This window comes from Phaethon aethereus (genome assembly GCF_964289735.1).
Source record: "Phaethon aethereus genome assembly, chromosome: 3".
In the NCBI taxonomy this organism is placed as follows: Eukaryota; Metazoa; Chordata; class Aves; order Phaethontiformes; family Phaethontidae; genus Phaethon; species Phaethon aethereus.
Window position 1 is genome coordinate 104,193,875 of NC_138576.1, and position 114,338 is coordinate 104,308,212.

At 40.1% G+C, this 114,338-nt stretch overlaps 1 protein-coding gene across 1 annotated transcript; it reads right to left on the reverse strand.

Annotated features, from left to right (window-relative positions):
* Window positions 1-30,280: 30,280 nt before the first annotated feature.
* LPGAT1 (lysophosphatidylglycerol acyltransferase 1) lies at window positions 30,281-92,443 on the reverse strand (the record flags this gene model as incomplete). The annotated part of the gene is made up of 7 exons (XM_081998163.1): window positions 91,928-92,443; window positions 61,575-61,693; window positions 57,626-57,721; window positions 54,139-54,412; window positions 45,648-45,774; window positions 35,698-35,804; window positions 30,281-30,432 (listed from the first exon to the last, which is right to left on the reverse strand). The coding sequence occupies exons 1-7, from the start codon at window positions 92,163-92,165 to the stop codon at window positions 30,281-30,283; spliced, it is 1,113 nt and encodes a 370-aa protein (XP_081854289.1). The 5' UTR covers window positions 92,166-92,443.
* Between the last annotated feature and the right edge of the window lie 21,895 nt (window positions 92,444-114,338).

Sequence of the window (114,338 nt, forward strand, 5' to 3'; positions counted from 1 at the left end):
TTTTTCCTCTACTGGTTTGGGAGGAAAACAAAGAACGTGTTCATTGAAGAAATTCTGCACAACACAGCTGTTGACAGGACAGCAAAGGGCCAAAATTTGGAAGCATTAATTACAGTGCTGAAGACCAAGCTACTTTTCATTTTTTTGTAATGTTAGGATTTAAAGCCAAGTTAGACTCTAAAACCAATGTGTGCAGCAGGTAAGCTTCGATAATGGTGTTTGTTGCAGCAGCTATACTTTTATGATTTTGCATTAAAAACCATTAATTTTAATGTCAAAATTTACATCTAGGATTAACAAAAACATAAAAAATGCTGGGGTATTAGGCAGAAGCACTGTCTAAAAAGTATCAGAGGGTAAAATTTCCTAGTATTTTTCCTCTACTGGTTTGGGAGGAAAACAAAGAACGTGTTCATTGAAGAAATTCTGCACAACACAGCTGTTGACAGGACAGCAAAGGGCCAAAATTTGGAAGCATTAATTACAGTGCTGAAGACCAAGCTACTTTTCATTTTTTTGTAATGTTAGGATTTAAAGCCAAGTTAGACTCTAAAACCAATGTGTGCAGCAGGTAAGCTTCGATAATGGTGTTTGTTGCAGCAGCTATACTTTTATGATTTTGCATTAAAAACCATTAAAATGAGGAAAACATAAACCCACATGAAATAAATTCAGCAGCAGGTTAAGGTTTTACATGAAACACTGAAAAAACAAAAAGCTAACAGCATGGGAATTAATGAGGAGGAGACTGGGGAGAGTAGAAAAGACATGTTTTTGCATTCAGAGAGGGGAGCATATGAATTCTACTAACTCCAGATTTGCTTTATCCATTCCTTATATTCTGTAAAGTAATATTTAAATACAGTACATGGCCGGACGTTTTGAAAGCATATGATTACTAAGCTCTGTTTCTTGAAATGAAACTAACAGCTCTATCTATTATATATGTCTTCATATATATGCTAATTTTCAAAATAGTATTCATTTACCTTAAGAACAGAAAGTGCTTCAACTGATCTTTAAGACCAGTATTCAAACTGATTAAGAGACTGATTTTTTTGAGGTTCATAGAACTTCAAAAGTTAAATTCCTGAGTAACCTTAAGTCCTAAATTCATCAAAATCTGAAGAACTGGAATTGTCTCTAAGCAAGAACAATCTGTGATTTCTGTTCTGGGTTCACTTACTCATTCCTAGGAAAGTAGGCAAGTTTAGGATCTGTGCCTCAATTTCTCCTCTTTTGAAAGGGAGGTAGCATACTTACTTTGCAGATTAAAGTTTCTAGGAAGTACCTCTTAAAATATTTGACAAAAAAATGTTTTAAGTGCTACAATAAGTAAATATTTTGCTAACTTGAGCTGCCTAAGTTTTTAAAAAGCAACAGTTCTAGGGTTTCTTATTGTGGAACAGTCAGTCTCAAATGTTTTTCCGTGAATTTATTTGTACTTGCTATCCCTTTAGATGTACTGGGAGAATGTTTTCAAGTACAGCCATCACCAGATCTATATGCACCATTACTGTCACAGATATTTTCATTACCAGGCCAGTCATTATTGCTCTAACCCTCCATGTCTATAGACCCATGCTATGCATAAGAATAATAGGTTTTCCTCTGCCTTGTTTCTCCTGTAGGAGAAAAATGCACAGAGATCATATTAAACGTTAAAGTGAAATCACTAATAGTGACTGCAAACTCTCTCCCACGTTCTCTCACATGTCACTGCACCAGCAAAATGTCATGCAGTTCAGGCTGACTCTGAATCCAGTATCTTTCTGTACACTCAGAAGGTAGTAAGGCAGTAAGATAGTGTGCAGTTGCTGCCAAATATCTCCTGCCTTACAATGCCTGGAAAGACAGGCAGCAGAGCCTTCAAATGGAAGGCTTCAATATACTTTGGGACTCTTTAATGACACAACAGCTTCTGCAAACTCGGCTTTTAAGCTTGGAGGACAGCCAAGCCCTCTCCAGCTTCATTCACACCACACTTCCTTTGGCTGAAGCATGCACTCACTGACCAAATTTTTCAAACCGACTGCCAGCAGAGACACAGTGCCACCCCTATTCCTATTCTATTTAGACAAAGGTAGAGTTTAGTCCTTGTCAGTCCTACATTTTGCTTATTTAGGAGCAAATGGAGAAGAGAAAACTTTAGTTCAAGTGGAATACCTGCTTCAGGGATTTTTTTTGTAGCAGATACCGAAGGAATCAGTTTGCGTACCATTACAATCTCAAATTACGATCTCAAATTACAATGCCTAGTCTTATTTGGGTACTGCCCATAACACACATTCAGATTTTGTAATGTTAAAGGTTACAAGTGCATTAGATAGATAGATGGGTTAGAGACAATATTTTCCATGAAGCAAGATCCATAAACAGTTGTAAGCAGTGTTTTAACAGGTGGCACCTGTCACTGTTGGGACTCTGGACAGTACGAGTACATGACATACTGTAGCCACATGTAGAAACATGCAGAAACCTCATAACAATTCTTTGCTTTGGGGAGATGAATAAATTACTGTGCCAAGAATATCAGTTATAGCTGATGTAATTGACTGTTAAGGGAAAAAGGCCATGTGGTTGGAGCAGAGGATGGGGAGACAGAAATTTTTGGCAGAAGACAAATATTCTGGTACCGTATGGCACAGAACTTCCTGGTGTCCCTAAGCTCAAATTACAAGAAACTGGCTGCCTGATTTTCAACAGGAAAGATCTAAATTTTGGAGAAACTGTAATACCCATTGCCTTAGTGGGGATCCTGGTATGTGCGTTTCCCAATGACAATACCAAAAAAAGATTTTAAAACCAAGACAGTTCAAATGCTACTATCTGGAGTGGCATTTTCCACTGCAAAGGTTTAAAAGCCAGTGTTTATTTGCATAGAGCTATTTTTTTTGACTAGTTCCCTATGGAAATGGAACTTAATTGATCATATCACCTATATATTTCTATAAGTCTCTATATCCCTTCCCCTCCTACAAGTTCCAAGAAAATAACTCAGCACAGAGGGAAGAAACATTCTGAAGTGCCCAACTATATTATTAGACCAGAGAATCCACAGGGATAATGGTGATGATGATGATGAGGAATGGCTTTGCTGCTGCGAAAACCTTTGACTAATGTGTGCTCTTGAGACAGCAGAGAATCTAACCATGAGATACAAATCCACAGGAAAACAAACTTCATTAGCTTCACTGCTTACTGAACTACATGTTTTTTTAATCTGTCATGTATTATTCTGAAACCAAACTGAAATCCAGTCCTACTTATATTACAGTAAGGTCATTATAGTGAATAAGTGCTTTCATGTGGAGGAAACACCTGGTACGTACAAGCTCTTTAGACTAATGGAGAAAGGCATAACCTGAACTGATTTTTGGGAGATTAAGTCAGACAAATTAGAGGAAAAGGCACAGATTTTTAGGTGAGAGAGCAAGTAACCTTAGGAGCAGACACCTAAGGTGAGTTTATCTTTCTTTTTGAAAGATAAACTAACCATATACAGATTATTAAGTTCTATCCATAATAGCAGGGTGAAATCTTCTAGTCAGGAAGTTAGGCTAGATGAGAGCATGTTTCTTTCTGGCTTAAACTTTACAAGCAAACAAGAGGTGGGGAGTGAGGCTTGTAGAGGAGGGCCATTGTCATCAGTGGAAGTAACAGAAGGGAACTACTGTGTCTGAATATAACTCTTTAAAGAACTTATTGCCTCAGCATATCTTTCAGGTAAGGCAGGGCCCATCTATTTTAGATACCTGTGGAACATTTGGCACCTGGCAGATACAGTTCAACAAATTTTGCTTTCATGCTCAAATATGTTTAAATATCTTCAGCTGTCCTCATTTGAAACAATCAACAAATACAGTGGTTAGGCCTAAGTCTTTAAAGAGCGAGGTGGCCACCTTACTTTTTTCCTTACAATTTTTCTGTCTTATTGCTTTAGCAGGATTCCAGGAAGAGACTTAATGACATTAATATGACCTCTTGCCCAGGGAGCACCAAGTTCTGAGTGGAACTCATTATGGAAAAGGCAGACATTCAGGTTAATTGGAGAAAACAGGAAGCCAGCTATTGCAGGACTGATACAGCCAATATGGTTATGAAATCTTGTCCCATTCTCCAGATTTTGTTCATATACAAATATCTTGAGAAGGAGCATCTCAAAACGAAAGTGTATATATTTCTTGTGCAATTAAAAATTTGGTTGCCTTCAGTGGGAGTCAGTCGGGCTGTTTCTTAAAACCAGCACAGCCCTTTAACGTAGGATTCTCCAATACTGACAGTGTAGTTGACTCTTCTGTACTTCACCCATGATCCTGAATGCCATCGTGTAGCAACAGCCTGATTTACCCTCTCAGAGCCCACACTGATGTGTTGCGTAGATGTACCTTAAGCTCACTGCAGAGAAGAGGTGTAAGGCTAGGACTGGGAAGTCAGACTCAGAATGCTGTCATTCCTCAGTGAGCAAGCTAAGGACACCTATGATCATAGATGGGAGAACTTCTGCAGTTTCTCTATAGCCATAGGCATCAAGCAGGCTCAGCACTAAGGTCATAGCACTATGACTCATGCTACCCACCACAACTTGCCAAACAGAGAGCTGCTGGTGGCAGGCATCAGAAGTTCAAGGTTAATCTTCCAAATGGAAGAGAAGAAACAGGTTGTAGTTTTCCAGGCCAATGAAGCTGGTCCTCTCATGTTCAAAGGAGACTTCTCTTGGCACTCAGCAAATCCAACAATAGAAAATGTCAAAAGCTACCTGGAACTATCTGGGACCAGAGGGAGAACCTGCCGCATGAAAGATCTCTACTCAGGGCTGATATCACTTTCCAGGGGCTTACCTGTTCAGCAGGATTATTTGCCCTCAGCCCTGTGACAGACCACATCGGAAAAAAAGTAACTGCAGCACAGCGTAGTTTTATATAAAAATAAAAATATCTATTGCCAGGCTTTCCTGGAAAGGCTGGACTATACCATCAGAAATTAGAGGCAGCTCAGAGTGCTTAAGTAAAAAGTCTAATAGGGACATATTCAGTACAGTTGACAGATAACTATGCTTCAATTGCCTGTGCATGAGATGGGCCCTCAAACAGAGCAAGGGCACCTATAAAAATAGCAGAACTGTCTAAAGAGGCTAAATGCATCAGGAATGACTGCATGAAGTTTGGAGGAGTGAGGACGAGCTCACTAGACAGCATCCTAAACCAACATCAGTCCTTGTCATTCATTGTTTAATGTTTCAGAGCATTATCTCAGAATCTTGTCTGGTTGTCGTATCACATGCTAAACCCACTGCTAAGGATGACTGGGGAAACATGAAAAGCAGCTTGCCTGTGTTTTGATCCCACTTCTTAATGTTGTCTCAGAGTTCAGAGATTATTTCTGGGGCAGAAGTCCTCCATCGCTGTCCAAGACAGAGGAAAGTTGATGGAATGACTCACCTACCTGAAAGACCCCAAGGCCCATCATGAAAGGCTCCAAGCCGCTGAAAAATCTTCTGTGTAGAACATGCTGGCTGCTTAGATTTCTGGTGGGTGGCAAGCCTAGGCTGCTGAAAGGTCCAATTGCCTTAAAAAACTCTGCTGGATAGCAGGCTTCTGGAGGTAGAACAACAGTATCCCTTTTGTTCTTTAAGGATGCCTTTGTGTTCAAAAACCTCTTGTCCTTCAATCTGACAGTCACCCTGTCAACCTGCTGGGTTTATGGGGAAGGCCATAGCCTTGGATATGTCAAAGTCTGAGAGAATATCTCTCTGATTGCTGTTAATCAGGCTCTAGGTTCTCATGTTGAACTTACTTACACAAACTTCTTTTTTTTCGGACATATCCAAAACTGAAACCATGCTCGATATTTCATGACAACTGTCTAATCATACATCCAATAATTTGGGATAGTCTGTCTGTTTAGCATGTCCAGGTGGTACATATGCCCTCCTGCTGCTGTTAACATGCATTGCAGCAGAAAATGGGAGAGTTGCATGGCTGAGATTTTTTATGTGGTAGCGTTGCAAAGAGGTGCAGTCTGCAGGCTCAGGCCATGGTTGTGTAACACTTTTCCTACAAGATTCTGGGTAGGCATGAAGTCCTGAGCCTCTGCTGCACATGTCATGACGCCTTGGGCACCATTCTCACCTGCTGGGCATGCTTACGTCTTGCAGTCTGACCAACTGGGCCTTGACCGAGGAGCACTCCTGGGTGTGAACAGAGTCACTAGCTGATGGATTAGGCTTCATGATGCCTATCAAGGCTTTTCTTAAAGGACCCTGAAGATCTACTTGGCTGTGTCAAACAGCCTCCATAGTAAGCCCCTTGTGCACTTTGCAGTGATACACGACTGGTACTCTGTCAAAAGTCAACTTGATAGGAACTGGGTTATTACTTGTTAGAACTGGAGCTCTTTCCTAGAAGACACTACATCGACCATGTTACAACAGAAGGTAATTCTGTAATTGTTCACAGCAGTACACAGCAAATAGCTTGTGAAAGACACTTAAGAGATTTATATTCCCAGGGTCACATTTTCTGAAAGCTACTGCACAGCACAGTTTTAAATCATCTTAAGGAAAGGAAAGGAGAAAGGAAAGGAGAAAGGAGAGGAGAAAGGAGAGGAGGAAGGAGAGGAGGAAGGAGAGGAGGAAGGAGAGGAGGAGAGGAGAGATGTCCTGGTCTTTTGGGGAATTTATTCCCATTTAAAAAATCTCAGTGATGGAAAATTTTCTGAAGCATTTCTTTCATCAGGATTATTTTGTGGCCTGGCAGAGTCCCTTTAAATGCTGGCAGTAATTCTTCTTTGCCGCTGCTGTCTGTCACCTCCAAAATACTCATCAACAACTGCAGCTACCTATCAGCTGTTACAAAACCATCTGTGCAGCCTTTGATCATATTTGGGGTTTTTTTTCCTTCCAGATTGCTATCATCCTTCTGGAAACTGAGAATGGAACAAAATGTTGCAGCAATGTTACACAGTAGGGCAATATATTGTTAGCGGCTACAGCGTAAAAGAAAGTTTAGAGTAGTGGCTGCTGACACCTCTGGCACTCCACAGTCCCCAAGTCTGCAAAATTAAGATGGTAACAATTATTGTGGTATGCAACAGACAAATACTTAAGGCCATTGAGACGTTCTCTCTCTCAAAGTGAAATCTGATTTCTACAATACCTTTTTTGGAGGGGCTGAAGCTCATACTCTCACACTATTTTATTTGCTTCGATTTTGGTGATTTCAGTATCATCTGGAACTTAGCTTGAAGCCTGGAAATCCATAATAAAAATCCAAATTGGAATATAATTTTATGGATCACATTGATCTGTAATTGCCCTCTTTTTTTTAATACTTGAAAACAGAAAGAAAACTTTAATTGTACCCATATTGTTGGTTACAACTTGTTTCAAAGAACCTGATTACTTCTGTCTATCTTTCTGTTAGAAGCTTATCTCATCATTAAAAAAGATGAACAGACATAACAGGCTCTGAGGATCAAAATTCAAGAGCAGCCACACAGGTTACTGATGATTTAAATCAGAAAAATAGGGGAATTTTGTAGAAAATAGATGAAGAGTTTCAGTGAGAAAAAGAAGCAACCCTGATGTAGGTTTGCAATGTTAGCTAAAAGTAACATAACATTTTTGTGGTCAAATGCATGTTTAGTTAATTAGATCATTTGAGTCACAGAATATTAGTTTGAATAAATACATGGCTCCAGAGTGCTCCGGAGTTCATTCCCTTTTATCCTCAGGGAAGTGCCCACATGGTGTAATCCCAGAGAAGACAGCAGCTTTGCCTAGGTCCTGGGGGCATAGAGCTCATCCCTTACCACACATGAATGCATGAAGTCCCTTATTGTCTGCCATCCTGAGAATCTGCTAATTCAATTTCTCAGTGTCTTACAACTTGTTCTCTCAGATCTTCTAAGTCCTGAGAGTTCAGGCAGTTAATGTGTTCTCTGCTAGAGGTGATTATTATATTAATTAGTCATGCTCCAAAGCTTTATATAGAATAGACTGAAGCATTTAACAGCCAGAAGTTATGATGCCACCTCCTAGAATTATGTCAAAGTGACCCTGCAAATAAAATCTTTACCGGAGTTGCTCACCACAGAAAAAGTGATTCTTCCGCTGGCCACAGAGAGCCACACAGCCACCATTATGAGCCCAGGGAAGAAAAAAAAGGGAGAGGGCAAAATCCCTAGAGCCTCTAAACTCAGTGCCAGGAATTACAGGGGTTGCTCTATCCTTGAGGTGACCCTACTGGTTGCACCTGGGTTCCCATTAGCTGTTTTCTCACTAGCACCTGCTGAGAGTCTTGCATTGTTTTTAGCCAGGCATATAGAATGCATATGTAGCAAACTACTTGCACACAGAGTAATTACTTCAGACTGTCATCATAATTTCTAAGTCCCTTTTTGACTGCAATTTTAAGGTCACTTTGCAAGATGGAAGGTAGCCATTAATCTATGAAGCCTTAAGCAACAATAACAGTTGCTTGACCCCAGAGAATAACCCAGGTTTTGTGTAATCACCCCAAGTGACTCTTAAACATTTAATTCTCTAAGTACAGTACACCAGCAGCATCATAGACCAAGAAGGCCTAATCTCACACTCCATACATCTAAGATAGTTCTAGTATTAACGTACAGGTCTGGTAGCGCTCAACTTCACAGTGCTTTCTAGACAAGACCATCATATCAAACTCATTCAGCACCATTAGCTTCTTTCTTAAGACCTCTAACTGGCTCTTAGAGACAGAACTTTTTCTTCTTCAATATGTTTCCATCACATTTCAGTTTGGTAAGCTGGAGGATCCAAGAAGAGCTTACGTAGATTTTCAAGTGAGGGATGAAAAAACTTAAATGAACCAGCAACACGATAGAGAGGCATCTAAGGAAAAACTGATTAAGGTCCACAGAGGGATCATTTTCCCTTGTTTTCTCTTCAGCATATGATCATCTTTCCCTTTCACTAGACGTAATATGTACACTACAAAGGTAGAAACAAACCGCTTTGGGGATTTTGATTCTAGCTAGGTATCTAAAGAGATGTTCTTTCATTTATTGAGATACTTAACACTCATTGAAGTGCAATCTCATTGATCAGAGTGCCTAAACACAGGCTTAGATTTTGTCTAAGAGTTTAAATATTGAGATAGTTTGGACTAGAATGCTGCACTGAGATTCTCACTGTGCTGGATTAGAGAAGGAGTGGTGATAGTGCCTAGTGGACTTGCCTACTGTCACATGACGAGTTACTTATTGAAATTGAGCCTTCTAATACTGAATTTCAGTCTGTCGTCCCATCTACTGCTCCTTTCTGCTCTCAAATCCAAGTAGAGTTTCTTGAAAGTGCAGATTTGGTCTGTAAAACTTAAGTCTCAGTCCAAATGTAGCCTCAACTCTAAATATCCCCAGCTGTGTCTGAAAGCTGATACTTCCTAAATAAAAAGCTTCTTCTCTTTCTCTGTTCTATATATATAGTGGAGATAAAGTGTATAGAGCAAGCACTGTTCCTCAGAGGACTTTAAAAATACTCTTTGATCAAATGATATTTGACATTTCCTTTGCCACTCTGCAAGGCTCCTCAGAGGGCTGAACTACTCTCATTTCTGCCACAGAAGCAAAGCCACCATTTCACTTCCCTCAAGCTAAACAGTGTATGATGGGCAACAATTCAGAATTAATTTGACAGTGATGGAGATGACAACTATTACTGCGAGGTATTTCTGCTATGAACATTGTCATCCTGTCCTCATTTCACCCCCCCACCCACAAGTTTTGGTGTTACAAGGAATCTGAACAGCAGACAACCCCATATACAATACATACTCGTATACACTGCTGTCTAGGCAGAGCAGCAACTTGGAGGTCACTTGATCCAACACCTTGCTAAAATCATAGGATATCTAAGGCTGTTCCCATCAGGAGACAGGAAAACTTTTTATTTTCTTTCTGTATCTTTTTCCACTAACAGTGCCCAAAACAAAACTGGAGAAAGGATACATTCTGTGTACATAGCTAAGAAAAACAGTACAGGTTAAATTTAAAATATGCATAATTCCTTTCTTTCTAACACTGGTATCAATGCAGAATGAATAGCATTGAGGCCAATATAGTCATAAAACCAGACATCACTGGCTACAATCCCTACACAGTGTCAGTGGATCCTCTCCCTATCTACTATGACTTGATTTATTAATGTATACATAGTAATTTAGCTCTTGCAACCCTGAGAAAGGGGGCAAAATCCTGAAATAATGAATGGCTTAGAGTGAAGAAAACTGATCTGTAATCCCTCTCAAAACAGCCTCACTTCCCTTTGTCTTCTTCTCCCTAAAAAAAAGAAAAAATAAGTTATTTCAACCTACCTTGTGTGAGCTTGGCTCCTGCTATAAGCAGCTCCTGCTACCCAGCAGAGGGATTTATTCCACTCACTCTTCTACAGCTGCCCACAGAAAGCGTAGCACAGACCTGCTCTAGCTCACTGCTAGTTTCTCAGACATGGCCTCTCCTTGATCCCAACCTGCCGTACGTAATGACTTTGTGACCTTTCTGTGGAGAGCCAAGCTAAAGACTGATGCTGGAGTGGGCCACTGAAGAAACCCAAACATGGCAAGAATGCCAAGATGTGTGAGGACAGGCATTACAAGCAAGGGAGAGGCAGGCAAGAGGGTTGGGGAGAATAGGGCTCAGCCCAGTCTGCTCCTAACTCCTTGCCCTGATTGATAGCCTCCTGTTAGCTCAGAAAACACTTTACAGCTATTAATATTTTTACATGCAGCATGGACAGCTCCCTGACCAGCTGATGAAAGAAATTTGCTTAACTTTTAATATCTTAGCAGCTGACTTTGTAAAATCGGAACTTAATGCTGTACTAAGGTATTCACACGAAGTCTCAGCTCTATTCAAGTCAATCTGCCTTCACTCTGAGTAGCTAGCGCAGGCTTATTTTAGCAACTAGCCATCTATCACAGTGACTATAATAAAAAAAACATCGTCTATAAAAATCAGTTTAAGTATGATACTTTAAAAGCTTCAGCAAACAAGATGATTTCAGGGGTCTTCTATAAATGTAACTTCTACAAGAATAACAGAACCACCTACTTGGTCTAACAAGCAACATATTTGCTACTTCCACGTAGCAATTATTTCAACAGACTACAACCAGAGAACAGTCGTCTAGCTCCAGTTTTGAATAAGTACTTCCTTTCCTTTAAACAAGGACAACAGGAATGTCAGTTATCCACATGCTGCTGTTAAAAAGGGTGAGGCTTCTTTTTACTGAAACCCTCCCTGTTGGTTTTCCTGTGCGGCCACAGGCCAGTGTCAATTCTGCTTCTCTGGAATGAAATGAGCTCTGCTACCAACTTCACAGGAGATGGGTAGTGATCAAGATTTTGATCTTTTGATGGGTTGCAGCACAGAAGAGCAAGATGCTTTCATTATTAATACTCTCATACATTTATCCTGTAGTAATTTATTGCACGAGCCAAGCATTATTCCTCAAAGAAACATAGAAGATAAATCTTCTCAAGCTGTTCTATGAACCATAGAGCCAACAAATGCAGGGTTCCTACAGATTTGAGTTCTTTGTCTCCTAAACTCTGCTGCCCACCCCATAATAGTAGCTCTGCTGCATGTTCCCCTGAAATGCCCAGTGGGCATAGACAACACACGCTGCAGTTACTGTGCAGCCATCCACAGATTGGCCAGCTGACCAGGTGATAGAAAATGCTTGTATTCTGCCTATTTTTTTCTCATGGGGGTCTTTTCTCATTACGCTGGGGAGTCTGCCCTCCATGCAGCTATCAATTTTTCAGTAAAAAACCCTCTTAGGATCACATTTGAGACTTCTGCATGGTTTAGATGCAGCTGAGTATGGCCAATGGGCCTGAAAGCTATAGGGCAGGGTAACAACAGATGGATCAACCTCAAAAATCATCTCTCCTTTGGAAACTGAGGATGTTTTTCCCATCTCTAATGTGTGGGATGGAAATGCAACATGAAGACTCCCAGACAACCTCCTGTTTTATGGCAATAAAATGTAATACAATACTCTAAAAGCATTTTCATGTTTTAAAGATAATTCCCCTATGTTGTCATGACAAGGCTGGATCCTTTTTCATGTCCTAGATAAGCATTTAATAATGTCATATCTTAATATAATCATTCTCAATTTTAAAACATTTTGGCTTGGGGATAACCCAGCATTCCTATAGCATATTTTATTGCAAATTGCTAATATGATGGCGTGGGTGGAGAATATAATTTTGTCTATAAATTTCATAATGAAAACTGTCATATATGGATAAACTACATTTCTAATGCCTTGAAAATATAAAGTAGTGAGCCTAATTTTAGAGCTGTCCTTTGTTAAAATTGAATCTAGCTTTTTGGTCTTAAGATCAGTATTCCATTAAGCCACAAGCTGACAAAAAAGGTGTAGATAAATGTACAAAAAGAAGCCTTCTCTGGCGTGGCTAACGACAGACAGTCCAAATAATTTTCTTAATATGTCTTACTCTTTAGGAGAATTATTATGTAGTGCATTTGTGCTTACAATGTTAGCATCGACAGGAAGGTCATAGGTAAGTTCAGGGGTTTTTGGGAGTATGCTTTTTTCTAAGCTAACAGGGAGACCCAGGAAGGCCTACAGCTGTGTGTACACCAAGAGGGAGTAGTGTTACTGTGAAAGTGCCATAGCATCAGAGATGTTAGTTATCTCAATTAATGTCAGTCAATGTACAAATGTTGTTTATGAAGGCTAAGTGATAGGTTGGTGTGTCCAGTTGGATGTGACCAATGACTCACCTCAGAAACACAGGAGCAAGGGTACAATTTAAATAGATGTTAGACTTTTTTCATGAACTTTTGGGGTATAAACCACTATAATTTCTTATTTCTCTTACATTAATGTGTCTACTAGAAATTGCCTTTCAATCACTTCCTTACATGTTCAGCTTAGATGTACCCTGCAGCACACTTCCTGGAAGCTTCATGTTTGCTTTGCTGCTATATATTGGGCCGAAGAATCTAAAAATGGATTCTTAGCTTTCTATAGATCATTGCAACTACACGGATATGACTCAAGCAAGATTGTAGGAAGAGACATTATCTTTTATTATTCAGTCCAGTAAAATACATTTCTTTTCCCAACAGGCCTTTCCTAATGTCTTTAATGGAAAAACATACCATATAGTTGGTATGTGATTCCTAATTAATGAGAATTGGCTCCAATTTCTTCTGCTTAAGATGCGCTGGCATGCACTGTACTAAACCGACAGCTTTAATTCAGTAACTTCAGTAACAGCATGACCATTTGCTCTGTGCTTCTCAGTGGCACAGATCACTGGATTCTGCACAATCGCTGTGAAATCAATCAGTCCTCTTGCCTGTTGGCTCACACAGACAGCTTAGTCAGCTCCATGAAAGGTTTCATTTTTTAAATGAAAAATTCAGATGAAGATTGCTGCTTCAGCATCTGCGATTCAACTACTTGTGAAAAATAGCAATGTCCTCTAATATTAATTAATTGAATAATACTGGTGTACTGGAGTGATAATCAAAGTAAGATAACTTGTAATTTTGAGTGAAAATAAGTATCAGCATCTAGAAGACCCGAGGGCACAGTTTGTGTTTGCATGGGATGTGCAACAAGGAAAGAGGAAGCCTAGAAGACATACCTCAAAGTGCAGAACCCCAGTTTAAACCTCACTTGAAATGGAGTTGTTAGTCCTGTGTTTCTGAGGTGAAAGTCATATTGGTCACATCCAACAGGAAACACTGACCTGTTACCCAGCCTCTGTAGCTTCACTTCAGACAGAGTCACAGAATCTGGTATTTGTTTGATCCTTCCACAAGCCAATTCACCATATGTGCTGGCAGAAAATAGCTGGTTTTGGTTTGGGTGCGCATAAGGTTTTTGTCAGCGTTACTCAGTGCAGAACACAAAACCACAGGGAGGCAAAGTCACTTGGTAGGCCAGAGGGGCATGGCTTCCAAGTCTCGTCCAATGCCAGTCCAGTGGACTGACCACAAGGCTTCATGTGTTGTTTAAAATATTGAAATGGCCTCCAGCATTTCAGTGTCAAAATCAATAGTATTCTGATGAATTGGGCCCTTCATTTTCTTCTCCCTCCCCCCTTCCACATTTTTAATCTCTTTGTCTTTGCTAGTATACTAAATACGTTTTGAGGTTTCAGACAAATTTGGAACATTTTCATTTTTAATTTTAATTAGCAGACAACAGAGGACCTGACCCCTTTTATAATAACCAGAAGGGTTGAATAATTGAGGTCTGAGTAGTCAAGGTCAAAATATGTTGCTTAATGTACGTCTTACGATTGTCTAATACTGACTTTATAACACCACAGATGTTAAACTACAAAACTTCAGAACCCAAAGATCTGTTTTTTTCTCTATGAACAAATTAAACAATATACGTTTTTAAAATTTAAAATTATTAATGGCATAGTGGCATAACATTGCATGTAGCTGCAGTGCATCTGCTCATGTTTAGGTCTGTTCATGTTAGCAATAATACTTAGGATAAAGCTGCTTCTGTCTTTGACACAGTATCTGTTATGGGAGGTTCGATGTCTGCAGCACAAGCGCAATTACATAACGGTGCTTCACCCACAGTATCTACTAGTATGCATTAGTCAACACAGATGAGAGGCATATGTTTATAGGGATCAATGTTCCTATCAACATATTGCATCAGAGATATGAACAGGCACCCCATGAAAATGAGTCCAAGGAGCAGGTGGCCCGATTTTCTTAAGACATTGTTCTCCTCCCTAAAAGTAAGAATGAGATCATCTCTGTTCGGTTATGCTAATCTATTTTCAAAGCTTGATATAATTTGTCAGAGCAGGCTGTTTTACCAGTATAACAACTCCTAACTTGGGGTGTTACTTCTGTAGTAAGAGATGTAGGAGAGAAAGGGGAGAAATTGGTCTATGTGCTGAGCTGCACAGCAGCACCAGTTCAAGAGGTACTGCTTACAACACAACTAGTGCCTTTGGAGACTTAGGAACAGTGGAAACTATGCCTCAGAGCAAAATAAGTGTGCTTGCACATGCTTCAGCCATGTTTAACTGAACCACTGTAAGCTTGTACATAATTATTTCTACAAAGCTGCTTCCTATCTCTTGCATTCAGATTAACTGCTTCAGTCAAGTAATTTTTTTTTTCAGATTTTTGGAAAGAACAAGCTAGAAGTAAGGTGCCTATATCAGAAAAGAGTAAAAGGCAAGAAGAAACAAATTGTAAAACAAATACTATGGGTCTCCTAGGAAGGAACAGTTCAAAAGAGGGCAGGGCAGAGCATTTAATTGCTGCTGAATGGGCACCGAACCCTGACAAAGGTGAATACGAAATACTTGTCTCATAACTTCGTCTTCAGTGGTGAGCTCACCAGACCCTTGTCCTAAAGTCTTCTTGAACTTCTGCTCCTCAAGCTCTGTTTGGTAACCTCTTGGACCAGTGCAGTAAGATCTGACAAGCATTATTAGTCAGCCTTCTGATGCCTCAGTTCTTGGCCTGCTGTGTTAATACAAACTAAAATCAGGACCCATTCAAATCAATATGCCACCCTCTGAATGTACATCTGAAGGCATATCACCCATCTACAACTTTTTACTGTAGCAGTCACCACTAGCAGAGAAACTGCGAGGTGCAGTAGTAAACTCTTCATCTGCCACAGGTAGATGAGAACCATGAATTAAGAACTTGGTGCTCCCATCCATGGGGAAACCTGGAGGGAGCCAGTACTGCAGATAGGAGAGGCACTGCTATGAGCAGGCTGCTTCAGAGGCTGCTTTTCACTGACTGCACACATCACTGGGAACTGATTGCAGATTGTGTTTTAACCATTGATGTAGACTTGACTTGGTTTGAGAGGTTGTGTTTGAGCAGTACTCTTCCACAGGGCATCTCACACATGTTAGGCAATCAGGTGTCCCAACTTCAGCCTCGGGCATTTACTTTGAAATTCATTCCCTCCCAGACACATCTGTTGTTGAGAAAAAGCCATTACACAATACAAACCAGGAATTAAACCTCATCACATTTGCTAGCCCTAACATTTGCTCTATACATAACTAATGCTAGTCCTAGTTTCCCAATGACTTAAAATAAAACCATAAAAAATAATGTTTTATAAAGCTGGAAGAAAAGACTTTCCAGTACAGAGCAAAAATGTAACGCATCCCTCACATCACATTTACTCATCATTTTAAACTAAGCAGCTGTAAATACCACTCTTCTTTTTAATTTTGCCACACATGCACTTACTGCCTTTTCTTTCCACTTTTATGCAAATGGTAAAGCAAATCACAATCTCTAGATATCCTTCTCTTTCTTGTGGGTATGTGACATGGCTGAATAGAAGTACCTTCCTACCTTTTTACTTCCTGTGTTTTATGGTACAGTTCTGAGATAAGTAAGTGAGCTTTCTCCTCATGTGAGGCTCATGAGTATGAGCCATTACTTAACTAAAAACCCAGAGAGAACGATATCAGCAGAGTTCTTCCTTAGCTGTGGGTCGGCATGTGGGCAGGGAGAAAGTAAAGCTAGTAAGAGAGTAGCTTCTTGTTGGCTATTTAGCAAAAATGTTTGTTGTAGAATCTCTCAGACGCTGCCTGAGCACAAGCTCAAGATCCCACAGCTGTTGATCTGAGAAATTCCTATTTGGGCTAGCACAGCAAGTGGTACAGATGCTAAGCCAATGCCACAGAAGCCCGGGCCTTCCTAGTAAATGTGGTTGATAGTCAGTTTAGCTAATACCCGAAATCTACCACAGATCAGGTGAATGTAACATAATTAGTAACCTGCTAAATCACCAGAGAAAACTAATGACAGCAACCAGTTTGAAAGATCTTTTAAAGTAACAAACATGTCCAGTTCAAAAATCTCAGCACAGATGTAATAATCCTCTTATTTATACATCTCCTTTTGGAGGGGACGAAGGACTCTAACGTAGTGGAAACTTCCACTGATGATGCAAGTTGGAAGAAAGATTCTGTGTCCTGAAGGACTGAGGTAGCAGAGCCTCTGCAGAACCACAGCAGGTGAGGTAATACTGTCATTCTGCACTATTCAGATAGTAAGGTAATGGGCAATCCAGGTGCAGCTGGTGGCTACAAGCTGTTCTTTTAGAAATGTTCTCCAACCTTCCAGTGAAATCACCCAGTTTTAGTACCATGGGGATTTGCTTGGCTGAGGCAAGAGCAGCACAAGTCAAATCAGACCCAGTTTAACTTCTGCTGACATTAATGCTACACTCTGATATAGGAAAAATCCTGGTCTATGTCTTACCTGGAAAGGTAATATCTAAAAAAGACTAAATTATCAACTGTTATTATAAATCCCTACAGGGTACTGGGATTCATCCTACTTTCCCAACTAAGATTAATTACCAGAAGATATTTTGTCCACACCAATGCTTGTATTGGAAATTATTCAACCAGTTCATGTAGCATAGTGGGGGTGCACTTCATTATCTTTTCAACCCCCTGGAAAAATGAACTGGAATACAGGGACCTCCCAGAGTGCGCCAGTTTTTTGAATCACATATTCAAGGGGATGGTGCCCTCATGAGATCCAGTCATCCTAAAAACACATGTAACTTCAGTCAGGTAGGGATAAAAGCAAATTAAGTGTGAAAAGTGAAAAGTTTTATAAAGGTTTATAAAGACAAGATAAAGAGTCACACTTTACTTTTCTGAACCGAATCCTGAAGACGTTCAAGGGCAGGTATTAAGCTGACAAGCTGTAGATGCTGGACCTACCCAGGTAATCTAGCATGTATTTTCCAGGCTAGGCTGCATTTGCAGAGAGACCGCAGGTGCAAGAAGCAAGCTAGCTTTCTGACATCCTTTTCTGAATGAGATTTAATGATCCTTTAAATGCTACAAGTCCCCTTTCCCATGTCCCAAGATGAAGAAAGTTGTTTTGACTTTCCCACTGATTTGATTTTGTCTGCCTCCAGCTTTTCAGAAATGCAAATGTCTTCCTGGCAAAAAGGAGATACCATCTTAGTTTGATTTCATTACTAGCAGTCAGTGCACAAGGCAGGAAAGAGGGTAAGCAAATCTCAGCGTGGAGCCTTTCCATACAGAGAATGTATATTTTGCATAAGCATGTTTCCATAAGCAACTCCCTATGGAAACACATACCCAAGACCCCTGCATGCACCTCATTGCTTGCTCATTAATTTAGTCGTAAGTAACGGTTACCATCACAGCAACAGGACTGGAGTAACTGACACCCAACTTTGCCTTCAAGGCATATATTGACAGCAGTGATCTAAGAACATAGGCTCCCATTTCAAAGAAATGTGTGGTGGTTTTGGTGGGTGGTTTTGTTTTTTTGTTTTTTGGTTTTTTTTTCCCTTTTTTAAAATTAAAATACCATGGTTATTCTAGGACAAAGTCTATGTACTATCTTTTATCCTGATTATGGAAGGTATGGGTGTTAAATAAAGCATTTTGGATTGACAACATTTAGTCCCTTCACAAAAGCACAATGCTTTAAAATTAGTCAATACTTATTTTTAAATTATTTTTATAAGAATCATAATTAAAAATCAATGCAAGCCCAAGCCTGATGGGACACCTTACAAAGAGCCAGAAATGGATTCTCAGTTGCAGCTTATTCAGTTGGCAGGTTTAGACATAGCAGCCTTATTGTTTGAGTTTGTTCTGGTTTCCTTTCAACCTGAAGCCTGCGAAACTGCGTGTGGTGCCGCCTTGGGGCATTCTCTAATCGAGCTCCATGTACAGTAATGACCACATAACTGACCAACTTACAGGTTGGGCATCTCTTATTCTTTACAACCATCAACCGTCTTTAAAGAATCCCTGCCAAAGTTAAACCCCTTTTGTCAGATTATGACATAGAGGAAGACGGATCAGTTGAACAGCTGCAGTTTTCTACAGCTCCTTTTTTGTTGTTGCTTTTTTTTTCTTTTAACAGTTTTAGCCTTCTTAACCTTCAATAGCTGATGATGCAGCAATTAGAAGAAATAAGTATAATTAACTGTTAGCAAAATGTATTTTCTTTCCTGCCTGACTTGCAAACACTGAAGTATTAAAAAAAAAAAATTTAGATTTCCTAGGCAGGTACCACACTTGTACATTACCTTGTCATTATAACACATATTTTCGATACCAAGCAAGTGTTATTGCCATAACCTGGTGGCTTCCATACAGTGCTGCGAAGCGAGGAGCATTTTGTTCCTGCAGTTTTGTTCATTTAGCAATGGCTCTGGCCTGTCTTACTATGCAGCTTATTCCTGACTCATCTTCTGAGCTCACAAAATACGAGATAAAAATAGATTATTGTTCTATCTAAATTCCCATAATCCTTGTGCTCATTAAAAATAAAGTCATGTAACTGTTTTTAGTCAGGATTGTACTAATTAGTGCAACTGGCACTTCTGACTTTGTGATATCTACCCTTAATACACTCAGGTTTGCTGTGCTGCTAACATTACCATACACAGCATATATAATATCTCCTTAAACAACGAAGTGCTGGAGAGGTACGTGCAAACCAGAAAACAAAGGTCAGGAGCTTTTTGCGTAGTATTTAGTTTTTCCACATCCTCACCCTTCGTCTTAACTGACTATTAGGGATTTATTGTCATATAATAAATTACAGGCCAACTCTTCATAGATCCTTCAGGGAGACACAGCTGTTCCCTGAGGAGCTCTCCACCTGGGGCTCTGGTTCAGGGTAGCAGCACGTTGGTTTCTATAAGCAACTGCTTGGGTCTCCAAGATTTCAGGGAGATACTGTCAGAAGCTTATTGAACCTCATTTGGGTGTTTTTTGTTTTGTTTTTTTTTAAAGACAGAGTAGGATGAAGGAAGTAAACTCCCTGTTTGCTCACTTTACCTTATGGAACAGCTTTATCTTTTTAGTCTTCTTCACTATGCAATAAAATTAAATGTGTTTTATTTTTGTGCACGAAATTAAAAACTGCTGTCAGTAGATTTTTTTGCTATAGCTGCTAACATATTTACTGTTTGATTTATATATGTTTCACTGGACTCAGGAAATCACTAATGGCAAATCCATTAATAAATCTAATCCTCTCACCATCAAGCTGTATTTAAGTATTTAAATAAATTATACTGATAGGACAATCAATTCTCTGAATGTTCTAATAAAAAGCAGAAGGAACTTAACTATGCAGGTGATGGATCTACCAGAATGAGAACAGAAATGTAAATAGTTCAGAGAAATCCTCAGTCATGGTAGATTGACAGAGGTATATAAAACCAGGAAGAACAGAGAAAAAAAGCTACATCAGGGATTTTTTTGTTCAAACCTCTCATAACACAAGAGGGAAGGAACAACCAATGCAAAACCAGACCATTTATAATGAATGAAGCTTTTTCTCAAACAAAGTGGACTTTTGAAAGAGCTTGTAAGTGGCCTGCAGGATTCATTAAGCTCCCCAAGCTCAAAAATGTATCAGGACAACAAAACAAAACTGACACTGAGGAAGCAAACTAAAAGGAAAACAAAATAGGGATATAAATTTCAGTGGGCCAGGACATAAGCCAGCTTCTAATTGAAGGGTTAGCAAGAAAATTCCTATATATAGCAAGGTTATTTGATGCTTGTCCACGCCAGGGATCCTTACAACTTTCCCTGAGGCACTTGTCCTGGCTATTCTGGGTGTGAGGATAATGGCTCAGACGTATCTGGGGCCTGATTCTCTATGCAGCTCCTATCATCTGTGTTTATGTAATAAAAGCATTTTAATAGTTACTCCAAATATGAAAATTACTGAGGAGTGTGAAAAATTAGTATTGTATTTGTTGCTATTTCTTGCAGAATTAGGGTCTTTGTAAGCCTGGAGAAGAAAAGAGAAACACTGTGTTGAGAAGTTAAAAGCCTAAGAAAAGAACTGGCCATCTAGCTACTAATAAAATTGTAAGTTTCATAGACTTTTGGGCCAAAAACCATCATGACAATTATCTAGTCTAGTTACCTGCATAATGTAGGTCACAACCTCCCACTGTAATTAGGCTAAACAGTACTTACTTCTATTTCAGCTCTGTAATAAAATATTTAAGACAACAGTTTTGATTTCAAGACTTGAGGGATGGAGAACCGAACACATACACAAGTTAGGACTTCCCCCCCGCCTTCCTCATTCTGCACCCAGCTATATTCTGCACTGAACTGCTGTGTCTGAAATCTGACAGCACCTGCTGAATACCTGCACATAATAGAATTGTATTTTATTTACCCTTGGATAAACTAAGCAGACTAGACTTTATTCTTTCACTTCCAAGTTTTTCCAGATTACCTTTGTAACTTTAATTGGCTCTGTCTGGGGTCTTTTAGTGGTTGGGTTGGTGTAGCTTCATTTTGTGTGTTTGTGTGTGTGTGGGGAATGTTTATTCAATGACTAATGCTAAAAATCGATCTTAATCTAGATTCTTCTCTCAGCACAATTGAGAGACTTGTGGAAGGGGCACACAGTAGTTAGGTGCTACAGGCAACCTTTGGAGACTGTCCTCCCATACACGTTCTTCTGTCCACTTAGCAAATGCTTAGTTGTCTGCAAAACATACTCCTGTTGCAAACATTAGATAACAGCTATAGTATAAGCATGAAACTCACACCACACCTTATTAGCATTACTGTAGGGCAACGGCTGGAGTAACAAACTCCATCAGCTACAACTTTAAGTGACAATGGAATCAATACTCAGTATTGGAATAAACAGAAGTGGATGAAAATTTATTTGCCAGAAATTAATTCAGCGCTGGTTAATCGACGTTTCAGCAAATATTACTGCAGGTTTGTGGGCAATTAACAGAGCTTAGTTTTAAGACTACTGGTCTATTAAAATAATATTTATACTTATTTTTGTCATCAGTTATGGCTAAGAAACTTCCTGGGAAAACAAACCCACCCTAATTATAGCATATGAGGTTCAGCTCTGAAGGCTCTTAAAATTGTGCTTGTCAAGCATAGGCCCCGTAAGTCTTTGGCTGTGGTGTAACAGAGCAGAGCATGGCACATAAAATGTTCTAGCTACTTTTACCAGCTGCAAGGGAATATTTAGTCAAAGCAGTGGCAAAAAAACCCAAAAAACCAACCCAAGCCATCCATTCTGTTGAACAGATTTTAAGTTTGCCATTTTCAATGCAAGACAATTACCATCTTGTCCAGTGGAGGGAGTTTTCTTTTTCAGAAGGATGCATAACATCTCATGCACTTCAAGATACAGGTGCAGGAGGACAGGCCCTATCTACTATGTCTAGGTTTCTCCCCTTCAAATACTTGCTGATGAGGAAGACCCAATGTGTCAGCCTAAGAGAAACACAGAGATCAGGGAACACAACAAGAACTACAAGAAAAGCCTCTTCAGTGTTTCCAAAAGTGTGGAGAGAGAAGAAAACCCAGCAGCTTCACCTTGCGGGAAAGCACTGGCAGACTGGGGGTTTCAAAGTGCTGCTGTACCCACCTCCTCCTCCTCCTCCGGAAAGGAGGTATGTGCAAGAAAAAGGCAACAGGCTTGCTGACTGGTCTTGCTGGTGGTAGGCGAGGGTGTGACAGAAGTTAAATCAGCAGAAGTGTTTAACATCATTGCATCTGAATCTGAAGTTTCAGCCTCTAACCTCTTGTGTGGAGTCTGCTGCTTCAGAGGGGAGAGCCAGTGGAATGATTCTTTCCTAAGGAACAACCAGGACTGTGGGGCAAGGGAAAAAAAGAAGGTCCAGAGTGTAGCAAGCAGAGGAGTTAGAGCACCATAGCTCAGAGCTAGGAGTCTGGAGTTCCACCAAGACAGCTGGAAGGAGCAGTGAACAGCCAGCCACCTCCCAGAAGTGAAGAAAACCTTACTAAGGGACTGGGGGCAGCATTTATTTCAACTCAAAGTCAGCAAGCCAGCCATGCGTAGCCTAGAAACAAGGACACTGTAGGGAGGGAAAAACTGCTCTAGAAACTTCTCCATCTTGTTTAGCCATTTTGAATCAATATTCAATACACGGTCTCACTAATGCTGCAGACAGAAATCCTACTGCCCTCTGCTCCTACTTGGCCTATCTGCTGAAAGGGTCAAATCTGCACTTTTATTTGTATGTATGTATTTAAACTCATACGCAACCATCAGCTGCCAGAGTCTTTTAACTCTTTTCAGAGTCACTGCCTCCTGGGATAATTTCTCTTCCCGATAGACATCTATTCCTTGTGGCTAGATGACCTTCCTTTTGCTTACTTTCAAACACACCCTTTACCAAGTGATTTGGACTACTCACTGACTTGTCCTCATAACTAACAAACTGGCAGAATAAAGAAAATTGTATTTTATTTTGTATCATTTATGAAAGTATTGTACATTGTTGAACAGTTCTGCAGAATTATACTAGCTAACTGCAAATAGAAAATTTTCTCTTCAAAAGCAATTTGGTATAAATTGACCTTTTGTAGTTTTTCTCCTTCAGATTCTTAAGTGAGATTACAAAACCTCAACTATATTCTGTCGTACAATAATCAGCCACATTTGCCATCTCATCAAGTTTAGTCTTGTAGTTTTATTTAGCAAAACCAGTGTTGCTTTCTCCCAAAGCCACACTGATGGGCCTTACTGAGGTCAGCTTATTATTTACTCATTGCATAGATCAAGAGTTTGGTCTTTATCACTGCCACAATATCCACTTTTTTTGAACTTGCCCAGTTCTTCCAAGGTAAACTTAAAAATCTGGACATGACAATCCAGTGAGCTCCCGGCCATCTTCAGTGCTCATAGATCAACTATCAATTCTTGTCAGCCTTTAATACTTGAACAGTAATACAATTTACAACAAATTCTACAATTTTGGGGTTTATGTTTTTTAAGTAAAAATATAAGCAGCCTTTATTCAGCTGCACTAGATGCTAGCACTAGCTGCTCTGAATTCCCTGACATATCACTTCCCCAACCACACAGAGAAGTCTTAATCAAACCAGCTGGCTAAACTTGGTACAGAATCAGACTGACCTTAGAAAGGACAACTGACGGAAGAGACCTCTTCCTTATTCCACAGAGAACCTAAGCACATATGGGAAATTTAAGTACCAACAGACTCCTGCTATGTAAAGATACTTAACAAGAAAGCCTTTTTTTCAGGAGGAGGAGATGCTCTGATCTCAAAAGTAAAGAAATGGTAACTACAGCATGCAACATGTCTGACCATCTCAGACTCCTGGTCCATCATGAGCCCCATTTGTACAGCTCTGCCCATTTCTCTGCAACTTCTTTTAAAAGCAGCCGCCCACTTACAATCAGCTGGAAAGTTAGGTACTCTCTCTGCGTACCCCATGGGCTAAGCGCGTGATTTTGTAGTATAGTCGAAGCTCACAGCAGCTCTCAAGAGAGGTGGGTGGAGGAGGAGGGACAGAAACACCTGGAACTGGAACCTACCTGCAGCAATTCCCTGTGCCCCGAGCTAACCTGCAGCAAGCCTTTCTGTACATTTCACAGGGCAGTTTTTTTTTTTTAAAATCAAGAAGAGATGTTTCTTTGTAAACTGGAGTGAGCACACATGACATTCACACATCTTTTTTATTTGCTGCCTCAGCTGAAATTAGTGATATTTAAAAATGCAGAGCAGCCTGTCAGAAAACCTGTGACAGTTACCAGAAGAGTAAAAATACAAGACGGAGTCCTGAGAAATAAAAATTTATTTATAGCTGATCGGCACATCATGATATGGTCACAACTCATACAGCTGACATTCTCATAGCCAAAAGAGGGATGTTTTTTCTTTTTAAAAATACATTTTTCTTTCCAGCAGGAAGGATATTTTTAAAACAAACATTTCATACTAGGCTGGAATTAAAAACAATGGCTTTTTCAATATGACAACATGGCTGGTAAGCACTGGATCCCGCCTCAGCATCTTCATATTCAGAGTTCAAGTTTTCCCTCCCACTTCCCCCTCCCTGATTCCCCCCACCCCTCACAGAAGACCACCACGCAGAAAAACAAGAGAAAAGCCAGAGGGAAACAAAGAGGTAGACATAAGTACGACCAGGGTGCTGTTTTGGAAATTGTGCAAGATGTCTTACTATGCTCCAAGGAGTTCCTTTTTCCTTTGTTAGACGTTGCAGTAGTGCGCACCAGCAGTTAATGCAAAAGGTGACAGGGAGCGAAGAGCTATCGTTCGCGAGAGATGCCAGGGCCACGGAATGAGCGGCGCTGTTCCACTCGATACTGCTTTGCCTAGCTGACTGTTAAAAAAATATATAGATCTACAAAATGATTACAGCCTTGCTCACAAAAAGGTTGGATCCCCATCTTTCTAGGATAGTGGCAATCCAGTGTTGATGAGGGCCCAGGTTCTGCACTTGGTGTGCCCTCAACTCCCAGAAACTTCAAGAGGACTCATCGCTACGCAGTGACCTGCGGAGAAACTCTGCAGCCTGAGCGCTGGCAAAGCTTCCAGCGGGTGCTGGAGTGAGCAAGGGCTGCAGAAGCTGCTTTCCCCCCCTCCTCCCTACTGCTGCACTCCTCCCCTTACTGCTTCGTTTCTCTCTGTGTCCTTCCCGATGAGAGCTCTAATACACAACATTATCACAAATTAATGCTGCAGCTGTACAGTGAACCAAAGTGTTATTTTGCTATTTGTTGTGTTTATGGTAAGCACAATGGAGATTGTGTATCTATTAGATACAAGCACAATAAATACAACCAAAGAACATAATCTCATCTATTAAGGATTAGAAGCGCATGAAATAATCTTGAAAAAAATCAACTTTATTTTTGCCACACAAAAGAAAAAAAAAGGGAAGAGACACCTAATGATCTTTGTAGAGAAGTGCTGCTTCTGGTATCTGTCTACATTTCTGAATGACATCTTGGATGCTGGAAAGATTTGATAAAAAAAATCCAATGAAATAAATTCAAGAAAATAATTCCAAACATGACCAGCTCTTTGCAAAATCACCGAGTGTCACTACGGGATTCTGCATCCATTTTATCATACAAAACAAAAATGCAGGTAACAGGAAGGAAGGAGAAAATTGCAGGTGAAAATAAACTGGTATCAAGAAAACTATTTTTTATCATACAAAATGAACACCATTGTAGAGTAATTTTAAGGAACTAACTCGCTTTAATAGGATAGTTGTTACTTCATTATCCAATGATAAAATAAAAGGTTTAACTTCAAAATGCATAGAATCCTTTTAAAGACTTCTATTGTATCACAGCCAGGTAGTCTAGAGTTTTTACAGAAAAAATAAAGCTGCTCAGAAGTGTTCATGATGTATGCAGACATTTTAAACCAGGGTATGGTTTCAATTTTGCTCTTCCAATTGTTTTTTTTTTTTTTTTAGAAAAGTGTAAAAACTATCAAATATGCAATTTTGCAAAATAATCCTTTATTTCATATGGCTCCAGTATTTCCAAACAATACAGTACCCCAGACGTATAATTATTCTGTGTGATTGTATCAGCTCATCACAAAATCTCCAGCTGACTATCAAGAGAACGCACCCAACCCCGGACTCACGGTTTGGAAATCCCAGTTTTAAGTACCTTTGGTCCCCAAATTTTATGTCAAGGCAAAGCGGAGCAGTTGAATCCTGTCACACACAGTGATCGGTATCTGTATTATCTTGTATAAACAGGTGAAAAAAGTTAACAGCACTTCATGGCAGTGTCAGACAGAAAAAGCTACATCATTTGCAAAACGTGAATAATGTGAATAATAAACAGTACCACAGTGATCATTGTATTTTTACTGCACTAAGATGCATCTTATTTTTGATGCCGGGCGTGGAGGAGGGAGAAGGAACCTTTTAATTTTCCAGTAAGCAAGTTAGATTGGAATCTTGCTTTTCTAAACCTGGTGAGAGTAACTTTAAAAAAACAAAAATCCCTCCTGCAAAAGACACCGTGCTGCAATACCCGATAGAAGCACAGGCAGAATACAAGAGAACCTGTAAGGAAGGCGCGCTCACCGAATGGCACTGAAGAGAGCACTGCTCGTTCTGAATGGACAGACACTCTTCGTGTAACGGGATTTGACGAGCAGTAATGCTAAACCATTAGGACTCACATTGTTTCAATTGTGACAACTTGTTTATGAACAATTAAACATAGAAATGTACAGATGTTTTGCGTGCAACCCCGGCAGAGAACCATCTTTATTCGCAATACACTGAAGCGGCTACGTTCTCACTTCTGTGTGCAACAGCTTTCAGTTAGTGATGTTCTGTGAATTTTTCATTCTTCATCACTTTATACATTCTTCCATTATATTTCCTCCAATATAAATTCAAAGTTGTATTCGTTAACCATTTTGTGATCAACTGTATGGTTCATTAACATCATTTTCTATCAAACGCATTTTGAACTCTTCAGAAGCAGAAGCCCATGGATGGCGCAGCAAAGAGCACACTACATCGGTAACACCAGCCAACTGCCAGAAGGTAGAACCGAACTGCAGCCGATAGGAATTTATCCTTTACAAACTAGCCTGCTAAGCTCCAAACAGTCTTGACCAGCATGATATTTTTAGCACAGAATTTCCTATATATCGTATCCATTTCATGTTTTTCCCTTGATAGAAAAACTGCTTTTACCCAACTTAAGTCTCTTTCATGAAGCAGCAGCCAAGTTCACGCTGGGAGGGTACTTTGGAGTTTCTTAACAGTGGTTTCATTCCACTGTCCTCTACAGCAACTCAGCCGTAAGGAGACACAACGTCAGGCTCTCTTCCCATGTTCCAGTGCAGGCAGGAAAGAAGCCTAAGACCTAATGCGATTTACGCACCCTACCAAAACAACACTCAGTGCTTGAAAAAAATGTCTCGCAACAGCAAGAACTGCAGAGGAACAAACTGAAAATGAACAGGACCAGATAAATCAAGTGATTATCTGAAACATTATTGCGCATTACTGATTTCTTTAGGCAGCAGGTGAACGCTACTGACTGCAATCCACTGGGAAAAGAATATACTGCATTTGAAAAAAAACAATACGCTCTTACAGAGTTCACAGGGTCTATGAAAAACAACCTCCTGATGCGAGTTACTGCTGTGCAATCTGCTTATATAAACTTCCCTTTTTATATCACTCTAGTCTGTCCTAGCTCAAAATAAAACCAGCTGTACCATGGGCATCTCTGTGCTTCTGATCAAACCATCTGGCAGAGGACAGAAATGAGTAGCTTTTCATCTGCATTTTGCAATTTTGGGAGTCCGTTTACACTCACATGCTGTGGACATAACCACTTACATGATAACGGCCCTGGGCTGCCCCAACACCCTCCTGTAAAATGGTAGATTAAATACATTCATTCCATCAGCTGTACTTTAGCAAGAGCAACAGGAAAAAAAAAAATACTCCCAAGACTGCCTCCCTTTCAGGGCATACCTCTTTGAAAATGGATTTTACGTTACACCAGAATTCAGGTGTGTGACTGGGTGGGAAGAGGTGGGATTTAGAAACAGCATCTTACCTAAAACATGAGGCTGTAGGCAAACACCGTCCCATTGCCTCCCAGCTGCAGTGGTTCTTTTAAATCAATAGCAGGACTCATAGTTCAGGGGAGCTTCCTACAGTGTATCATTTTGCAACCATCCAACTCAGCTACCTTAAGATAAAACTACTGCTTTTGGGGGGGACAGGGCTGGCATACTTGGCTAGGTATTTTTCCATTAAGTCAGGGAAATTGCCTCATATTTTGGTAAGGTCTTAGCTTAGCAGGAGAGGGAAATCAATATTGCTAGCTTAGAGCCAAAACTACTGAGGGCTTACTTTGTTCTCAGTAAAATTACCCTGTAAAAGGCAGTATGCCAACATCTGAAGTTCTGGCTATCCTGCTTGTATTTAGAGAGATTAATTTTATTTTAGGAACAGCTCTCTCAAATCTGTGTATAATCACATAAACACGATGCCAACTAGACCTGCCAGGAGTAAGGCTGTACCTCACAGACATCCTTTCAAAACTATCCTATGTTACACATCTGAAAGTGTCTTCTGTTCCAGTTTGCTTTTAAATTCAACTCATCCTTCTTCCAGTAAGATTTTAGCACAGTGGTGAACTAATTAATACTGCCCTCCACGTAGTTATTCAGAGTATTTACCGTACTTTTTTTTTGCAGTAGTACCTTCCTATAGATCTGTGATAGCAATTATACCTATTTTTTCTTTTTAAGAAACTAGTTTTTCTTCTATTACTCCTTAGCAAAACATTAAGATGGTTGGCATTGAATTATTTAAACTCTCCCACGAGTGTATTTAGCGCTGTTGCAACTAGCGGGGAGAAAAAGGCCTCTATAAACCACTCAAAGGTCACCTTGGTTGGACTGCAGTATACAAAATACAAATGTGGCTAAAAATCACCAGCAGCACCAGCAGACCTTCAGAAACTGCTAGAATTGCTCTGGCTTGCACTGTGTGACAAATAAAGCTTTCCCCTATTCCCCAAGTTTTATGTCTTTCCTTCACTGTATTTTCACCTTTAAAAGTGCATTTTGAAAACTGATAATCATCGTTAAGATGCATTCTGAACAAAAAGGGAAAATAAACCAAGTGACTTTGTATTTTCCAAGTTTCCTCATAATACGAGATACTGGTAGCACACAGAATTCGGAGAGCTGATGGTAAGACCACAGCAGGGATGGGCTGATTCATCAAACGCAGACAGCTTTTAATCATACTGCGATGCTGCGATGCTTTTTTGAGGACTGATTCCTCACAAAACACACCCGACGCTGGACCTTATTTGGGTCTCGGTTTTAGGTCAATGTGTCTAATACAACAACTGCTGACTGCATAGCTGCAAAGATACCACCACCAGCTCTGTCAAGTATCTTTGACTCCAGCACAATGAGTTGCAATAAAGTACAAGTTTGTGCAAATGAGGAATCTCTACCACACCAACGCTGTACAGACTACTGAAGAGACAAGTTGCTGAATTTTCTGAGCTCTAACTACAATGCCAAGAAATGCTTGTGGTGACAGAGCTTTCTCGTCATAGGCATTCTTCTACGGTGGTTGTATGATTGCACCTTTTGTCCAAATGCTGAATTTGCTTAAGTGTGGGTGAGAGTATACATTTTTAAAAATACAGACAATTCTTAAAATAATACATCATCAGGTCACTATGTTACTGATCTTCACTTTTAGTGGAGTTTAAAATTTCCCCAAAGAGAGGTAAGAGTCTGTCCAGTATTTTCCTTTACTCTTGAATATTCACATTTGCACATACAACATGATATTCATCTGCAAGAGCCTGGATTCCCACTGTGTCCTCAGGTCCCATTCCACTTTTAAAATAGGCAATGATAAAAATACTGAAAGATGCAGTACCACATACCGCCTGACAAAAACGCAAGTGATTGTATGCCGACTAGCCACAGGTTACTGAGCGTCATCTCCCGAGAAACAGCTTTTGTTTGGCCCGGCAGTGGAGGAAAAGCTCCTAAAAGAGAAGAGAAAATACATTTACTCCTTCTGCAGCAGGAATGCCTTAACGCACAGGACTCTATCATCACTGTCTGTTCCAGCAACAGTGCCCACAAACAAATAATTGGTTACTTCTGCATTCTGCTGTTAAACTTTCAAAAGATTCTCCGGCATTATCAGTCATCCTCAAGAAAATTAAAAACCCCCACCTAAAGAACAATTTTCATTTCATTTGGATATAAACTTAAAGCATAAACTTAAAAGCATTCCGTAAAAGCAGCCATCCTCAACCTTTGCAGGGAGATCCACTGTCAACTAAGTCTTCTCTGTTATTTTTGAAGTTATGTTACTGTCCATATGATCAAGCTGAATGGACTCCATATGAAACCTTACAGCTCTTCCGTAACAATTTTGTATACTGTGAAGCAGCAATACACATACAATTTCCAGGTTCCCCTTGAATATACACATGCACGTATTTTTTTTTTTAACACAATAGTTTCCATGTGTTGTTTGAACATTCATTGGCCAGTCAGTCATATAGGCTAAGGAAGCAATGGAATTTGCTATTCAGTTTTCTAGAAAGACTTTTTCAAATGTCCGTTTAAATGAGAAAGGCTGGCAGGAGGCACAGCTGACACAATTTAAAAAAAAAAAAAAATCATTTTCCCCTATTTTCACAGAATCACAGAATCACTAGGTTGGAAAGGACCTTCAAGATCATCAAGTCCAACCATTAATCCAGCGCCACCATGTCCCCTAAACCGTGTCCTGAAGCGCCACATCCACACATTTTTTGAACACTTCCAGAGATGGCGACTCCACCACCTCCCTGGGCAGCCTGTTCCAATGCCTGACCACCCTCTCAGTGAAGAAATTTTTCCTAATAACCAATCTAAACCTCCCCTGGCGCAACTTGAGGCCATTTCCTCTTGTCCTATCACTAGTTACTTGGGAGAAGAGACCAACACCCTCGTCGCCACAACCCCCTTTCAGGTAGTTGTAGAGAGAGAGAAGGTCTCCTCTCAGCCTCCTCTTCTTCAGACTAAACAACCCCAGTTCCCTCAGCCGCTCCTCATAAGACTTGTGCTCCAGCCCCTTCACCAGCTTTGTTGCCCTTCTCTGGACACACTCCAGCACCTCAACACCCTTCTTGTAGTGAGGGGCCCAAAACTGAACACAGGATGCAAGGTGTGGCCTCACCAGTGCCGAGTACAGGGGCACAATCGCTTCCCTGCTCCTGCTGGCCACACTATTCCTGATACAGGCCAGGACGCTGTTGGCCTTCTTGGCCACCTGGGCACACTGCCGGCTCATATTCAGCCGGCTGTCAACCAGCACCCCCAGGTCCCTTTCCGCCGGGCTGCTCTCTAGCCACTCCTCCCCAAGCCTGTAGCGTTGCATGGGGTTGTTGTGGCCAAAGTGCAGGACCCTGCACTTGGCCTTATTAAACCTCATACAGTTGGCCTCTGCCCATTGATCCAGCCTGTCCAGATCCCTCTGCAGAGCCCTCCTACCCTCCAGCAGATCAACACTCCCACCCAACTTGGTGTCATCTGCAAACTTACTGAGGGAGCACTCGATCCCCTCATCTAGATCATCAATAAAGATACTGAACAAGACCGGCCCCAGAACCGAGCCCTGGGGGACACCACTTGTGACCGGCCGCCAGCTGGATTTAACACCGTTCACCACAACTTTTCTAATTTACAACACTAAATTACATGTGTCTGAATGCATCAGAGCTTTATAATCATAAGGAAATTGTTGGCATATATTTACATTAGCATATTAAATAATCTGTATTACATTTTACTGAGATGCACAAAGCCTAGATGATATGAACCACTTTGTTGTTAATCCTGAACACTGGATAGAAAAGCTCTAAATATACCAGAGAAGATGATGTACTTGCTGCAGCATTATGGAGTCACAACCACTCATAGAAGAAGAGATGCATGAATCAAAAAGTAAAGATATAGCAGTGGCAATTCTGAATCTTAGAAAATGTGCAATTTGTGCAATTAGATACCATCAGCAACTTATCTGTACGCTTCACATTTGCAATCACTGGAGGAACTGCAATCAAGCATTTAAGACAAAGCTTTTCTTCCTGTAGGAACGCTCTTAAATAAAACAAAAACCCTAAAAAAAAAACCCCAACCCCAAAACAAACCAATAAACATAAACAAAAAAACCCCAAAAACCTAAAAAGCTCCTTGATGAGTCCCACCTTCCCCTCCCCGATACGTATTTTCACACACGGGCAGATTTGTCACACGGTTTATTCCCCAGTAATTCTCACTGCTAAGCTTCCATTTGTCCACTCTGCACTACATTTGCTCTTTCATGGCCCCTTTGTTTGCCCGTACCAGCACTGACCTCCGGTTTAAATAACTTTCCTTTCTCCTTGGTACTGACAGCGACTGTCTCTTCCCCCTCCTCCTCTCCCAAGCCAACTTGTATCTTACAGAGAGAACAATGCTTCGCTTTCCTAGCTGAGACAAGCCAAGCACTTTCAGTTGTCCAAGGAAATGACTCCTCCTTCCCCTTAATCACCTTAGCACCTATTATCTGTCCCTCTTCCCAGTTCAATTCGTACTTCTTGAACGGAGATGACGGACCTGCATGCAGAATTTCCAGGTGAGGTTTCAGATTTGGTACAATGAAGAGTATTTCTGTAGCACTGCTGAAAACCCTCTCCTGTAGCCCTGCAGGACGACATTGCTTACTTTTTTAATTACGTTACACCAGTTGGCTTATGATCAGAGTGAATGAGGAACACGACAACTTTAGTATACAATTACTCATTTCTACTGATAAGCTCCTAGTTTATAATTTTTTTTTTAAATTAGTCTTCGAGTGCTTTTGTCCTGCTAAATGTAATCTCATTTGTGTTACTGCAGTGTTCAAGGTTATCCTGCTGAAGACTTCCGAGAAATCATGAACTTGCCAATACATGCTTCCACTAGCTTCTAAAATAGGAAGCTGTGTGTTGCTAATACCTACAGATATTAACTGTAAGCTGTTTTAATTTTATAAATTAGATGCGTAAAATGCATCCAAGAAAAGATGGGGTAGTTTCATATTCAAATTTTAGGCAGATACTTTTTTGTTTGTTTCATTTTAGGAGGTCTAATATTACAGGTTTTCCCCAGATCAATTAAAGTCCTTAACACTTAGGAATACGCAAAAAGGAAAAAGGTGGTTTAGGTTTTCTTTCTTCCCAAATAAAAATATGCCAAAAGAATGTATTCCTACTGAAGATACCGTCAATGCATGCCTTTAAAGTTTCATGTAGCATTAAATGTTACTTCAGCTTTATGAAGTCAACTTTATGAACTGAGACAAGTTCCTAAGCAATGTGTATTTAAGAAAAACAGAGGGGAAAAAAAAATCTTGAAACAGCCCTAAGTCTTAAAAATATATCAACTTGAGACAATGTAACATGTCAAAACAAAACTGGCTTGGGAGCAGCTTCAGGGATTCCCCTCACCTCAGGCTGCAGGACTTTTCCAGGGGGTTTCCAGAAACTGTAACTGTACTTTTGGAGTAAGCCAACAAAAGCAATGCAAGCAAGTTCTCAACTGGCATAAATGGTAGTAACTTTAAATTATACTAATGTATGCCTAATAAGGTCCTATGTCATAGCATTTACATTTAAAACATGTCTTATTAATGCATACTGATTACATTGGCAAATCGTAACCAATTATCCTATTTTGGAAGTGCATTTCAATGAGTAAATCTGATTATATTCATTATACTCGCTGAAATCTGGTCTAGTTAGAATTTCTGGGTATGACTTATTTTAATGGTATTTGTGAAATTGTCTCAACAACAAGAATTCCTTACCTCCTTAGTGACTACACTTGTAGTTCTAAACAGATTCACAAACTTATTTGTCTAATAAAGTCCGATATATGCATCTGGATACAATTTATAGAGCAGGGTCGGACTTCCACCATCAATGATGGATGGGTAACAGCAGTATTTTATAAAGCAGAATACAACTCTGGGTTGTTAAGGAATTCTATTATCTTTTTAAGCCCTACAATTGATAAATTAAGCACTTAAAACAGAATTAAAGCAGTCTGTGCAATAAATCATCTAATAGAAGTAGCTTTGTTTAACACAGTCACTCCGGAATATTAAACTGATTATTGAACTGATTCACAAGAATGAATATTTTTCCCCCTCAACAACTGTGAGACTTGTTAATGAAAAGATTATTTTTCTTCAGAGACAAGTTGCATTATTTCATATGGAGTCTTCCTATTCAGTCTATGTTTGATAAACTTCCTTTCCTGTACGTCTAAATAAAACTCTATTTTTTCCTTTCAGGATTTTCTTTTTCTTTTGTTATGATGAATGCCTCTGTTTTTTACACGTGGATGGAAAAAAAAGAGCCTTGAGGAAACACCTCTCCAGCTATAGTTTTATAGTATTTACCCGATATTTTAAGTGACATGTTTGCAAGTATCCCTTCAATAATGTTACTAATGCCCTAAATTTATTTAGATGTCTCTGATCCATTAACACTGAAAGTGTATTAAGATGGAAGTGATCCTCAGTACCTTGCAGCAAGGAGGCCAGTACTGACAGCACAGGGCTGCGGACTGGGCCTCCAGAGACTTTATGCCATGTAATTCTTACAGATCCTTCCAATCTTTCTGTTCAGCTTAACAGGAAACAGAAGACGACTATAGTTTTGGATTAGACCTGCACACTACTTAGATCGGTTTTCTCTAACAGTACAAGCTCCAGAGGAACATGCTAAACAGCCACACTAAGCAGATGAAATAACCTGCCTCACCTAAGAATCTTATTTAATCCCTTTTAGTCAAGAACTTGCTCCTTTTAAACCCTGAAGGTTTTATATCCCCTCTAAACTGAACATAAGCTCTGAATACTGTTACTGCGCGTGTAAGAAAGTTCACTACTTCTTTGAATCTCGCTAAATTGTTCCACTCAATGAAATTCCACGGCAGAAAGTTTCACAGCTGAACTATACGTTATTGCGGGGGGGGGCGGGGGGGCAAATTCCTTAGGTCCATTTTGAATGTGCCAGCTTCCAAACGCTACCCTATTCTAATGCTACCTGGGAAATTTACCTTTCCTAGATAATTTTTTATCATACTTTTTTGTCACATAAAAAGTATTAATAACTGTATCTATTGTATTCAAGTGAAGAGTGTACACATGTTCTTAAACTATTTTAAGATCTTTGTAAGAAAAGACATTAATAAAGCACAATTCTGTTTGCTACAGTTTATCCTACCTGTTTCATAGAAATGTGTCAAGAGATCCTCCTTTTCAATGAATCGTTGGTATAGCCAGTGTGTAAGAGCTTCAGGCTCTGCAGGTACATCTTTAACTGGAAAAATCCTACCAAAGAAACACATAAATTAAACCTAGGGAATGCATTCTCTATGTGAAGAACACTCTTCCCTTCTGCTCCAGCCCACCCCAAAACACAGAGAATGAGGATTTGGTATAAATCTAACTGCATGGTTCATTCTCTCTCCAATTCATGCATCACATAGGTTATTAAGGATACAAAACTGGAATATTCCAGGTTAACAGCCAGACGCACACCGAGGACATAGGCATTATTAGCTTCTATCAAATGCTGTAATACAGCATTTGATAAAAGCTACTAAGTTGGTGGTTTTGTTTTTAAATAGATTACCACTGCACTGTATTACTACCTCAAAAAAATACAAACCAAGCAGCAATGAAGTTCACACATTGAAAGAAAAAGAAAGAAAAAGACTGAGAAGGTTCATCCACAGTTTTGAAGAAACAGTTCTTCAACGGGCAGAAGCTACGCAATGACATCACTAAGTACCAATAGCTCTTCTGTATCGCAGAAAACAAGTCCTCTGGGCTTTTCCAAGGATGCCAGCATCTTTGTCTGAAATTTCTAAGGCAGGTTTTACACTGAAAACTGACCATGTAAGTGTACTCAAATATTGCTACTCCGTTTTTAAAACCCCAATGGAAGAATTACCAATGTTCTGGTACTTCTACACTGAATATTAGGTCTACTTAGACAATCAGATATCCAGGGCAGAATTCACCGAGATACATACGTACTGAAACCCCCAAATAACCCACCATACCTCAATGGATTTTTTTTTTTTTTTAAATACAACTTCAAGTCTTACAGTAATTGCAAAATCTCCATAATAGACCCAAAGTGCCTTTTGATATATGTAAGAACTTACATATCCACTGTGTTTCACTGGGAGGCCAATGCAGAATAGATCTGTGTATCAGTCTAGCCTGAAAAATTCATACTCTGAAATGTAAGACCTTTATTGTAGGCTTCTCTTTTCACGTGAGGTCTCATTTACCCTGTCATCTATGCCATGCTTCTATTTTCATTTCTTTTTAAACAGCGTCTTGATTGATTATTCTGAAAAGAATTTGAAGTAACACCACAATCATGTGGGCAGTGTCTGAACAGATTATGGGAACATCAGACTACAGAAATAAGACACTTCTGAAGAACGCTTCTGTTGATGTTACTGTTTTCAACTTGCTTTGTTGCCAAGTCATTTGCACCTCCTCCTTTCAGTTTGATGCATGGAAAAATAAGCTGTAAGGGGAGAAGAGCAGCAAAGCATTGCTCTAATGAGCAAATTAAAAATAATGGTGCTTTGGTGTACAGAGATAACTTCAATATAAGGAGATGAACAATTTTATTTACCAACTATGGCATCAACATGAAATAGGTGTTTCATGGCAGGTATTAATCTCGGGTATTTCTGTAGCCTTTGTAGCAATTCTGCCTACATCCTTCTCACACTGCAGAGTTCTCTGTGCTCTAGTAAAGCCAGTGTCAGTAACCAGAAACCAGCAATTGTTCTCTCAGGTAAAATACAGTTTGAAGAAAAGTCTTTGGCCAAAGACAAATATTATGAAATAGTTGGTGGTCCAAGTAAACAGCTCAAGTCCTCGGCATGCATATTAAGAACAATGACATAAAGACAGGTAATAAAGAACTATTTTATCTTGAGGCCCAGATGTTGTACAGCAGATTAAAATTACATCACGTAGAGGCAAGTAAAAAACAAACCCACTGAGAAAGGACCACTTTTGTTGAGGGTATAACACCAAGACAGACTTACTCTCTGTCCCCAAATGCAATCGAGTTGCCAAGCACTATTTTTACTCTCTTCTGCCTATCTGCTCCAAAGAGATAAAAGGACTCGGCAACTGAATATTGTGTTTCACAGTATATTTTTGAAGGACAGGTGTCTGCTTACGCAAGTCTGAAGACGGTTCAGAACTAGCAAAACGCGTATGTGGGCTCAGGGACAGAAGTCTAGGATCACCTGGCTTCATGCGCAGTTTCCATTGCAAGCTGCTGATATTCGTTGCCTCCACCTTCACTTCTCAGTTACCTAATGGGCAACAACTCTACAACTCAGCAACTTAGTTCAGTCTGGTATTTTTCCAAGAATGTACCTACTAGTGTGAGAACATTACCAACAAGAGCTTACAAGGTACTAATTCAAAACAATTTATGAGCTGGCACTTCAATGGAGCAGCGAAGTAGCATAAGCGATACCAGTATTGTGAGAGACTAACGGAACGTGGCACATGACTTTCCTGCTTGAATCCATCCAGGCTCTTGTATGAATCAATACGGTACCAGAATACTTGAATCTCTGGATATTAACTCTGCTTCTTAGAAGTTTAAGAATCAATCACCGTTACACCCATTTTGAATTAATATTAACACAGAGTAGAAAACAACTGGCTTTCCAATAACGCTACACTGGCTGCAACAATTTAGCAATGGTAAGTGCTAGTGCTTGTGTATTTAGAAGGACTTTCAAACATACTTTTAGGTTATCCAGAGTTATTTTTACAAGAAGAACATTTTTATTAATGACTGAGGCAAATTAAAGACAAAATGTTTAAAAAAATTAAAATCCTTACAGTATGGAACAAACCATTCCTGTACTAGATAAGGTGAAGCCAAGTCCCATTTTATTTATACTACACATGCTGCCAATAAAATCATTCTCTGCCTATCAGATGGTTCAAGCTATAACCTGTGTTTTAAAAGAACACACTCTTTACAGAGAGATTGGGTTCAGGAAAGGTAACTGAGAAAAGTCTACTGTTACACAACTCTGCACACAGACCATCCAAAACAAGGGTGGAAAGCCGATGCTCTGACTGGAGTAGGGTCATCCCCAGCCATCGGCTGCGAGGTCTACCAGGTCTAGTGTTAAAGATGCAGGAAATAGTTTCTTCTGTTCAATGAGATATGTAAACAGTTGTCAATGAGGTCACAGTATGAGCATCATCTTGGCTCTACCCCACCTTTGGGTATACAGCATCAGGAACGCCACTAAAAGCGAACAGTTTGCTGACCTCTTCAGGAAAATAGAATGTTATCACCACATAGAACTGTCCTGACTAGGAACAAGGTCAACATGTAATATCTGAAGCTTCTAGATTCTCTTGGGCACTTTTGGGACAAAACTAACCTCACATTGCATGAAAATAAGAGCGTCTTTGTTCCTGGTGTAGCAAACAAGGAATTTAATAGCAATGGGCAAAATGATTTCTCATTTCTCATCAATGCTTTGCTATCATGAGAGGGAAGTGGGGAAGCGGCTAAACTTCAGTAAAAGCAGTGCTGTCTCCGCAATGAAGCGCTGTCTTCTAGCTAGAGGTTACCTGTCTGCAGCTGTGAGGTGACAACGGTCGCGGGACACTCCACGTAGCTGACTGAGGGATGGCAACTTTCTTAAACCACTACACAAATGTGCTCTATGTCCCAAACCAGAATATAGTAGCATAAATGACAGTCCAGGAAAGAAAAAAGGATTTTTAAAAAAAAGGAGATGTAACTGCCAAAGACATGCTGGCATACATAAATCGTGGAGACTTGCCTACTGATAGGCCATTTCTCAAAAGATACCAAATAATTTTCAGAAATGTGGCATTTTCAGAAACATTTAATCTCTTTTAAATGGTCCTTACTGGAGAAACAATCTCTGATTCTGTATTAAAATTCTAAAGTTCACAGATCCCACCTTAAGTACTAATTGCCTTTCATCATCTGTCCTACCCTGAATTAAAGTTCTTTATTATCCCCTACTCTTTCTAAATAATAACATTATTTGCTGTTTCAATGACTCTTTAAATAAACTCGGCACGATGGAGGTTGTTGGTAGATCTCAGGCATGACCAAAAGTAAGTTACTTGCATAAATAAGCATATTAAAATATATTGACAAACTGGATGCCCTTCATAGACATTTCTGCAAAACTCATTCTGCAACCACAATTTATTCCATCCTGTTTATAGCTCGGAGTCTCATTTATTTCAAGAAATCTGTATCAATGTAGACACACACAAAAAAAGAACTTCCTCAGTAGCTGAAAGCTTGTTTCAACAGCAGCACAGTACAAAAACTGGTATGAGAAAGAAAGGTGACATAGTACTCGTCCGCATTATGGCACACGGACAGCCAAGTTAGCTGGAAATAGCGTGGTAGTTTCACACAGCAACAACGCAGCTATCCTCTGCGGCGGAGGTGGCTATGGCTGCCTCTGACTGCGGGGCCTCGGCACCACCGTCACTATCACGCAGTGCACACGTGGAATCTGGTCATACAAGGGCATGACCCAGCAGGAAGCTAATGCAAAAAAAACCCAACCCCACACCATCCTTTACTGAGGGGAAGCTAAGCATCGAACAAACTTCATACCCAGGGTTTTTTTCAGTGCTTAACTCTGGGATTTTGACAACAGAACTGCAGCACATGGGAAATCTGACTATTAGAGAAACTTGGAGACCAGATGAGAAACACCAAGTCAGTTAGGCTAAAGAAGTGACTGGTGTAAGAAGAAAAGAAATAATCCCAAAACTCAACTCACTGTGGGGAAACGATGGGAGCTGAGAACAGTAGCCAGTATGCAGCCTTGCTACACAGACACCAAACCACTCAGCTTATTTATGCTGAGCACAACTGCAGTGAATCTGGATTTATGGTCAATGGACACCACAAAATGACCCAAGCATAAATCTAGACCAGAATGGTCTCATTTATAATGAGAAGAGGAAACAAACCCTTCCAAAAGGCTCATTAAAATGCAGGTCTCATCATGATGCCTCTAGTTAGAGATGCCTTGCACCTTCCAGCCCTTGGTGGGTTTTTTTTGGTGCTTACTGCTTTAACAGTTGGGTTGAAATTTCCCCAAAATATCCCAGCACTGTTTGACCTGGAAGAAGGTAATTAGATATTTTCCTTGAATATTACATTTTGGAGAACAAACTCAGTTTTTCAGCACTTTCCAGTGAGTTTTGAGACAAGTCTGTCAGGGTCAAAAATTTATTCGATTGTTAGAAGGGTTAAGTTCTCACGCCTTTCTGTTTTGAAGAATCTGAAACATGCTAATTGTCCTTCTAGAAAAAAAGGGAAGTTTCTTTCAACATCCTGAGGAAAATCAGGCTACAGCTTAGCCTAATTAAGAACTTCCAAAAAACATGTCATTTGTACCAAAAATTGAAGTCTGAAAAGCAAAGTTCAACTCATTATCAAAATGGAGCTTTCAAACAAAAAAGATTACTGGATTAAACTCATCCTTCTCTGCCATTTCCATCAGCTAGAGAAGCATCTAAAAATGAAAACGTAAGGCTGCTTGCTGTGTCCTCTACACTCCTCTGTTGCTCCCTACATTGGGTGAAAAATAAATGATCCTGCAGTAAAAGGACAGGCTATGAGAAAAGGCAAACGCTAGATCTGAAAGACCGTAAGGCAGAAAGACAGGATGTGACCAAGGGGAACAGCAGAAAGGACTGACCAAGCGACCAGAACAAGAGAGCCTCTGCGGTCTCCTCTGCTCCAGTTCAAGTAGCACAGAAAATGTTGCTTTTTTCACCCCCACTACTGTCAGACATCAATTCTTCATTCTGGACTACTCTAAAAGGGGAAAAGCATGTTTAAATCCCAATTCTCCTTTCATACAGTAGAGATGGTATCTGGTCAAAACTATTCTTTACTTTCTCCAAAGGGTTTTTTGTTTTTTTTTTTTTTAATTTTTTTTTTTGCTGTAATGCAGTTGAAATGATAGATAATAAACTAGTGCGCTACAGCACACAGACTCACACAGAACTTTATCTCTCCCAAGTTACTTAAAGGTTACCCTTAAAATTTATTTAAAACGTAATCTCCTGAGACATTCCAAACTACAAACAATGAGCAAGATTTTATTGTGCTAAATGAAGAAAAAGCGGGGGGTGTGTGTGTGCGGGAACAACAATCCAGCCATTCTCAATATACATTTCATGAGAACTTCAGAGAACATCTATGTCAAATGCAGAAAAATTGAAATACCTCTGACATTTTCCATCTCTGGAAGACATTTCTGTCATTTCCATCTTTTTAAAGATGAAGTCCACTTTACCTTGGGTTTTCCTTTGCTAACTGCGTTTGTTTCAAAGAATTCAAGAAATGCACCAACTTTACAAGGGACATCTCAGGCCTTTTCAAACCTCAGTCACTGATTTAATCCTTGCCTACAGTGTTAAGGACAAAGAGTAGTTAATACCCAATTGTTATCAAAATTAAGAATTACTAAGGAACCACCTCGAATTTGTGACCTGCAGAATAAGCGCTGGGGTTCTGAGCTGACAACCCCAGATACTTCAATGGCTCTGCTACAGATCATGTTTTGGTCTCCACATGGAGGGTGAACTTAAAGTAGTTTAGGTTTCCTAGTCAAGCTGTACAGCTACACAGGTCTGGTGTGTCATCCTCTGGCCCGCGGCTTGACCAGCCCTCTGGGAGCAACACCGCACAGAAACCCCCCAGGACACTTTTCAGCACATTAAAAGGTAGCTCTGCGTTTCCCAACAGAGGTGCCAGGGCGAGAGGAAGGAGGTTGACACAGTAGGGATCAGCTAGCTGGCCACAAAGGACAGCTGTTGTAGCGTGCACTGTTTAACCAGCATAAAGGGTTTTGGTGTTTTTCCAGAACTGCTCCTGATTAAGATCTGACACAGAAACAGACTTGAGACATCACTGTATTTTTGGACAAGTGAGGACCCTACCTAGGAGGCACACAGTCCGAGCTCCTGAGAGACAGTTTTCCACTGACCATACCTATAATTTCAAAAATAAGTTCTAAGAAATCAATGTCAGCCCCCTGAGCTTCAATTATTCATCCTCCCAATCCCGGAGAAGGTTCAATAAAGTGGTATCAGAGCTGTAAGGTTTCTTTAACACCAGAAGCCCTCTGCGAGAGAACAGTTCCCTATTCTTCCCTGTCAGCCACCCCCAGTTTCCCAGGCACACACTCCATCTTCACAAGTTCTCAATGGTACCAACGACTCTGTTCAAATCATCAATACGTGATTCAAAGTTGTCAAAACTCTGAAGGTGCCCATCACATTACAGCCTTCTGATTAAAAAAAACCAAACCCCTAATGAGTAAAGCCAGGTGATCGGGGGGGGGCGGGGAATCAGTTGTAATGCCCTGAAGGGAATCCAACAGGAAAATTTCTGTATAAACAATATAAAAGGATGATGCAACATGAGTAAATTCATGTACACACGCTGTTCAGTCACGCTCTGCTAATCCTGCCATGGATAAATATATCTTTTACGTAAAACAGAAAAATAATTTTAAAGCCACACGAAAGTATCTAAAAATAAAATTTTATTGTCAAAAACACTGAAGGTGAAAATTCACTATATTGACTCCAAGCTACAGCTCTAATTCCAGATATATTAAAAGGTCTTAGCATATCATAGCTAGATGATACACTAAATCTGGGGAAAAAAGAAAAAGATACAAAAGCGTTATGACTTTCTTGGCATAGAATTAGTCTGGGTAGTCAAAGAGAAGAGTTGCAGAAGGACATGACAATAGTTGCAGATGAAATTAAATACCAGTAAATGCAAGGCAATGAAAACTGGGTAAGGAAAAAGCACCAGCGGCTATGCATACACTGCCACAGCCTCTAAGATTAGCTATTATTACTCCGGTAAGTGATCCTGAAATCACTGTGGGGCATTCAGGATGTCAGTCAACTCACAAGCTAGTTACAGCAGAACCAGAAAAGGTGCAGACAGAAGTAACAAGATAATCAGGGAAAGGCTTTTGTGTAAGGAGACGCCAAACAGATGAAGACTCGTCGGGCTGGGAGGACAGGGACAGCGAAGGCAGGGTATGAGAAAGCTCTGTAAAGTCACGGGCCAAGGAGAGCGTCACTGAGGAGTGATTCATCCACTACTGGCAGGACACAGGAAACTGGGTGCACCCACTGAAGGCATCAAGTGGAGGACTTAACACAAGCAAAAAGGAAATGGTCCTGGCTGCCACCCTCAAGAACAGTTATGTTGCGTCATGGGAAATTGTAGAAGTCTAAGTAAAGCAGGGTAAAAATAGTATTAGACAAGTTCATGAAGGCCAGGTCCCTCAGCACCTACCAAAAGAACGACCCAGAAGCGACACCTGCTCAGAACATACTACAGCCACTGGGTGTTTACACGTGGACAGATGGCGTGTGGGCTGCCTTTCGGCGCCTGTGCTGCTACTGCCTGCTGTCAGAGCCAGGGTACTTTGCGTTAAATACATCTTTAAGAATTGTCACCCTGCACCCACCTAAAGCCCTTACAGTCCAGAGGACACGTGCCTAAACTTGACGTGCCAATTTAAGAATTACCAGGACTGGAAAGTTAGCCAAAGCTCCAGTTAAAACCAAGACACTCAGTTCTCATTTCAGAGGTATTACATCCAGCTCTTGGCCTTCAGAGACATGCTGCTGCATTAGTTTCCATTTGGGGCATACGTCAAATGTTTTTACAGGGTCAGCCATAACAACTAGAGGTTATTTAAAACAAAACAAAACAAAAAAATAAAGAGGCTTGCCCCTGTCTAAACCAGAGATTTAGACCCTCTCTGGAAGATAACCACAAACCTACACCCAAGAATAAACAATTTATAATATTTTTTCTTAGAATTTTAGTACAAGAACTGTAACATTCAAGTTCAGTGCAAGAAAGGTTACATCATCTTTATGCTCGTGCTCAAAAATAGGTTTTGAATATGCACACTTAGAAGCAGGAAGTTAATTCAACTTAAGATAACTTTCTCTCTTTTTTAAAGGAAGTATTTTTGGAAATCTTTAGTAAAATTCTAAATACATTCAATTTGCAATTATCCCAGAGATCTGAGGGAGTACTAAGGTGACCTGAATAAAGCACAACAGATATTATGATATCTTACATAAATTAGGTTTTAAGTATGTTCACCTTTGGAAAAACTTGAAGGCAGACTTCTATAAAAAGCAGGGACAGATTTAAACATGGCTGAGGAAAGGCGCTCCAGTGAGCAGCCTGTACTCTGAATCACACAACACTGACACAGTAGCGATGCTGGAGAAGGTCATTCCCAGTTAAACTGCCACCCAGGGGATCCACACAAGACTATCTGCAAGCTTACTGTAAAAGTCTAAAAGCTCTCCAAATCAGCAAAAGGGAATTAAGACAAAATAATGCAATTTTGGGATAAAATGTGATCAACTCATTTGGTATAGGAAAAATGTTAAAATATTTCTGGATATTTCAGACTTGTAATTAGCTGCAAACCAAAAGCAAAATGCAGCTACTCTCTCCATTAGTTTAGAACTTGAGACCAAGAACTGCTGAGGGGAAAAGTTTTGATGGTATCCCATCCTAGATGCCAATGAGATTTACTACTACTTCCAGAGTGTTCCTCTGCTCAACTATTAAGAGTACGCTTTGAGTGAAAAAGCTGGCATTTCTTTGTCAGAAAGTTAAATACAATATATAATCATGTCTCAGAAAACCTGTTATTTAATAACATGGTGATTTTTAATTTGTTGTCATTATTTAAAAACAAAAAAATTTTAAAAAATCAAGTTGGGTTTACCAGCACCTTAACATTAAAGTAGAAAAGATGACCTAGCCATTGACTATATTCCCCATAACTATATTCAGCCACAAGACATTAGTCAAAAACTTAAGTGTGCTAAGATACAAGATGGTCACTGAACTTTTCAAAAGAAACCTGTTGTGTTTTGGTAATATGAGTTGCCCACTTCTGTAAGACACACATAAAAAAAAGACATTGCTACTGGTTTCCCATATCCTGACACACGATATTACTAATTTGTGAATAATTGGTTTTTAATATTTTAGTTCAATGTAAGAGTAGACGGTTTATTTCCTACCTGTAATGTACATGTGTAACCGTTGGTTGCCGGTAGCCAAGAATCCAAGTTTGGATGTCTATGGGTTCACCTTTGGGATAGGCAATGGTTGTATCTATCACCCACTGGAGGCCTTTTGATTTGCTCTCTAGGAAGAGAAAGAAACGTGACATTAAAAGTAATCAGAAAGTGCCTATCACACTTTTGATAGTTACTTCATTTTTATATTACTTCATGAGGTCTGAGGCACAAATAAAATAAGGCAGCCAAAAACCAAATCCAGATTTCATTAGAGCACAGAAATACTCTTACAAACTTCAGCTAGACCAAGATTTTACTTCCACAGTGTCCTGGTTTCAGCCAGGATAGAGCTGGTTTTCTTCACAGAAGCTACTGTGAGGCTGTGTTTTGGATTTGGGATGAGAAAATATTGATAACATGCTGATGTTTTGGGTTGCTGCTGAGCAGTCAAGGACAGTCCAGCTTCTTGTGCTGGGCTGCCAGCAAGAAGGCTGGGGGTGCACGGGAAGTTGGGAGGGGGCACAGCCAGGACAGCTGTCCCAGGCTGGCCAAAGAGATATTCCCTACCATCCGACGTCATGCCCAGTACATAAACTGGAGTTGGCGGAAATCGCTGCTCGGGGACAGGCTGTCGATCGCTGGGTGGTGAGCAATTGCTGTATTGGGCATCACTTGTTCTTGTACATTCCTTTGTCGGTATTATTGTTGTTATCATTGTTGTCTCTTTCTCTCTTGCTGTCCTACTAAACTGTTTTTATCTCAAGCCACGAGGTTTTTTTCCCAATTCTCTCCCCCATCCCACTGGGGGAGGGGGGAGTGAGCGAGCGGCTGCGTGGTACTTAGTTGCCGGCTGGGGCTACACCACAACACACAGTTATTTCTGTTGTTCTTACATATTGTAGTACACAGAATAGAACAAGTTCACTCACTGTGTACGAGTATAGTTACATAGTACGGTGGCCCAAACGTTAGGTGTTTCCCCCCCATTCACCAGAAGGAAAACTTCAAAACTAAATATCCAACTTTCTTGGTACGCACTTTAAGTACATTTACAACTGGGTCTTCGCAAGAGCTCACAGTTGCCCATCACTGATGAAGCAACAGCCATCCAGATTCCTTTGGACAACTAGCCTCACTACTGCGTTAAGGCAAGTGGATAAAGGTGATTTACGTCATACAACATAATCAGATTTTCAAAGACTTTTTTTTTTAAATCCCTCAAAGGTTCTTAAAAATCTGAGTTATGGGATAAAGAGGAAATACACCACTTTGTGTACTAAAGACAAGAAAGCAATGAATGGTCAGTTCTCACAATGGAGAGGAGATTGCACCCACAAGGTCCCAGAAAGACTGATACCAGTACATGTTCATACGCTGCTCAGCATATTTAGAAACTGAAAAAAGGATCAAAGGAGGTGAAAATACTTGCTATGAAGATTATTCAGGACAGTCAAATTTAAATCTGAACATAGGTTCCTTCCAGCAATCGTCAAGGTCAGATATCAACCTAGCCATAACCTCTCTCTGGTATGTCTTCAATTCACGGGTTTGCAAAGAGGGAGAGCAGCAGATCCGGAAAGCAGGCCAGGAAGGAGGGGCACATTGCCAGGATGGCACTTTGAGTTTAGCTTGTCACTTTTATATCTGTTCTGTGGGAACTGGAGCTGCCTTCTATCTGAGGTCATGTTATGTTCGGGCTAGTACAGTAATATCATAGAATCATAGGATAGTTTGGATTGGAAAGGACCTTTAAAGGTCATCTAGTCCACCCCCCCGGCAATATGCTTACTTAATGCTTAATACACTAGTAAAGTAATATGCTTACATCATACCCAGCAATATCTTAAAGCATTTAAAAAGTTGACTATTAAAACCAGCCACCTGTTGGCAGAAGCATGTAAAAGGTGTTACACCTTAGTACAAAATGCAAGACTCTTCAAGCCTGAGATAGCTATGAAAGAAATACGATAAGAGGTTGACAAAAACACTGTTGGCACAAAGAAGGTGCACAGGAATAGACTGTCCACACACTTTCTCAACACAAGAATAAACCATTCAAAATGAAGTCAAGAGGAAAAGTTTTCAAAGCAAGCAGAAACGATTCTTTGTGCAGAGGGGAATAAAACTGTGTGGAATCCCTTGCCAAAAGATGTCAAGGATGCTGAGAGTTGGGTTCAAGAGGGAATTGGACAAGTACATGGAAGAAATCTGCTGGAGGGTTAACTATACAGGCAGAAACCCCCATCTGGCTTGGGAAATCCACCGCACTGGAAACAGCCAGACGCTAGGAGAGTATGTGGGAGAAGTATGATGCATGTTTGCTGTGTTCTCACTCTTCCTCTGATACCCACTTGGAGTCATGGACAAGATGTCGGGCTAGACAGATGTCTGGTCTTGCCCAGAATTGCCACTCAAATTTTACAGAAGAGCTACCACACACGTGAAGAAATCTGCAACACAGTCTGAGGTGCACTCTAAAAGCCACAGAGTTATTAACACCAACTAGGACATATGTGCAAGGACTGCCTTGCAAGTTTCTACCTGCATTTAATTAAGTGTGAGAACACAGTTACAGCAACACTATCACATATATCTATCAATTATTTTAACAAGCAGATAGTGTTTTCATGGTGTCTATTCAACAATGGATTTATACTGCTTCGTTACAAATGCAAATACACTACCTGAATAAGGCTAGAGAGTATTTTCTAATATTTAGGTTACAAGTTATTAGTAGTATGCAATATGCTATTCCAAAATTTGACCAAATGCAAGCTACACAGGTCAAGCCAAAACATTCAGTGTCACCTTCTGGAAATACAGTATTTTAAAACTCTGACAGACACGTGAAATGAGAACATGAGGTCCCATTAGAAGCTCCAGGCTTGCCAGCATCATGACAGAGTGCTTGTCAAGTCTCTCAAGAAAAACACTAACTACAGAGTCCTTCATTTAAAAGTAGCAATGTATTAGAGAAAAGCCAATATGAAATTAATAGCAAATCCATGGAAGTATTCATTTAGAAATGGATTTCGGAATAAAGCCATTCAATTTATTATTTTCCCAGATGTAAAGAAAGAGTGGATAAAAGAGTAAATTGTCTAAGTGAGTAAGCAACAAAGATCATTAATTGCAATTAAAAAGTGCCAGATGAGTAGGGGCACATTATCTTATTATTTATAGTAAAATGTTTTAAAATCATTTATTAAATATTTAGCTAGTATTTCAAACTGTTCTTTCAGTGGATAATGGTTCAAACTTCATTACAGGAAGACTCCTGCAGTCGTCTTCTGTGCTGATTTCCTACCTTCTGCTTTTGTGGAGCAGAGCTGCTGCATGGATTCCTCAGACCAGCTAGCTCCAAACTCACCTACAGCCCCTTCCAGGGCAGGGTGGGGAGAAAAACCTGCCTCTGACAGCCCAGGTTGGGGAGGGGGGGGCGGAAATCTGAAGGTAAATGTCAGCCTCCATAGACCTTGCTTTAGTGCAAGCAGGTCTTAGCGCAGCTACCTCCACATGCAATTATCAAGACGTGCTATCAAATCACAGTCACAGGCATATTTCTGCATGCTCTGGCTTAAAATAAGCCTTACGTAATCATCCAAGATCCCACATTGCCAAAAAACCCTAAGTCACCAAGGATTTAAGAAAATTAATTTTGAAATACATCTTGCTGTCCTTTTTGGGAGGTTATACTGTGTTGTGGCCTGCTCATGAGCATATTTATTTTAAAGCCATGAAGCTCTAACAGATCCTGAAGCTGAAAAAGAAACAGACAACTGCACACAACACAAAGGGGTAGGACCTCAGTACGTCTGAGGATGCTGCTTTCAAGCCTAAGGAGACCTTTGAACAATCATAAACCCTATTAGTTTTTTAAATGGAGCACACTAACAGAAAGATTGCTGCATTAATTACAATATGGTGTGAATCCCAGTTCTGGCATTTGTAGCTTAATTAAAAAAATAAAAAAGGGTGTTGCATATACCTGTTCAAGACCTCCCCTTGCCAAGCCTGGCTTGGCCAACACAGCCACGGGTGTTTCTGACAGCCAAACTTTTGAACTTTGTACCTACCATTGAAAGACACCCTCATTCTTCATTTCTAGCACTTGCTGAAAGATGGAGCAGCCTGGCTGCCAGAGACTTCAGCAGAAGAAACTGCTGCAGAGGCCAAATTTAAGCTGATCCCTCCGAGGACTAGTTTTTCTTCTGTGGTGTCAGTCTACTTGCCACTTTCAGCACAGGTGGAGGATTTTGAGGCAATTTTTCTCAAATCGCCTCAAAATGTTAGCAGTCTGATTCTTTTTAGATAGTACATAAATGTTCAAAACGGGCCTGCAGGCATCTGCCCTACAGAGTTCCACCCAAACCACGTTGTAATAATGTGTCTTAGTACGAATGGTACCTGCTTACCTTATGAGAGCTAAGTCACCAGCAGAGGCAAGCCTTCATAACTTTTGGGTTTTTTTACTTCTTTTTGTTCTAGCTGTGGATTTAGTGATAGACAGTCGCTTCATATTTAGTTACGAAGCAACTTACCATCAGCATCTTCAAGACATGCAGTGCTCCATCATCCTCTATGGTCCTCTCACAGATACTCAACTGTCTACAATCACAAATTTAGTGGGGTTCAGAGCTCCTCTTTGCCCCCTCTATATCCTCCCTGGGGTTACTCTCAACCAATGCTAAAAGCCAGATTTGACTATGCACAGGACTCTTCAAACCCACCAGCAGACCGTCAGTGTTTACCACTGAGAAAAAAGAGATTATAAAGACAGGTTTCAGCAGGAAACCTCACCTCCCGCCGAGCTCTGGATGGTGCGATACTGCCGGATTGCATCTGGAGTGGAAAAGAATGCACCAGCCAGGCGTTAACCTAAGGACTGTAGCTTCCACTTGACAAAGAAAATGCTTACTAGCATTCACTAGTAGTCAGGTGTGGTTTCCTGAACACTTACATCACTCTAAATGCAGCCAAAAGAGGCTGTTGCCTCCCCCTGCATAGCAATGCATTCTTGCAACTTGCCGCTTGTCCTCTACTTGTCCTCACGTGATCAACTGACCTTAAAATTAACTCTTTTCCCAAAGATTAGCTCTCAGACTGAACATCTTACTCATTGTCCCAAGATGCCTCCATACTAAATCACCTGGAACAAAACAAGAACCTCTTTTCCAGGATAAAAAAAAACCTTTCCACATGTTTATTCAAGTCACATTCCTCATATAACAGTGAATCAAAAAGTTTATAATTGATTTATCGTTTTAAAATCAAAGTCCAGTGTCCAGCTTGGCAGAAAAGAAAATTTAATTTCACTGAGAAAAAGCATCAGAACTGAATGTACTATGCTGCATTTGAAAACTGTAAGATATGATTTCAATATGATTCGAACCAAGCTCACAGTAAGCTCTTATCAGACAAAAAATGGCTGCATGGTAAAATAAAGTAGAATTAAAAAAGCATACTAGAACAAGACTGATCAAAAATAAGCTCTGGAACACATATCGTCAGTGAACAGTTGCTCCCAACTCCTTTGAATTGCCAGCTGTTTAGCACTTAGAACATTTTGCTAGTTCTAAAACTCACAAGAAGATGAATTCTTATTAACTGAAGGAACATTGTACTTGCAACTACGTCAGAGATTAAGCATTCTGCTAAAAAATTAAACAAACAAAACAAAACCATAAAGCACCCACACACACACACATTGGTCCCTACAGGGTTAAGGTGATGATGGCTATGCATCAAGTATTTTTATGCTGCCCGTACTTCTATTATGCCCTAAAACCTTCTCCTGGAATGCAGCTGCTGGCAGCAGCGCTGTGTTTGGGGGTACAGCACATCTGCCTAGAGAGACGCTTTCATCACACACCAGAATTAACTTTTACCATCTTTTCAGAGACAGACACCATTTACCTACATTGTCTGTACTTTCTAGCTCCAAAGGCACTCAAGCTGTCAAGTGATAGTACTACCTTTCCTGTATGTTTTTCCATTCTTCTATTTATTTAGGAATAAAACTGTACAATTTTGTTAAAATTAAACAAGTATTTCAAAATGCAGCAAAAGCAACAACTGTTTTAGTCACTTAATTTAGTCTTTACCAACAGTAAATTTGACCCCAAAGAAGGCTAGTACTTGAGACTTTAAATATGAAAGAAGACTTGGAAAACTGTTATGAGGAGGAAATTAAGAAAATAGAGGCTGCTTGCCTTGGAAAAGCAACCAATAAAAAACTGATGAGTTTGAATACAAGAATAATCAAACAGTATTGATCGTCTAGCTCAGGAACATTTGCTCTTCCTATCACTTCACAGAGGAAGAATCGGGAAATTCATAACTAATACATAAATAAACTGAAAAGGGGATTGGATATTAAGAATACTAATATCATAATTAAGGCTAACGAAATTTTGGGGAGGATACTGAACCTCATCAACCCACCTCTACCAAAGGGAATGACAGAAATCAGATTAGAGACCTTATAGAAAGAGGACAGATAATGTGCAATGGCTAAATGCTACAATTCTTGAACTATTGTTTGAAGGCTGTAACGCCAGTGACATCTGATGTACAAAAGCAAGCCAGCGGGCTGGGGAACACGGGGGTGACATGATGAAACAACTGTATGCAACTTGGTTTGTACCAAATTAGGGTGCAGCGTAGCAGTATATTAAGAATGAACCATCTTTTATTATAGTTGCTTTTGCTGACTTTTCTTCTTTCACCCAGTATTATACACCATTCCGGCTGAGAAAGTAGAAACGTGTAAAATCTAGAATGGTATAAGTGCTACAAGGATAATTTAAAATTAAGTACTCATAAAATGACAGCACTCAAGAACACTGCAACTGTGTATCGTGACTCATCATAACATAGCTACCCAAGAAACTCAACAGGAAGGGGACATGATTTTTGAGGAGGAGGAGTTACTCTTAATCCATAAACCAATTTAACGAAATCAGGTGGGGTAGGCAGGTGAACCCACATCGTTGTCAGTAAAGCTTGGCGGTTACAAAAAGATTGAGAGAATGATAAAAAAAGAGAGAGAAGCCAGGTTTTATGTTCAGCTAAGTTGATATCAGTTTAAGAGTATAAAAATACAAAATTGGTATTTGACAAGTGCTTTTGGTCCTCTTCCAGAACTACAAGGCCTGTAATTCACACTTGAGGAACTTCTTACTTTTCATACCTTTTTGCCTTTGAGATGGGAATAAATAGATTGGGAACAGGCCAAACTTTTCTTCTTAAAAAAATAACTTTTAACAACGACTAGGGTATACTGTTTCTCTTTTAAAAATAAAGTCTTCTACAACGTGGGCTTTCTTCAGCTTTTCTTTTCTGAATGTAGCCTGAAAGGAAATATTCAGATGCATTCCACAGCTTGATTTTCAGTTAATTTAAAATCTTCCCTCCACTCCTGCAAGAACATCATCTCCATTCATCTCCTATGTTGACAAAACTGACTTCAAAACTAGAAATCTGGAAGCAATTGCTCTATGAGGCTTCCCGCTAAGCCCTGAAATTTGAACGTAAGCACAGAAAAAACCCAAAGTCATCTGCATATGTGGCTTTATTAGGATGGATCTTTGGTTCAAACACCTAAACGATTGTTATAATTTGGCTAAGGAAATACAGCATCACCCATCAATAAGAAACACCACAAATCCCCAATCCATTGTTTTGATAATAAATAACAGAAATCCACAACTAGGTTAAGTAAGATCTAACCCTGCTCTCTGAACATGCCAAGAACTTAATTTTAAAAATTGAGAAACTAAAAGCACCAAGTCCCATAACTACATTATTTATATCCCAGCTATAGTCTCCCCTACAGCCCAGGCACCCCAGAACAATAATGCTGCAGGAATATTCTTATTCCTTCATAAGACTTCTACTATCAGACAGCCAAAACAATCCTTTAAATCTAGTCAGTGACAGTTAACTCCAGCAACAAAGGGGACTGTCATCCTAAAAATCTGTAGAGAATAGAAGGACTTGAACTCAATAGAAAATAGTTCAAGAAGAGGAACGATGCATACAGTACTGGATGCAAAGAAACTTTTAAAAGCCAGAAATAAAAATTTAAACATACTTTGCATATTCCAGAAATACTTTTACTATAGTTCCATACTACCATAAACCAGTGCAAACCATCAATTGTGCAGAAAGCAGCAGCCCACCTTCTTGCCCCCTCTGGGTGCCCATGCCAGTATCTGCTCTACCCATCACGTGTACCAAGACAAACATTCATGCAGCCACACTGTAGACTGAATCAAATTAAAACTACGGTTTTCTTTTTCTGTGTGTCTCAACACAAAAAATAAATTTAGTGGAAATAAAAGCAAATATGAAAACATTTATATAAATATGATGGTGCATTATGGATGTATTTGACATTTAAAGAGACCAATTCAACACAAAATGTTTTGCTTAACTCAAACCTTGGACTGAATTTTTTTTTTATCCACAAGAGTGAAATGGTCTTTACCTTTTATCACAGTGTCTCTACCTGCTGGAGTTCCATTTTCTTGCGGTGCTACAAGCGTTTTCAGAATTACTTGTGTTGCCCCAAGTCTTGGCAGGGTGACATGTTTAAGAAATGGCAAATTGTTTTTCTTGGCAAATGCCTGGCTTGTTTCTCTTCTTTTCCTAAGGAAGCCACCCTCTGGAAATAAAACAATCCATTTCCGATTACGGCTCCTGTAATATTTTTCTAGATGTTCCTTGAGTAACACAAGCTGCTGGTCACGGTGTGCTCTTCCCTATAAGGATAAAACATTACCTAAATAAAATGAATGCTTAAAAGAGGTACCATTAAGACAGACAATTACTACATTTCTATGATTTCTCCCTCTCTTCAGAGATACAAATAAGCCTCTATGACAAAACAAAAGGATGTTCCCAGAGTACCCACTGGTGGCTGAGTTAATGCCACTTTACAAAAGGCCGGGGGAAAAAACCCAACAACCTTGAAATTAAGGATGAAGCTTTCGATTTGATGACTTCTCTGCAAAAGCGACATCCAGATCGTAAACAGGAACTCCACGTAACAGGAGAAGGTATTTACACAATTCCCTAGTTGTTGCTGGGTCCCAAGTTGAATTTGCTAAACCAAGTTCTGCAAAGACAATCTAGGGGTCAAGCTATCATTTGGAGGTCCATGTATCATCAGTAATTTCTGGAAGCCAAACAGTATCTTTGCTTACGTATCTTCTACGCACCTCTCCCTGCATCCTGTATTAGCAGAGGTGCCAGAAGACACAGCCGGACCTCAAGACCAGGCTTGAGTTCGATTACCACAGCAGAACCACAGAATTCTCCCAAACCTGTGCTGCTTGAATGCTTAGTCTCAACTGAAATCAGCACACTGATGGAAACAGTTACTGTTTGGGCAGGGGGGGAGCGGAGGGAATAAACATACTGGGCTGTGATGGCTGGAGGTTTTCTTCCTCTAGGAGAAACTGTTGAGTAGGAACTGATTTTATCTGTGTAAACTTAAAGAAAGCCTACAACAATAAAAATGAGATGCCCTAGCTAAGGAGATACTGTATGACTCCAGCTTCTAGTTTGATAATTAGCTGTATATAGGATATAGCCAGGTGATAATTAAACCTGAAGGACCAAGAGGAGGAGAAAAACAACAACCAACAACCCTCACTCATTTCTCCTCTTGGATGTATTAGTACAACTTTTTCACTTAAGACAGTAAGATTTGTCCTTAATTACTGCAGAAATTTCTTCAACAACAATCTCTTCTCTTCCCACTTCCACACACAGCAAGAGCAAGCTGCCCAAATTTTCACAGGAATTAATTCACATCAACTATCATTTTTGAGTGCTCTAAAGTGACTTTGCCAAATCACTCAAAAGACACAGGAGTCCAAAATTTAAGCTTCCCTCAGCAGAGGTGATTTTAATTCACTGAAATGGCAACAAAACTATATAAACTATACAAAAGTTCCTCAGTTAAAACAGTCCTTTCTCACCAGATCACAGGACTCCAGGATAGCACAATAGTTAAAAAAAACAGCAGTGAACAATAAACTTCTCACATGTTAGATATTAGAACTCTCCAAAACCTAAACAAACTTAACGAATATGACTGGTGGATAAATTGCCATTTAGCAAATACCATGAGGTTTAAGGGGCTGCTGTGATACAGAAAAATCTACTGGACTAATGGGAAAGAGAGCAGTGTTTGAAAGCAGCTGTGACTAGTAGAATACTGAAGAGTCCTGGAGATAAAACGCAATTAACATAATGTCCAGAAAGAAGAGAAAGTAAGCCATAGAGAAGCAGCTCCTTAATACAACCAATCCTTGAAGGCCATGGCTAGTTGATCACCATCACAGGGAACAGGCTCAGCCTTCTTTCCTTTAGAGGAAAGAAAACAGGTAGCAGCAGACTGCTGACAAATTCTTTAGGATGCTGTGTACTTTGCATGACCAATATGGCAAGTAACTGGCAGTCTGTTTCCAGTAAGCTTCTCAATGGGAGAAAACACTAGTCAACTTCTAGTAGACTTCAGAAGCATTCCTGAAATTGCCATTGGTGCTGCTCATGAAAATAAGGCTAGTGTACATTTTTAACAAATAGGATGTACTGTATCATGATCAAATTACATTACTTTGCAGGGAAAAAAAATGAAGCATTTGCTCATCCAAATATTACTGCGGCCTTTCTATAGTTAGGCAAAGAATCATTACTCACTCACCTTAAGTGTTTTTGCTACATCCAAAGACTAACAGACAAGAAACATTTTATTTTCAACATTTATATTTAGACTCACGATGACATCGTTATTTGTGATGCTGCATACCTCAGTCACTTCACAAAAATGAGGAAAACCCTTAAGTTTTTGCAGCTCAGTAATTGTTTGGTTTTGTAACTGGAATTGCAAGGCCACATTCAGAAATTACAGTTAACAAGCTGACAGCCATGTGTACCTCAAAATGCGTATCTTGTGAATTTTAACTACTGAAATAGATTTCTATTTCATGAAATGTCAAACCCTGTTCCTTTCCATACTCTCACAGTACACAGTTGTGTATCTCTAGAGACCTTTATTTTACTATTGAATTTTGCCTGAGGTTTTCTAACCACTCCTCTAGTCTTAGTGAGAAACCTCACTTTAGCTGTGTAGAGCTGTGATTAAGTATTTCTTAATTTTGTTCTGAGTAAATTAGCTTCTCCTGCTCTGTAAAGTGAAAATTCATTAATTCTCTCTAGCTGCCCATACATTTTCAGTCCAGATAAATAAAAATAAGGAGAGGAAAGAAATGCGTATGCTGGATGTCGCAGTTCACGTAACTGGCAGTAGGTTCATGTTTATCATTGTACTTCTGAGTTTCTATTTTTAGACTGCAGTTTGATCAACACCTACTGAACAACAAAAAAAACCCCAAATTGTAAGAAATAATCTGAGGTTTTCATTCCTGAACATCTGAGATGGTGGGCTCAACACACATTTTTTCCTGATGTTCAAATAATAATTAACCTTCAAGAATCAATTAATTACTATTTATGCAGGTCCATCACCACCTTAAACTGGTCTACTACCATGTCACCATTAAAAAGGATGGTCCTGCCTTTCCTTATCTGAAACTTTGACAGTCAGAACAGTGACCTAACCAGACTCACTGCACAGCTTCAAGGTCACTAAGGAAAGAAGAGAGGCGCCAATAATGGGCAGTCAGAAGTGGAGAAACAAAAAGGACTTCCCATGTACTTTGCTTGTACACCTCTCTCATAAAAGGCTCCCATCATAATTGGGTTCTGTAAACATTCATGTCAAGGCAAATAATAAAATAAGCTTGGAAAAAAGCTGTTTCAGAAAAAAGCTCTACCCAAATACACACATTACAGTGTCATTATTTCATCCTGCAAACCATCCAGGAGGTAATGAGTAAGTCCCATAACACCACAATGTTCCAAATATAACATAAATCAAAGCACTACTACATGTTTGCATTTACCTGTCTTATAAAGAAGTCACCATGGATTAGAGACACAATGCCAAAGTTTGTATACTTAAAAATATGATCCATCAGCCACATCATCTGACGGACAACCTGAAAAGTTAAAAAAAAAAAAAAAAAAGAGTTTAGTAAATATCAAGTGCAGAGAATTATGTATATACTGGTCACATTCTTGTCACCCTCACAACAGCAATTAAACTAGCATATATATGGAATAAAGTCCTTTAAAGCATAAAGCAGGACAGGTGCTACACTTCTTCCTCAAGAGCAGGATTAAATAGCTGCTCTAAAATAGATTAAATAGTTCTACACTATTAGCCATACACTAGAGTTATTTCTACTCTGTCTTTTGCCAGGTGCAAACTAAAACCATTTTCAGTGTTTGTTAAAGCACACAAAACAATACAGATCTGTATTTGAAATCTCCAATTGTTTCATGTCTACCACAAAAACACGTTTCCTTATATTTTTTTGTACTTGGCAATATTGGGGATGAGATCACGTTGTTCTCATGCTTCCGATGTGCTCCATACATGCTCACTCTATCTATGAACAGCAGCATTCACCGAGACTTACGGACAGCCCACATGCCATTACCATTTTCTCTCATGGCAGAGCAGCCACATGCATCCCTGAGAATTTCATACATCATGCTCCTTGTCCCAGCCAAGAAGCAGAGCAAGAAGGCAAAAATAGAGGTTGAGTCATTAGACTCACTTTGACCATCACTTCTTACAGGACAGTGATTTTTTAAATTAAACAAAAAACAAAACCAAACAAACAAAATATCGAGGTGCTTCCTATTCAGAGGCCCACTTTAATTTCACCCTACACAGATTTCGCAAGAAAGCAACCTGAACAGACTGACTTTCATCTTTCAAGCACCTCTAACTTAACAATGAAACCTGGGAATACAGGTCTTGAAACTTGCACTCAAACAGCTGCAAGCTCTACTTTTTTCTCTCCACTGTACCCTTCCTGGCAGTGCCTTCTGCTTTAAATGTGAAAAAATAGCCACATTTATCAGTCCTAATCCAGTCAGAAAGTAGTAATAGCAGCATCTTAACCTACTTCTCTTTGTTAAACACATAATCTTTAATGTTTGAGACACCTCAGCCAAGTCACTAAGTTTAACAGTTACTTTCACAAATTGGAACGATTTCTTGAACTATATTAAATGAAGTATAATTAGGTTACTTCTGATTCAGCTGAAACCTTGCTCTGTGTGGCTTGCCTTACGGTAACATGTATTAGTCAAACAATACCAGTCCAGTCCTGCCATTAAAGTTATAACTTTCAGCTAAGTTCCACTTCCCTAATAAGAGATCACGCTTCCCTTATTCACATAAGTGAATCTGAAAGAGAAGAAACATCTTACAACATGTATTTTAGCTTACTGCTTAGTGAGATTAAATTTGCTTAAAACGGATAGGCTACGCTACCATTTGTATATAAGAATTTATGAAATACTAGAAAAAAAAAATACCAAAAACACATCACAGTTCCTGACATGGCCCTTAGAAAAAACTGTCAAGCTGCAAGAACGTTTCAGTATTCTACCTCACTACACAGAAAAACACAGAACTTTAAATAGAACACTTTAAAAACACTTTAAAAAGAACACTTCTGATGCCTTAAATCAAGATTTTTTTAAAAGCAGCATCGAATGGTAAGTACTTGCAGATTACTTCTGGTTTCACAGTCTGTGTTGGCTGGCAAAAGCAAGCAAAAGAAATTTTGGACTGCCACAGGAGGAGAGCCTTCCTAGTGCTGCCACCGCACCACCACCCCTGAGAGCCCGCCTTTGGTCAGCTGTTTTAGTTCTTCATAAGCCCCTTTGTGTGAAATGGAGGTGAGCCTTTCACCCTCACAAAATACTTTGAGAGCTATAAAGTGTGGCCTGAGTGGTAGCATGTTTAGGAATTAGTGCAGCTTAACCATCGTAAACAAAACTAAAAAAAATTCTTGGGAATTACTATCTTATTACTAACAGACGAATATCAAGGTTGTGAAGGACTCCATGTTAAGTTTAAACTGCATTTAAAGAAAACTGCCTATTTTAAATAGTTGCCTATTGTATAATGATTTCTTTTGGACAGGTGGGTTTGGTCTTTTTTCCTCCAGTGGTTTCACAGTCAAAGTAAAGACAATTCTCTGTTGAGAAATATGAAGCATGCTATTTAAAAACACCTGATTCAGCAAGTTCTATCAAGGATAAACCATCCTGATCTTTCTCATTATTTTTAGCCTTGTACTACTCATGCTATATTTTAAGCATGTGTTGAAGCTTGTACTTTTTTTTATTTCTTTATTAGCTAAAAACATTAAAGACATACTAGGCTCTGGACATGTTTATTCCAAGAGCAATGACTGCAATTATTTAAGGGGAAAAAAAATAGTGATTTTAAGGATGTTTTGCTTTTCAGAAAACCCACAAGCCTAACAGTTTCTGTGGTGAATATTATTTGCCCTCTCAATGCCTTTCTCCATTTTTAACGTCTTCTACATTCACTGAAACTTACCCTGTCTTGACTGAAACTTTTTAGCTATGGAGTCAAACAAGCTAAATATGGCTTAGATTTGTGTATACACTAACACATATACATGAGTCAATGAACCTCTATGATATTTAAAATGCCTGGGACATCAATAGCCAAGATTATATGCAACACATATCCACAGGACTATACCCTCACAGTCACATCTTTATCACAAGATTGTCCTATGGATAATTTTGATGAAGGGAATTAAAGAGTGTTTATTCTGCCATACCACTCATTGTGGTAGAGTACAGAATACCATATATACCTAAATTCCTCAATTCCAAAAGAAATTAAAGCAATTAAAAGTACTTTTAAAACAGTATTCTCTAGGCTACAGTAGAAAGAAAGAAATTAGTCTCTGCTCAATCTTGAGTGGCATTTTCAGGCTTTCTTTTTTGAGTTTGGTTTGTTTGAGGTTTTGGGGTTTGTTTGTTTTTTGTTTTGTTTTTAATCATCTCTGCTGTCCTAAGTAAGCTCTGGGAAAATGTCTAAAAAAAATGTTAAATCACTGGTAGAGATACAGTGTGTACACAATCTGTATTAATATACATTAAGAAAAGCAGTGCCAGTTACAAGTTGTGCAGATGCAACAAAAAGCAGTTGTTTTCCTTGTTTCTTCACCATATGGTCACAAGAAAGAAGACAACACTAAGACACACACAGTTGATGCATTTTTTCAGCTTGCCTGGTATGTCTCCCACCCTTTGTAGCCTAATCATACATATCCCCTTCCTCCTGATTTGCACATAAATTTAATTTCTTGTTGAAATCCCATACTCTAGTTTCCAGCACTACACTCCCTAGACATGAATTTTCTGAACAGCAATGCATGAAACAATTGAAATTAGTTGCAATTCTCACCAAGAAACACTTAAGAGTTTGTGAAATAAGATCTCACGCAATTTTGACCTTAGCTAGCTAGCTTAGCTTAGACATGCCTTCATAAGGAAGTCACTTTCAGTTTCTGAACTCCTACCAAAATCCCATACACAACTTGCTTCTAACTTTGAAAAAAATTCCATGCTGGAATACAGTCATAACCAAGAAACTAGACCTGTGGTGGTTTGAGCAAAGTTGGCATGAGTTGCGTAAGGTGAGAGGAAAACGTCAAGTGCATGATTACCTGCAATATCTGCTTCCCTCTGTGTTAACCTAGACTGGATGCACACTCAAGCTCATATCTGACCTTCTTCAAAGGCAACATTTATGGTCTAGAACCTGCACCAAGCTACTAGCTGTCACATTAAACCAAATCTAAACAATAAGCCTCCTATGCAGAGCTTGAGATTATTTGGTGGATTAACACACAGAAGTCAGTCATCAGTACCGCACGCAAATGCAAGCACACCAAAGGTAACAGATCCCATACACAGAAGTTATCCCGCTCCCTGATTGTAGCCTACCGTGCCTTTATCCTGAAGGCACATCATCAGAGTGCAGACGTCACCTGTTGCTTGATGGTTCACCAGCACCATGGCTTCATCTTCTGATATTGCTTTAACATCATCACCCCATTCCACTACTATTAAAAAAAAAAAAATGAAAAGGTAAATTTTACAATGACCACATGGAAATTTTAGTATCAACAGAACAAAAAACCCAGAGACACCACACCCAGCCAATTATAATAAAGAAACCTACATGCTACATGTCAATTCAAATTGGCACATAGCATAAGATGGGAATATTAGCAAGACCATTTTTCCAAGCAGAGGGTATCCAGCTTAGTTTTAAATTGCATGCGGAGAATAAGAACAAAAGAAAAATACTCTACCAGAACATATGCACAGAGATTGATCTTTTTGTGTCATTACACCATTCTGTACTTAGGGTCTCAAAATCACCTAAGCTTTTGACCCAACTTTCAAATTCAACTGTCTCACCTCATTAGATTTAAAAAAAAAAAATTGTAAAAAATGTTTGGGTTTTGTGCTTTGTGGTTTTTTGTTTGTTTGTTTTAAACTTAGCAAGTTTGTTTTAATTTCTACACTTACTATTATTAAACTACTCTGGTAAAAGCAAAAAAAAAACCTGTAGTTGGATCATTAGATTTAAAACCGCTACATTCAACAAACTCAGCAATTCAAATCTAAACAAGTTAGCTATAGGCAAGAAAGTGGGTTCAGAAAATGCTGCTCAGATGACAGAAACCATTAGTCACTATTTTGTGACCAGAAACCAGATTCTCCAGTGGCAAGAATGACATCAGGAGGAAGCTGCAGCTGTTGATCATCCAACATTTACACTGACTAGCAAAAATATGCTGAGGTAAGGAAAAGGAGTTAAAATTGCTAGTTCCATCATCACAAAGTTAACTAAATAGAGAAAGAGAAGACTGCCTCTCAAAGAAGAGCAGAAGATGGAAAACTAGAAGAAGTCTGTCATAAATTAAAGACCAGAATACGTCTAATGCTGTTTTGGGGGCAAAGAGACAAGGGAGTAGAGTCTGGCCCTCTTCAGCAGAAGAGATGGTTACTGCAATGGAAGGTAAAGGGAACGGATGGGCAGGCAGAGTAGCTCTGTGAAGTTCAAAAGGAAAAGAAAGATGCATTGCCCACGTCTGTAGGATATATAATTATTTTCTGTGTTTGTTCAGTATCTTAAGTCGTTCTTACTGGCTACTATTTTAATTTCTGACATCAAAGGAAGTATTTCACCTCCAGCACTGAGCCTTTAGTACTGTTATTAACAGGTCTCCAGGCTCTCTCATCACAGGACAATTAATTACTTCACTACTATCTGTCTTTTAAGCAGTGGTTTAACTGATGCAAAAGCAATAGGCTACACACTGAAGACAAGAAGCAATAATCCATGCATCGCTTCCCTGACCTTGCAGAAATCCAATTAACATCATCACACTTTTGAAAACTGCCACTTCTATTACTTTCTAATGACTCCCAAATTAGTACTGAATTGAGCCTTGAACACAAAGTAAAAAAAAAAAAAAATGCTGTATTTGGTCACAAGTAGATAGAATCAGACTAGAGATATGAAGGTGGGAAGGACTATTCATTCCATAATGTTCAACCTCCTTTCCTTTCCCCTGGCAAGCTAAGCACAGATCCCTTCTATTTCTCTCAATGTGAACTTGGAAGATCCCCTTTATCCCTCTCCTCAATTACATGCAAATTCTCTCCAATGTCCTCTCTAACTCCATGGAAGTTGGAAAATGCCTGGATGTGGCAGTCATAGTTGACTGTGACCTTCGTTACCAAGTATTTCACATATCTACCTATGGCAGTACCCCACAAGGCAAGAAACTGAAACGAGAATTGTTTTAAAGGGAAATCAATCAACCATGTGCTGATTTTGAAATTATTACTTCAGTGTCTTTATTAAGCAGCCAACATACAATAATCTTACTGAACTGTGGCTTTCAAAAAGTAGTAAAAACTAACTACGAAATACATTAGGCATCTGCAAAATCAGGTTTCTCACAAGCAGTTAATTATTCCCAAATAAAATTATTTTATTTCTAGATCACTCGGAGAAAAAAATGGATTACTGTACTATAGATAGTTCCCCTGGAACGTCTCAATTTACACTACTAATCACTTCTACTGTAGAGCGGTTTAAAAAGAAACTATTTTTAATCTTCAAAAGCGTTTCACAGATCTAACTTTCTGAAGGACTGAAATAAAGTTAATGACTGAAAAGTGCAAGCCATGAGAAGTAGCATGCAACTGAAAACAACTAAAAAGGAGAACTTATGAAGCTTAATTTTCTAGAAAAAAGTACATTTTTAGCATACTAGGTGAAGACTAATGTCTGACTTTGAAGTTTTCAAAGTTTTCTTTCAGCCAAAGAAAAACAGGAAAAAAACCTGCTGCTGTTACCTAGAGTATTTTACCTACTCTTGTTAAATACAATAGAGGGTAAAAACACACAGCCAGCTTACAATACACTAAAAAGTTTTGTCCGAGAAGTAGTAAAAAGGTGGGCTCTGTTATCCCACTCCAAATGCAAAGGGAAAAAAAAAAAAGTTCAATTTAATCCTTTAATTGATTTACTCAATTCATTTTATCTATCAGCTGGCCAGGCTAATAGCTCAACTTCTGTGGCTCAGCTGACAGGTAGTAAGTTATTAAATCCCTCTGTCATTTCTCCTCAGGCGATCAGGCTGTCTCTTGTGCTTAATAACGCTTCATGGTCAATTGATTGACCTGATTATCAAGGAGAAAAGTAGCAGTTTGTGCAAGTCCTTCACAGAGCATTTCTGGACAGGAAGCAGAACAGCAAACCACGAAAAGTGTGCAGAAAAACCACTGCCATTACCAGGTATTTTTGAAGAAGAAACTCCCCCCCTCAAATATCTAGAATTTTAAGTTCACAATGTCCCTTTAAACTCAGCGAGGGGAATAAATGCTTGTCTTCAATTTTCTCACCACATTGAAATGTTCAAAAGGAGCACCTTCTGCTTTAAGAAATACATGTGCTATTGCATGCCTCCACTGAAGTTGGAAACATTCAAACCAAAACCCCAGCTGCATGGCAGCAGAACCAGGAACACTGCTTTGCTCCACTGTAACAAGACAAAAAAAACAGTTCAAAGACAAATATTTGTCACTCAGGCCTGAAAATCAGCAAACATTCCTCCACAGCTTCCTTCCATTGCCAGGGCACATTTTATAAGGATACCGGTTCCGTGCCTACAGCCTCGCAACAGTTAGATTCCTGCAAATGCAGTCTGACATAGTGAAATAGCATAAAGGAAGGAAAGAGCAGGAAATCAGTTTAATGTGGTAATTTTAAAAGATGGTAAACTTGGTACCAAGAAAATCTGGTAATCCTGATTAGCAATGACTTCTTTTACCCACAAGATTGAGACAGAAGTGGCTTAGCTGTAAGAGATACTTCATTTGTGACTTAAGTGTTGTAAGCAAAAGGCTTCTGCAGGAAAGGATGAAGACAAGTTTACTTGCAATTTCATGCACTGTAAGACAGAAAGATTTATGCTTCTCTTATAATAAGAAGTCCAAGATACACAAAATTCTCCAAAACATCAAGGAAATATTTCATATAATGAGTTGCCAACTGAGGTTTTCACAAGCTAACCCTTGCAGAGCTTAGAGAAGAAAAGCAATGAAGAAATTTTTTCCACGTTTTTACTGAACTATTACACACCTAAATGTAGCTATTGAGAGTTCTCAGAACACTTGGCTGCTTTGTAATTCTGCCCTTAACATAACTGTGTGCATATAAGCAATGCTACGAATCAACATTCAAGCACTTTAATTGCAGTATGTCATTAGGCTGGGCAAATGACTACTCAGCTAACAATTCAGTAGATTTTATACTTTTGAATATACCTGGCAAGAACAGCAGTCAAGTATTCTGCGCAATCGCCTAGTAATTAATATGAACTACTGCATGCATACTGCATTTTAAAACTTCAAAAATGTTCTGAAATTTTTGACCATCTCTTCTTTGTTATACTTAATAGTTTCACTACAGTGAAACTGTGTGTTGTAAGAATCAGCATAAATTTTATTGGCATCTTTACAAGTTAAGTTCTAATGAATACCTGGGGTTATTATTTCAAAACGTATAGAGTTTTAAACTTCTTAATTCTCCACTGAATTGGAAAGAAAAAAAAAAAAGTCCCCTGCCAGAAATTTCAACGGCCATTAGGAAATGGGCAGCGAGGGAACATACTAGCATTGTCCAAATCTAAAAGCTACTATATTAATCTCATAAATAAAAAACATGAAAAGACTGTTGCTTTATGGCAAGGTCAGTGAAGTTCTGTAAGTATTCTCATCACAATTATTAAAAACCCCAAACACATAAAACAGCTTGATAAATCACCTGAAAGTTATGATATGTGTAAACATATAATTGATTTGGATATCCACTTTATTTGCCATTTAGGTTTGAGTGTACACACAGTACTCACAACTAGAAATTGGAGAAGTTAAGAACTTTTACTCCAGAACTTCCCACCCCTTAGTTTACTTTTCTTCTAATCACTTGCATCCATGAGGCAAGACTTGAAGAAAACCTCTTCCAAGAAGTTGCAGGTTGGCAACATTTAGAACTGAACACTACCACCTTTTGCCAATTGCTTGGAAATCTTCAGTAACAAAGGAACAGCATTATTAATGGCAAGCCTCTTTAAAAGCCACCCTGCTTTCTAAACCAAGTAATGTTGCTTTTATGTATTCAGTAGTGACTGTAACTCCTGACAACCAGGTTCCTATGTTTTAAACATTCCTCCTCATACTCAAGCATTTGTGTCTGGCAAGCTGCAACTCTGCTTTACTGTTATTCACAAATGGCTTGTCAAAGCATGTTTCACCTAGAGTAGCTATGTACAGTTGTTACTCATTTGTCTCTCCTTTGTAGATGGGATTCTTTGACAGTTGGCATTAAGAAATCCCAGAAGTGATGCCAGAGGTTAAATATTACTTAGCATGCCTAGACCACATTAAAAAAAAAAAAAAGGATAAAGATGTACTAAATGTGTTTTTTTCTCCTTACCAAGAAGATTAAAAGCATTTGTCTCTGCGAATTGGTTGCCTACAGTGAAAAAAAGGGAAACATCCAACGGACTAAACAAATCGGCATGCAGTTAGTTTTTTTACACTTATCAAGCGCATATTTTAGGGTTAGAAGGTATTTAAAAACACCTATATAATACCAAACACATACTATTGAAAAGAGAAGAATAGCTCTTCCTAACCCATCCATTCCTTCCATAATTCATACTGCCAAGGAAACCTTCATATATTGTCTGTAAGTACCCACAAGGTGATCAATAAAAGTACAGTCCAGAAAAGGAGGGAAAGACCATGCATACACCATCACATCTCATTAAACACAGCTTTACCTAACGGGTTATCTTTCTTTTCCTATTAGAGAATGTACCCTTACTAACAAAAGTATTGTCAATTTGAATGCTATTACAATTTACACATCTTAAGGTTGTAAAAATACAGTTTCAAACTAGATTTTGATACCAAAAAAAGCACCTTCTCAACTAACTCGATTCAGACTTTTATGAGGACAATAAACTGACCTGCACTGACAAATTTTTCCATCAAGAAAAACACTTATCATAGAGAAGTCAGAGAAGCAGGAGCAGCTGGGCAAGAGAAACCTGCAAATAAAGGGAGATTGTTCCTACAGTACATGTTAATAAACTAAGGCTGGGTTTAAAATGTCACAGTCACCATCTTCATTTTTCTGTGACAAACCATTTTGCATACCTCTACATTTCACTGTAGGAAACAACACACATTTCCTTTTGCTTTCAGTTCCATTCTTCTTAGCTTCCACCCTCTCTTTCTGCAGTTTACCGACAGATCTGCTTTGTGGAGAAGAGGACTTTAGCAGTCACAGTATTTATGCCCTAAGTCAACCCACACTCTTATTTCAATCAACTGACAGTAAGAGGTGTTAAAAACAGGAGACAATTACAACAGAGATGCCCTGGCTCTTTCATCTTTCTAACGAACCCAAGAGCCATGTTTTTCCTAAAGCACAGCAGCTCCTTTTGGAAACAGGCCCTAGCAATGACTGCTTTCGAAGACTGACTTGATTTTCCTGGAGTGCATGTTCAAAACCTCGTGGGTACAGTTTGCTTGAGTTCTATAATTCACTGGCACGAGATGATGCTTGTGGCTGAAGAGAGGGCTCCTTTTATCCATATGTGACTGAGAATCAATAGAGGCAAAACCTTAGTCCACCTTTAGTGACGCAAAATTCTTCCACTGATTTCAGTACAGGCAATATCATTTCAAGATCTTCACCTCTTCACAATTATGCTAGTCATGCAGTTTACATGATAAAAAAAACTTTTGAAGTTCACAAATTCTGTCAGGATACACAAGCTATGCTCACTACAGATATTTAAGGAATACTTCCAATATATCTTAAGTCTTACAAGAACACATCTTTCACTGGACATACCCTCCACATTTTGTTGGGAGGTCTCCAGTCGCTATTTTACGCTGTTCCCACAACACTGCTTGAATTGTAGAGGCACCGAAGTCCCACAGCTCATAGTTCTGATCATCCAAACTGGAAACCCAGTTGTATATGGTGGTTACTGCTTCCAACAGGCAGTACAAGAGACGCAGTGTCCGTAGCCATACAGCCAAACGTGGATTGTGAAACATGAAGATTGTGATCGATGTCAGGCTTCATGATTATACTAGTAATAAACTGTAGCAGCAAAGAAGCAACTCCACTGTCTGTTTTGTTGCTTCTATTATTAGAAAAGCAACTGCAAGACTGAAGAATGGGATGGAGTGCTGAAATCCTTTTGAAGTACCTCGAGCTCATGAGTCAGACCACTCGGAGAAGGAGCAAGCTATACAGCACATTCCTCCCCGGTGACAGATAAAATACATTAAGTATTAACTAGCCAGAGGAACATCAACGCATTCATGAACTAACTTCCTAATGCTCTAATACCTTACATACTACAGATGGTATAATGGCCAGAAAACAAAACAAAACAAAAAAAATCAGTTTGTTTGAAGCCTAGAAGAAGGATAAGCAAAACAATGGTACAGTCCTGCAATTTTTTCCTCACCATGAAAGAATACTTTTTCACATTTTTAACACACTTAGGAAATAAAGCATCAGAACAAGTAGTAAGGGTTATTAAGGGATACTGAAAAATCAAATAGTCAGGCTTGAAAGTTAAAAACAATCCTAAGAAGTTTCAAAGTATGCACAAAAAAATTACCTAGTTAGAAACATACTGTCACCCAGGTCCTAAAAAGATCGAAGAATCTGAACCAGCAGTAAATATACTTCAGATTAACTGCTATCACTTCAGTTCATATATAAAGCTGATACTAGGTACCATTTTGGTCATTCCTAGTTACACTGTGTAAAGAAACATTTTTGAACATAGATTGACAGTGTTTATTTCCAACATCAAATAAAGACAAAGTTTACAGGACCGTCTTTAAGATGACCATAAACCAAAAAGAGGCACACAAGTTAAGGATGAACTTTTGCGTTTTGCTAGTTAAAAGCTGCTAAAAACTCTGGAGATGGCCAAAAAGCTGTAACACTGTAAGTGACAGAAGCAAAGAAACATTTCTGTAAAATAAGCAAAGAGACTCTGAATAAGATCTCTGCTAAGTTGTTACACAGAGCAAAGACAAGATTTGCAGCTTACTAAGACTCCTTTGACAATCACTGGGCCACAAGACGGCTTGTATGAAAAAATGTCCCAAGAAATTTTTAGTCCACAGATGTTTTATTGCTCCCTAAACAGATACAACAGATTTGAAAATTTTAATGAGAAAAACCAAGACATACAAGTTTGTTTTACCAGTTTGCACCTTCTGTTGTTGAACCTCAAGGCCAGAGACAATGATGGAAACACCACAGTCAACCCCTCAAAGCAAAGAGGCTCAGCACTTGCCTAAATAGACCCTTTTTGTCAGACAAGGCTGTGGAGCCTACATTTCAGTCTATCTACAAGGATAATTTTTACAAGTGAGAAAGGATTCTCACCACTTCAGCAAATGACTTCATATACTAAATCCACAGAACACTTTTCCATTTTTTTTAAATGCAAGAGGCATAAACTCTTGTGGTTTCACCTGTAACACGGATGTTTACTCTTAACAAGAAGGTAGTCCAAAATGAAATTTGCGTAAGTTGATACCACAGTCTTAAAAGTCCTATTCAGTGTACTGTATAGAATCATAGAATGACTTAGGTTGGAAAAGACCTTTAAGATCCTCAAAGCCCAGCTGTTAACCTAGCACTGCCAAGTCCACCACTAAATCACATCCCTAAGCGCCACATCTAGACATCTTTTAAATACCTCCAGGGATGGTGACTCCACCACCTCCCTGGGCAGCCTGTTCCAATGCCTGACAACCCTTGTGGTGAAAAAGAATTTTCCTAATAACCAATCCAAACCTCCCCTGGCACAACTTCAGGCTGTTTCCTCTTGTCTTCTTGCTTGTTACTTGGGAGAAGAGACCGACACCCACCTCGCTACAACCTCCTTTCAGGTAGTTGTAGAGAGTGATAAGGTTTCCCCTCAGCCTCCTTTTCCCCCAGACTAAACAACCCCAGTTCCTTCAGCTGCTCCTCGTAAGACTTGTGCTCTAGGCTCTTCATCAGCTTCGTTGCCCTTCTCTGGACACGCTCCAGCACCTCAGCATCCTTCTTGTAGTGAGGGGCCCAAAACTGAACACAGTATTTGAGGTGCGGCCTCACCAGGGCCGAGTACAGCGGCACGATCACTTCCCTACTCCTGCTGGCCACACTATTTCTGATACAGGACAGAACGCTGTTGGCCTTCTTGGCCACCTGGGCACACTGCCGGCTCATGTTCAGCTGGCTGTCAACCAGCACCCTCAGGTCCTTTTCCACTGGGCAGCTCTCCAGCCACTCCTCCCCAAGCCTGTAGCGTTGCATGGAGTTGTTGTAACCCAAGTGCAGGACCCGGCACTCAGCCACGTTGAACCTCATACAGTTGGCCTCGGCCTGTCGATCCAGCCTGTCCAGATCCCTCTGCAGAGCCCTCCTACCCTCCAGTAGATCAACACTCCCACCCAACTGGGTGTCATCTGCAATTACTGAGGCTGCACTCAATCCTCTCATCCAGATCATTGATAAAGATATTAAGCAGAACCAGCCCTGGGGAACACCACTTGTGACCAGCTGCCAGCCAGATTTAACTCCATTCACCACAACTCTTTGGGCCTGGCCATCTAGCCAGTTTTTTATCCAGCAAAGAGTACACCCATGCAAGCCATGAGCAGCCAGTTTCTCCAGGAGAATGCTGTGGGAAATGGTGTCAAATGCTTTACTAAAGTCCAGGTAGACAACATCCACAGCCTTTCTCTCATCCACTAAGCGGACCACCTGGTCATAGAAGGAGATCAGGCTGGTCAAGCAGGACCTGCTTTCACAAACCCATGCTAAGTGGGTCTGATACCTGGTTGTCCTGTATGTGCCACATGATGGCACTCAAAATGACCTGCTCGATAACCTTCCCTAGTACCAAGGTCAGACTGACAGGCCTACAGCTCCCCAGATCCTCCTTCTGGCCTTTCTTGTAGATACAATGTCACATTTGCTAACTTCTAGTCAACTGGGACCTCTCTGGTTAGCCAGGACTGCTGATAAATGATTGAAAATGGCTTGGTGAGCACTTCTGCCAGCTCCCTCAGTACCCTTGGGTGGATCCCAGCTGACCCCATAGACTTGTGTGTGTCTAAGTGGTGTAGCAGGTCACTAACCATTTCCCCTTGGATTTTGGGGGCTTCATTCTGCTCCCCATCCCTGTCTTTCAGCTCAGGAGGCTGGGTATCCAGAGAACAACTGGTCTTACTATTAAAGACTGAGGCAAAGGAGGCATTAAGTACCTCATCCTTTGTCACTATGTTTCCCTGCACATCCAATAAAGGATAAAGATTTTCCTTAGCCCTCCTTTTGTTGCTAATATTTTTATAGAAACATTTTTATTGTGTTTTACAGCAGTAATCAGATTAAGTTGTACTTGGGCTTTGGCCCTTCCAATTTTCTCCCTGCACAACCTCATGACATCCTTGTGGTCCTCCTGAGTTGCCTGCCCCTTCTTCCAAAGGTCATAAACTCTCCTTTTTTTCCCCCGAGTTCCAGCCAAAGCTCTCTGTTCAGCCAGGCCAGTCGTTTTCCTCACTGGCTCGTCTTTCAGCACATGGGGACAGCCTGCTCCTGCACCTTTAAGATTTCCTTCTTGAAGAATGTCCAGCCTTCCTGGCCTCCTTTGCCCTTCAGGACTGCCTCCCAAGGGACTCTGTCAACCAGGCTCCTAAAGAGGCCAAAGTCTGCCCTCCAGAAGTCCACAGAAGCAGTTTCCCTTCCTTCCTTCTCCATGAATTGATAACTATAATTTTGTGATTGCTATGCCCAAGATGGCCTCCAACCATCACATCACCCACAAGTCTTTCTCTGTTCACAAACAAAAGGTCCAGTAGAGTGCCTTCCCTGGTTGGATCACTTAGAGCTGTGGCAGGAAGCTGTTCCACGCATTCCAGGAACCTCCTAAACTGTTGCCTCTCTGCGGTATTGTATTTCCAGCAGACATCTGGTAAGTTAAAGTCCCCCCACAAGAATAAGGGCTAGCAATTGTGAGACTTCTCCCAGCTGCTTATAGAATATTTCATCTGCCTCTTCATCCTGGTTGGGTTGTCTGTAACAGACTCCCATCATAATAATTCCTTTGTTGGACTTCCCCCGATTCTTACCCATAAACATTCAAGCCTATTATCATCATCATCAAGCTCTAGATAATCAAAACACTCCCTACCATAACAGAGCTACACCACCGCCTCTCCTTCCTTGCCTATCCCTTCTAAAGAGTTTATAGCCATCCATTGCAGCACACCAGTTGTGTGAGTCACCCCACCATGTTTCCATGATGGCAACGTTATCATAGTTTTCCTGCTGCAAAATGGCTTTCAGCTCCTCCTGTTTGTTGCCCACGTTGTGTGCATTGGCGTAGATGCAATTCTATTGATCCCACGACCTTTTTTGGGGAATAAGTCCTAATTCCTACACGACCATTCTCAGGCACTTCTGGTTTCAAACACATCAGTAATCCTTGCATCTTCACTGCCACACGGATCTCCATCCCCTACCTCCACTGAGACAGCAAACCAAAGGACCTCGCTAGCACACCATCCCTCAAACATCGGCATGCTGCCCCCAGGCTTATCTCTAGCAAGCCTGGTTTTCTCCTTTTCCCCCTTCTAATCTAGTTGACAGCTCTTTCAATGAGCCCTGCTAACTCCTGTGCAATGACCCTTTTCCCCCTTTGAGACACATGTACCCTGCCTGTTGCCAGCAGGCCTGGTGCTGTGTAGACCAACCCATGATCAAAAAACCCAAAATTCTGCTGGTGACACCAGGCTCGGAGCCAAGTATTGATCTGCTGGCTCCTCCTGTTTCTTCCCTCATCATTCCCTGCAACTGGAAGGACAGAGAACACTACTTGTGCTCCTGATCCCTTAACCAGTCCATCCCAAGACCCTGAAGTCTCCCTTGATGGCCCTTGGACATCTTGTTGCAACTTCATCACTTCATACCTGAAAAATCAATAACGGATAATAATCTGAGGGCTGTAACAGGGTAGGAAGCTTTCTTTTCAAATCTTTAACCCAGGTCCCAGGGAGGCAGCAGACTTTGCTAAGAAGTGGGTCCAGTGTATTGAAACTGCAGCATTTTAAGTATGGCTACAATGCAAAATACATCTTAAGCTTAAAGAAAGTTCTGTTTGTAAGACAGTTTTATTAAAAACAGATTGGGTTTTCTGGAATTAAAAAGAAAAGTTACTCTGAAAACAGGGGAATTTCAGAATACAACACCACTACAACAGCTCAAGCACATTTGTCAAAGTATCATAGAAGAGCAGTGAGAAGAGGGAAGAGTGTTTCTTTTCTCTGATCAAAACACACACCAGTGCAGCTGGGTAACTAAAAAAATGCTACAAATACAGAGCTTGCTATTATTGTTACCCTTATCACCCTTTCAAGCAAAGAACAGTTGGCTGCAACTCTGTATTTTTAATAACTTGAACTGAGCAGGTTACTACAGTACTTCACCCATACTCATCTCTCCCATCACTACCGCTGAGCAACTAACCAAGCAGGAACAGAGCTGACAAACAGGGTCTGACACATCAAACACTGACAGACAGGAAGAACTCAATAAAAGCACCATGACTTCCTCCCCCGTTAAAAATTACAGGTATTTCCACAAAAATTCCCATCTAGAGCTGGAGAAGTCATTCTTTCCTGTGTCAGAAAGTCAGAAAGAGTTAGAGGCAGGCCTCCCCTCCATATATATCTGAAAGAAATGAGAAATAAAATGACAGGAAAAGGGAAAAGTCATTTAGAGCACAAAAAAGGGATAAGGTAGCCTGAATGTCAGTATGTCAACATTGGGACTTGAGCTTTAAGAAGGAAAGCTGTAGGACAGAAAATCATCACCTCCAGCAGCACAAAGTTCAGCTGGAGGCCAGTGACGAGGGGTGTACCCTAGTGTGGATACTGGGACCGGTACTGTTTAACATCCTCATTAGCAGCCTGAGCAACAGGACAGCGTGAACCCTCTGCGAGTTTGCAGCAAGTCTGCAGACAACGCACAAGCAGGAGAGCGGCTGATACGCCATCTGGTCGTGCTGCCATTCAAAGGGATGCAGACAGACTGAAGAAATGGGCCAACAGGAATCTCACGGAGTTCAACAAGGGGAAGTGCCAAGTCCCACATCTGGGGAGGGGCTTTGGAGAAAAGTCCCTGGGGTCCTGGTGGACAAGCTGACCACGAGCCAGAAACGCATCCTCATAGCAGGGCAAACAGTCGCCCGGGCTGCATTGGGAAAAGCATTGCCAGCAGGTGGAGGGAGGGGGTCCTTCCCTTTTGCTTAGCACTGGGGAGGCTCCATCTGGTGCACTGGGTCCAATTCTGGGCTCCCTGGTACAATAGAAGATGCAGACTTACTGGAGTGAGTCCAGCAAAGGGCCACTAAGATGATTAAGGGTCCGGAGCATCTTTCATGCAAGAAGACACTGAGGGAACTGGAACTGCTCAGCCTGGAGAAGAAAATGGTCCAGGTGAGAAATCTTACCCATGTGTAAGTACCTGATGGGGGTGCAGGGAAAGGAGTAAAGAAGACTTAACCAGAGTCTTCCCTGCAGTATCCAGTGACAGTTTGAGAGGCAACAGGCAAAAACTGAAATACAGGGTATCCCACTTCAACACAAGGGAAAAAAGAAAAAATTTACTCTAAGAGTGGTCAAACACTGCCACAGGTTGCACAGTGAGGTTGTGAAGTGTCCATCCCTAGAGCTATTCAAAACCTGACTGGACATGGACCTGGTCGATCTGCTCGAACGGACCTTGCTTTGAGCAGGGGGTTCAGCTATATGATCCTATCCAACCTAAACAATTCTGTGATTCTGTGATCTACAGCCTGACACTAGGAGGAAAAACACACCGTTAACAGAATTCTTTCAGGAGATACTTTCAACTACAACAAAACCTACAATTTCATCCTGAGGCATGAAAAGGAGCAGCCTTTACAGTCACAAAGCACATGTTGCAAGTACAAACTGGCAAGGTTTTTCTGTCTTACTGCTGCAGAACTGCAGCAAAGACGTAAATTGGAAGGATAGTTCAAACCCCAATATAGAAGAAGCAGAATACGATTCACCTGGGATCTGACTCAGGCAAAAAACATAGGACCAGTAACCAACACCACAAGCTTGAAGAAATGACACATTCCAGCCAGAATAAGCCATTGTGTTCACTGTTATAAAGTCTTGAGAACTCCATCTGAAGATAGACATCTTCAGATCTTCATTTATCTTCATTTGTATATCTTGCCATAATATTTCTTAATATAGCTAATTAAACTACTCTATTGAAACTGTTTTGTCTGCATGTCAAACACAAAGCATGCAAGCAGCTACACTGAAATTGAGTTACTTTTAGTTACTCAAACATCAAAACATGCCTACTTAATACTCAGACATAGCTACTGACACCTACTTAAATATGAAATTTAAAGCTTAGAGTAGTAACAAGTAAACAAAAAAACCCCAACATGTAAAGTGGGAAGGCCTCTTATCTGTATCTAAGATGTTTCTTATTTTTCCTGTTTTGGGCAAGTTGCTCCAATACTTGAGAAGCAAAAGACAGCCACTGCAACATCATGTGAGCATCTGTGCTGGTGGAAAAAAAAAAAGGGGGGGCAAGCCAGCACCATCAGAGGTATCAGAAGAATATGGGATGATGGGGCAGCAACTACCAGTTGGACCAGAATAAATCCTTATGGAACTGTGGTCTGCTACATCGGAAGACCTGCTGGGCAAGTCCGGTTGGCCCAACGTGCAAAGCGTAACCAGCACGAGTCACCTCAGTCACCTTCAAAATTGCTACGAATTTCTTTTTAAAACAAACAAACAAACAAACTTGTTAGGCATGTTGTTAGAGCATAGCAAGCATAGAATTTTGTTCTTTTGAAGAACATTAAAACGAGTTAAAAATGCGCAACCCCAACTCTTCTCCTTTTCCATGTAAGCTTACGTACAAAAGAAAAAGATAAATGTCCTTGTAAAAAATTTGTCGCCGTGTGCCACAGACACTACAGAACCACTATTTAGGCAGGGACGAGGTGACAGCTATTTAATTTTTAGTGTGCTTTGGATTTGTTTGGGCAAGTAAATTAAAGAAAATACTTTCTCCCTCGGAGAGCACTCTGAAAGCACATCCTCTGTCATAGTAAAAGTACTGCATCTAACAATAACCTGAGCTGTCTTTGCAGAGACAACTGTCTAGGCAACAGCATGTACCCAAGGGCAGTATCGCAAACTACAATACTATTACTACAGTTTCCTTTGAGTCACTGGCAACAGTAAGCATTACTAATTTGATCCTGTTGCTTGTCTTTCCAGATGTGAAATTCCCCGTGATGCCAAAGAGTCATTCATAAGGTACTTCGCTTCCCTCAACTGTTAAGGTGGCTCAGAAAGTATAGCTACTATATCATACAGACTTAAGAAGCTGATACAGGACAAAAGCAGATCTTCCCAGCCAGGTTCCAGGGGTGACAATGCCCAGAGAATACACCCGGGTTCACTGCCCTAAGTAAAGGGATACTTTTCAAATTCTGTAATCAACACCAAAAACCCAGTATATACAAACCAACTGTGTGAAAAATCCCATTAAGGTAATGGTCTATGCAAAGCAAATTACTTGTGAAAGAGCAGTCCTGTTTCCTCCCCAGAGAGAACTACTCCTTTCAAAGCAGGGGGAATGGCTGAAACCTGCTTTGCAGTCTCAGCTGTTAACTCCGAGAATCTTGATGCAAACTAGTTGGCCTACTGCAAGCTGGCTGAAACAAATAATCAACAAGCCACCTCTGAGGACCACAGCACTCCCACAGTTTCCATTCAATGGTTTGGCTGCTTATGCAGAGCTGCACACTGCAACACCCCAGGACTTTTCTATTAGGAATCAGATTTTCTTCTTTATATGACAGAAATAGAGTCTGCACTGTGTAGTCCAGAATAACATGAATACTGGGGAAACTAGACAAATACTCCACTGAAAAAAAATGCACCCACAAGACAGAAGCAAGCCTTCAAATAAATTGAGGAAAACCTGTTATTCTGTTTCAAGACGACACGAGCAGAGTCTGATGGTTATAAAGATAAGAATAATCCATTTTCAGAAATAGATAAATATGTGAATGTAACCCACACTAGATTTTTTGCTTTTGCAGTGGGCAGATTCGAGTCCTTACTGCTTCTCACAGCAATACATAAGACTTGAAGGAACATGAAGTTGAAGTATATTCTGTGATAACTGTTGAACTGCCCAAAGTGAACTCCTCATAAAGACTGCACAAAATTTTCACTGTTATTTAAGAGGGAACAAGCTCTATTACAACAAAGTTCAGCAAAAATTTCTGTTTAGTTTTGTTTTGTTTTTAAAAAAAGTGAGGTATTTGTAAAGCCACAGTGCTAGCCATATGGAAGATTCTGCTCCTACTTTATGCAGATTTCCAAGTCAGGGCAGTTGAAAGTATGGCTTTAAAGGGCAAGTAACTGATGGCATATAGCAATGAACCTGGGCAGGAAGGGATGGCCATTTCCTCTCCTTTTAAGATTCGTAGATTGCAAGCTTCCTATATAATTTCAAGGAAACCAGAGCATCTATACAGTTTTCAGATGTTTTTCCCAAAACACACAGCTGCAGAAATAACATGACATATTCAGCAATCTTACAACAAATATCCCAAGGCCATGGAATATCAAGTCTTTCTGGAGACAGCAGAAGAACTCAACAGAATTTAGTTAGTACCTACTGCATAATGGACTGGAGAGGCTAGCTAACAACGAAAAGACATGAATTAGAAGTGTCATTTCCATTTTTATCTGCAGGTTTTAGGTCACTGTATGCTTTAGGACCATAAACTTTTCAGAGCACTATACAAGAGACTTTTTCAGGTAAAAGACATGCAGAATGCAGAAAATTTGCACAGCGGGAGAGCAGTTTCTCATAGGAAGCTGATAAGCCACAGTATTCTATTGTACTTACATCGTAGCTAAAAAAGTAACTAATCAAAATTAAATTCTCTGTAGTGCCTTGAGGTTTATCAGATACAGGAACCAGAAAACTGTAGCAAGGCTGGAAGTGAGCAAACATTACTTTTTCTTTAAACAAGATATGGAACTTGCCTAGAACTCCAAGCGAGAGTTTGCATTCACCTCTCCCTATATAACAAACCTAATTAAATAGCACGGTGAAAAGGCTTGATCAGCTCCTGAGCATTCAACTACGTAGTTCGAGAACTGTACCACCAGGACTGGGTGCAGGCAAGGGTTACAGCCAGAAGGGTACATATCAAGAAAAACTTCCAGAGTGACGACAGGTAAGAACTAAGACTATGCTTTTCAGAAGATGTGCTAGCTTAAAATAATAAAAAAAAAAAATATAATTACACTACTGAACAAGGAAACAATTTTGCCAGTGTTCAAATCCAATGGGGCTCAGAAAACCATGATGTTGCATATATCCTTTAAATAAATCATATTGATTTGAAAAAATACCAGATCATAAATTTTTCCTCCTAAAGGAATCAAACTACATGACTTTAATCACTGGCTAAAGGTTCAAGTCAAGAAAAACAAACAATATTATTACTATTGGAAATCAAGATTCTGAATATGGTAAGACCACCCCTATATCCCAGCTCTGGTCATTACCTTCTGCTTATCTAAATCAAGTTGAGTTACCTCTTCATACTCTTCAGGTCTTGCCTATGTTGATACAAAATGCTGTTGATGCCCACTCGTTATACAGCTGATGTTTTTCCGCCCAGCTCATGATACAGCACAAGTAACCACCACATAAAAGTAGTGCTGGACGTATCTGGAAAACCCTTTATTTCTAAATTATCTCTGTTAAATGACCTACATGGGAAAGGCAAAAGGCCACTTTGTGCATTTATTTACCGTCTCCCCACGGTGACCTCAGAACTGAGGAGATTGTCTCCACTTGAAGGACACTGACCTTTTAGACCTCTCCAACTCAAGTCAACTCTGGACAGAAAAAACAGAGCTGCTGAACACCTTGAACGACCATAAGAACAGAAATACACATTCAAACAGCGTATTTTGAGATTGCAGAAGTAGCACAATCTAAAAATCAATATCCTCAAGCAATAAAACCGGCTGCTAGTCAAACAGCTGCAGCATTATTCTCTCCTCCCCCCGTGCACCTCTGCATCATCCTCTAGCTCCAGTGGGTTAGCACGGCCACATAGCACAAAACAGAACCAAGACACTGGACATTTTTAAGTTGCAGTGTAGAGGGGAAAATTTAATAATGAAAGGCATGCAAAGAACCAAAAAATAACTGGATACAGATGCAATGGAGCAGAATGACAAACCTTTTAAAAGCAGCCTTAAATGTTCACACTGTTAGGTTTCAAGGACTTTATTACCCACGCTACAAACAACAGTCTTTACAATAAAGGAGTTATAACATGAACAAGAACTGTAACGACACTTCCTCTTGGACTTTAGATACTATGTTAATGTTTTTCAAATAATGGATTTTATAAAGGGGGAAAGCGATGTTCAGTTACCACAAATTTAATCAAAATAATTTAATGATAAAACAATAAGAAGCTAATGATGCAGATTAACATAACAACAGATTCCTATATTCAGTTTTATGTTTCTGTTTATGCAAGTCCCATTATTAAAACAAGAGGCCACAGTAAGTTTGAAAAGCATGCTAGAAAGTGTATGACAATAATTCCAGCCAGGAACTTAAGCTAGTACTTCTGTTGGTATGATGCAGCAAATGATTCAAGCCAACAAAGCATTTTACCATATTTAAATTTACCCCAGGTTATCCTATACCACTTCAGTGACTCTTAAGAATTAAGTGTGCGGCCACGTTTCAGGTTGCCAGTAAGCAGAAGTCCATCATCATAAAACCAGAAGCGATGCCTTTAAAGGCACTCTCAGGCTATCACAAATTAAGTAATTAGCAGGAAAAACCAGCCACACTTATTAGATTATTCTAGCTGATGTACCCCAGAGCAGCAGCAGAAAGTTTATTGCTCCTAATTTTAAAAAAAGTTTAGCACTCTGGCATCTGTTACTATTACAAAACAAATAATCCTCTTATACCTGCTGACAACTGCAAAAAATACCTTGGATTTGTGGCTGAGTCTTACTGGGAGTTTCAGTAGTACTTTTTACTGACATAAAAATGGTCGGACTCCATACAAACAAATTTATTCAAACATTCTGAATGGCTGGCTCCAATACCTATCATTCATCCTCAGTGCACAGACTAATATTCAATGCACCTTTCAATGAAATACCCAGGTCCCAGTTTTGAAATATGCTGCTGTAATGACAGTAATTGAGGCATCTCTTCCTCTCTCTCTTCTCCCTCCTCAAATTAAAGAAAAAAATTCCACATCTTAGATCAAAAAATTTTTCTATACTTTGGGAACAAATGGTAAAAATTACAGCAGACAAATGCTGGGGGAACAAAAAAAAAAAAAAAGACAACTTCAGAGTACTTCAGTTAAAAACAGTACTTCACTGCAGAGCAGTTTCTCTGGAGAGCACCCGTAAAGGGGTTGAAGAGAGCTGTGGAAGAGACTGTGGAAATGGACTTCTCCATTTCAAATGCAGCAAAAATGCAAGAAGATACTATGAATCTCAAAATTCTGCTTTACCATTAAACAATTAATGTGAATACTCCTAAGTCTGTGTGTAGTAATAGGTACTATTATGTGTAAGCACTATGAAGTAAGCACTTCACATGCAACTTGTAATCTGTGGCTACAAGTGCCTTGGCTTACTCATGAAGCACTTGCCAGAAGTATTACAAGTTACTCTTTCCTCAGACAAAAAGAAAACTAGGCAAAAATAAATTTATTCAGGCTACACAAGTCTAGCACTCCCACAGACTAAGAGCTTTGGTCAATACACTTCAAACATCAAATACTACCTATCCAACTAAATCTTACGTACTTTGCTCAAAGAAACCCTGCCTCAAAGCAAACCCGGTGAGTGACCAGACACTCAGATTTACCACACTGTTTTTGCAAAGTATCAGGAAAGGGTGGTAATGGGACTGGAAAAGAAAGGAGCAGGCCACCTGCTACGGTTCCTTCTTCACCACAGCAGCCACCCAAATAACCTTTAGCCTCCCTATAGTGACGCATGGCAACACCACTCATGGTTATGTCAACTCAGCCCTGCACTTTAGCTTTTAAAGTTTAGTAGGCTGTCAAAACATTCACAAAGAATGTAAGCAATAAAGGGGGAAAAAAAAAAAAAAGAAAAAAAAGGCACATTTCCTATTTTCTCCCTCTGAAATAGATGAGGGACAAAAGTGCTTCTCCAGCCTGTAAAAACCTTGTCAAACTTCAGAAGCCCAAGGTAGGCATCAAATGATCTTTAAACACATGCAAGACAATAGAATTACTTGGGCAAAGGCCTTGCTGTTGTCACATTCCCTTCCTATGTTACTAGGTTAGAAGACCGAAGTATTAGCTTTGAAGATACAAACAGAAGAGTTTCAAATTAAAAAAAAAAAAATTCACCTATTTGTTTTCACGTAATCTACTACATGCAAGAGAATTAACAGACATTTCTACTAACTGTGCCTGCATCTGAAAGCATTTTTCCAAATGTAAACTGAAATTCATAGATAATATAACATTCATTTCATGTTATATTAGTGTATACACAGGCTACGGTTATATTTATTTCCAAGTAAAGCTGTTGCTAGGATCAGCAACAACTGAATTTTATGCAAGAGACAACCACAGGAAATAAAAATGGATATGAAAGAAGAATGCACTTGGAAAGGAAACTGGCAATTATTAGAGTCGGAGTTTTGCCAGGCCATCTATATATATTTATGCATATCAAAATAGAACAGGTTCAGCTACAAAACTCAAGAGGCCACATTTCTAATGTAATACCTTCACGTGTGCTACACGGTGGTACAGAACCCTTCTGGACAGACTCTCATGCTGCTTACCACCCACACCATTGCTCTCTCCCAGATGTCCCCAAATACACTCAAATACACCTCAAGCCTCGTGTTTCTACATATCCCTGGGTCAGATTCATAACTGACTTTTCCTTTGGCTCTGCCCTGCCTACAGTAATCTGAGCATCACTGCTCTTCCTTGAGAGTTTCAGTCAGGTTGATGCCCTTCTGGTCCTCCTTTTAGGAAGCTACACCAACTCCTGTTTCATATACGGAGTAGAAAGCCTTAAAAACACAAAACTTTAAGATCTTTTACCACCTTATCCTTTTTCCTAATATTAAGACTAAAGAGTTATCTGCATAGGCCTTTTGGAATTAGAAGGCTGTGATAAGAAAGGTGGACTAAACATCATCTAAAGGAAAGGATGGTGCTTCACACACCGTCTGGCACTGACAGATTAGCATGTCCCTCCAGAAGCAGCAGACGTACCAAAGCCTGGTTTCCCAAAAACTTGTTGTCTAACCTCCTTCTCCTCAGTGGGCTGGATGAGATAGGCCAACACTGTGGCAAACCCAAAACCACTGATGCACTGATGGGACATGCAGCAGATGTCAAACAAGACACACGGTGGCCAAATCTGTCTGCGCTACCCTCAGCTGAGGCACTAACTTGGGTCTCTCTCTCCTTCTCACTCAGCCGCCAATTTTCACAAAACTCATGAGAACATCACTAAGCCTGAAATCTGAACCATCCGGTCAATCGCAGACAGATTTGCAAGGAGGCAGATCAGAAGTGTGGGAAGGGTGAGAGAAAGAATAGCTGTTAAACAAGTAGCTTAATCCCAAGAGGAAACTATGCTTACAACAGTCACATTTATCTATATAGATAATAAAATACCCAAGTCACCAAATTACATTACAATAGTGTTCAATGGCCCACCCTAAACACCACACTCAAATATAACTGATGCTTAAATTAGCCAAAAACACATATTCTTAATATTAATTTTTTTTTCCCCAGTTCTGGCAAGGAAACACAGACACTACAGACTTTTACAGAAACTGCACATGCTTGTAACTTTGGGATGCTGGAAAACAAATTAAACTAAATTCAAAAAACCCTCAAAACAAAATCCTTTTTGCCACCAAAACCCCATACCCACAAGCACTCATGCCACTGTCCTAATGCATCAACTTTCCAGAACCTGCATACTCCCCAACAGCAGCAATGCTGGCCCTTGTTCTTAGAATGCCATTTCTATTTTTAGTTCTAGATAAGTGAGAAGCAGTAATAAAGCTATTAATCTTTCCTCTCCCTCTTTAGTTAAATTACAAAACTGAGGTGAACCTCTAAGCTAGTTTAAACTATTAGACTCCTTAAATAGGGACAATTCCTTCCCTTTTAGAACTATAACCTTTAAACAAGAAGTTTACAAAGTATGTTGTACGACTCAAAAGAAGTCATTGACACTATGCTGCAAACTCAGTATTTGTGAAAAGACATAATGAAAGTATTTAAGAAAAAACAAACAAAAACCCCAAGCACCGCTATCTTATTAAATCTCAAAGACTTTCATTTTCTACCTTCCAGTGACACGAAAAGTCCCCTTCTTTACAGAGAGATTGCACTACTTCTACTCTATTCTGCCCAGGAAACAGAATCATGAAGTTGTCCAATTCAGTTCTGATTAAAGTTCAGCTGTGAATGAAACTGTTCTGATTTCATTTCAGTTTGCACTAATGAAGCTGTTGACCCTCTTAAAGCCCTTTAACTCTTCAACAGCTTTAGAACAACTGAGACAAAACCAGCAAAGTGTGAAGCTGAACCACTGATATTTTTATATTATTCTCCATCTTGTTCTTTACGTATCTTATAACAGAATATATAGTTGTGCACTGAGACAAAACTTTCCCTAAGCTCTCCACCATGACACTAGTCTCTTCCCTAAACTGATACTTTACTTAAATGTTTATTACTTTGGTACTTTGGACTGTTCAACTTTGCATAACTTCTGCATTTTATTGGCTATTCATACAGCTTAAGTACTTTTGAAGTTCTTTACAATTGTCTCTGTAGCTGACAGACTCAAAGAGTACACATATAAAACTTCAGAAGAACCCCACTGCTAAGCTTTTATCAAATTGAACACTGGTCTTTTTATTCTTTTATCAAGCAGTTTCCAGTTTATGATAACCCGTTGTTCTCACCCTACATTTAGTTTTATTCTCAAAAGGAACTTTTGCACTTTCCAGTCTAAACAACACTAAGCAGTTAACAAAATATTAAGAAAAGGTGAAGAAATCTACTTCTAGAATGTGACATTTTATTCACATACCGGGGCCCTATCCTGCACAGGACTGCTCTCTGGAATTGGGGCCATCAGCAGTAGTTCAACAAACACATGAAAGCTGGTACTGTCACTAAAAGATGCAGTTCCTTCCTCTTTCTCTTTGCTGTCTGTACCCACCTTCTTTCATCACACCCGCAACATGAACTGGGTTAAGGGCTGTGTTTAGTAAGTCACTCAGCAAAAAAAGGGGGGGATAGTTTTAGTGTGGATCAGGGCCATGATAAGATCACCACACAATCACTAAAATATTTGGCCAATAAAACTGAAGCAGCAGTGGTAGGATATCTGAAAGGCTGGGACTGGCTTTCTTCAGCAGCACCCCCTACTTGAAATGCTTGTGCGGGAAGAGGAAAAAAAATAAAATTAAAAAATAAAAAAATACAGCTTCATATGCAGAATGCCTCACTGGTGTCACAGAACATTTTTAGGAAATCAGACATATTAGCCTTATTTATTTCAGTAACTGAATTTACAAATGGCTGGACTATTATCTCAACTGTGGTGACTGCAACAACAGTTGCAATTACATTCCTACGCAATCCCACATTCAACGCGTCATCTTAAGCATTAGAGTTTATATTGCACTGTAATAAATGCGACCAGATTACATATCTTGGAGCTGTATTTTGGCTCAGTTCACACTGGAAAGTTACACCACTAAGCTTATATTCCATAATGGATTTACTAACTACCCTGTCTAATTAAGGTTGCACAACTCTTCCATTTTTAAGATCCTGTTTTCAGCGGCTTAAAACTTTGCCAAGCTAACCTTTGGCAAGACTTCTCTGTCCCTCACACACAGCCAACAGAGAAAGGCAAAGTGATATATTCTGTTCATCTGTTTCAGTTTCATTCTAAAAAAGTAATTTCCCAGAACAGAATGACAGAGAAAATAGGTTTTATCCACATTAAATACCCAATTTTTTCTCCAATTTTCTTGAAAAGCTCTAAATTTTCTATGCTTTAGAACAGTTACATTAAATGAGAATGAGAAATTGCATCTCTGACATAAAGACATCATCTCTGACATGTTCCAATACAGATATGATCACACTGTTGAAGTGGAAAAAAATTTCTCCTTCATACACTCTGCAAAGAATTTGTGGACAAAGAATTTAACTCCTTAAGATTTTGCTCCTCAAAATCAGAGCTGGACAAAAACTTCCCTGTAATTACTTCACATGATTCCTAAAAGCCTACCATGAAGAAAAAGAACAAGAAAAGGTACACAGAACAGAGACACATCTCTCAGGTATTCTTAGTCATATCCTTTCAGGCACTCAACCAGCAACATAGGGAGAAGTAAGATGACTAGCGTGAACAGATTGCCTAAAAACAAAGGCCCAGAAGAACTAGGATGGATGAAAACACATCCTAAAAATAGCAAACTCAGCCATAAGCAGGAATAGAACACAGAATTCCCAAAGCTTTGGCTTCCTTGGCACATAAGCTAATTCAGAACCACCCCACAGCCACTGCAGGACTTAAAAATAATCATACCTTTCGCTACATGTATTCCTCAAGAATTTAATCTTTACTATCCTTAGACAGATGTGACAGATTTAGTATGCTTGCAATAGTTTTTACATTATCCAGAGTAGGTCAAACAGGAGCAGAGACTAACCCACTCTTAAAAAAAAAAAAAAAAGGACGTAAAGAGCAACAAACAACAAAAATATTTCTAGCAAAAAAATCAACAGTGTGTGCCTTTACTCTTAAGTTTTGTGCCAGAAGGCAGTAGCTTTCTAAAAATAAAATTCAGGGAGCATTTCAATACCTAATCTTTTGGAATGATCCTTTATAGTTAAATGATACAATAAGAAAATGAAAGATAAGCTTTATTGCCTTTGACACATTGCTGACACTAGATGAACTGCAGAGTATAGTAAAGACTGTAACTCACGTTCCAAAAACGAGAGACAGGAATTTCCTGGTGTGATTTTACATATTATTAAGGTAGGACAAGGGTCACTGTATAGCACTCTTCACAAACAGACACATCACTTGCACAAAGAAGCTGACAGTAAGTTCACTGTACTCCTTCCCTCTTACGCAAGGGCACAATGAGCCTTTGCTCTGAGGCCATGGTAGAAACAGCTCCAATGTCCCCAACTCATTCAACTCTGACCTCTTCTTATCAGGACAGCTCACAAATTACATACAAACTTCCTCTTACAAACAGCAAAATTCAAAGATCCCTGCTTGTTCTCAGCATAACCTACACATAAATAATACACATCAGAGAAAGCTGCATTTAAGACAGGGTTTACCTAGAAACTCAACAGATAGCCATAGCATAAACTAAAAGTTTGTGTGGTATGTTGCTATCCTAATCTACTCAGTCACATCAGGTATTTTTGCATGTTCAAAGAAAACACAAACAATTTTGTTCCTCCATTTCACACACTGCCTTTCCTCAAAACCACAAGTTCCTTTTCCCCCACACCCCTCCCTGCCCAGAACTCAGAGTAGTGACCCATCCCAGTTAAAAAAAATCACACTGTAGGAACGGAGGAGGGTGCAAAACAATGGCAGGGTTAGAGGCATAGATAGATCTCCTGAAATAACACCTCCTGCCTTATTTGGGGAAAAAAATTTACTTTATCTCATCTGCTGTTCTCCAGCTTCTGCAGCACTTCCTGCCTGAGGAGAGGGGCCGACTTGTCATGAGCAGCAGTGCAGACAGCACACGCTGTCTGCACCAAGGAAGTGTTGTCACAGCAACTCCACCTGTATCTTTTACAGTTCTGGAAGGCAAAAATATTCACATTCTTAGAAGATTAGAGCAGTTGAGGCTGTTGACTGATGAAACTGAAACAAAGGAGATTTTGAATTATGGGGGGAAAAAAGTATGACTGCTGAAAAAGTTAGAGTGGTCACTACTTAATCATACATACAAATCAGGCAATAAATTTTAAGTCACTTGAGGGGAGAGGAGGGGGGACACAACTAAAAATCCAAATCTCAGTTTTACTCTACTTGGCTGAATAACAAAGGAGGAGGAAAGGGAAATTCTCCTCACTTGACAAAATTTGACAATTCTTACAGACACTCTTTAAATGTCACCTTCCTGGCTGACACAGAACAGTAACAGGCAATACCATACGACTAATTCACTTTTTATTAAGCACTGCATCATTATACCAGTAATCATACTCGCACCACTAAAACTTTTTTGCGTGTGGGAACAGAGGTGTATTACTCTTCCTTTCATCAGCCCACCAACCTGTCCAACATTATTACATGACTGTGTGTGTTGGCAAGAGGCTGAAACAGAAAGTTTTTTCGAGTTGTCCTCTTTACCACTGGCGTATGAAATACTTCAAGTACAACCAGCTCCCACCAGTCAGAGCACTGGGGGAGAGAAGTGTTGCATGTGGTCAACAGGCACGAGAGCGCTGAGGGCTGCTGCAGACTGAGGACACTCATCCTCTACCAGCTCCTTACCAGAGGTACGGGCTGGGCACACACCACCACACACAGTGGGACCGAGCTGTGCAGAGCAGACTGAAGCACAAGATTAGCATCATGAGTATCAAGGACTGCACTGCCTAACTGATTACTCTGCTGTCACAGAGACTTCTAATTCCAATACTGCAGCAACACTATCACAGGCTAGTGCTAACTTCTGCATTTAGACAGCAGGAGAAGACAATGAAACAGTCTGTCTAAGCGCATTTAAGCAACGCAAGCTTTTCTCTTTAGCAAATTAGCGATTTGATTAGATACAGGGATATTAAACTTTAGTCTGCAATAGTTACTTGCCCAAAGAAGTTCAAATCTAGAAGATGGTTGCTTTAAAACTAGTTTTGTAGGTGAGCAGGAGGTCACCAGAAATTCACCACCACAGATATGCTACCATCCGCCTCCCATTACATCTACTACACTATTTAGAGGTTTCTGGTTTACTCGTATATTAAATGACAAATTATAGCATAGGGGAAAAAAGGTACTTGCCAACAAAGGATCAAGCACTCTCGAGTTTGCTTTTTTTAGAACACATCTTCCAACAAATGCAGGAGAATATTTAGAAGTTATTCAAAGGTGCCTTTGAAATCACACCAATATGCAGACTCTGAGCGTCCTAACCAAGCAGCTCCTACAAGAATAATACATCTATACAAAAAGCCTTAAGAAAAAGGCTTGGGCGAGTTATAAGGCGGCCTTTCTGAAAGCATATAAAAAAAAAATAACATTGCTAGACTATCTGAATATTCTTCATAAAAAGACACTCAGTTTTCCTTTTCATAAGAAACACTATACAGTTCAAGAGAACACCACAGATATTTATCATACTCTGCCCTTTAAAAATCAAAGGCAACCAATTATATCCAAGTTCCCTCTCATACTCGCATCTTCAGAAGAAAAAGATTACGGAAAGCAGAGTGACCTTTACAATTTCTCTTCCCATTCCTTCCTTTATTTTGCTTGTCCAGTTATACACTCTCTCTTTACATAATATCAAGTGCATCTGCAAACAGAAACACCTACATTTATCAAAAAGCACAGATTAGAGTTGCTGATACAGACACAGATCATGTAATTTCTGTAACAAATCCTCTAGGGTTCTAGCACAAAAGCACAGGTTTACGCAGGGGTGGGGAGGAGAAGGGCAGACCTAGTTAATGAGTTTTCCTCAGCTCTTCCAGCTTTATTCAACAAAATATACCAACAATTACACAACAGCAGCAAAAGCCCAGAAGGAAACTTAGCACTTGCTCTATGTTCTTCATTTGGTGTTGAGCCCTCTCCTACATGTTACATACAAACTTACAGGGGGAGAAAAAAGCCTGCTCTGAATCTACTTTAAAGGCTGAGTTTAAGTCCCTAATTACGAATGGTTTGTGTCACTTCTCACCCAACAGATGACCCAAAGTCAGAAGGAGAAAAAGTAAATAAATTAAAAAACTGAAACACACCTTCAACACAACTGAAGCTGAACACTAGCTCCAATTAAGACAAGTAAACTTATTTAGCTGGTTACCCTCTCAATCAAGACAAACAAAAAATACCCCTCACCAACTGCTCTGCTACTCAAAAGAAGAGAAAAAATCCTTAAGCTTCTCAATGAACCTATACAACCCTACTATCTTGTATTTACTTTTGCAACGATGGCACATACTGAAACCGATCTTTGACTTAGTTTTTGGAATTGAAAAAAGAATAATTCTGGAGCAATGTCTCTTTCAGATGCACCACGGCAAGTCTTAGACACCAACTCTAATAAAGTAGTTTTTCAGTTCTGAATCAGTTATGTTGTACTCTGTAAAAAGAGGGGACCTAACAACAGTCTTTTATAAAGCTATCAATCTGGAAAGAGACACATAAATTACTCTGTCTACATATGTTGAAGCCAGAAATATACGCTGTCCAGTTTTTTTCTGCATGTGGTGGTGAGCACTGATGACGGCAAAGAAAGAATGGACAAAGAAATAAGCTATTCTTGCTATTTTATAGCTTTCAGTATAAAACATGTTAATGTCTTCACATCGAATAAAAATATATTTAAACCGAGACTCTGTACAAGCGTTTGCTTAAAATCCTCCCCAAAACAAAAGCCATGCTTTATAGTGAAAAGTGGAAAGAAGGGCCTCCTTACCCATACACCATCCCAGAAAACACTTCCGTGTAGCTGTTTGTAAATGATACTTCAAACAAACATACTAAGACATTTCAAGACTGTAAAACAAAGGATTTCAAATTGTCAAGATACATCAGCAACACCAATCAACAGATGCTTCAGGAAGACTCTAGGATATGCAGATCATGCTAAGACCACTTTCCAAGCAACAGGCAAAAGAAACCACACAGTTCTGCAGTCAGCAGTAAAACTATCCCAAGGAAACTGCTTTCAAAAATTGACAACCATATCATCATGGGACAATGGCTTGAATTTTAACTAGCATGCTCAATATACACAGCGAACCTCTGGGGTTATATGCTGTATGACTTTAACATTACCATCATGCCCATAAACTTTCCCATTTCCAATTAATAATACCCATGGCACCTTGCAAGTCAATCCTTCCTTCTGGAAGGCCTTTGCGCTTTAAGGAATAAAGCAGACTTTTAAAAATACACCTGCCACTGCAAATACTATGTGGACTTCTTTTAACAAGCAAATATAAGCATATAAAAAGATTTTTAAAACAGCAGATCTGGAAAAGCCTGAGCTGTACCAAGCAAGGCAATTTTGAAGCAGTGCAATGTTGCGCCAGTTCTAGCCCGACAGACCAGAATCTAGCTTGCTGCTGCCACCATCTCCTCAAGAAGAACTGGAAGCTCACCTAGAGAATCCACAGAAACTTTGTGCATCTCAGAAAGGCACACGACAGGGTACCAAAAGGCACATTATCACAGAGGCTTCAGCTCTTGTGGTCTAACAAAAAGAGCATTCCATCTGCGTCAACACTGACTTTCTGACTAATCAGGAGTCTGACCAGACTCCAGAGCTGTGTGCTGCCATTCCTTTTTTTCCTTGTTTACATGGACAAGACCTGCGGATGCAGCCTGGGCAGAAGAGAGGGAAAGAATTTTAGAAGGGCTGTTCATGTTTTGCTCTTAGTAGATCCATTTCCTCCCCTTTCCAAGGTCTAAGCACATACAAAGAATTGATGGCTGTTTTCTGGCACAAGGTGCAGTAGCTAGGATGAAAATCAGTGCATTTGAGGACAAGACTAGAGCCTTCCTTAATATTTGACTTCAGTCCATCACCTTGATGAGCCTATGAATACTAATAAGCCAAAATAAGTTCAATAGCAATTGCAAAGCAAGCATGCAGAAGGGAAAAACCCTACACATTCTGTAATTAGCTCTGCTAACAGTAAATGAAGAGCCATACAGTCAAGAAACATTGTGTATTGCTATTTGTATGAAAGAGGTTCCCTCTGTTTCTCTCCATTCTGAAGCAGCAGAAAAGACAGTTGCTGTTGCAAGGAATAGAAGACCTACTCTTCTGACATGAGCTTCATGTCAAACTTCTTAGCCTTGTGTCCTGATAGTCTTAAGTGGAGATGATTTAGAGATGCATCGACTTAATAAAGTTAGGCTCTATCAGCTATATGCACAGTACAAATCAGCTCTCTTTTGAGGAGATGTACCTTTTTCATGTAACACTAAAACAGAGTGATCAAGATACTTAGGAAAAATCATATTTCCAATTATACTAAGAAAAATACTGACCAAGAAACTCTTACTTAACACATAGTAAGCTTGTACCTACAATCTGAAAAAACGTTTCAGTACACTTAGCATCCAGAAATACAAAGCATCTTTATAAGAAAACTGAAAGAAAAACACCATATATGCCCACTATATTACGTATTGCCCATACTAAAACATGTGTGTTAATGCTTATTTACATCTTTATACTTATACATTTTAAATTAATAAGACATTCTTACCTGTATATCCTGCCCACCAGCCCCAGGAAGCCACCATAGCTAAAAGCCACTTAAATAATACTCCTTCGATATACCAGAAGCTTTCACTATCCAACACTCGGAGAGGCTGCAGCATAATTAAATACAAGACGTAGGACGGAATAGCAACCAGGTTATTGGCGACCATAAAAGCGAACCTGAGGAGTGCCTTCAGACAGGTATAGCCCACCCGCTGGGCCTGCTCTAGAGTCACAGCCATTCTCTTCACAGCGGAGGGCGCGGGACTGTCCTATGGGGAGAGGAAACACACGGCACAGGTAGCGCTTTCCGAGCGAGGGGAGGCGAGGGTGGCCGCCCGCCCGCCCGCCGGCCGGCCGGCCCCAGAGCCAGCCCGCTCCCACGGGCTGCTCCCGCCGTCAGCCACCGGGGAAGAAAGCTACCCCCGCTCCAGGGGGGCATAGAGGACGCGGCGCGACCCTCCAGCCGGCGCCGCCTGCCCTCATTTCTCCCCAGCGGGCTCTGGCGATACCCCATCCGCAGCTCCCCTGAGGGAGACACACGCGCGGTCCTAGCCGGCCTCCATCTTCCCCCCCTCCAAAAAAAAAGAAAGCGATGGGCGCTAACGCGGCCGCCGGCGGCCTCTCCCCTCACCCCAGAGCGGCTGACAGGAGCTGGGGCCCGCGGGGGGCGCTGAGGGGAGCGGGCGGCGGCGGGCCGGGCCGCGGGACTCACCTCCGGCAGGGCGGCGGAACGGCGGCGGAAGCGGCGGGGCTGGGGGAGCTGGGCCCGGCGGTGGCGGCGGCAGTCCCGGCTGGCGGCGGCTCATGGACCCGGAGGTGGCTGGCCCGGCCGCGGCAGCGCTACTCGCCCTGCGGCTCCCTGCGGAGAGAGGGGGGCGGGCGGCGTGAGCGCGGGGGCCGGCGGGCGGGGAGGCGGGAGCGCCGGGCCGGGCGGGCAGGCGCAGACCGCGGGTTCACCTCGGTTCTCCCGCGCCGGCGGCCGGGCCGGGCCGGGCCGGGCCTGCCTTCCCCTTCCCTTCCCCTCCCCTCCCTGCCTGCTCGGCTCAGCATGGCACTCCGCGGGCGGGACCGCGCCGAGCCCCGGCCCCGTAAGGACAGGCGGCTGCCGCGGGGTTGGGGGGGGGGGGGGGAGGGGAACGACAGCCTGCACCTGTTGGGGGCGGGGGCCCGTACCTCGGCACCGCCGCCTCCGTCCCCGCTGCGGGCAGCGCGGGCCGCCGGGGTCTCATGCCGGCCGCTGGCGCCGCGCTCCCCGCCCCCGCCGGCTGCGTGTCCGTCGTGACCGCCCGTCCGCCGCGAAGCTGGGCTGGCTCTGCGGCGAGCGCCGCCCCCGCCCCATCACACCCGCCGGGCAGCGCGGGCCCTGGCGTCCCCGGGAGCGCCTCACCGAGCCGGCCCGCGGGGTCCCCGTGCTCCGCGGCAGCGGCAGAAGCAGGGGCTGTCCCTACGCCGACCCCCGCGGCTTCCCGTCCCGGGGCCCGGCGGGGCGAGAGCGGGTCGGGGAAGCAGCACAGCGCGGCCCCTCCGGCGACCGCCTGCTTTAATGCCCCTTCGCCGCGGTTTTCGTTCAAGTTGGGAGAAAGTGGAAGAGGGGACTCTGGCACAGCTTCCCGCAGCACCACCAGAAAGATCTTCTAGCCCGGACAGCAACAAGACGTTTTGTTTCGCCCCTGTAGACAAAAATCCGTTTCGCCTGCTTTTTGTAGATAAACTTTTCCAGCTCTTTCCTTCTCTTTTATCCCTCCCCTGCAGCCACAACCACCATCTCCTACACCTAGAAAACCCCTGCAGAGGGCTGGGATCTACAGTGACACTTGAGCAGAGAGGGGAGGCTTCACAACCCCCTCCAGACAACTCACACCCCCACAAAACCGCTCTAGGCTGAGGAATTTTTGCCTTCTGTGTAACAGCATCATCCCTGTGGCGATACAGGACTGTTGCCTCTCGCCTGTTCACTGTGCCTGTCAGAGACAAGTCCGTTCCTGTCTTCTCTTTAACGCCTGTACAGGCCTTGGAAGAGCACTGTCAGACCTCCTGTGGCCCTCTCTGGACCAACCGGGCCCAGTTTCCTCAGCTTATTACAATAGTTGAACTAATTACCCTGAGCAGGAGGGCTTGTGCAAGTGATTTTAACTCTGTCTGGGTTTTCAAGGAATAGCAGCAGATGAAAATCCAAAACCCCCACCTTAAGAAGGGAACATGCTAGAAGGTCTTTTGCACTGGGGAAAATTTTTTTTTCAATTTGTAATACTTAGACTGAAAAACATACCCCTTTCACATACAAACTATGCCATACGTAAAGCTAGTCCGCTGTTTCCTAGACAATGAGTCTTCAGAGATGACTGTACGACCAGCAAAATTAAATCCCAACCTCCACTCCAGGAAGAAAACAAGGTTGTTATTGCAGATAAATTGCATTTGAGAATTTAAAAATGAAAACAACCAAATAATGCCATCATATTCTATTTGAACAAAACAAAACTGCTGACCTTCTGGACAAAAAGGACACATCTTGCATAAGTGTTTCCAAGTCTGCATGTTTTTCTGTCTATGTTATTTTTATTACTAGGTTAAATCTGACAGTTGCACTCAGTAATTATTATGGAGTCAGCTTGAGCTGTCTGAAGTGTTACCAGCTTCAGTAAGACTAGTGTTTTCTTTTTCTTTTATGTGAACAACTCTGGGCATACACTTGAACTTACTCAGCAAAATTTTGCTCCAAAATCCTCAGGTAGAAAAAGGACAATTTTTAGGCCATAATTAAAGTTACATTTTAATTTTTACATGCCAACAGCAAAATGAAGCCTGGTTTATATATTATTCCAAGATGAAAAACATGAATTATAATTAATTTTTATAAACTTTGATATCTCAATTTCATTCACACTGTACAACTTGGAATAATGTTCTCAAATCTGATGCACCAAAATGAGGGACTGCAGAAATTATGTTAATGTTAGACAACTAATGAATTAGGCAATTTATATTGCAGAAAGGAATTGCACATGGGGAAGCAGGCATACAAAGCATTCTTTGTCAGAATGACTGCCTTAAAGCTTAGGAAGCTGTGGCTTAGCATTTTGCTGAATGAGCTAGTAGCAAAGACCCACCCCTATTCCTCATTTCCTGGCCTTCACATGGACAACCCAAGTCCTAGGAAGCGTGCACAATGAAATACCCTGTATGGATCTCGAGAAGCCTGCTGTCTGTCATCCAGCCTGAGCCTCTGAAGAATCCTTTCTAGTATAAAGTAACAAGTATGTGTAGCTATGTGCCATTGCTGCAAACAGAAAGAAGGAAACAACTAAGCAGTAGAATTTTTTTTTCCATTTGGTCGATAACTCTTAATGCTGGAGCTCAGAAGTTTCACAACTGGTTTTGATTTTTTTTTTAAATTCTGATTTCTGGAAGCAATTCCTCATAATCTCTGAACTTCATGAGCTTTCAATACATAGTTTGTCATTTTATTATTATAAATGCAAAATCATCAAGGATTAATATAAGCAACTCTCAATTTGTGGCATTTTTAACCATTTATCCCCTGGTAACTATGTCTTTTCAGCCTCACTGAAATACTGACAGGGATGTCACTACTCATCATTGTAAAAATACATTTTAATGTGCTCATTAACTGGCAGATACAGATATTAACATTGGTGATATGAGGTGATTAACTGATGTCAAGGATTGCTGGAGCAGATAATTAAATATTGGAGTTCTTGCACTCACCTCCAAAAAAACCTACAGACCAAAAACACAGAAAGAAAAGGTTAGACTTATTCCTGCCTATGAGAAGGAAAAACCTGTTATTACTGAGGTGAGGATGTTACACAGTAATTGTGACATTTTTTGTCTCTGGGTACACTTCAAGAAGCGATTAGCCACTGCCATTCTCGTATGCTACCGTTCTATGGCATATATTTGCATTCCAACTTTGCCATAGCATTAGAGCTGCCTGCAAGCGTAGCTGCAAGGAAGGAATGCATTGCAGACATTCAAGTAGCTCACAAGTCACAGAGGCATGGATAACCATAATGAAATCCAGGTTCAAAGCTCTAAACACCAAGCCAACTAAAAGATTTGTTTCTGGAGTTCAGAAACAGCAAGTTTTGGAACACTTTTGAACCTCTGTCTGGGTCAAAGATTTGGAAATAAAAAGCTGCTCATTTGTCCTGACCAGATTGAATCAGTTCTCCCTGCTTGCTTTCCTTGCAGCAAACGGAAGTCACAGATGCCATATGGTTGGAGAAAAAAGGGTTAGGAGGATGCACTCCTGTGCTGATGAAACTAAAACCAAAATTGCCTTTAAAATCATAAAGGCCTGTCATACAGAAAGCAAAGACAAGAAAATAGCCTGAGAAATCTCAGAAATTCTACACAGCAGAAAACAACTACTGTTTCCAATGTCTCAGAAAGAACAACTTGATACTTGGGAAATTGCATAAAGTTTTATTAAAAAAAAAATACCATGACAAAAAAGATGAAAGTAGACAAAACTGCCATGAGGAACTACAAAGATGTGAGCATGTGCAGAGCACAGACTGCTGGAAGATGCGTAACATGAAATAGGGCATATACTCAAGGGAGCATAAATCAGAAAGCATCTCAAGTGAAATAAGTAGTTAGCACTGGATTTGGAAAAATAACAGTTTAAAGAAGCACAGCAAACTTAACTATGTTTTCTATAGGCTGCAATAGAGAAAGAAGGGAAAAGAAGTGGGGAGGGGCATCAAACAAACAAGAGGAAGTAAGTTGTGGGCCCTTTAAAAAAAAATTCAATTTTAACCTCCAATTCTGAGCTGCTTTACAGAGTGTCAAATACCCTGGTGTGGAGGATTTTTGCATTGCTGTCTCCAGAACATTAAACACTTCATTTTCATAACAGTAAACTTTCCAAAATATTCTGTAACAGTAGCTTCTATTATGTCTGCTCTATGAGAGGCAAAATCATCTCCATTCTCCAAGTAAATTATTGCATTTAAAGGACAGTATCAGTTACTCCATTTCTACCAGCTGTACCTCAGAAGGAATGAAGGAAACATGCTCGTTATAGTCCCTTGATCTACAGCGGCAAGCTGTTCTTACGTCCTTTCTCTTACCCATCCAAAAGTAGACTATGCTGCTTAAAAGCTTTACTTGAAAGTAATCTTTTAGATACATGAGCTCCTTTTGAAGACTTACATCCATTTATCACACAAAATGCATCTTCCTTTTCTGATTTTTCTCTGGGAGGTAAAGGTTATTAGACTATTTGACCTTTTGGTCAAATATGCTTTTATTTACATCTTAATTCTTTTAAGGACAATTCAGGGTAACATGAAGGAGCCATTAAAATGGAAGTAAATTTGTGGCATTAACACTTGTTACATTCCTGTATTTATGTAAAAAAAGTTTTAACTGACCTGACACAGGGCTCAGCCCCCTAACAAGCTCCCTTTTTTTGATTCCCCTCCAGATCCCACATGGAGTATTCCTCACCAAGATCACTCAGCTGCACACAAGTCAGTCTTGCCAGTTCCTACAGTTCTAGAATACAGAGTTGTCATTTTTGCTCATTTTCTCTAATATTTTAAGCTCTTGGGTAAAAGCCTAGGTTTTTTTTGCATTAAAAAATTATAGGTCTCAGAGAAAATATGTCACAAATGTGACCAAAAATGTCAGGCTCATGATAAATGCACACTTTTTTTTTTTTTCTACTAGCTTGAGTTGACATCAGACCTCAGACAGGGTTAGTTCTAACAAGACTGCAGGATGCCAAGTTAAGGCCTTGAGTTGTTTTTTTTTTGAGGGCCATTTTTTTCCCTGGAGAATGTGGCAAAGAAGATATCCTGGTTTTAAACAAACAATCTATATAAACACACAACCAAAGAAATGAAAAAGTTATTGGTAGGGTAAGAGAGGCTAAACAAACAGAAGGTATTTCTTCTGAGTAAATAAAAATAGCATTGAAGTAGCAGTGTCATGTTGTTAGACCCCTAATCTATTTTTTTAAAATCAGGAATCATTAAATATTATGAAAGTTGGCTTGTTACATAGTACTTTGAGTTAATATTTCATTCCAAAATTTCTGTAGGCCTAAATGAGACCAAGTCATCATTTTATAACCAGCTATTTTTGCATTTGTAACTATATAAAATTCCTTAGAGGAAAATTAGACACAGAAGAACAAACTCTGGCTCCAGTGAGGAAACATCCCTTCACGTTCCACTCCAGCGCAATGTTTGAAATTCTGTCCAACATAAAGTAAAAATTAAAATTCAACACATGGTTTCTGGGGAGAGCAAGCCCAAGGAGGCCACATGACGTAGAAGACACAGCTACACTAAATCAGTACAAGTACACACTATCAAGTATGCTACTGGGGAAGAGAGAAGACCACTCACATCTAATGCTGGGTCTGGCTACGGTCCCATCACTCTGTCTTATACGTCCTGCAGCAAAATGGATCTTTATACAGCGAGAATGACTGTAACAAGAAAAACAAGAACGTGTGTGCTGCTCATTCTCTGTTCTGCACTTCAGATTGAGCTCTTACTCTTTCTACAGCATAGCAAGACCAAATCAAGGAAGTTTGGAGCTGGATGAGAATAGTACACTCATCTTTGTTTGTGACATTCACCACTTGTAAGAAAGGTAACAAAGCAGAATACATCAGATTTGAACAATTTGCTAGTTAGTCAAGACTAGCAGAGGTGAGGCAGATGTAACCATCTCTCCCTTTCTTCTACCAGCTATATACAAATTTCATAATTTTCCACTTAGGCAGAACTTACTAGCCTGTGCAACAATGCCACTCTTGGATTTTCCATCTCAATCTGTTTTACATAAAATGTATACATCACCTTTATAATTGTTTTGGTTGCTTTTGGTCTAGCATATCAGGAATATAAGCAGTCTTGTTGCAGCTACATGTTCTGTAACTCATATGCAGATCCAGTAAGATTGCTTGCAATGTATGAACACAGTTGTCCAAATCAATATAACCCTCAAAAATAGCGAGGTTAGCTCTCAAAAAAAAAAAGTTAGGTTTTAAAAAGCCATACACCTCAAAAGATATTTTCAGTTTCCTTAAAGATGGAGAAGTTAACCTGAAGTTCACTCGTCTGTCTACAATTTTCATATTAACCATAGAGGGATAATGTCTTGAGTGTCAGATTTGTGACTTTTTTGTTTGTTTCAACAAAACACACATTTTTATGTGACTCTCAACATTGCAATAACCTAATATGTACGTCTCCCAACAGGAAAAAACCTCTGTTGTTCCTACTATTACAATGCTGTTTCATACCATACTAAATCTTCCCATACCAACACCTGTAACTGTGAGCTCAATAATTCAGATGTTTTGAGGTGTTTAATTTCTCATTAGAACTAAACCGAAGACTTCAAAGACCACATATTAAAGATGGATAACAGATACACCGCAATGCAACCAGATGGTCAGCGAGCAACACTTTCATTTGTTAGTGCATGTAATGTGTTTCTGCCATACTGTGTGTGTCAATCAATGGGTGGCTTAAGTAGAGCACAACAAAGCTGGGTTCTTGTCTCAGTTACACGGGTGTTTTTCACCCATTGACACTACTGTCACCAAGGTAAGTTTGAGCTGAGGGTTTGCTTTTGGTTTGTCTGGGGCTTGTTTGCATATCTTTTTTTTTGTTGTTGAAAGAAAGGAGCTTTAGAGTTACTCCAACTACTTATTGAATCTTTAACCTCTGTGTTAGCTTGGTTATGAAATCTTTTACCCATGACAACTTGATTTAGTTCAATCATATCTACAGAATCTTAGTACTTCAGGCAATGATGATATGCTGATTATATATAAGCTTGCACTGTGCAAGATTTTTATAAGTCCATAAAGTTTGCATACGGAAGCATGGCATAAACACAAAGATGAAGCCAACCTGTCTTTACGCAGATGGGACTCCTAACATTTTTCTAGCTATCACACTGTTTTGCAATTAGCCATTTTAAAAAGATAATGTAGTAAAAACAGGGACTTAACTGCACTGATTTAATCTCTAATATTTTTCCTCCTCTGTACTGGCAAATTGAGCACTACACTGCATGATTCTGATCAGAAAGATCACATGCTATGAGGTCAGTCATCAAATGAAGCTCCTATTTTCTTCAAACTCATTCAAGTTCATTTCAAGTCAACATTTACCAGGCTGACTGACTTAGGTTTTGGTAAACTCTTATCAATGTCCAGTCAATGTTTGTAGATCAAACCGCAAATACAAGAGAACTAAATCAATACTTATCACTGTTATTAAAATGATACTCACACTTAAACCCCTAGTGAATAGCTTGTTATAAAATTGGAGAGGTATTCATCCTTCTTACGTTTGCTGGATTCTATATCATTACAAGCTAAAATTAAAAATGGTGTTTCAGAAAAGTGGTGTTTTTTTCTAGTTGAAAAAGAAAGTAGAGTCCAATGTAACAATGACAGCCACCTTTGTGGGGGAGTCTGTTTGTCCATGTGCTGAATTCCAGTGACTTCAAACAGCACTGTGCAAAGTGCAAAGATCCATCTCATTTGAGCAGACTGAAGAACTGTGGACGAACTAATCAGGTCTGATCCAAGGTCCACTGAGCATTTCTAGGAAGTAGGTATTGTAAAATAAACACTGTCACTGAAATTTGATCAGGACCAAGGCTTATTAAAAAAATGCTTCATCTTCCCTCCCCCAATTTAGCACAGCATGCAACCTCCTTGTCTTTATGATGCCACATGCAGCTTTACACCTCTTTTGCTTAGCTTTCTCAAGACGATGTTTAACTTGGTTACTGAAAGAATGACGAGTATATCCATACTGCAAGCTAGTTACGCAGATTTTGCACAAGCTGAAGCTGACTGAAGAAATAGCGCAACACTGGGAAATCTGAAAGGAGAAGTCACATCATAATTTGCATTTAAGCTACATTCACCCACATCCTCTGCAGTCTCACTATCTGCTTGTTTCATGGCTGAAGAACAATACTGCTGTCTCTCTGCTGAATGTAGAATACTGTTGTCGGTTGTTAACAGCAATTAATCATTTCTTTGGGAAAAGTTCAGTTAAAGCTACTGTTGGCATTAGTTAATCAGTAATCATTAATTAAATTAGATAACACTATTAGTTATCCATTAAAAGATAGCCTGCTTTTTTTTTTCTTCTCTCCAGAGTTAAAGATGTATAAGGAATTCAACCTCCTCCTACCTCTGTATCTTTGTTGTAGTTTCACTTTAAATTTATAAGCCTAAACCAGGGACAGTCCCAACGTGCATCTGAGGGAAAGGAAGGGAGGAGGCTGCATTACAACTGCCATCTCATACAACTGGCATCAACAAGAAAGCCCCTTCCTGTCCTCCCCACAGCAAATCCAAGCTAGACCACTTTATCCTGATTTATACTAGCCAGCAGTAAAGACTTAAGCAACAGTCATCACCACTCGAAGAGGAGTTTTAATTTAGAAAGATGAAAGTAATGCTTTTATACATGTCTTACAACAGACATCCAAGACCTGTTTCCTTAAGCCCGTGCCACAGCACAAACATGTCTGTCAGGGACAAATATCCCATATTTTCATGCCACAGAGTCAAGTGCTGCCCAAAAGCTCTGCAGGTTGGCATGTGCAGTAAGTGCTGGAAATTGTTCTTCCTAAAATACCACAATTGTTTATCATTAGTGCTATTGATGCATTGCAACTTAATAAAATGTTATAAAAGCCATTACACCATTGTTAACTGTGGCTAAGAAAAGCAATCCTAATGGCATGGATGAATCCAGCCAGACAACGAGAGATTACATTGCTTGATTTGTTCAGCCTAAGTCTCATAACAAAAAAGGCAGAAAGAAACAGAACTAAGGTTTCAAAATGATCAAGACATAATTGTAATGCTACTTTTACTTAGATTTATTAATCTATGTCTTTAGGGAAAAAATTATTAAAGAACATAAAAACACAACAGAAACTCACTTTACTACACAAAGGGAAAAGAAAAAAACCCTTTTAAACATCTGCTAAACTATTATCCTTTTTTCCCTGTACACGAATACTCTGCCCTCAGTAGTCCCAGTTTCACTGAGCTCCTTCGGGCACACATACACCCTTGTCAATCCCACTTGGCCCAGGCTGCGGCTGATCCAACCTACCAGTGTTTTATGCCTGGTGCCTCACACTGTCTCAAATGCCACAGTTTCACTAAGGTCCCAGCTTTCACCTCTCGGCACTCTATAGCCCCAAGGGTTCAAATGGAAGCCGGGTCCAAGAGAGCCCAGAGCAGGAAGAGGCAGAAGAGCACGACCTGGTCTGACAGCATCTTTGACTAGAACATAATACCTGCAGCATACTTACCCCAGGACACGCACCATGTTGTTTAGATGGGGATGCATCCCCAGCTTTGAGGGTTTAAATAGTTATATGAATTTTTAAGATTGATATATGAAGTCTGATTATTGGTATAACTCAAATCTTTCTCCTTACTTCCACTAATAGTCAAGACTGACAGACAGCAGTGGAAGCCACTATGATTAGATTTGGTGGGGGGAGGAGAAGAGGAAACAGGCGGATGTGTTGAGGTTCTGAAAAATTATCGAACAAGATGTGCCTTGTGTTAATGCTGAGTGGTAAAATGATACATCACAGCAAATTCACTATCATAGAACCGTAACTGCTTATCACACTGATATGTGAGAATTTTGTACTGACGTAATTGAGGTCAAGATTTAATTGCATGTCTTTTAGATAACATTTCTAAATGGCAGTATCTGTCTGAAGACAAGACATTAATTCAAACCTTTTAGGCCAAAAATTTACAGAGAAGCAAACTTCCATTCAGATTAAGACTATAAAAAAAAGTAAAAAGATATCTTGTCATAAAATGTGTCTTGACTGGCAAACTGTAAGTAAGGATCAAACCAGTAATATGCTGGAGGAATAGTTAGATACAGCAGAGTATAGGCTTTGGTATTCAACCTACTATTCAACGCACTTTTCTCTGTACTTGTGAATTCCAGGGGACTCTTGCCTCCTGAAACCAGCCTAGCATCCTCTTTTCCATTGTTGATACTCGATGGAGTTAGACCTTATTAAAGCAAAGCTACTACAGATAAAAACAAAAATAAAATCCAGAATTGAAGAACAAATTGTATTGGATTTGTTACAGCTTCTCAAGCTTGAGTGGTGAAGAAACAGAACATACTGTGGGGTGGTACTTTAATTCCAGACTATCTTGGTGCCTGAGATCACCAGTTGACAGCCTAGTAAGGAGCAACCCTACCTACAGCAATGTCTCCCTCATGGGAATCTGCAGGAGGATCTACCACGCTCAGCTCTAAACTGTTCCTCTTCCTGAAGGCAGGGAGGACTGGAAGCAGAGGCTTGACACCTTCTAGTCCTACATTAGCTATTGCTGTCTCAAGCTGGGGTGGTGGCCAGTAATTTGCAGTATTGCAAATTGTATTGCACATTCCTCTCTCTACAACACACACTCTTATTGTGGTAACTTCTGTCTCCAAGTGGAGGTTGTATAGGAGTGGTTACATACCTCAGATATTGATCATCTCTCCCCTAAGGATGGGGTACACGTTAAAAAAACAAAAAAACACACACACAAAACAGCAGCAGTCATCAGCTGAGGCCACAAAAACATTCCCTGGGCTCCACTCTTGATAGATGGCAGAGGCAGAAGCTAGGACTGCAAGCAAGCATAAGGTATGTGTGTCCCAATCTATAGCAGAAAGGTTCACATTCCAGGTGAGGAAATGCACTTAGATCTCTGGTTTTCATTAAGCTGCCAACCTCCTTAACACTTGCTCCTGGCCACTAAATTTTCTCAGTGAATTGTGAACAAGGAAGGGAGCAGCCCTAACACAGCCTGGTCAGTCAGAGGCTGTTGCTCTCTGTGAAGCAGCAAGGGTGATCCCTACTGTTACCCCACCACACACATGCACATTATTTCCTAGCTCCCTCTGCTCTTCCTTCTCTTCAACATAAATTCCTAAGTATCGCAACTTTTGCAAAGATAACTTAAGGGAATGACAAAAAGAAACAGTAGGTATATTTGGAAGAACTGGGTGCAAGCACTGTTGTACAGGATGACCTGTCAGAAGTTATGGATTATGTCTTGAGGTAATGGATGAAAAGTTGCAAGTTAGTAGCTGGATGAAGATACAACTGAGTAGAAATCTACTTGTGAATTTGACAAATGAAGGCAATAGATTATAGGGAAAAGAGTTAATCAAGTGTTTACATAAGATTGCTCAAATATACTGTGTAATATTCCCTGGAGAAGCCTAAACCATTGCAGGACGTCAGCAAGATTTGCAAATCACTGCTCTAACCAACACACCCAGAAACAGTTATTCTTTACCGGTATTTACCAGAGGCCTTAGAAAAGAAGAATTATATATTTTCATCATGCAAGATAAACAATATAAATTACTAATTAAAAACAGTTCACATGAACCTAAGTATTATATATAAGCCAAAGACTACTGCTATATAATCTGATCGTATTAGTCGGTGACTGCATTATGCAGGGAAACACGAGCTGGAATACTCAGATTTTTCAGTCCAGTTTACAGCCTCACATGTACATCCATTTGCATGCATTCAGTTCTGGGCTAAATCTAGTCCTAAGTACATTTGTCATCTGCAACAGAGTTCAGTAGAACCGCCTACATAAACACCAAAAAATCAAATTTTGAATTTGTGATACAATGCTATTGGATTGGCCAAAACAACAACAAAAAAACCCCAAGCACAGGAGCATGTAAATTCCAGCTATTTCTACCAGCTAGATGAAAAAGAATGCTTATGAACATGATTCTAGCTTTAGCAATTCAGAGGTACTTAAAAAAAAAAAAAGTCAAACTTCTCTTTGTCCCTTCAGTGAAGCTATACTACCCAAAGGACATTCTGGATCCCCTCTCCAGTGTGCCTCTCTGACACAGCTAATGGTCTTTGCAAGTCACTTTATGTATATTCTGTCATAGGCCTGATGTTTGCTTTGTATTTATTGAACATTATTGTTTAAGAGCTAAAGCAGGGAACTTATTCTAATAGTCCTGGGTTTTATTCCTTGTTCTAAGTTCTGTTACATTAGACTTGATCATCAACTACACTTAGTCTTTAATCTTTACTTAACATATGCTATTTGATTGTATTTAATAAATGCACTGTTAACATCTCTTCCTCCCCAGAAACTCAATTACCTCAAGATCCTTTTCAAATTACCTTTTAGAATTCATCTTTAATCTTTGCTATTACAGAAGTATAAATTTGTCCAGTTTCTCTTCTATCTTCCACCCCCCTTCAGGGTAGCAATTACTTACACACAAATACTTTAAAGACTTAAATTCTTGAAGAAAAAGGTACAAAACTTTCATGCATCTCCAACATACTTCAGTAAGTGGAATGCCCACTGAACTCTATCTCCTTCTACTCCTAGGTCATCAAGATAATTAAAGAAACAATTTAAATAATGACATCATTAATCACCAGTAGCATTCTTTGCAATGACTGGATTCTTTGCCATTGCCTGGATAACACAGGTAAATATTTCACTGTATCAGGTGGTATGTCCTGCCAGGCTTGTAATTGAAGTGGCCTGGAAGTTTTAATATTTTAGAGTGGCACAAATGAGTCACGGTCTTGACTGCCTCTGCTAAGCATGAATTATGTACCTCATTTTAACAGAAGTCCAATACAGAACTATAGCAAAGAGCTCCTGCCCCGCGTCAACCCTACTGCACCATTAACAGGATTTGTCCTACATTGAAGGAAACTTTTGTCTACATTCTATTTAGAAATTTGACTCCTGTGAATCCATCTAGACTGCTGAGTAACCAAATCACTGGCGAACAGAAAGTTATCTTTCGGCCAGCACAGCTGTAGATTGCTGCTCTCTTGCTGGACAAAGCTCTTTCCATCTCTGTCCTTCTGTAATTTCAGCCATCAATTCTTCATTACCAACACCACAACTAGTACCAAGAACTGGTACAAATGAATCTGTGCTCAAACAGCTAAACTACTATGACTAACCTAGACTCCATAAGCTTCTTTAGAAAACTGGCCAGAGTCTTTCCTTGAAGGTAAAGGACAAGATGAGTCATATTTTTATTCCCAGTTATCTCAGTATTTCAAAACTCTAGTTTATTGAATTAGTAACTTTATTAGTTGTAATCATTTCTACAAGCGTGATCAGGTGTTGAGTTTTTTCTCTTCCAAAAGGTGGAGATGAGGAAATAAAACAAGTGATAATTACAGTGATAAATTTCTAAATTACTAACTTGCAATCAACTTTTGTCAACTTGCAAGTTTCACTCACACAAGTTCTCTCCACCTCCCGCCTGTGATTCTGTTTTCACATGTTTGAGTGGAAGCCACTTGGCCTGTGAAACTTCTATTCATTTCCTACTCTGCTGTTCCTTTACTCCTTGAATAGTGAAATGTCAGGCACAGCCCAGTAAGACTGGGCATTTGAAGGCCAAATCAAAGCTGAGTTGCCTGACAATACTGTCAGAAGGACAGATTTTACTGAACATTTGGTTCTTGGTATTTAAAAATTTATTTTTTTTTAAAAGACACACTTCCTGGAGTCAAGTACTAAAAATAAAAATGAGGAGTGAGATTATGCAAAACATGATTTATGGCTATAATGATTGTGGAGAAGCAGCTGAATGTAAAAACTCAAGAGATTAAAAGTGGCATTTTTTAGATTTATTCAGATTGCATAGCAGAGTATTTGAGGTAGCCAGTGCCAACTTTTCCCTGAGCTGCCCTACAGCCACTGGAAGCAGTCTAAGACTTACAGCAGGAAGAGGGTATCAACCTCCCAGCAGCTTTTCATATCAAACAACATTCTCATCTCTGCCAGCAGAAGATAAGTAGTGAGACATAGGTAGAACTCATGAATCAGAGAAACTACATTACATCACAGGTAAACAGTGGCTGTCTTGACAGTAGATTATTAACCTGTAAATGCTGTTATTAGCCATGATAAGGGCAGTGCTCGGAAAGCACAAAGTCCAAGAGAAACAGAAAGGCACATTCCAGGTGATTAGGCAGGCATCGCAGAGGCCTCTCCCATCTGTCTTGTCACAGCAAGAGCTCACTATGTTTATACTACAGAATAGGCTTCACTGGAAACAAATTTTAAGTTACCATAGCCCTCTTGGTAAGCCATTTTCTGGTGAGGTAGTGTTTACATATATACATAAATAATTCCACTGAATCATCAACATTCCCATCTGCCATTTAGTATACTCATATCACTAAAGGACAAACCTGGACATGAGTACCTGGGTCTGCACCACAGTTTTCCATTGAGAAAAGTTTTCATAATTAAAAAAAAAAGTGATAAAGGAGATTGATTCATCAGTGTGACATTTAAAAAGTTTTTCTCAAAAGTATTATTGCCATGCAAGTTCTGCACTGGTTTTGTTATCTTGTGAAGTTGAACTACCGTTGAACAGCCATGGGCTGGGACCTCCTTCTTCCTATATGAAAAGGAAAAATATCCCTTCACAAAACAGCATAGTACTTTCTACTTCCAAAGGACCAATGAATTTCTAAAACTCTGAACAGTAAAGAATAAGGAATTAGGGGTTTGTTTTCTGTTTAAATGGGAAAACTAACACACAATAACTAAATGCTTTTCTTTGGGTCAGTCCAAAATACCGGGAAGTCAACTAAACCTACAGCCTTCAAGCTATCCTTATGTTGTTTCACCCACTCTCCCCAAAAGTAATAATCAGAGTATACTTTTGTTCTTAACCTACTGTACACATGCTAACAAATACATATCTCCCTAGGGGATCCATTGTACAGGCTGTACCACCCAGAGGCACTCAGAATCAGTCCTCTCAGAAACTACTACTCAACTCAAAGACTTTGTCCACACTAACACACAGACGTTTACCACAGGCAAAACAAGGGAAGTTTCTGCATCTCTCACAGGACAGAAGACTGTCAGGTAAATATTTACCTCTGCAGGGATGAAAATGATCATCACTTCTTTACTGGTGACATATACAGAGACGCAAAGGAAATAAACTACCAGAGTTTGTACACTGCAGACAGGATCAATTCACACTGCTTAGGAAAAAGTGTGTCAGAGTGACGGCTCCACTAAATGAGTTACAACAATTAGCATAACTAATTACAATAGTTCTTGTTCCTCCCTCATGAAATGAGGGAAAGAGACGTTCTGAAGAGATCAGACAACATTTTTTGTGAATTATTACAACTCCTGGAATTTCCTATCTGTCTGAGATGGATGACTAGCTCCCAGAAGTCTCCATCCATGTTGCTTTTCCACTTTATTCAGTGGACAACAATCTAGTTTGAACATTGCCGTTCACACAGTCCAATTTCTGCAAATATGTACCCATGAAACTAGTGCCAATGGATTTAAGATTAAGTGATAAAAGGCCTGGTTTTAGCCAAAATGTCAAAATGTTCATGTAAGAATAATACCAGGATAACTAAAAAATAATGTGAAATCAGAACCTTGACTTCCGCACACTTTAGGATTTTGTTAAATAAGGCATGTCAGGCAGTTGTCATGGCTTACAACTGTTAGCTACCACCCATACGCACCGCTGGCAGATCAGGACATACTCAAGCACACCTCACCCACTCCAGAGCGAAGACTGACAACTCACTGCAGGCTTGGCCTCATCCACTGCTCCACAAGGGCGTTTCTTCCCTTCTGCTGCCTTACTCATGGGTGGTGACTCACCGCGGATGGGAAGGCCAGACAGCTGGCCGGTAACTACTGCAGTGACCTCTGCCCTCTCAAACTGGCCATGCAGAAATGCCACAGTTCAGATGTACGCGAACAGATTGTTTCCTCCAGACTTCTGTTAAATACAGAAATATACCACAAATCCATGGTCAGTCAGGCCAACAGCTGATTATTACTTCTAGAATATACCATACGTCTTCCCCAGCACCTTCCTTGTGCTGGCTCTGTTGATCAGGTTGCTGCAGCCAAGACAAACCTGCTGATTCAGCTGAAAAAACACCCTAGCAAAATGAAACTGTTTTAACTGGATAAACTCGTGATCAGATGCAAAGAGCAAAGACAACGGCAGGAATAAGCAGCAGAGAGTGCCCCTTTCAGCAACAGCACACACCTAGACCATGTTAAGTGAAGCATGAAATTGTACCCTGAAGATTCACCCATCATCTTTGGCAGAGTCCACCCCATCCACATACCATTCAGTTTATATTTATCACTGACAGTCTTCTAGTTGAACTGCTACTCATTGTTTTTGCCCTGTAGTTAGATGCTGTGTGTTAAGCATGGACAGCTATTAGTTTCAAATTAACTGCATTCCTAAATTTAGTACTTCTCATAAGAAGGGAGGGATTTATAAGATGGACTGCCAGGAACTCACATGCTTAAAACTGTTGAGCAAAGGTATTTTAAAAATCAGCCAAGTCACACAAGTATTTTATCTTCTTTGGAGCTTTGTAGTCACCACTGATACCCATAAAAAATTCCAAACAATTGCTGTATTAATTGGAGTTTTAAAAGACTTCCTGAAAACCCCAAACTCAAATTTGAGGGCATGTGAATGTAAGCTTCTCTTTCATTGGAGAAAAAAAAAGAAGGATTTTTTTTTTTTAAGACTCTGAAGTGACTATAGCCTAAGCTTTATTTCTACACACTAGAGAGCTGCAGTATCTCCTTGACTGCTCTACTGGGTCACTGGTTCAGCAGTAACAAAAAGAAAAATCAGCTTTTTCCTACAGTTAGGTGTCCAGTAGACTAAAGAGTTTAAGATACTGCCATTGGCTCTTTCTAGCCTGAGAAAGATTCTTCTCTCAAAATTCACTGAACACTCTTCTTACCTTGTCTAAGATCCTTGGATCAGGAGGCTGAGGCTAATTGGAAACTCCATTACCATAGATCCAAGCTGTCCTTAATTTCAATAGCATTGCTTTGAGGTGGGCAAGCAAGAGGTAGATAAAGACTTTATCCTAAAAGCAAATGAGAACACCAAGGAAGATAATTCCTACTTCTCAGTGCTGTGCTGATGATCAGCAGAGTAGAGCAACTTTCTGAAGTCTGCAGAACAACTGGGATGAGCGCTTGCTGAAATACATGTAAACTGTGATTTCATTAGCAAGTTTGAGCAGCTACTGTTTGTCAGATAGATGTCCCCTGGAGTACGAAGAAACCAGGAGTTATCTAGGGTCACCACTAAGATAGACTTGTTTCCCAGTAACACAAAAGAGCACCTAACTTAAAAATTCACATGGGGAAAAGGTAACTGCAATACTCCATAATATATCTTGCAAGAAAAGCAATGTAACACTTATTTTTCCCTCGCTTTCAAGAAGTGCTTTTGTCTCTGCCACTCTCTGCTTTGGAGGTTAATAGGCCAAGGTTCTGGGTAAGTCTCCAAGGTTATGTCCTTGGAGGCAGCTATGTGGGTGAAGCAGGAGCAGCTCCAATAGTGCTGGATGCTGGTTGACAGCAGTTGAGCAGAGTGAACTACCAGTTCTTGGGCCCTACTCAATTCAGAACTGCTTTGTGAGCTGGCAGGGCTCCTAAGTTAAGTTCCCCCCCTCTACCCTCCTTTATTTTTTCTTTCTCTTGCTTTGGACAATGCAGATACCTGACTACACCCCACTGCCACAAAAGGAACAGATTGTTTTAAAGAAGATGCTGCTAAGAATTAAAAGGGCACTTGTGTAAATATGCTGACCAAGGAGACAGCAAAGCACTGTAGGCCAGCAGAAAGATGACAGCCAGAAAAGAAACAGAGCTACTTTGAAGGCAAGATGCTTCCATACTGTGTTGTATGAGATCTCCTCTCTATATAAGCACACACACCTTAAACATCATTTAAAAGATATTTTAGGAATTCAATATAATTAATTCAAACCCTATCAATTCCTCCAGTAAGTTTTTTTTTTTTTAACTAGAGTTGTGATATCACTGATTTTAAAAGTTTATGCATATATTTAAAGGACCATTGAACTTGCTTCCAGACCTGTCCAATTCCTGCAGTTTCACAGGATTTAAGTTAAAGATATACATATATCCACTATCAAATACAAAAGCCTTAGACAAATTAAGGCATTTCAGTCCTCAGGTAAAATGACTGCATACCCAAGGAAGCAAAAATGGGAAGAAAGGGAAGTCTAAGACACCATGAATACCCACGATATGTGCAACTTCAGGGAATCACTTCAGAAACACACTTAAATGACCTTAGCAGATGATTACACTCTGAATTCCAGAGGAAGGCAGAATTTGCCAGGGGAAATTCCTTCCCTACCCCTTGCTGAGTTCCACATGGCCTTGAGCAAGAGATGAGCCAGGAATCTAGAAATTACACTTTCTGGTATGTTCAGAAGAATGAACATACCACAGGTTCACAAGAATGTGAATAGTGAGTACATCCGAGAATAAATGGCTACATCATCCATAGGGAAGTCAGGTTAAATTCTAGAGCCTAAGCACCAATTTCTATTGGCTTAATGCAGAACTGCATGTATTATGAATACCTCCAGTCATCTTAATTTCATCAACTCTACCCTTCCTCAGCCCAAGAATTTATCAAAGCTAGATGAAAGCATATTTTAATCATTACGACTAGATAATGATGTAGCTGCCTACATAAGCCTTTTTGTTGTTTGAATTCTCAGCAGCAACCTTAAGACCAATGTCTACCCACTGAATATTTTCTTTCTTTTGCCAGTAAATGAAAAAGATCTGAATTGTCTTCCATTATTGGTGTGCAGCTATGCATAGTGATCAAGTTACTGCTTTGTTTATTGAGAAACACTAAGGAGATTTAATTTGGGTCCAATCATAGAAGTACTTTCTAGATTCTTCGTTGCACATCTTCAAGTATGGGCACCAGAAACAGAATTCAGGATTCAAGCAAGATAATCTCCCTGCTTCTAATAGTACAGGGATCACATTCACTGCTGATTGCTCCAACAGCAGCTTTCTGTACATTGCTGTAACCCTAACACCCTTCCTCACTTCTCTTTGGGTATTTTGAGTCATTGATTTCTACGAAAATCTTTGTTCCTGTTTGCCAAGCGTATTAAGAATAAAAATACACAATGTTTGAAAACAAACAAAAACTCGTGAGGAATAACCTCATTACAAATCCCACATAACATAAAGCATTGTGCTTATGTAAAAGTAAAATTTAGTAACAGGTCCAGGGTCTCTCCTGATCAGCATATATAACTAACCTGCAAATGAGCCAGCATGAGAAGCCTTCCGAATTTGTTAGAAATTCGGATACTCACCCAGCAAGCCACCTTCCTATACAAGCTAGTTTCCAATAAATACTACTTGCCATTTTCCAGAAGACATTTAGCCTCACTGCGCAATCTCCCATATCAAGCATTCAGATTTTCAGACTTCACTTATTATTTGCCTGGCTCCAAAACTGATAGAAGTTCCTGGAGTTCTAGAAGCCTCTCAGCGCAGGTGAACAAGCTTATTTGGAGAAGGAACAATTTTTTCAACTGCAGCAGGGTTAATCTTATTGGTTCACAGTCAACTAGACTTCAGGCCAGGTCAGGGCTTTCCCTGGATAAGTTTTTTCTACTACAGTTCTCATAAGTTTAGCTGTGCACTGTGAACACTGTATGACTTACGGGGAAAGTCTGCTCCCCAATGTGGAAAGTTTATTTCATTTCTGAGTTGTTTTGGAATGCCGCCATCAGATTTGGCCAAGAAGGCCAACAGCTCCTCACCTGTATCAGAAATATTGTGGCCAGCAGGCATAGGGAAGCGATCATGCCCCTGTACTCGGCACTGGTGAGGTTGCACCTTGAATACTGTGTTCAGTTTTGGGCCTCTCACTACAAGAAGGACATTGAGGTGCTGGAGCATGTCCAGAGAAGGGCAACAAAACTGGTGAGGGGTCTGGAGCACAAGTCTTATAAAGAGCGGCTGAGGGAACTGGGGTTGTTCAGTCTGGAGAAGAGGAGGCTGAGGGGAGACCTTATCACTTTCTATGACTACCTGAACGGGGGTTGTGACGACGAGGGTGTTGGTCTCTTCTCCCAAGTAACTAGTGATAGGATGAGAGGAAATGGCCTCAAGTTGCACCAGGGGAGGTTTAGATTGGATATTAGGAAAAATTTCTTCACCGAGAGGGTGGTCAAGCATTGGAACAGGCTGCCCAGGGAGGTGGTGGAGTCGCCATCTCTGGCAGTGTTCAAAAAAACGTGTGGATGTGGCGCTTTGGGACATGGTTTAGGGGACACGGTGGCACTGGATTAATGGTTGGACTTGATGATCCTGAAGGTCTTTTCCAACCTTAGTGATTCTGTGATTGCCAGCAATATGTTGGTCAATAACAGAGCAAGAAACACACATTCATTATACAGGATAAAAAAACCTGTTTGACCTCTTAGTCTGGGGTTTTTTTTTTTTTTCATTACAATAAGGAGGTTTTGTGGTTAAGACACTGATCTATTTAATGAAAAAACCCAACCAACCACAAACAGTTCAGATCTTCAATGTGACAGACTGCAGGCACAACACTAGATCTAATCATCTCTTTCTGGACCATGTAGCTATACATAGCTATAGGTACATGTATGCATGTGTGCATACATAGCTGTATGTATATGCAAACATACAAAACTAAGTGTATAGCCATAAAAGTGGGGACAGAAACCACAACTTTCCTCAGCCAGCTTGAGCAGCAGTGGTAGTTTCTGTCTCCTACACAAAATAAAAAATCAGATTTAAGAAGGGTACTGGTGAATTTTTCACCAATTTTATGAGTCTATCTCCATCTTAGTCGCTGGCTGGGGTTAAACCATGACACATTTCAGTTATCTTTTCTCCTTAGGAATATAGCCTGACAAAGATATTATGAAATCTACCATGGTCACTTTTCCTTTTTTTTTTGTTAGTCTCAAGCCAAGAGGAAGAAAGTTGACTTCTTAAGCAACCATTACAGGATAACACAGCAAAATCAATTCATCCAGCTATGCCAAAGAAACCTAGGCTTATAACAATTCATTATCATATTAACTGCATATAAAGCAAGCAGGGTCTGCAAGCTCTAGTCAGCTTCTACAGTGAAATCAACTTAAAGAAATAACAGTATCTTAGGAATTCACTGAGAAAATAACAATGAAGATTTCTGCTCCAATGAGAGTCATTAAACCATTTAATGATAAGCAGAGGTTATTTATGAGGACCACGTGAAGGACATGTTATGTGATCTATTGCCTGAGAGTCCAGACAGAGGCAGAGTTCAGCCTTTTACGTCTCAAAGGACGCATGAAAACTAATTATGAAGCAGCATATTTTCAAAATTATTCTGAATCAATTTCTAGTATCAGCAAAATTCTACTTCAAGTTATCCTGTAACAGTAATAATTAAGATTACTAAACTGGTCAAAGAGTACACAGAATT